Genomic DNA, 144,179 nt, shown 5'->3' on the forward strand with positions numbered 1-144,179 from the left:
GGTATACCTAGACTTTAGAAAAGCATTTGTTACAGTCTTGCATGCCCTTCTTATCAATAAACTAGGGAAATACAACCTAGAAGGGGCTTCTATAAGATGGGTGCATAACTGGTTGGATATCTGTTCTCAGAGAGTACAGGCAGTCCCCGGGTTACATGGATCCGACTTACATCGGATCCCTACTTACAAACGGGGTGAGGCAACCCCGCACTAGCTTCTTCCCCCCAGCAGACCAGGGAGACGCGAAGGTAGCACCCCCCTCCAGCAGACCAAGGAGACGGGGAGCGGCTTTTCTCAGCAGACACCTTAGCTTGAGAATAAAGGACTAAGGGAAGTGAGGAGTGAGAGAATAAAACTGAGCTCTGGAGTAATGTTTGGCTAGAGTTTCCCCTACAATATGTACCAGTTCCGACTTACATACAAATTCAACTTAAGAACAAACCTACAGTCCCTATCTTGTACGTAACCTGGGGACTGCCTGTAGTTATTAATGGCTCACAATCATGCTAGAAGGTCATAAAAAGTGGGGTTCCACAGGGGTGTGTTTTGAGACTGGTTCTGTTCAATATATTAATCAATGATACAGAAAGTGTGATTATTAAGTTTGCAGATGACACCAAGCTGGAAGGGGTTGTAAGTGCTTTGGGGGATAGGGCCAACATTCAAAATGATCTGGACAAATCGGAGAAATGATCTGAGGTAAAAAGGACAAATGCAAAGTACTCCACTTAGCATAGTTTAGAAAAGAGCAGACTAAGAGGGGACATAATAGCAGTTTTCAAGTATTTAAAGTATGTTATAAGGAGGAGAGAGAAAAAAAATGTTCTCCTTGGCCTCTGATGATAGGACAAGAAGCAATGGGCTTAAATTGCAGCAAGGAAAGTTTCGATTGGACTTTAGGAAAAATCTCTTAACTGTCAGGGTGGTTAAACACTGGAATAAATTGCCTAGGGAGGTTGTGGAATCTCCATTCTGGAAATATTTACGAGCAGGTTGAATAGACATCTATCAGGGATGATTTAGATGGTGCTTAGTCCTGCTGTGAGGGCAGGGGACTGGACTTGATGACCTCTCAAGGCCTTTCCTGTTCTATGATTCTATGAGTATCCTAATATACAAATTTCTATGCCACGCTGCCCACAATGACAGTCACTGGATGCTGCAACCCTAAAAGAGCCCTGCTTAAACGTAACCAACCCTATGCTGTCACTAAGATGCTGAGGGAGCAACAGTTCTAATGAGAAATGCTCTCATACAGATTTACATATGCCACCCCAAAACCCTGCCAAAAATCTAACCACACTCATGATGCTGTCACAAACACTCACAGGGCAACAGAACGGAAGAATTTTTCTAGGTTATCCTTGCTGACCTACTGCACTCAAAAGGGATCCCACCTGGGACTGAGCAGACTGGACATTCTACTTGCATTCATTGACACTGAGGTTTTTGAGCAAAGTAGCAGCTGCAGCACTTTGGCAATCTGACTTGCTATAACAATGACCCTTTTCATTGTCATGAGCACCCACGGAAAGTGTGGCAACTGACGTGCACTGACTACTCTAACAAAAAAAAATCAGCAGCATTTGTGTTTTCTTAGTTCTATTAACCAATCGTATGTTCTTTTCATGGTCAAGCCATAATATGAGTGATAGGACAGGGCAGAAAGACACCTCTTGTACTGGAAACTAATTTTGTTTTCTGGTTTCTAAATAGAAAAGAAAACACAAGAGGAAAACACAGTTTGTGAAATTAGTCTGATAGTAACTAATTTTTACATAGCAGAGCAACAATATAATCCTAGTCTTCTAATGTGCTGGCAGATGTGGGAATTTTTTAAAGAAGAATGCTAAAGATTGTCACCCACTGGCTTATGTTTTTAAATTTGGGGTTTCTATGTTATTGTTTAAGTGGCTCTTTGCAGGATTGGCTCTCTAGCTTTGCAGGATTGGCTCTCTAGTTCATGTGTTTGATGTGTAACCTTGAGGGCTTCCTGTGAGGTAATTATCATGCTAGATGAGCTAATCTAGCACAGAATACTACACCTGCTTCATTCTGCTAACAAATAGGCCTCTGCCTTTAAAGACTCCCTGACCTGACTTATTATATCTTCTCCATCAGCTGAAAGACTCATATCATCACTGGGCCAAAGGTGAACTGCCTAGAGACAAAGTTGGAATGAATTTTTTGCAGTCTCATTTTGCCAGACATTCAAACCACTTCATTCTGAAGAGGGGAGACCTTTAGCTCTGTCACATTTATATATGCTTATAAGGCCAGAGAAGGTGCTTTCTGCAGAACTACTCCAGATGAGCGTATCAAAATAAGTAATCCAGAAGACAGTGTTTTTTGCCTCTCAAACCTTTTGTTTGACAACATTATTACTTCAAGAGAAAAGAAATATGGAAGTTGACACTGCTGTTGGCACTCCTTGTGTTTACTAGTGTTTCCAAAGTTGAATACACATACTGTATGCTAATGCTGTAATCCATTCAGGATACCGAAATTATAATTCATATTCAGTGATGGTTTATAGGGAAGTGGGGAGTAGAATGAGGGATTACACTCGTAGATGTGGGTCCCGGGTCAGAAAAAAAAGAGTGAAATCTTTTTTAGCTAATGCCAGTGTGCCATTTAAAATGTTGCTTTGTATTTATAGTTTTCTTACTCCCTAAAGCAAAGGAGGCTAATATTCATTTAAAACTCAATAACAATTAAAACACCCAATAACAATTAAAACCTACAATGAACAACTGCTCTAGCTTTGTTTATTGCTCGCATAAATAATCATACTTCAATGAACATATTAGTATCTATGATCACTTCCCAGATTAAAGTTGCCTCGAGACTGCTTGCTTTGGCTACTGTAAATGTGACATGAATTACACTCAGGAAAATGTGTCTTACATGCTGGGTTTGAAGTAAATTATTTTCTTCTAATATACCTACACAACTGTCACAAGGAATTACACTACAGATTTAGTGATGTTAAGTGTCAATTGTAATTTGGTGACAGCCATTTTATTGGCTATGCATATTGCTCTGCTAGGACCTGCTACTCAGTATGGAGGCCACCGTATCATTAAAAACCAGTGATCCTTCACTGATGACATAATTTGACTGGCAGAGAGAGGAGCAGCGAGGGGCTTGCTTCCACCTGAACAGAATCTGCTGTATGTCAGAGATGAATTTGCCTTCAAATTAGAAACAGCATAGCAGACTAGCAGCGGTGATTTTGCTTGATTTCTTTTAAGGACTTTTACTGGAATGGTTGCGGAGCAGCTGATAGGAGTCTGCTTTAATATGTGTCAGACATACAGATTATGCAGCATGTAAACATTTCAAATGTCTGAGAAATAGTTTCAACAGAATTGAGCCACATGTATTTTTTGCACACTCATCCCTCCATCCATTCTTTTGTCCTTACCTCTACCTCTGCAATAGGTTCTAAGTATTAAATTTATGCGTTAAAAAGGAAAAACATTGGTTAATATAAATCCAGTATTTCAATGCATAAGATAAATCATATAAGCAGTGTAAAAATTTACTGTAAGAGCAGAACCATAATCATACATTCTGAAAATTTTATAAACTGACAATTCAAGTTGTATGTTTTATGCTAATAGATGTAGTTGTAGGTTCTAAGAAACTGAGATTTACTCAAACACTAGAAAAGCTGAATATATATATTGACACATACACACACGCCCTCCACCCATATAAATACACCATGTACTTATACTGTGGAACTGTGGGAAAGGAAATAGATTCCAAGACTTTCTTAGCAAATTTAAATCAATATAGTTGCATTCCTTTTTCAGCATTTAAATTAATTTTTTTGCTGCAAGGCACTGCAAGGAACAAAGCAAAGTACCTTAAAAGAAAGTGTTTCCCTAGTAATTTCACCTCATTTCACACCTATTTGGCAGCTTTCCTTAGCCAATTGGTTTCATTGAAAATGCTGACAATGTTCACCTATTAGAATTGTACCCCTCCATAAGGCGTGTTTTCCCCTTCAGATTCATTTAATTAACTTTTAACATGGAAAAATTAATTTTTTCTTCCTTAAGATTACCAACATTCCATAATACATATTTTTCCTCATTCCCATTTTTACACTGCTTGCACTATTTTATTTTTTTTAAAAATCTGTACTGAACAAAAACAGCATAAATTATTCAGCCAATTTCAGTCCAGTGGCATAAATCATACTCTAGCAGACATGCTACTTATGACAAATGCTTTGTCTAAGAGAAACATACCACTGAAGGTTTAATCAGAAGCTCTAAACATTTCAGACTTTCTCAATTTTATTCTTGGCAAGAAGCAGTGTTTTTTTGCTATATCTTCCAAGGCTTTGGGGGAATGCTCATTTTTCCCATGAGAATATTGAGGCCATTTTTATCCACTCTAGGAAGGAGAGAGGGCGTTAATAAAAGAACACTTTCCTCAAGAAAAATTCAAATGGGATTGGCAAATCTTCTCACTACTTGAAAGCTTGTTTCAGAGTCAGCTTTGGATATTTTAAGTGCTTCATACATGATGAGACATCAGGTTTTACATTCTCTTCCTTTTGAAGAAATAAACAGAGTCTACTATTATAATCTAATATGGGATAAAAGATTTTCCTAGGATTTTAATGGAGCAATTTTGGAAAAAAACTTTTTTAAAATCAACATGACATTGTCAGTCTGTGTCCTGAGCACAAATATTTCTCCTTTTATGGATGACTTTGATTCAGTCTTACATTCAGATAGAACCTTACCCCTCTAGTTTTCCCTTTGATTTCATTGATACAGCTTGTACAATAAGGTAGTACTCAAAGTGAGTGTGAGTGACAAAACTGAGCTCTTAATTGTTAATACCAGCTAAACTTCTCTAGTCCAGACCTCTCTGGTTTGGAAACGTCCCTCATCCCGAATGATTTTAGTTAGCCAGGTGTCCACTTTTCATGGGTGTGGCCAAATTTCCCTGTGGTCCCATAAAGTTTGTTTATAGACACCAAGTCCTAGCTCTCAGTATTCGTGATATTATTTAGATCGAATTTACCCTTAAATGTCCTCTAACAGCCCAGTAAGCAGTGGAAGTGTTGGTAATGCTGTTACACAATATTGACCTTAAGTGATCTGGAAAATTCTCTCATTTGGAAATGGTCAAGTCCCAGGGGTGCCAGACTACAGAGGTTCAACCTGTATCAAGACGATACCTCCAAGTACTTAAGGATAGTTTATAACTGCTGTTGTCATCCCTTCTTGTTTTTAAAACTCTTTGAAGTGTATTTTTTCCTCAGGTTTGTGCCTTTTCATATGATTAATATTGGTATTTTACTCTGGGCTTTTAAGAAGTGTCCTGGAGCCTTAAAAATATGACTGCAGATGTAAATATTTCCAAAATTCACAGATATTCAGATTATTAGATTTTGTGGGTGGGATTTTCAGAGTTTATTATGAAGTGCTAGTCCCTGTGGCTCTGTTTCATTTACTTCATCTCTTGTATGTCAGCATCATCAAAGATGTCATCTCAGGCCCTAGAATAAGATTCTGCCCTTTGATTGGCTGCTTCTGCTACAGATAAGAAAAAATGTATGCAAAACAAAAGCTTTAAAAAAAATTGGGACAACAGAGTGGTGGGAAAAGATTTGCAGATAAATTGCTGTCACCAAAACATTTGGCAGCCAACACTTTTTTTTGAGAGTGCAACAAAAGTGATTAATATTTTTCATCAGAGGAACAGAATGTTTTAAAGTATATTACACACACACACACACACACACACACACACACACACACACACACACACAGAGCTCACCGAACCGAAGCGAGTCCCGCTCGTCAGCCGCACTGTCCGGCGATCTGCACATTGACAGATCGTTCTGTTCATGCATAGATCGCCCGAACCCGGCTCTTCCAGGTTGCAATCTACTTGCCACAGGCAAGTAGACTGCATTATTTGTTGAGCCCTGTATATATGTTTCCAGTCCTGAATGTCTTTCCACCAGATCACAACATTTTTAAAATAAACAATACAGGCTTGCCGACATGGGGTGGTGTAACAAAGAGGGCAACTGCCTTGGCGCCCAGAAATACAAAAGGGGCTGGTGCTCCTGCTGCTGCTCCCACTACTGTGGCAGAGACAGTGACTGGAGTCCCAGATGCCAGAGGACCATGTGATGCACTCCAGGCAGTACTGAAGGATACCAGGGGCAGGTATGGCACACTCTGCATGGCAGAGAGGCCTGCCTAGCTCCAGGGCTGTAAGTCTCTTCTGCCCTGAAGTCCCACCCCTTCTGGGGGAGCAGAGCAGGGCCCCCCACCTGACCCTTATGCCTGCTCTTTACTGTCAGCTGAAACCATATATAGGATCTAAGATACTGAACTGTTCCTTTTAAGAAAATATATTTTTGTTATTATTAGAGGATTACTCAAGTGCCCAGAACAAGACAGAGAAGGTTTACTCCAATGTTCATAACAGATATTTTATTTTAATCACTGCTGAGTTGAATAGGAACATAGGATTTGCCAGAGTGGATCAGACTTATGGTCCATTTCTGCCTCATGTTTTGGACGATATAAAAACATGACAATTGGCAGACATAGGATAATCTATGGTTACAGATTTGCTTAAATCCTAGTACATGACATTCAATTTCCCATCCAAAATTCCTTTTGGCATTAACTATTAGAACTATGGGTAGACTCATAGACTTTAAAGCAAGAAGACTATGATTATGTAGGCTGACCTCTTGCACTTAGCAGACTCACAGAACCTCACCCACTCATTCTTCTAATAAACTTCCTAAACTCTGGCTGAGATACTAGTCCTCAAATCATGATTTAGAGCAGTGGTCCACAACCTTTTGGGGCTGCCGGGCGCCCGGGAGCGGGGGTTGGGGCCGTGCATGCACCGTAAGCCCGGGGTGGGGGCCACGTATGTGCTGCGTGCCTAGCGACCAGAGCACAAGAATGGCTCGGGCTGGCCCTGGTCACTAGGCGGGCGCACATAAATGCCACATTGGGGACCACTGATTTAGAGACTTCAGATGACAGATAATCCTCTAATTCCATAGTCCAAATGACTCTGGGTATGTCTACACTATCCCCCTAGTTCGAACTAGGGGGGGTAATGTAGTCATACGGAGTTGCAAATGAAGCCCGGGATTTGAATTTCCCGGGCTTCGTTTGCATAAAGCCGGCCGGCGCCATTTTTAAATGCCGGCTAGGTCGGACCCCGTGCCACGCGGCTACACGCGGCACGGACTAACTAGTTCGGATTAGGCTTCCTAATCCAAACTAGCTGTATGCCTCATGGAATGTGTAGCCGCGCGGCACGGGGTCCGACCTAGCCGGCATTTAAAAATGGCGCCGGCCGGCTTTATGCAAACGAAGCCCGGGAAATTCAAATCCCAGGCTTCATTTGCAACTCCGTATGACTACATTATCCCCCCTAGTTCGAACTAGGGGGGTAGTGTAGACATACCCTCAGTGTCCTATGGCCCTCACTGCAGAGGACAGAAAATCCTCCTTCCTCTGAATCTTTGCAAATCTGATCTTGGGGACAATTCCATCCTCGCCCAAATATACTGATCAATTAGACCCTAAGCATATGGCAAGACTCACCAGCCAGAAACCTGGGAAAGAATTCTCTGTAGTAACTCAGAGCCATCTAGTGTCCCATCACAAGCCATTGGAAATATTTGCTAATAGCAGTCAAGGATAAGCCATATGTCACTGCAGGCAACCTCATACCATTCTCCTCATAAACTTGCAGCACCTTACGGTATGTCTACACTACAGTGTTATTTCGAAATATCTTATTTTGAAATAGTTAATTCAAAATAAGTTATTTTGAAATAACGCATCTACACACAAAATGCATTTCAAAATAGCATTCAGCTATTTCGAAATAGCGCATCCACACTGAGGGGACGCTGAATTGCATTTAAGGCTGGCCGGAACTACGGCCGGCAGGGCATCAGGTCAGGAGTTACTTTGTGTGGCTGCTGCCTGAGGCTGAGGCTTGTGCTTAAATGGACCCCCCCCCCCCCCGGACAGCTGGTTCTCAGCTTTCCCTGCTTGCTTGCCTACCTCGATGAGTGGCAACAAAGCATTTTGTCTCTGCGTGCTCTGGTTGCCCTCACTTGGGCCACCACAGCACCCTGCAACATGGAGCCGGAGCTGCCCCTGAGCACTCTGGAGCTTCTCATGGATGCACTGTTGTGAGCCTGGCTGCACTTTCTTCGGGCTGCCATCCAGAAGGTCCATCGGGAGCTGTCAGTATCCTGGAGGCACTGAGGGAGAGCTTCCACCTTGAGGAACATTAAGAGTCTCCCTGGTCTGCCCCTCTGGGGGCTTGTGCCTCATTCCTCCCTCACATCCTTCCACTTACCCCTCCCTAATCCCCCTTCCTGACGTCAAATAAAATACATGTATTTTCATGAAGACAAACTCTCTTTATTTAACAAACCTGGGGCGGGGGGATGAAATTCTGGTGAGGCTGGGAAAAGGAGGTGGGAGAGGAGAAGAGAGAGGGTGGGAGAGATGAGGGGGAAACCTGGGAGGAGGGAGCTGGAAGGGGGAATCAAGGGGAAGAAGGGGGAAGGGAAGCTCCGGGCTCAGGGTTGGGGGGGGGGGGATCTCGCTGGACCAACTTAATTTTCATGCAAACCTGCTCCTCGGTTTGCATGTGGCCTTTGGTGACCAGGCTAGCAGCTATCCTGCCATAGACGGCCATGTTCCTCCATCTATTGTGGAGATCATGGATGTTGGGGGCATCCCCCCCAAAACTAAATACGGTCCATGATCTCCACCCTGGACCAGGAAGGCGCCTACCTTCTCTGGGCCCTGGCAGGTTCCTGGGAGCTGGCAGACTGCTTCTGGGGAGTGGTAGAGGGCTGGCTGCTAGTGGCTTGCTGGCTTATGTTTTGGGGCCAGTGGGTCAGGGGCAGTGACTGCTGGCTCTGGGCTGGCAGGCTTGGATCTGGCACAGCACTGTGGCCAGAGTCAACCCCTTTAAGGGCTCCAGGGAGGGAGGAGGGAGAGGAGTGTTCTTGGTTGAAGCTGGAGTGGCCACCAGGGTACCCTGGGAAGGCTGGAGGCCCCCTTTTTCGATATAAGTGTCTACACAGCACTTCTTTCGAAATAGCTATTTTGAATTTGGTGTTATTCCTCATGGAATGAGGTTTACCAAATTCGAAATAAGTGCTCTACTATTTTGAATTAATTTTGAAATAGCGGTTTGGCTGTGTAGACACTAGTAAAGTGATTTCAAAATAATGGCTGTTATTTCGAAATAACTTTGCTGTGTAGACATACCCTTGGAGACTAACAAAAAAATGTAGATGGTATCATGAGCTTTTCTCGGCTCAGCCTACTTCTTCAGATGAAGTAGGCTGTACCCACGAAAGCTACATTTCCATCTACATTTTTTGTTAGTCTTTAAGGCGAACATAAGAACATAAGAATGGCCATAGTGGGTCAGACCAAAGGTCCATCAAGCCCAGTACCCGGACTGCTGACAGTAGCCAATGATTCAGAGGGAGTGAATCAAACAGGTAATGATCAAGCCATCTCTCTCCTGCCATCCATCTCTATCCTCTGATAAACAGAGGCTAGGGACACCATTCCTTACCCATACTGGCTAATAGCCATTTATGGACTTAAATTCATGGAGGTTATCTATTTCTCTTTTAAACCCTCCTAGGGCAAGGAGTTCCACAGATTGACTATGCACTGTGTAAAGAAGAACTTCCTTTTATTTGTTTTAAACCTGCTGCCCATTAGTTTCATTTGGTGGCCCCTAGTTCTTATATTATGGGAACAAGTAAATAACTTTTCCTTATTCGCTTTCTCTACACCACTCATGGATATACCTCTATCATAAACCCCCTTAGTCTCCTCTTTTCCAAGCTGAAAAGTCCAGTCTCTTTAATCTCTCCTCATATAGGACCTGTTCCAAACCCCTAATCATTTTAGTTGTCCTGGCATTAGAAAAGGTTCAGAGAAGGGCATCTTTTTTGAGATGAGAAGACCACATCTGTATGCAGTATTCCAGATGTGAAAGTACCATGGATTTATATAAGGGCAATGAGATATTCTCCATCTTATTCTCTATCCCTTTTTTAATGATTCCTAACATCCTGTTTGCTTTTTGGACTGCTGCTGCACACTGCATGGATGCCTTTAGAGAACTATCCATGATGACTCCAAGATCTCTTTCCTGATTAGTTGTAGCTAAATTAGCCCCCATCATATTATATGTATAGCTATGGTTATTTTTTCCAATGTGCATTACTTTACATTTATCCACATTACATTTCATTTGCCATTTTGTTGCCCAGTCACTTAGTTTAGTGACATCTTTTTGAAGTTCTTCACAGTCTGCTTTGGTCTTAACCAACTTGAGTAGTTTAGTATTGTCTGCAAACTTTGCCACCTCACTGTTTATCCCTTTCTCCAGATCATTTATGAATATGTTGAATAGGATTGGCCCTAGGACTGATCATTGGGGAACACCACTAGTTACCCCTCTCCATTCTGAAAATTTACCATTTATTCCTACTCTTTGTTTCCTGTCTTTTAACCAGTTCTCAAGTCCATGAAAGGATCTTTCTTCTTATCCCATAACTTAATTTACGTAAGATCCTTTGGTGAGAGACCTTGTCAAAGGCTTTCTGGAAATCTAAGTACACTATATCTACTGGATCCCCCTTGTCCACATGTTTGTTGACCCCTTCAAAGAACTCTAATAGATCATTAAGACATGATTTCCCTTTACAGAAACCATGTTCACTTTTGCCCAACAAATTATGTTCTTTTATGTGTCTGACAATTTTATTCTTTACTACTGTTTCAACTAATTTGCTTGGTACTGATGTTAGACTTACCAGTCTGTAATTGCAAAGGTCGCCTCTAGAGCCCTTTTTAAATATTGTTGTTACATTTGCTATCTTCCAGTCATGGGGTACAGAAGCCGATTTAAAGGATAGGTTACAAACCATAGTTAATAGTTGCGCAATTTCACATTTGAGTTCTTTCAGAACTCTTGGGTCAGTGCCATCTGTTCCCGGTGACTTGTTACTGTTAAGTTTACCAATTAATTCCAAAACCTCCTCTAATGACACTTCAATCTGTGACAAGTCCTCACATTTGTCACCTACAAAGGACAGGTCAGGTTTGGGAATCTCCCTAACATCCTCAGCCATGAAGATTGAAGCAAAGAATTCATTTAGTTTCTCTGCAATGACCTTATCGTCTTTAAGTGCTCCTTTTGTATCTCGATTGTCCAGGGGCCCCACTGGTTGTTTAGCAGGCTTCCTGCTTCTGATGTACTTAAAAAACATTTTGTTATTACCTTTTGAGTTTTTGGCGAGCTGTTCTTCAAACTCCTTTTGGGCTTTTCTTATTACATTTTTATACTTAATTTGGCAGTGTTTGTGCTCCTTTCTATTTACCTCACTAGGATTAGACTTCCACTTTTTAAAAGATGTCTTTTTATCTCTCATTGCTTCTTTTACATGGTTAAGCCAAGCCATGGTGGTTCTTTTTTAGTTCTTCTATGTTTTTTAATTTGGGGTATACATTTAAGTTGGGCCTCTATTACGGTGCCTTTGAAAAGTGTCCATGCAGCTTGCATGGTTTTACTTCAGTGTCTGTTCCTTTTAATTTCTATTTAACCAACCTCCTCATTTCTGCATCATTCCCCCTTTTTAAATTAAATGCCACAGTGTTGGGCTGCTGAGGTGTTCTTCCCTCCACAGGAATGTTAAATGTTGTTATGGTATGGTCACTATTTCCAAGTGGTCCTGTTATAGTTACCTCTTGGACCAGATCCTGCGTGCCACTCAGGACTAAATCAAGAATTGCCTCTCCCCTTGTGGGTTCCTGAACCAGCTGCTCCAAGAAGCAGTCATTTAAGGTATCAAGAAATGTTGTCTCTGCATCTTGTCCTGAGGTGACATGTACCCAGTCAATATGGGGATAGTTGAAATCCCCCACTATTATTGAGTTCTTTATTTTGATAGCCTCTCTAATCTCTCTCAGCATTTCATAGTCACTATTACAGGCCTGGTCAGGTGGTCGATAATAGATCCCTACTGTGCTGTAGGACAACTCACTGGTTCTTAATTGTTTTAAGTTACAGACTAACACGGCTACTTCTATGAAACTTTCCCTATAAACTTATCAACGTCATTCATGAAATTCTATTTTTTTTTACCCCCACTACTCCCCTCGGAAGTATGTTTCAGAATTTCAATGCTCTCATGGTTAGAATAGTGATAGAAATGTAGCCGTGTTAGTCTGGGGTAGCTGAAGCAAAATGCAGGACAATGTAGCACTTTAAAGACTAACAAGATGGTTTATTAGATGATGAGCTTTCGTGGGCCAGACCCACTTCCTCAGATCAAATAGTGGAAGAAAATAGTCACAACCATATATACCAAAGGATACAATTAAAAAAATGAACACATATGAAAAGGACAAATCACATACGTAAGCCTCCCCACAGCTACTCGGGAACAAATCCACACAGAAACACCTTCTGACCCCCGACCAGGATTGTTCTATCTACTTCCCAAGATCCATAAACCTGGGCACCCCGGACGTCCCATCATCTCTGGTATTGGCACGCTCACTACTGGTCTATCCAGCTATGTAGACTCTCTTCTCAAACCCTTCGCAACCAACACCCCCAGCTATCTCCGAGACACTACTGACTTCCTAAGGCAACTACAAAACATCGATAACCTCCCCAATAACACCATCCTTCGCCACCATGGATGTAGAAGCTCTATATACCAACATCCCACATGAAGACGGATTACAAGCAATTAGAAACACTATCCCAGAGGACACCACTGCCAACCTGATAGCAGACCTATGTAACTTTGTTCTCACCCACAATTATTTCCAGTTTGAGAACAACTTATACCTCCAGATCAGCGGCACAGCCATGGGTACACGCATGGCCCCACAGGATGCTAACATCTTTATGGCTGACCTAGAACAACGTTTCCTCAACTCCCGTCCCCTTTCACTCCTTCTCTACCTACGGTACATCGATGACATCTTTATGATCTGGACGCATGGCCAAGAAACACTGGAGATATTCCACAGAGATTTCAACAACCTACACCCCACCATCAACCTCAGCCTGGACCATTCTACACGAGGGATCCACTTCCTGGACACCACAGTACAAATCAACAATGGAAAATTAGACACCACTCTCTACAGAAAACCCACCGACTCATACAGTTACCTACATGCCTCCAGCTCCCATCCAGCACACACCACACGATCCATCGTCTATAGCCAAGCCCTTCGATACAACCGCATCTGCTCTAATCCCACTGACAGAGACCAGAAGCTTCAGGATCTCTACCAAGCATTTATAAGCCTCAACTACCCACCCGGAGAAATAAAAAAGCAAATTGAAAGAGCCAGACGAATACCTAGAAACCATCTACTTCAAGACAGACCCAAGAAAACCAACAATAGAACACCACTTGTCATCACCTACAACCCCCAACTTAAACCTGTCCAACACATTATCAATAAACTACAGCCTATACTGGAACAGGATACCATACTCCAAGAGGCTCTGGGAGACAGACCCATAGTCTCCTATAGACAACCACCTAACCTCAAGATGATTCTTACCAACAACCACAGGACATACCACACTAATACCAACCCTGGTACCTTCCCTTGCAACAAACCCCGTTGCCAGCTTTGTCCACATATTTATTCTGCTGATACCATTATTGGACCTAACCAAGTGAGTTATAAGATCAAGAACACATATTCCTGCGCATCCAGAAATATAATTTATGCTATCTATCATGTGCCGAAAGTGTCCGTCTGCTATGTACATTAGACAAACATCTCAGACACTTCGCCAAAGGATTAATGCCCACAAAACAGATATCAGACAAGATCACAAAGAAAAACCAGTTTCTTGCCATTTTAACCAGAAAGGACACTCTCTCAATGACTTAACCACCTGCATTCTGCTACAAAGACCTTTTACATCTGCACTTGAAAGGGAATCCTCTGAACTGTCATTCATGTTAAAATTCGACACTCTCCGAGAAGAAATGAACAAACACTCAAATTATCTTACCCATTACCAAGATAGCTTCCCCAATTATCACCTCTAATACCATTAGCTCACAAACATCCCACTCTCCCCACTTCTAATATCATCAATTCACAGACACTTACCTTCCTTCCTTCCCACCCCCCCGCATCGCCCTTCTGTTCTGAAATGTGATTTGTCCTTTTCATATGTGTTCATTTTTTTAATTGTATCCTTTGGTATATATGGTTGTGACTAGTTTCTTCCACTATTTGATCTGAGGAAGTGGGTCTGGCCCATGAAAGCTCATCATCTAATAAACCATCTTGTTAGTCTTTAAAGTGCTACATTGTCCTGCATTTTGCTCATGGTTAGAATCTGTCATCTAATTTCAAGGTTAAATTTTATTCATCATCAGTTTATATTGATTGATTCTTGTGTCAACATTACCCCTTAACTTACGTAACTCCCCTCCAAAAGTGTTATCCATAAAAATATCCAGTCCCCAACTAAACCTTATTAAATTCTTGGTCTAACTGACATCCTGTGGCAATGAGTTCCACAGCGTGGTCACAAATGGAGTAGAAAAATTATTTCCATTTAATATTTCAACTTTGTAATGTTCATAAGAAAACCGAGTGAAAAGTACACATCCAACTGTATCCCTAGGCTCTGTGATAATACAAATTAATAATACTGTCCCATTAACAATATCTGTCCCATTAGTATATTGTTATAAAGAACAAGCTTGTATTTTCATTATTCTGAAATAAAAGTAAAAACAAACAAAGTAAGTATGATACGTGGGAGAAAGCAAGAGAAAGAGTGAGTGAGCACATGCCTAGTAACTGACTTATTCTCTATCTGAAGCAAATACTCTCTCACTTTTTCCCCTAGCAGAAGTCAGAGAGACTCTGCTAAACTTTAAAGGATTATAAAGAAAACAGAATGACTTTTCTTTCATTTACATAGCTGTGTAAATCTTATTTTACTAGATTATACAATCATAGGGCTGGAAGAGACCTCAGAAGGTCAGCAAGTCGAGCCCCAAAGTAGGACCAACCCTAATTATGTGTTGATTGTCAGCCGTATTCATTTTGAGCAGATCCTTCCTCCACAAATAGCTCCTCTGAAATAATGGAGTGAAGAATAATGGAAGAAGCAGGCCCATAGTCATGGACTAGAATGCAAAAACAAGATTGGGTACCATTAAAGGAACTGGATGGATGGATAGTGAACTGTAGAGCCTTTCACATTTAGGTGAATGGTTTAGATTCTGCCCAGCAAAAATTCTTGCTGACTGATTATTCATTTAAATGAAATGTCTCCCTATCTCAAGCTCAGAGGAGCGGTTCAGAGGTATTTCCTGCCAGAGGAGGTTGTGAAGACCAGGACTTTAAGAGGGTTCAAGAAAGAACAAGATAAATTAATGGTCCATCAATAGCTATTAACCAGGATGGATAGGAATGGTGACCCTAGGTTCTGACAGAGGCTGGGAATGGGTGACGGGAGAAAGATTGCTTGATGATTCCCTGTTCTGTTCATTCCCTCTGGGGCATCTGGCATTGGCCACTGCAGGCAGACAGGATACTGGGCTTGAGGGACCATTGTGTTGAACCAGTATGGTCGATCTTATGTTGTTATAGAATCATAGAATACTGGAACTGGAAGGGACCTTGAGAGGTCATCAAGTCCAGTCCTCATGTCAGTACCAAGCATCTCTAGATCATCCATGACAGATGTCTATTCAACCTGCTCTTAAATAGCTCCAGAAATGGAGATTCCAAAACCTCTCTAGGCAATTTATTCCAGTGTTTAACCACCCTGACAGTTAGGAACATTTCCTAATGTTCAACCTAAACCACCCTGCTGCAGTTTAAACTCATTGCTTCTTGTCCTATCCTCAGCGGCCAAGGAGAACAATTTTTCTCCCTCCTCCTTCAAATTTTAGATATTTGAAAACTGCTATCACGTCCCCTCTCTTTTTAAACTAAATAACCCAGTTCTTTCAGTCTTCCCTGATAGCTCATGTTTTCTAGGCCTTTAATCATTTTTGCTGCTCTTCTCTGGACCTTCTCTGATTTCTCCACATCTTCCTTGAAAATGTGGTGCTCAGAACTGGGCACAATATTGCAATTGAAGCCTATCAGCACAGAGTAGAGCATAAGAATGACTTCTCGTGTCTTGATCACAGCACTCCTGTTAATGCATCCCAGAATTATGTTTGCTTTTTTTGCAACAATGTCACACTGTTGACTTATGTTTAACTTGTGGTCCATTATGACCCCTAAATCCCTCTCAGCAGTACTCCTTCCTAGACAGTCGCTTCCCTTCTATATGGTGAAACTTATTGTTCCTTCCTACACGGAGCATTTTGCGTTTGTCCTTCTTAAACTTCATCCTGTTTACCTCAGACTTTCTCTCTAGTTTATCCAGATAATTTTGAATGTTGACCCTATCCTCCAAAGCACTTGCAATCCCTCCCAGTTTGATCTCATCTGCAAACTTAATAATCATGCTCTCTCTGCCATCATCTAAATCATTGATGAAGATACTGAACAGAACCGGTCCCAGCAAAGACCCCTGCAGAATCCCACTTGTTATACCTTTCCAGCATGATTGTGAATCATTAACTATTCTCTGAGAATGGTTATCCAACCAGTTTTGCACCCACTTTATAGTAGCCTCATCTAGGTTGTATTTCCCTAGTTTATTGATAAGGTGGTCATGCGAGACCATGTCAAATGTCTTACTAAAGTATAGGTTTATCATGTTCACCACTTCTCCTTTATCCACAAGACTTGATATACCATCAAAGAAAGCTATTAGATTGGTTTCACCCTTGGATCTTGAGGGGAGGAGTGCTTATGCTTATTTATACTGGAGCCTTTCTTACTTGTTACCTTCCTTTGGGGATCAGCACACATATTGAAGTGTTTCTGAGGTGTGTGTGGGGAATTATTTCTCTTCCTCTCACCGGCCAGCTGGGGAAGAGGCTTGAGAGAGCCAAATGGCTCTCCTGACATTCATCCATTTAAAGCTTTTCTGGGCATCCAGTAGATACCTTGTCAAAATTGCCTGTCCTCCTTATAGTTGAGGAATTGTCAGACTATGTTTCTAGGATGCTATGGATCTGATCAAAGCACCTCTTTAGGGTTCAGGAAGGAATTATTTGTCTTTGGGTTGAATTGGGACGATGTGTAGAAGATATTTTTCTCTCTGGATAATATTGTAGAAAGACCAGTTTTAGCTTGAAATGAGTGAAAATAGGAGGTTTTTTTTAAATATTCAAAAGGAATGTTTAGGTTTAGTGGCTGACTTAGGGCTCTACTGGAATAAACCTACTGTACCAGTGTTTTGCTCTCTTCTTTTATTTATCGTGTCCCAGGCGACAACAGTTTTCAGTGTCAAGCTGTCCACAATAAGGATGTTGGTATGACAGTTCAGTGATGCTGATTTTGTCCTACTGTTTCATCTTTTCCCATATATATTTGAGAGAGTTTGTGTGTTAGTTATTGAGTCTGCTTGCCCATTTGTTCAAGATCTCCTCCTAATTGGTAAGAACTATGACCATTACATTTGGTATGTCGTTTCCTATTATCATTATTTAAAGGAAGGTAATAGTTTGATTGCGCCAGGACAATGGGATGTGCCTGGAATGCGATTGTTTCTCAGAACATGAAAAAAGGAGGGCTCTATGCACAGGGACAGGTATACTGTATAATTACCACAGGGGGTGGGGAGAGGGGCAAGGGACCAGAAATGGAGACTGGAACAGCTATAACTCTATTAGAGCAGTAGGAGGCAGAGGCTGAGAAAGGGACATCTATCTACCATAGGGCTACTCAACTTTGGAAGCCCCGGAAGCTGCAATGATACTCACAGCTCATGCTGAGGGCCACAACTTAAGTATGGTTGCATATACATGCAAATATATGTGCAAATATATGTAAATAGCTTCTTTCACACTGATGGACATGAATACAAAGTTTAAGGCAAGACTACACAAAATACAAACCCCATTAAAGTCAGTTCTGCTGAAACTAATAAAATGCAACTTTTAACCGATTTCTACCCATATGACAACACTTTTAATAAGCAATGACAGTCCAGGAATTTAACTACTAAAATGCATATCAACAGAAGACCATTATATTGACTTGCCATTGTGAAGCGTGTTCCCAGTAGAGGCCATGTTCAAAGGATCCCACCCATGGGCTACATGCTGAGCCCCACATAAATACAAACCACACTGCGGGCTGCAAACAAATGGGCCACGTGCAGCCTGCAGGCCACGTACTGAGTAGTGCTGATCTACTATATATTTAAGAGAGGTTATCTGTTTGTGCGTCTGTCTCTCTGTCCCTGGTCCAGGGGACATGCCCCTCTCCCCTGGCTGTGCCCACTGCAGCGGCGATGGACATGTGCTTCTCATCTGGCCCCAAGATTCTGTGGTGATCTTGAATATGGACTCACCCTCATCTTGATTTATGCCACGTTAGGGCAGTGATCATAGACCAACAGTTGTGAGCACTAGATTCAAGATTTTTTAAAATGCCTAAAGTTAGAGGTGGAATACCATATTCTGCCTTAATATCCTACTTTGGTCTTGGAGCTTTGGCAGATTACATGGGAACTATGTTACCTACAGCTGTCTATGGCAAAGATTATTTGTGTGGATTGCAGGACATGCTATAATGTAATTTTCTCTGAGGATCTGTCACATGGGTTTCCCTCATTTTGATTTCTTTAATTTGTTTTTCATCATGCTATTTGAACCCATGTCTAAGGAAATGAAATCTGCATTTTTGGCACATTAACATTTTTAAAATAAAACCCTGCTTATGTATCTTCATAATTTTAAAATGCATTGTAATTCATTACAATAAGAACCTTGACAATGAAACTTTCTTCTTTAGCTAATGTATTTCATTGTGCATACATTGTTTGTAAGTGGAGAGTTAATTATGTGCATCTGGAGGTTGGCATTTACTTACTGTGTGTTCCTTAGCAAAGAGTATATTAAAGTCTTTCCTATGGGAAAATTCACATAAAGACTTGGCAAGCACAGAGAAATTTGTATAGGTATAAGAAACTCCTAATGGAGATTATATTGCAACGATTTATCTTTGAATTTGTTTTGCTTGTGTGTATCAAAAACTGGTATGTTTGGCTGGTAACTGGACAAATAAGAATGTGAACCCTCATTCAATTCTGTGCACTTGTGATGTGACAAAAACCAAGACAAATATACTGTAACAGTCAATGTTAGTTTTATGAAAAGGAGAGGCCAAGTTTCTGAAATTGAAGGTTGAACTACTGCTAAAGCTACAATTGAAATTAATCTTTTCTTCATTGAAGAGGAGAACTGTGTCTTTTAAAACCTCTGTGCAGCACAATCTCCAGCAAATATTTAATCACTCACCAAAGTGTCATAGCGAGATTGAAGATTTTATACTCCTGTAGCAAGATCTCAGCAAAAGAAAATCCAGACTCATGACTGCCTTACATCAGTAAAAATACAGTTTGTGAAGATACAGTAGTTATTTTGGACATAGCCCACTGTAGATTCCTCCCAGAGGACTGTAGTCATTCAAGGAGTCATACAGAAAGAATCAGTGAACTCCTAACCCAATAATTTCAGGAGTACTTTGGTTACGATGGAGATTTGGTTACTGGTGCATTAGCTGAAATGGCAGATGATTTGACTAATGCCAGAGGAATCAATGACAAAATGAGGTAGAATTATGCAGAAGGATCAGTGAGCAGGACAATAGTTATCACCACACACACACAAACCATTGAAAATTATTTCCACTGATAATCAAAATTTGCAGATAGGAAAAGTAAGAAAAATGCTGCTTGAGGACTTGTTAAAATTAAAAAAATTCAGTGATTTAGACTTCTGAGTTGGTATTCTTACTAGTGAATGAATAGTAAGAAGATGCATGATTTGTTGATTTAAGATAGTTCGTATGATTTAATTTGTGATGCTGACAATTTGTGTTCTAATAATTTATAAAGCTTTAAGTTTTCAGCCACAATTTCTGTCATTAAATAATTGTATGACCACTATATATATATAAAAATAAGCATACAATCATAGAATACTAGAACTGGAAGGCATCTCAATCATCAAGTCCAGTCCCCTGCCCTCACAACAGGACCAAGCGCCATCTAGATCATCCCTGACAGATGTCTATCCAATGAAACTTTTCCAAGATGAGTTATGTGAGGGATAATCTTTCAGGTAGTGATGTGATAACACTGCAGAACCCAGAATTCCCATGTTCTCTTTCTAGCTTTGAGGAAGACTTTGTGGTCTTGGGCAAGTCACTTATTTCAGCCTCTGTATTCCCAGGAATTCAAATAGGAAATAATACTTAAATATCTCACTCATTATGTTACTCTCATGTTTGTAAAGTCCATCTGATGATATAAAATGCTACCTAAACTCTTACAAAGCAATGCCATTGCTAGGAAAAACATCACAGAGCAAGTTCTTGGATGTATAGATATTTTGCATAAATTTTACAAAGTAAAATATGTGCAGCGTATGAACTGCATCTTGCAGAATACAGACAACATAATGTCAAACTCAGCCCAGTGAAAGATGGGATCAGTCCTGTCACAGAGCTTGTGAGATAGAAAGTCATAAAGGATAAGATTGTAGCTCATTAAGTGCATCCCTTTTGTGATGGTGTTAGCTAGCACATCCTGGTGGCTGGGAACAGCATAGCAGCTGTCTTCTTGTGGGTGTTGCCTGCCAGGCCTGTAGTGGTCTGCCTTTTCCTGCACTTTAGCCCCCCAGCAATGTCACTTTAAAATCTTTCCCCTTTTATACATAAAGAATCTCTTACATAATTATTAGATGTTCAAATATTGTAGTAGACAGTTAACATGTCTCCCCTTAGACAACTCTTTGGTAAAATACATATATGTAGACCTTTTATTCAAAAAAATTTTGAAGCAAAAGAGTGTGTAGTATTTCAGGTTTTTTATATATTTTTTGTAAATATTGACATCTCACTATTTTCTTAAACAAATCTATTTTCCAAAATACATGTATAGGCTTTCATAAAATATGAGGTTGCTGCTCTAAAGTTTGTTTTGCATATTCTCCATGTGTTTTACTACTCATTTACTTTGTATTTAGTGTCATGTGCTCTTTTCTGATGAAACTTGGAAGTTTTTGTTTGAAAAATGAAGTGTCTTACAGATAGTACGGGCTAAGCAATTTTAGCAATAGCAGAGCAATAAAAAACATTCTTTCCATGGATTCATTGAAGGTGCAAGGACAGGTATTAACCTTGGAGGGATCTTTCATAGCATTTATTTAAAAAAAAATCTAAGAAAGGCATTGGTATTTAAATACTCTCTGTCTTCTGAGGAAGCAAAATTATAAACACAGGCAAGTAAGAAATAATAAAATACTGATAGGATTAACCACACTGTGTATTTTAAATTACAATACTAAAACAGTTACCTAAAGGGCAACTTACACATATTCAAGAACAGGATGCTTTGTTCAGTTTTAGAGATACAGAGATATTTTCTGTATATATGCAAGACATTATTTCTGATGGGTCTTCTAAGATGGCATAGGGTGTAACATGCAAAGGATTCAGAAAGAGAAATAAAGATAAAACACTGCTGGAGGCTAAACAAATTATTATTATACAAGGTATGCCTGTTGTAGAATTAAGAATATAATTCACTGAAAATATCAAACATGGGATGGAGAAAATCTTTAGTGATCCCAGAAAGCCAAATCCTGTTTACCATGATCAGATAAGTAGTCCTATTGAAATCAATGAAACTATTCCCAGGAGTGATGAAAAAAAGGATTTGGCCCATAAACTTTGTTTAATAACAAGCTGAGCTTTGCTGATGTAAAAGAGGCAAATAAGAACACTGAAGAGAATTGATCCACTATAGACACAGAGCAGCTATGTTTCCTCTCTGCCTCACTCCTAATATAATTACATGATTTTTTTCTTTATAAGAAAGTATGTAGCGCTTACCAGGGAATCGGTTGCACTAGTGGTAGCTATGAAGTTCATTAGCATAAACAAATTGTTTGGGGCTGGTACTTCCAAGTGGTAAAAATCTAACAACAATGATGGCCACCATTTTGGTTTTATTTTAGTTAGTCTAAAGTCCTATTTCATCCCACTTCTAGACTTGATGTGCAAGATTTAGGGCTTGGCTAGAAGCCACAGATCTCATTAAATTCTCTCTGTGCTTGCGACAGTACACAGCAGTTCCAGGCAACAAGCTCTCTGCAAGTCAGTGCAACTTCTTAAATACCCATAAGATGGAGAAAGGAAAAGTAAATGAATTATTCAGTAGAAAAGTTTGGTAATCAAAGACTGAGAGGTTTTATTAAACAAGAATAAAGCTCTTGGCATCAATTAAAAGCATTGCTGGCTTTAAGTAAACTCTTAACAAAAGATGAGAAATGAAGCTGTTTCTGTTCTATCCTACAGTGCATAGTACTTTCATAATGGATGCATTTAGGCCCTTATCCTGCAGGCTGCTCCATGCTGGTGGACTCCTGAGTTCCTATAGAGCCCCCAGACTTCAGCCTGCAGAATCAGAGTCTCTCTCTCTGATTTTATCAGTAATTCTAATTTGGCAACAAAACAAGTCCCTGTTCCAAAACTCACAGTTGCACATATTCCTCCCCAACACAGAGGCAACTATAGCAAGAGCAAACCATTTTCAAACTACAGAAGTATATAATCATTCAGTCACTAGGATATAAAAATCCTTTTCTTAATTTGAATGATAACAATTAAATTAAATACAAGAGTATCTGTAACTTTTAAAACATGAAAGAAAATACACATATTTAGCCTGCATTTTGTGCATGCAGGTGCAGATGCCTGAGAATGATAGAAGTAATGGGCTCGTTTACAGCTATAGATATGAACTTCTCCTACTGCACTGAATTATTAGTTTCCGAAGGAAATAATATTATCAGGTCACTGTAATGCTAAGCAGTATTACATTCTAGCTGATAATTTCTAAAAAAGTGCTTACTTTTGAAATAAAAAAGCAAGAGAAAAAAAGCCAGCAAATGCTGACTAAAAAAATATTTATATTTATATTAAACCCCTCAGCTAGATTCTCAGACACATCACTGCTTAAAATGCAGTCACCTGACAAAAACAGTTCTAATTATTACCCCCTTGGGCTAATATTTTTCAGAGTGACTGGCTAAAATGCACTCTAGCTCATAATTTCTATCTCTGACAGTGGAAGACATAACCTAGTTTCCTCTAATGCAAAAGTCTCTAATCTAGAGGGCAAGACCCTGTTCCATATAACACTGAAAGGAGAAAATGCAATTTGAGCACAAGGAAATTGCACACATAGTTTGATAGTTCTACCATTCTCATTTTTTCCCCAGGTTTAAATGTCTTATTTTATACTAAATTATGAGCTTGCTAAAATCTCTGTATATTCCTTGGCATATTCTGGAAACTTACCACTATAAAGTAAAGGATATAGAAATACAGTGTCGCTTATAAATTCCATTTTAGCTATAAACATTCAAAATTACTATGCTGTATGTGAGGATATTTTAATAACTGAGTTATTTTAGCAAATGGGACTTGTACACAGTAAATTTGAATCACAACTGCATTAATTCTATTCTAAGTCAGTGTCACATAACTGATTTCAAACAGGTGTAAAGTAATGATGAGTCAGGCTCCTGAGATTTTAGAACAGGTATGATGATTTTCAGATCAGCTTAAATAAATAAATAATAATGGAGATTGCCTATCTCCTAGAACTGGAAGAGACCTTGAAAGGTCATCGAGTCCAGTCCCCTGCCTTCACAGCAGGACCAAGTACCATCCCTGACAAATTTTTGCCCCAAATCCCTAAATGGCCTCCACAAGGATTGAACTCACAACCCTGGGTTTAGCAGGCCAATGAAAAGAGAGATCCACATTTTAGTTCTCATGAACAATGCTGGGGGCTAAAATTAGACTTCACCTTGGATACATAGCTACCTATATTTAGGGTGACCATATATGTCCTGTGTTGGCCAAGACAGTCCTTTTTTAAAGCCTTGTTGTGGCTATCCTGACTTTATTTTTCTAAAAGAAGACTTTTTTTCCCATTTGCTCTTGCTAACTTGATCATTTGGCTGGAGAAATCCAGACAAATGTCCACTTTTATCAAAAAAGTGGGGTACAGCATGAAGTGGGTGAGTGGTAATGCTGGCCCCTTGTGGGAGGTGGAGTGGGGTGGAGGAGGGGGAGGGGGAGAGGGAGGGGGAAGTATTCCAGCATATGGGGCCCCTGCAGAGTTCCAGAGACCAGCAACAGCATGGGCCTCCTGCATGCTAGAATGCTTCTTTCTTCCCACTGCAAGGAGTTGGCATCTCCATTCACCCTCTTCATACTTCAGGGTTCCAGCAACAGCCTAGGGAGGCCCTCAGGCAAGTGGCTGACGGTGTCCTATTTTCTCTTTGAAAAATATGGTCACCCTACCTGTATAACATGTGAAAGCAGATAGATGCAAGACTTCAAATATTCGCAGTGGAAGCCACTTGCCAAAATCTGGATCTTCATGTACGAGTACTTGGTTAAAAATGACTCCTAACAAACACAATGCTGAATGCTTCATTTTCAGAAGCTCAGAACAAAAGGATTCCTAGCATTGCTAGGAGAGGTGAATTAACCTCAAATATTTCTGGTTCAGTTTATGTAGGCAGCAGCTGAATAATAAATTGACCTGAAGCTGATAAGTCAAAAACATTCATGAAGTTTCAAGGAAGTGAGTCAGGAGTCTTGGAAGAGATGACTCTTCGACTGGAGAGTTAAACAGTTTTTATTTCTCTCAGTTTAAGCATCCACCTCTTTCCTTACAGCTGCTGCTTAACATCTTTCTTCCAGCTGAGAAGGCAGCTGGATGAGTGCATTTCTTACTAATGCCAGTATGCCTCTTTAGTGAGCAACTGGGGCATCAGTTTCCTTCTCTAGACTGCATGTGTCACCTTCACGTCTCATTCATCTTCCGTCATTCCTGGGAATATTTGAGGAATATTTGGTAACAGGCAATAAGTTAAGAAAGTGCAGTCCAAATGAGTGAGAATGAAAGCTGCCTTCTAGTAACAGGCAATAAGTTAAAAAAGTGCAGTCCAAATGAGTGAGAATGAAAGCTGCCTTCTATTACAAATCACCTGCATCTATATTTAAATTCAAAGCTATCTTCTTGGAGACATGAGTTCTCATACTCAAAGAAATAAAATATACACAAGAAGCCACTCAGAAGAGACAGGAAAGAAAAGTAAACTTAGGAGTTGTGCCCATTTTGTTGTAAGTGATTAATACTCATGAGAGTTGTATCTGAACTGAGATGTGATGGTGGGATGATTGCATAAGGCCATGTGAGACACATGGTATGGGGGGAAGCATGGTACCCGAGAGGGAAAGTTTACACTCTGCCATTAGAAGAGCTAGCAAAGATTTCAGTTGTTGATGGAAACTTGTGAAAAGGGGGCTCTTTAGCTGGATCTTAATTCCAGTTGCCAACATGCAGTGCCCCAAATAGTTAGTGAGGCACTCAGGGAAGGCTAAAAGGAATCTGTTTATACACTACTGTCAATTATCCCACTAGTAGCACATGTTGTACCTCCCTAAACCAGAACTCTTTGGTCGATGTTAGGGAGGTCTGACAGCAAGGCTGGATGCGCGGCAGGGTTGCCCATGGCAGGAGGGCCTGAGGCTCGAGCTCCAGGGAGCTCTGGTCCTGGAGGCAGCTGGCAGAGCAGTGGGGAATTCTGGCCCCAGAAGCATCAGGTCAGGTAGCACAGCAGGGAGCTCCAGACACAGCCACTGAGGAGCTCTGGCCCCGCTGTGCAGTGAGGAACTCCAGCTCTGGGGAGCCCCAGCCAGACTGGCAGCAGGGTGGTCTGGTGCCAGAGCCCAGTGGCAGTGGGTCCAGGGCCGAAGCCTGAGCCTGGTGGCAGTGGGGCCAAGCGCAGGCTGTAAGCAGCAGGTAGTAGGGAGGGGTAGGGGGCTAAGATGCCAATGACAGGGGACCTCCCCTGGTCCAGCAAATCCCCTTGTTTGGAACTGGTCTGGTCCTGTGGGTACCCAACCAGGAAAGTTTAAACTGTAATTAATGTCTGTTTCATTACTGTTTTTTGCAGCCCACATTCCCCTGCCTGTGAGTTAGGCCTTAAACTCACTGAAACATCAGGAGAGGCCTGAGACATTTTCATTCTTAAACAGGTCTGGCAGTGCCAATTGCATCTCTTATAATTGCCGATCCAAAGTGCTTTAGACCTGATCTGAATGGGCTACTTGTAGAGGTGAAAGATCTGTTCAGTCTTGATAATCAGATAAAAAGAGCTCGTTCAGTCCTTGGGCACCTTGCTTTGACTGGCAACAAAACGTCCACTGGGATGTTGAATATCATGATGCAGGTGACACCAGTTCATTTCTAATACTGTCGGCTATTGAGAAGCCATAAATGTTAATAGCTTTTAGTCATTGCTAAAATGAAAATGAAAAAAGCTCAGTACCTATTATCAATTCACTGAGACAACTACCTTTTTATGGGTTGATTTCAAAATGGTACATTTTTAAATACAGGTTAAAGGACAATATTTTGCTTTGGCTTTCTTTTGCCTTTAAAAGGAATAAAGAGTAAATATAGAAAGAGCTTAATTACCTGAGACATTTAAATCTAAAATGGCTAATGGGCCCATAACCATACTTTAGAGAAGACTTCTATAGTGATGAACTAAATGACCTATTGGTTATTAAATGTCTCTGTTTTCTAGAATGCATACATCAGGGAGATTTTTACTTCCATGACAATGACCCAAAATGTTGGCCCAATCTGAGTAGTTTTATTAGGGTTTCATTCACCCTCTCATTTTACACAAGACCAGGTTTCTCACTGGTTTTTGGGGTTTTTTATATCATGGCTATCTGTCTGCTTCAGCCTCAGCAGGAGCAGCATCACAGACAAGAATCCCAAGCTGAGAAGGAGGATAGCTACCTATAAAATTATAATGCAGGTCTGTTGCAAACCATTGGGAACAACTTGTAAGTATTGCCATTTTCTCTCATCTTTTCCTCTTGCAATATATTATCAATTCGACTGGGATCATTACCCTGGTGGCTTAATACACAAAATGTAAGGTGGACTTCAACCTGGATTTTTTGCACGACACTTTGCTGCACAGCTAAATAACTATTTTTATCAATCACAGGTAATTTTTAGAACTTTTACAAGATTATTGTCAGTGATTGCAACATGGGCAGTGATGCCCAGTGATTAGAGAAGAGTCAGGAGCCAGGAATTGGAGCTAACAGTCAGAGCCAGAGAGGCCAGGAGTTTGAATTGGAGCCAGAGATCAGGACCAAGTTATCTGGGCTGAGGTAAGAGAGGAGTAAGGCAGAGGTCAAGGCAGGAGCAGGGATGGAACATGGTTAGGAGCAAGCTAGTGCAGGAGCCTTAATAGATGAGGGGAATGTTTTGAGCAGCCACTGACCAACTCTGGCTGTATTTGAGCTGGACTGCTGACTCTTCCAATCAATCAGGCAGCACAGCCAATCGGACAGCCTAGTACAGGTCAGCTGCACTCATTAGATTTCCCAGAGACTGGCTCTGCTTCAAAGACCCCATGCCTCATTTTCATATCTTATTGCACAACAATGCTCAGTGTAGACATAGCCTTAGGGTCCCTCAGGAAGCTTAATTTTTCACAAGTATACTGGCAATCCGTGAGACCCATTTGATGTTCCTATCTCCCCTGGAATTATAACTTCTGTTGCTGCTAGGAACCATGACACTAAGGACCAGCACAGATTCTAAAATAGATCAGGCAGGACTACTCTCCACCTTCCGTATGGATACCTTGAAAACCTCAGGTTTTAATGGGACTGTTTACCGAACAAGATGAGCACATTTCTAGAGTTTCCAGGTATTCTATTTCATTGCAACACATGTTTAATCCTTTTTGGTTTCTGAACTGGAAGAATATTTATTGTCACTCATTCATAGATATAGGAAAACTGGCTGGCTTGAAAAAAGGATAAGTTTGCAAAACCATGCACTGATCTAGCAAACGTTAATCAATTGTAACATCCCTCTGTGATACATTACAAAATGTGAAGCCTGTACCAAAAATGTGGAAAAATGCACTTAAAGAAAGGAATACACTGAATGTCACTCCACTAAGAGAAAGAGTCTAAACATGAATCAACAGAAGTTTTGCATATAGAGCAAAGGTAGAATATGGGCCTAATCCTGCTCCAGCCAAAATGAATGGCAACACTCACAAAGGGTTCCTGTGGGGGGCAGATGGATTTGATTCTGTATAAATCAGTAAATCAAGAACACAGGCCAAAGTGCTACAGACATATACAAAGATGTATGTAAAAAGAACAGTACCTGTAAATAGCAAAAATGTGTTTTTATTTGGTTTTGACTGCAGAAAAAAAGGAAGACATGAGACTGGCATTTGAGCCTTCATCAGAGTGTAATTCACTGTCATGCAAAAGGACCCACATACATCTTATTTTCAGAAAACATATAAGGAAAAATATGATTGGAAAAATTGATCTTGGTATGAGACAGATGTAAATTCCTCAGGAATAATGAAAAAAAGCAAATAATTTCTTCTTTCCATTTTGATGGGGTCCATGTTCACCAGAATGAAAGCAGCCTTTCTAGTCAATGAAGCTACTGCAGGTCTAACCTCTCCAGTCCAGCAAAATCTGTGGTCCAGCATGATTTTTGGTAACTGGGTGCCCACTTGTCAAGGGTATGGCCAAGTTTCCTGTGATCCCATAAAGTTTTTTTTTTTTTTTTTTTTTTTACAGTCACCAGTTCTGGCTTTCAGAGTTCTGTGCTGTTATTTAGCTCTAATTTATCCCTAAACGTCTTCTAAGAGCCCAGTAAGCAGTGCAAGTGTCGGTAATGCTGTTAGATAATATAGACCTCCTGTCATTCAGCAAATTCTCTGAGTGCTGGACTAGAAAGGTTCAACCTGTAGTGGTTTAAGATACCACTCAGTGAGATTAAGCTTGCTAATGTGCTGAGAAATACGATAGGTAAAATCCTGGGCCCATATAAGATTTGCAATCAACGTCAATGAAGTTGAGATTCATTGTAGGGCTACTACTGATAAAAAAAAGTTTATTTGAAAAGTTTATTTAAATATTGTTGGTAAGGGATTTATAAAAAATTTTAAGTTTAACTATTTTCCTGAGTGTCTAAACCTCCCGCCCTCCCCCCACACACAGTGTATATTTATCAGACCCAAAGAGCTGTGTGTAGTTCATTAGCTTGTCTGTCTCACTAACAGCAGTTGGTCCAATAAAATATATTATCTTACCCACCTTGTCTGTCTAAAAATAATCAGCCTGTTTCATCATTGACTTACATTGAAAAGAGGAAGGACCCCAGCTTCGGTATAATTCACTACATCATCTGAAACCAACTAAGCTTTCCTAATGTACATGGCAGCCAGAAACACATTCAGACACTGAAAAAGGAAACACTATTTCAGGTTCAAACATATACTGGAAACAGTATAAAATATACAAAATGCCAGTTTTTCCTAGTGAAGTCTCAATTTCCTCTGCACTCCTTATGAACTATAACCTCTGTCTAGTAATGTTCAGCCTGATATAATGAAGTTCACACTTACAAATTTTTGTATTCAGGAGAAGGGTACTGTAAGAACCTGAAAAATGAAAGCAGTAACAGTTCATAGGCACAGCATTATAAAATTATCATATTTCTGCAGTAGACTTACTGATTTGGTTATCCTTCCTCTAACTGCTTATCTGCTTTGCTTGAGTGTGATTTACATGGAAGTAACAAAAGATATTTCCTGTTAAACTTGTTTATTAGATACATTTTCATAAAAAGAAGACTCTTCCTGCTCCCAAAACAAACAAAACAAAACAAACACACAACCCAGCATAGTTAAGGGCATGATCCTGCAAATGTTTTATTTGCTTGTGAAAAACTTATTTAGCTGAGTAATCAAAAAGACTTTTGTAATATGAAACTTACCTATGTTCAGTACTTGCTTCTGTATAGACTACATTACACATTTTAAAGTGATTTTACACTGTAATTTTGTGGATTGAAAATTTTAAGCAACCCAAATATCCCTATTAAATAAACGTAAACAGAAAATGAAGAAAATGTAGGATTCCAACAGATTCCCAAAAGATCAGAGTACTGCTGTTCATGCTTGCTCAATTTAAACAAAGTAAACTCCAGTTAGTATACCCTCCCCTAATGGGCACCCCTACTGGGGTCATTGTTAGATTACCACCATTGACAATAAGTACAGCTGGATATGTAAACAAGGCCATAATCCATCTGAAAGAACTCTCACAGTTTGGCAGAGCTCACAGTGTTGTTAACATGTTGTGCCAAAGCAATAACAAAGCCATCATTTTAAAGTTTATTCTCGGACTCATATTAATCAAGAATTTTTCCAGAAATTGCTTCTAAATGAGGAAACTTCCAGAAATTTACCATTTGGAAAGAAAGTTTCCAGATGACTTTTTGCTTATCTGCAACATGTTCCTCAAAATAAATCACTAGCTGGTCCAAGTTCAGCTGAGACAGAAAACACATTGCTGCTGTAGCATAAGGGAGATTCTCGTTTGATCACTCTCTAAAATTCTTGTAAAGCCAGTCAGTTTTGAGGTCAGAGTTCCTTATTAAAGACAAGATAGCCAGAGCCATCTAGCTTGGTTTTCTGGCAATAAATTAAAAACATTACAAGTTATGAATTCAAAATAATAGCCATACGTGCAGGCAGTATTAACAAGTTAGCAACTCTAAGGAAAGAAAGTGTGTTTTACAAGTACTATAATTCAGTTGCTGATTTTCATTAAATTGAAATATATTACAGCTTCATAACTATTAACTATTTCCCTAGATTTTAGATATAAATTGATATAAAATAGTGAGATTAAAAAACAATTTTGAAAACGGTAAAAAAAATGAAATCTGGATTTTAAAAATTTGCCACTGAAGCTAAAGATAGAGCTGTTTTGGATCTTTACCTTATTAGGATTTTTTAAAAGATGAATTAAAAAATGAGAGACAAGGATGGGGACTACCTTGCCCTTTGGTAGCTGCAATTCTAAATTAGTATTTATGAAACTTACCAAAGGGATATTTCATTTAAAAAAAATAAAAGTTTTAAAAATAAAATGCTATTTTTAAATTGTGTCATATCCTTAGTATTTGCAATGGCTCTATTAGGAAATTACTCATATGTATGGGAGTATATGTGAGTGTATATGTAAATGTAGATCATTTAGGTGACATTTTAATGTAACTGCACCCAAAGAAACTATTATTGTCTATCTGCTGAATTTTAGAAATATTTAAAATGTTGTTTTTACTTTCTCTCCATGATTGTTTATTTGAGTTAGTGAAGTTCTTTTAAAACCTATTGTATATTTTCTGGTACACCAGTGTATCATGTATCCCGCAAAGCTACAGAAAAAATCCAGCACCAATTGTCGGTGGCCTTAAAAGCCTCCCAAAGTTGCAGTTGTTGACCTTGTGACAAGCTGACCTATTCACAGGAAAGTTCAAAAGCCACCTGCTCCAAGGTCCACACTTTCAGAAGAGGGATATTCACAGTATACTCTCTCAGGAAACTGCCCATAGACAGGATAAGTGAATCCAGGGCCAAGGCATAATAATCTGGCTCTGTGTGTGTGTGTGTGTTGGGGTATATGTGGTTGGACGGCTGATCCTGGAGCCAAAGCTATGGATAAGACTGGTTTTTATATTAATCGCATCTGAGATTTGACAATTTCTGGAATTAGACTGGTTGGTAATTGACTTAATCTTATCTGGCCTCTAATGAGGTACCAGGTACATCAATCTCTTTGTGATAATGTTTTCTTTTGTAAAGCATTCAGAGATCTCTGTATTAACTTTATAAAGAGCTATTATTTTTTACCTGAAAACACAGCAACTCCTGAGACATTAGCTATTTTGTACTGTACTAGGTACTCATTGGGAGATGCCCAGCTCAAAATACCTCACTCGCCTCACCTGCTTTGCCTTTACCCTGAACCTCAGGAATCTTCTGGACACTATCCATTTCCTTATTATTGGTTGCCATTGCATTGATTTGGTTCATAGTATTCTGCCTTTCATATCGCTTGGCACAGGGTTCCTCTTTCCAAATGTAAACTCACTTTCAGAGTGTGACTCAAGTGTAAACTGATGCAGTGTTGTGTGTCAGAGGCTTTAGCTAGCCTAAGGCAATAGGTTTTTACAGGTGTGATCTGCCAGAGTTATCTAAATGGACTGTTGACACTGAAGACTACCAATGATTTATTTATGTCAACATTGAAAAATACTTTGTTGCTGATCAAAGCAAGCAAGAATTGACAAGGATGATCTACTGGCAGTGGAATCTCATTCTGAATTAAGAAATTGTCAGAGCTTGAGCTGTGAGCCGAGTATGAAAGAAAACAAACACTGCCAGCTCCTCAACTTCACATCCATCTCTTAAAGACTATCAGGATCCATAACTATTCATATCTCCAGCTGAAACTAACCCTTCCATTTGGCAGGGGTAGAAAATGGTATGGCGACAAAGTCTTCAGTGATAACAACAGTAGAACTATTCCATCCTGTACAGCTGATTGAGAAAAAAATTCTTTATTTTCCACCAAAGATTTCATGGGGACATGCCTGTTTGAAGCTTTTCAAACTAAAAAGCCAGAGTTTTCCAAGGGATTTTTTAAAATTGAACATACACTTCATCTTATTTAAATGTTTAAATCAAACATTACCATTTTTGGAAACTGAAAAATGTTGGTTTTCCATTTTGGAGTTCTGAATTTGATTCCTCATTTCCCTCATACCACCCGCCCCCCCCCCCCCCCCGCAGTCTTGTCGTCTTCTACCCTGGAACCAAAGGAAGAAAGCTCCCAAAACAAAATAAACAAAAAAGTGAGTGTGTAGGGAACCCCCTACTTTCACCTTTTTCTTTAGACATGGCCTGTATATGGCTTCCAACTAGTAAAAGCTGAAAAAACATAAGGAAGTATGAGAAAGTAGGGAAAATTTAAGTTCCAAATGTATATGCTCTCTTAATCTTCCACTGGATAGGTTGCTCATTACTGTTTCTTCTAGGAGTTTATTGGCAATCCTTAAATATAAACATGTTACCTCTAGGAGAGGCCAAACTTTTCCAGCTATAGGATCTCATTTTCTGCTGCTTGGTCTACAAACTTTTTGTTTAATGCTACAAGGTCTTCAGGCATCAAATAGATAATGTGGTCTGCCTACTTTGCTCTAGCAAACAGATGTGTACAGATGTTATTTACAGGATTCATTATTAAGGGAATGTGTGAGCATTTTTTTAGCAATGGGATAGTGGGAAAATGGGATTCTAAACGTGCATTTGTGTTGCTACTGAAGAGAGTGGTTAGGTCAAATTTAGTTATTAAGATATAATGAGTCTGATAAATCAGACTCCGTTATTGTGATTAGAATTATTTTGGCTCTGTAGGAGTGAAGCAGTTAAATAATTTGTCTTCTAGTCAAACAATATATAACCTCTTAGTTATTATGCATAGCTTTCATGCATACTGTTTGAAGATAAAATGATTTATCCAGCTGGTTTCTTATATAATCTTGTGGTATAAATTTATATAGTGGGAGTTTTAGTGTATTTATGATGCATAGTAAATTATATTTTAAAGTAACTCATGGAATATATCGTATAGCCTTGCTTTAGGCTATTCACCCAGCCCATGCACGGAAGTTTGAATTTCACATCTAAGAGCTGACCTAACTCTTCTGTTCTGAGCCTCAACCACAAGAAATGGAGAAAATGCTTTTCCAATTTCCTCCTTTAATTATCTTGTTTAGTAAATGCCTTACTAAAGGTATTGTTTCTGTATGAAAAATACCATCATTGGGCCAACCCAGTTAAAATGGATGATAACAGCTGTGAGTGACTAAACAAAGACTGCATTGATAACGAAACAGAGTAGAAGAAGAACAACATCTGATTTAATCTTTTAAAAGTATATAATCTGCACTTATTTTTAAAAAAACCCAGAGAATTAGGGTATCCTAGTAATAAGAGTATCATACCTGATGAGTAAATTGTCTGGGAAATTGCCATGTTTGGGAGAAACATCATAGAATACTTGTACCATTTTCTGTAAGAGTGATAAGAGTAGGAAGAAGAGTTAATTGCTCTGTAATCCTATTATGCTTTCCATCCACAGATCTAAGATAATTTAAAACATTCATCCTATCACAGGGGGAACTGTGCAAGAATTGTAACTCATGCCCATTTTACAGATGTGGAATCTGAGACAAAGAGAGAGAAAGTGACTTGTCCAAAACTGCAGTCAGGAATAGAGCTGTGCAGCTGCACCTGCTCAGTACTCCTAACACTCAACCAGACTTCCTAACAGACCACACTGCGGGATTGACTGAGGAAGCTACCAGGCAGTTCTTAAATCAGAAACAGCAAGAGCTCAATGGCTGTTCAGTGCATATGTCAGGGCACTGTCTAGGCATATCCATACTGCAATTAAAAACCAGTGGCTGGCGCATGCCAGCTGACACACTCATAGAGCTTGGACTAAGGAACTTTTTAATTGTGGCTCAGTCTGGTGCCTGGGCTCTAGGTGGGAGGATTCCCAGAGCAGGGGCTGCAGTTTGAGCCTGAATGTCTATACCACAATTAAATATTCTCTAACCCAGTGTCTCAACCTTTTTTAATAAAGTACCCCTTTTCCAAAAACAAAATTGTAAGTACCCCCAGTACCCACAGTTTTCAGACACACAATTTTTTTTCTACTATTGCAACATATTTGTTTAAACAACTTAATTGTAGCCAGGTGGGTGATGAAATTTTTGGGTGTAAAAAGTACAAAAATAATAAAGCGCTGTAAAACTTAACACAAAGATTAAGTTTTCTCCAAATTTCAGTTGTGTTGATGTACCCCCCCCCCCAGACTGCTCTCAAGTACCACTGGTTGAGAAACACTGCTCTAACCTGAATCTTAGTCAGTTGGTATGGGCCAGCTTTGAGTGTCTAACTGCGGTGTCGACATGCCCTGAGCCTCCTGCACTACTTGTTCTCCAAACCCGGGCCTGACTTTGCTTCTTCATGACTCCAGCCTCAATCTAGTCTTATTCAAGGTTCCTGCCTTGAACTAGTCCCACTCCTAGTTTCCCTGACTCCTGTAATCGAATAGGCCTACCCCCATAACCTGGTCCCTGAACTACACAAATAGTCTGTAGCAGAGTTCTGGTCACATACCTTAACCACAAAACCATCTTTCCTTTCTTTAGGGCCAATGAGGCCAGAACCAAAATAATTTGTATCCACTAAAATTGTTCTGTTTTTTTTTTCCTTTCACAGACTGTGCTAAAAACCTTGAGTTGCTGATCTAGATGCATAGCCCCTATTGGACTTGGCTGTACATCCAGGGGACAAACTTCTGCTTGGATTTCACCCTAAAAGCTCTGCATGTCTTTTCATGTCTTGTGATCTAATGCTAGACAATTGATGCAAAAGCTGTTTCAGGGATATAGCTTTTATGTTTCTGTTATACTATGATTTTGGGAAATGCTCTGTATTGTTGAAGTTAAACATGTTTAGAAGGTTCCTGACTGGATCACAAAAACTGTAAAAACAAATACCAACTAAAAATATGTGACTGACAGTAGAAAAGAAATTCAGAGGAACAGATGAATTAAATGCCTTATAGCAAGCTAGCTATCGAAGTCTGGGATTATACTAGGGCTTCATTTCAAAATATCTCCCTTAGATCAAATTCATAAGCGGAGCATCCACACAAGCCCATTATTTCAAAATAAGGGGCCACTTATTTCAAAATCTGTACTCCTGCTTTTCTCAGGGAATAATGCTAATTTTTAAATAGTTATTTTGAAATAATGGTAATGTTGATGCGCCGGTGCTGTTATTACAAAATAAATACCCTCCAGAGTAATTGAATGTATTAGAGCCCCAGGAAGCACTGGGGACTAAGTTGAGGTAGTGCTTCCACATTAATGGAGTCTGCCTCGGACTAATTTTGAAGCTTCCCTGTAGTGGGGACACAATATTTCAATATTGTAAAATCGGAAGTTAATTCAAATTTAGTTATTTTGAAATAGTTTCCTAGTGTAGACATGGGCTGAAAAATGAAGTGGGATGAACTAATGAAAAAAATAATTAGTGACATTCATAAAGAAATATTTATAGTGTTGTAACTGAACCACTACTTCTGTATTTCCTTATTGTTTCTGTCATTTTCTGTTTAAGGGCATGATTCAGTGTCCCTTCAAGTCAATGTAAAGACTCCCATTGACTCAGGGCTACTAACAGGAAAAGGCCCTTTAAATTGCCACTTCAGCCCTGGATGGCTTTGAGGGTTAGCTGCCTTACCCCCACCCCTTATGCTCAAGGACCCTCCCCTTCTGGGGTGCCTGGAGTCGATTCCCACACACTACAAGGACCAGCAAAGTCTAGTCCAGCTCTGCTTTGAGTTCATTGAGCACTGGATCAAGTCCTTAATACTATGTGAAGAAGAAATTTGTAGTGTCAACAATTCTTTTACATGTCAGTAACACATTACTAAATAAAATTCTTGTATGCATATATGGGGGCAAGGTGGCTCATCAATCAACAATCATGATTATGCTCATAAAATTTACATAATGCACATGCTGGTTACATTGATCCAGCTTCTTTGAAGTCAAGAAGAGTGCACTGGCTTGAATGAGAGCAGAATCCAATTTACTGAGTTTATGTCAATCCCAGATAGTTTGGCTTTTCACCCCTCTGCCTAGCTAATACGTAACAGCTGTGTGTGTGTGTGTGTGTGTGTGTGTGTGTGTGTGTGTGTGTGTGTGTGTGTGTGAGAGTGAGTGAGAGAGAGAGAGAGAGAGAGAGAAGTTAAACAGCATTTAAACTTCACACTCAAGACATCAGGACACTAAGTCAGAAAGGATGGTGATATTACAATATCAAAATAGTATGGCTATTGAAGGAAAAGTACATCTAAAGGTATGTCTACACTGGGGGGATTAAAATGGCTTTGCTATGACACTGTAGCTACACTAGCATAACCCCATAGGGCAGACACAGCCGTTGATGAATGAAGGTTTAAAGACTGAGTACAGTAAAATCATCTCCCCACAGTATCTCAGTCAATGCAACCATTCTCATGTCAACCTAGCTGTGTCTACATGAGGGAGAGGGGGAAAATTGACTGTGTCTACATGAGGGAGCGGGAAGGATTCTTCCCACAGTGTAAGTGAAATAGCTATGTCAACCTATATTTTAAGTGTAGACGAGGCCTGAGACTGTGGTCAGACACTTTCTGACATACTCTGAATGTCAGGGCAGAATATTGAGGAGGGGAAGTAACAACATCTAAAGGAATGTGGGGGAAATGAATAGTCAAGAACCACATGAAACCTCAAACAAAGGGGACATTCTGAAACCACACTGGTGATGTTGGGGGCACATGGAAGAAAGGAAGTGTGTGTGGGGTATCTATAGACATGGGGATCAAGTTATGCAAATTGCATCTCTTTTGGGGTTTTGCAAACTACCAACATATGGGGGGATCGTTTTGATGTTTACAATCAGAATGGAATCCTAACTCCATGCTGATTTTGGACAGGCTCTGGAGTGTGGCAAGGTCTTTCACACATCCTGTTATACTCTTCGCATCAATATAAATATTTAGTGAAACAGAGAGGGAAGACTAATATCTTGGCAGGTGTCCTCTCTTTTAGAATGAGAGCAAAATGAATTCATTTGTAGTAGTAGAAATCGGACATTTCAGGAACATCTTACTTATGAACTTAAGAATTTATAGACAGAAAGATCACAAGTTTCAGTGATACATGCCACAATGAGGCATAAGGAATACCACAGCATAGTGGGACAGTGATAGAGGAGAAATATATATTGTACAAGCCTGACAACTGCTTTGTAAACTTACATTGGGATCACAAAAGCTACGGTTGTATTTTTTCTTTGATGTGACATCAATGCGTGGGGCATTACAATAAAATTTATTATCTTGGTAAAAGCCAGAAATAGAAAAAGTAAATAATTTCACATACTATTTTGGTCCTCCTATAGAAAATATGTTTGTTACCTCTGGTCTGTAACTTTCTCAAGCTGCCTCAATTAATCACAAGCCAGCAATCTTGATGCTTTTCATGAAAATTCACACAAAGTTCCGATACTACTCTTCACTCTTTAAATAGCTAGTAAACAAATTTAAAACATCCTTTATTTGGTATACTGAGAGTTTTACAATCACATAAACTATGCATTCTTTCTGAGTGCAGGATCATTGTCTGATCCAGTTTGGCAGGCATAGTCCCAATTTGATAAATATATCTTGATCAAAGGGACAAAGGAGCAAAATAATCCTTCATCTTAGTAAAATTGTACTGATTCTTAGGATATGGCGAGACCACACTGATAAAACAAAAACAAACAAGCAAACAAACAAAAAAACAACAAAACCTCCCAGAACAAAAACTACAAAAAACCCACAACAGGATTGCTAAAGGAGAATTAAAATACTGAAACCAGTTCCCCATTCCCCAGACTTGTCTGGTGAACACATTCTAGTTCCACATTTCCTTCATATTAGTACTTGGATGTTTATTGTTTGGCCATGGAGCAAAAATGCAGCATTCCAGTGTTTATAAAAATATAATAAGAAGCCTATGCAAAGTAATGTGCCTTAGTGTGCCCTGCCAGCTAGTCTTTCTGAATAGCAGGAAGGAATGGGCTGCTACCATTAGTAAAGATGCACCAAGCAGGCTGTCCATGTCCATTACTGGTGTCAAGTTAGGAACAAACCAGAACAGTCTTAGCGAGTGATTATGGTCACCACGTATTATAGGGTTTGTTGATGTAAGTAATAGATGTTAAAAAATGTTGTGATTTGTAATTACAAACAGTACTGTACTTTGTTGTGATAGTGTTTTGGTATGAATAGAGAATGCATATGTTAATTAGATAAGTTTGAAGGTCATTTTTACGCTCAGATGTATCAAAAAGGGGGGAGCCAAGAGCTCAGAGATACTGGAAGTCACAAACACTCCCATCATGATGAGACCAGATTGACGACTTTAGAAGCAAACACTCTTAGGCTACGTCTACACTACATGTTTTTTGCACAAGAAGCCTTTTGTGCAAGATTTTTTGCACAAAAACTTCTTGCACAAGAGCATCCACACACTGCATGGACGCTCTTGCGCAAGCAAGCTCTTATGGCCATTTACAGAATGGCCATCAGAGTACCTGTGCTTTTTCCCATAGGTATTTCTTGTGCAAGAAACCCCTCTAGAGTGTCCACACTTGCCTTTTTGCGCAATAGCTGTAGAGCAAAAAGGAGTTATGCCTCGTAGAAGGAGGTTTACCTACACTAGTAAAATCCCTCTGGTCTGCCATTTAACTGTTGATTTACTTGCGCAAAAGTGCATTTGAGGTGTGGACGCTACATGCACTTTTGTGCAAAAACCTTGCAGTGTAGACGTAGCCTCAATGTTTGAAGATAACAAATCCCATTGATGCCAATGTGGGGTAACACCCAGAAAAGTTATCAGCAGACTGATTTTAAGCAGACTGATTTTAAACAACAATGAAAACAATTTCCAGATAAATATGTATAGCAAAATAGTTGATTACAAGATGATATAGCAAAACTCAGACTTGTAAAAGAAGGAATTCCTATTAAAGATGGGGTGTCTTTCCATGAGTCTTTGGTTTGTACTGCCAACAGCTTTAGAACATCAGAATTGTAACTGATAGAATCTGACTCCCTCCTCACGCCCAACCTAGCTGGCCACAAAGTTAGTCTGAGTCTCTAATTGGTAACTATAACACTGAGTGGGGTGTATGTGTGTATTTATGTTTGTGTGTGTTTATGCATATGCTGATTTCTGTATTATGTTCTCAATAAATGTAGCACATTGCTTTTTCCCTGAAAAAAGATCTTGTATATAAAATTGTTATGCTTACAAGAAGCACACATGCAAGAATATTAATGATCAGTGTGTTATTAGTTTTCAAATGATACCTTACATGACATATAGATACAGATTGTAAATTGGGGTACACTGAACTTGTCAGGCCAGCTGAAACACACTACCAGATACCAGTAAGCAACTTAACACTCTTGTCATGTGATGCTGTTAGGGTCACACGATGCCTACACCCAAAGACTTGTTAGCAAAAATCTTTGTGCCATCAGACCACCATGGTCTGACTCCCAACTAGCATTCTAGTTCCTCTTCTATGCAAGTCAAGAAGATGATCTTTTTCCTTTTTCTGTTATTAATGGGGAGATATTCTAGTTCCTCTTATTCTTAAGGGCTGTGTCTACATTGGCATCCCTTTCCGGAAAAGGGATGCTAATGAGACACATCGCAATTGCAAATCCGCGGGGGATTTAAATATCCTCCGCGGCATATGCCTTTACATGGCTGCCGCTTTTTTCCGGCTTGGGGATAAGCCGGAGAAAAACGCCAGTCTAGACGTGATTCTCCGGAAAATAAGCCCTTTTCCGGAGGATCTCTTATTCCTCCTTTCAAGTAGGAATAAGAGATCCTCCAGAAAAGGGCTTATTTTCCGGAGAATCACGTCTAGACTGGCGCTTTTCTCCGGCTTATCCCCAAGCCGGAAAAAGCGGCAGCCATGTAAAGGCAAATGCCGCGGGGGATATTTAAATCCCCCGCGGATTTGCAATTGCGATGTGTCTCATTAGCATCCCTTTTCTGGAAAGGGATGCCAATGTAGACACAGCCAAGATGTAAAAGTGTGACTATGTGCCTGCATGTGTGACCACAAGGGGAAGGTGTCTGATGGGAAGGATCCTCAAGTTTAAACATTCCCAACTATAGTCTTATAAAATTACTTACAGTGTATTCTGCATTCTATGTTTAGAATGCCTGAGATACTTGAGATTATCATTTGGAATTTCTGGTAACTTCTGCTTCTCAAGAGTGATCTGTTAAAGATTGTTTGATCATATGTTTGCTAGGGGATGAAGATTAGAAATGGTGAACCACCACACAAGGATCCAAATCTAAGGAGGAGATTTATCATGGGATCTTTCATTCTGACATTAGATAATTTAGTTTCAGTGTTGATATTTAATCATTGAAACTATATGTGATTGACTTTAGTTGGGATTCATAACCAAATGAGCTGCCACTTAATAAGTCTCCTTAGAATGCATAGAAGGATTATTTCTTGTATTAATTTGATGAGTTAGCTAATTTGACCATGTATGTCAAGTCAAATATAGATGCTAAGTGGCTTGATTTGGTGGCAAGTTTTCTTGGTTTAAGTTTGTTTTAAGTGTTTAATAAAACATGTAAAAAGACATGGAGTTGCTTTTTTTTTTTAAACTAAGAAACATGGGTTTACTATTGAGGAATTAGGTGGATAGAAACCTAGTCAACCTAGAAACCTGATCAGTTTCCCATGTTTAAACTTTGGTTCTCACACCCAACTATAAATCTTTAGAAGCTTTAGGGGGTAGCCAAGTTAATCTATAAAGTGCTACCAGAATATTTGTTGTTTTTTCAGTTTACCTGTACAGACTAACAAAACATGTAGATGGTATCATGAGTTTTCGTGGGCACAGCCCACTTCCTCAGATGAGAAAATTAGGAGGGGAGGAGGGGCGGGGAAACAGGAAAAGGCAGTGGGTGAAAAATATATCAAGGGAAAGCCAAGCTGGAAAGCAATAGGGAAAACAAATAGTCTATAAGCACCTAAAGACTAGATAGTCAAAGGTGGCAGATAAGAACCATTAATTAGCAAACAACAGAGAGTCAGGAAACACTTAAAGACTGATGAAACATTTAGATAGTATCATGAGATTCTTCAAAGACAAAGAACCACTGTCGCCTTCATTGTTTTATAGGTAGGTAATGGACTAACCATCCAGTATCTTTGTTTAATCCAGAGGTGTGAGAATTGAACTTGCGAATGAGCTGTAGTTCCAGTCCTTCCCTGTGTATTTGGCTCCTGTAATTGGTTTGTAAGAAAACAGCCAATTGAAGATCTGTTAATATATGTCGAAATACATGGTGAATCTTCCTAGCAAATAGCATTAAAAAGGAAATGCAATTGAAGATGTGCCAGCCAGTGAAGGCTTAGTGCAGTGGTCACCAACCAGTAGATGGGTATCTGCTGGTAGATCTTGGAGCCTCTGACAGGTGATCCTTACTAGTTTGGCCAAGAGGCTACCAAGTGCCAGCACTTCAGCTGCCCCTCTCCCCCCACCCACAGCTGCTCATCTCCTGCCTTTTTCCTGGGAGTTGCCACTCCCCCTGGGAGCCTCCTGCTTTCTGTGCAGGACAGGGGAGTAAAAGGAAGATGCTGATGTCAGCATGCCCCCTTTCCGATCCTGTATCCTATCTCCACCAAGCACAGAGGGTTTGGAATGGAGTTTGCTGGCTGCTTTAGGGAGTGGGCCAAGGCCAGGGCAGAGGTGACTCTGCCTTAGCCCCACTGCAACACTACCCAGGAGCCACCAGCAGTGTCCAGCTGGAGTCCACATCCTAAGCTCCTACCCTAGTCATGAACCCCCTCATCCACCTCAAGCCCTTGTCCTAGCCCCCAGCACCCCTGCATCCAAACACCGTCCCAGAACCTGCATCTAGAACCCCCTCCTATATCCCAACTGCCCATCCCAAGAGCAGTGCAGAGCCCCTCTCACACTCCAAATCCCTTAATCCAAGACCACAGCCTGCACCCCAACCCTCTGCCCCAGCCTGATTAGAGGGAGGGAGGATGGGCAAGAGAGGGAGGACGGAGTCAGCAGAGGCGAGGCTCTGAAAAGGTGCAGGAAGGAGGCGGGACAAGGGTATTTATATTTGAGGTTGATCTTGGATTATACCTAAATTCAAAAAGTGATCTTGCTCTCAAAAAGGTTGGAGACCACTGGCTTAGTGTCTTCCATCATAATGTTAAGATTTTGGGGAACTTATTTTCCATGTGGAATAGTGACTGCTTCTATTTAAACTGAATATATTGCAGTTGATGGAGCAAAACATTGTTTTTAAGAAATCACGCACCAATCTGCCTCAGCCAACTTAAACAGATGATCACAGAGAAAATTAAATTAACAGAGATGGTGAGATATCAAGTAAGGGAAAAAAAATCAAGAGAACCAAGGAAGCATGCCATCTTTTACCTTGAAAAAAAATCCATGGTATACATAGTGGTCTTTTATTAGGTGACATGGGGAAATGATCTGACTTAGCATAAATCACTCTTACTATCTGATGGTCATACGTTGTTTCATCAGGCAGCAGAAAGTGGGACAGGCAAAAGCTGACTTAGTATAGAAATAATCCTTACAAGTGAGCTTACATTCTCTGAGCTTTTATTATTAATGTGTTGCTTTTTATTTTTAAATACAACTGCATGAAAAGAGGAAATATTTCCAAATAATTCAAATTTAAAAGCAATTTTGGGTTTAACCATATTCACTATTTTAATGTTGATGTATATGACTCAAGTTTCTTCATTGAGAACATTATCAAAAATTGAAATTTTAAGCTCAAATAAGGGTATTTTTCAAATGCATATTCAGTTATAAAATTCACACTGCTGTGGTAGAATGGAAATAAACATATGATTTACAAAATGAACAATGCAATTTTTTCCAACAAACTATTTATAAATGCTCTCAACCCGAAGAATTAATGGTTAAAAATGTTCACCAATAGAGTTTAACAATGTCGTGGCAAGAATTTCATAATCTGCTCTTGAACAATTTGTTAACAGTTTGTTAAAAAAGATATCAAATAAAGTATTAATTGCAATTTTATTTGTTCAGGTCCCAGTTTGAAAGCTCCTCCTAAGTACGTAACAATCCTAAAAATGTCAGTATTATACACATAACATCAGTAAAGTCCTATTTTATTTTTTATTATTATTTATTATATAAACAAATGTATGCGAGTGTAGGGAAGTTATCAGTTGTCTAACAATTCCCTTTTATACTTAATTCTCATTAATGCCGATTACATCAGCAAATCAGAGGGCAAAGATCGGTGTGGTGTCATTCATGATTCATAGATAGGGAAGCCGAAGGAAAGAGAGAAATGATTTGCGAAAAGCAGCACAAGTCAAGACCCCAGTCTCATTAGTCTATACTTCATTTCTAATACAACAAAGGTCTGATTTTCAGTGATGCTGAGCTCTCTGAACTTCCACTGTCTTCAGGAACTGAAAGTGCTTACACCCTCTGAAAATCATACACCCCTTAGAACAGTGGTTCTCAAGCAGAGGCACATGTATGCCTGGGGGTACAAAGATGCCTTCTAGGAGATGCATCAACTCATCTAGATATCTGTTCAGTTTTACAAGCTACATAAAAAACATTAGCAAAATCAGCACAAACTAAAATTTCAGATGACTTTGTTTATACAAAGAGTTTTAGTTGGGGATTAACTATATAGCCCTGCCGTAACATTATCTCCTGTCCCACAATATGCTCGAGATGGATACCCCCTGGGACATAGGCTAGCATACTGTTGGAATTTGTGTATTGTATCGATAATAATTAGGTTCTCTACTTGATCAGAGGAAGCCAACCAGTAAAGAAAGACCCAAGTTTTAGATCAACACGAGTCTAATGCTAGTCATCTTCGTGAATGGTTTGGTATGTCATGGGCAGAGAATATCATGTTAAAACTACTGAGACAAAATGCCCATCTTTTCATTATCCTCATTTTTTTAAATACAACAATAAAGTTTTTCCTTTAAGAAAAAAAATTATGACTTGATAAAAGAAATCTGACTAATTATTGTTGACAATGAAATTCAGCACAGTACAAAACTTGTACTTCTGATTTTTGGTATTTCAGTGTAGATAGCGCCAAATTTAAAAATAAGCTATTTCAAAATTACCTTGAAATTACATCAAAATAAACTATGCAATATGCATAGCACAAATTGCGTAGCTTATTTCGAGATAAGGGTGCAATGTAGATGTACCCTAAATCTTCTTTGGGTTTTCAAAATAATAAATGGTCAAGTTCTCTGTAAGAACTTATGAATTTTCTGATGTAGAGTTGAATGAAAATTTTGTCTTCACTTTTGACTCATATGGGTTCCTAATTTCTGATTCCCAGATTGCAATCTCTTAATCATTTGAGTAGTTCCACTGACTTCAGTAGAGTACACATATAATTCGGTTCACTTTGAGCTTTGGATTAAAACTAAAAAAAATTCTGTAACTGAAATTCAACTGAAACTGTGGGTATGTCTAGACTACATGCCTCTGGCGACAGAGGCATGTAGATTAGACTACCCGGCATAGGAAAATGAAGCAGCGATTTAAATAATTGCTGCTTCATTTAAATGTAAGTGGCTGCCGCGCTGAGCCGATCAGCTGTTTGTTGGCTCAGCGTGGTAGTTTGGATGCTCCGTGGTTGACATCAGAGGCATTTGTCCTGGATGAGGCATACCTGGGTGGTCGACAAATGCCTCTGATGTCAACCACGGAGCATCCAAACTACCACGCTGAGCCAACAAACAGCTGATCGGCTCAGCGCAGCAGCCATTTAAATTTAAATGAAGCAGCGATTATTTAAATCGCCGCTTCATTTTCCTATGCCGGGTAGTCTAATCTACATGCCTCTGTCACCAGAGGCATGTAGTCTAGACATACCCTGTGTTTGGTTGGTTTCATATTGAAACCACATAGAATGTAATTTTCATTATCACAATGGAAAACCATAAATCAGTTGCATTGGAACAGTTTTTAATGTTGGGGTACTGAGCTGCATTCCCCCTTACCACTAGGGGTGGCTGTGGCCAGGACCTTAGGGACAGCAGATGCTGCCAGGATCCCAGGTGGTAATAGCAAAGCCAGTGGCCAGGACCCTGAGACAGGTCCGATACCCCCCAAACCTCACTTCTTGCATAAAGTAGGCCTAGTTTGCTTCAGGTTTAAGAGACAAGGAACCCGAGTGAATATTGATAAGTTTTGATTTGTGTTTCAAATTTGTAATGAAACCTCAGTGAACTTTTGAGCTTTGTATGCCTTCAGGGTCCATTGCAAAAATCTATGCTGTTGTAATAAGGATTAATGGCAACAGAATGCTTAGCCAAGGTGTGACTTTGATGGGGCCAGAAGCAGGAGAGAGATCTTCTGGGGCTGATTGGGGTAAAAGTTTTCTGAGACACACCGAGGCAGTGTTCACATGTTCTCCATTTTTCTCTCCCTCCCCTCCTCTCGATTTGTATTCAACATACAGGGGCTTCTGCATCTGTCTTCCCCATTTCTTATGTTTGGAGCAGGAGGAAAGGAAGAGAGGATCACTTGGTGCCGTGAGGGCAGGGGACTGGACTTGATGATCTCTTGTGGTCCCTTCCAGTTCTAGTGTTCTATGATTCTGGAACCTGAACCCCAGGGTCTGTCCTGCCTACTGCTCCTGGGGCTGGCTGGTTGGTTCCCATTTGGAGGTGGTGGCACATGAAGGGGTTGATACAGTTTTTGCTCTGTGTGTGTGCCTTTTTACACCTTCCAGCAGGTTTGGTTTTGGAATTTGAGTTACAATTATTGCAACTTTGAGAGGTTCCACTGCGGCTGGGCATTAAGAAGTGTCTGGTAGTGGCTATATAGCCAAGTGAGCATTGGTCCTGGACACAACAACACATTGTAAAAGGGTGTTTCTGTGCCTCACACATATCCTGGTTCCCCTCATCTTGGCTCTTGTATGTCTGATATAGAGAAAGTGTGTGTGTCAGGAGGGGGAGGGGTCTGGGGTTCTGGTTTCTAGTCAGGGTCTTTTGGCAGGCCTGAGGTATAGAAGAGGCATGGCCTTCACACCTATGCTCAGCTGCTAGGTAGCATCTCATTGATGCTATTGGTGCTACTTGAGATCTGCACTCAAACAATCTTGGTGGGTATCTTGAGGGTAGCTACCCCAAGTTGGGAAAAGTTTAAAATAAAGTTGTAGCTTTTGCATGTCACTATATTATTATGTCTGTATCACATTTCTTCTGGGGCTAGACTAATGTTTAAACAGAGGTCATTATTTTCCAAAGAACAGTGTGAAAAAAGAAACGTAACTGACAATGGGTTTAACTTACGTATTTTGTCACATAATATACCTCATGTGAAAAATGGTTGTATATTTGGGCTCAGATGCTGTATCAGCATAACTTGTGCCCAAGTTGCAGTTTGAGGAAACATGAAACATCTGAATTTTAGTAAACCACAAAAATCAGTATTTGTAATGGCCAAACCAACTCACCCTTCACCATCCCCACCACTACAATATCCCCTATTGGTTATGTAACTGGTAGAAATACACATAAAGAAGTAATCTATCCTTTCAGCTAATAATATCAAAATGAGATCCTTTTCTCCACTTTACTTGGACCTCTAACCTTTAAAGGTGAGTTAGACAGCTGCAGAAAACCTGATCTCATTTTCTGCCCCTGGCAAGATTTTTTCAAGTTCATCTTCTTTTTTCCCTTCTCTCAAATCTGATGAAAAATGAAATGTCATGAAAACAGGCTCTCAGGCTAAAAAACCTCTGTCTGTCTTTGTGACAGATGTCAGTTTGAAAGGTTTCAGGTCACCTGTCAGAAGTATGTCAGTATGATCCATACAAACATCTACTCAACCTCTAACACTAACATTGAGTTCTGCTTTTTAAAATACCCCTTCAAAAAAGAATCAAATGATTTCAAGTCACTGCCTTTTCCCCTTTCTTTTAACTCTGATTAATGAGTCAAACTCTTAGGGAAAAAAAAAAGCCTTAAAAAAAGGACAGCTTGACCTTTATGTGCCCCTGGCAGTGAACCAATCAGCATTCTCGTAATCCAAACACAGATGCCTGGAGCTAAACAAATCCTGTACTTGTGAACAAGAATTCAGTTTGCTGTCAAAATACAGTGACGAGCAGCACAGTGTTGCTTTTAAACAAAATAGCCCAAATTAAATTAAATGTAAAATGTTTTTGATTAATAAGAGAAGTAATGGAAGTAACATCACTAATAGGATGGCTCAGTAATGATTAATTCCAGATATTAAGAACCGTGCTGCATATATTTAAAATACAATATCTCATCTATATACAGGACCTAATTCCCTAATACTTTATGCCACCAGAAACACTGCTTATGTTATGCTGTATCGCAGTATTTTGTAATGATTAATTAATGGGGTTGAATGTTGTCCTGGTGTTGGAATAGTGTCAGAATGTTTACATTATTTCTCACAACTTAGTTCCGCCCCCATAAAAATTGATCTTCTAGAGTGGTGCAAAAATTAAGCACACTATCAAAGAGAAAATCCCAGATCTATGACTCCTTTTTAACACCCTTAATTAAAAGTCTTGAAATAATCTACTATATGTGTGTGTGTGTGTACACACACACACAGATATTTTTCTATCATTCTTTTTCTCTAAAATACCCCCACATAAATGCTACCAGTAATTTTTTTGATAAAAATGGTCACATTTTTGGATGTTTCTTAAAAATTCATACTGATTATAATGTATTCATGCATAATTTGGAAAAGGAAAACTTGGGTACTATATTGAAAGGTCACAGAACTGGACTTTCATTATATTCTAAATGTACTTTGCACTAGTCTTAAATTCAGGATTAAACATGTAGTTTAGTTCATGTACTAATTAGATGAGAAAGTGGAGATGGCACTTTCTTTACATGATTTTTCTCTTCATGTACACGCTCTTCCAGTACATGGTCCTCATTTTTTACATTTGTCTAATTTATGATTTCTGTCATATTCCTTGTCAAGTGTCTATAATCACACATTTTACTAGTAAATCAGCATGCTAAATGTACAACTATGCTATGTCAAATTTCACCATCCAGCTTTTAAATCATGAGCTATGGAGTTATTCCATAGTCTAATAGTTAGACTAATCTAATAGTCAGGGAGTAATGTACATGGAATTAAAGGGTTACAGTTCTTCATAAAATAAGCAGTTTTAGACTGCCCTAAAGAGAGTAGTTGGAAGCAGGACAAGCCAGCTAGAACTATTAGGATTGTTTAGACCAAGATGACCACAAACATCCTGAAATACTTTACAATGTCTGATCTCTCAGTGAATCATGCTTACTTTAAAAAAAAAAAAAAAGTTAGCTTGCTCTCCTCCATTCCCCTCTGTAGGAAATTAACATTTGTTTGACCATAGCCATATAGCAATGCAGTTACAAGACAAATACTGGTTTCTTCACAATATTGATGGGAACTGGAGCTTCCAGTAGCAATCCCAGCGTCACCAGTTCTCCCATATAGCAGACACGGACACAACTTGGACGGCAACTAAATTGGACTGTTGCTTGAGTACTGAATGCTATAACACCAGAGCTCAACATTGCAAATTGTACTTTGCACTAGTCTAAAATTCAAGATTAAACATATAGTTTAGTTCATGTACTAATTAGATGAGAAACTGGAGGTGGCACTTTCTTTAAATAATGAACTATTTCAATTAGCAATATGTTCTGTATTTACAAAATGGTGGATATTAAAAAAGTAATTTTTCTCTGTAGTGTTCATAACCTCGAGTTCTGTGAATAAACTCAACATTTTATTCTCAACAAATAGCCCAGAGTGTTATATGCTACAAATATTTAGATACATGATAAATTACTCCTTATAAGTTTCTTGTCTCTATTTTTTTCCCCAACACTTAGGTTGTGACACTGCTCCTCTGAATAAGAGCAAGAATAGAAAGATTTTCACACTGTTTATGACACAGTAAACACTTTTAGGAACTAATAAATTAATAACATCTGCAAAGGAAGGCTATCACTCACCTCCTTTATTTTGCATTGCCAGTTTCATCTGGCCTACTAGCCAGATACTGAGAGAGCATTATTGCAGATTACGATCAGAAATGTTGAAGCAGTGATTTGTGTCACACTGGTATAGCACATTAGCATTGCCACAAACAGTCTTCCCCTTGTAGAATAGTGCTTTGATGTTCCAACCCCTAGGTAGAATATTAAGAAATAAGCAAACAAAAAAAAGGGGGGGGGGAGGTAGGGGAGAGTTTAAACAGCTACAGTTGTAGTGACAGATTTCCCAGCTGAAACTGATAATTCTGAGCAGCACTAAAATTAATTACTCTGTAGTTGTAAGCAGGCAGCGGATTTATGGTAAATGACAGAATGTTTGCAAATTCGCCTGACTACTCGATTAGAAAATGCACCAAGTCGAGGCATCAGCCGAGCATGCATTATTTAAGTGGTTGGTGTCTGGCGACAATCTGGAAGCTGCAATTGTGGTTGCCCATAGGAAAATTCACACTTTCTGAGAGAAATTCTTTCACCTTTGTGTGCCCACAGCATGGATCTTTTCTCATGGCAGCTGTAGGATATGCTGTAGCTCTATGACCTGGAAAATGTGGGACAACTGACACAAGGTGACCCTTGAATGCTGGGGTAGGCCCAATTAATTTAAAGTTTTGCTTGGCCTTGTCTCTTCCAATTTTCTAAATCCTCTGGAAAAATGATTAATGCGTACACTGCCAATGCGAAAATATTTTTGACCCTATTAAAGTCGACCAAGGGTAAACCAAGTGTAGGCTGGCATTGCATCAAACTAGCTTTATTAAATTTGATTGGAGGTTTGTGTGAGGAAGGGACAGACAAGGACATTATTTTGCACAGCAACTCCCTTTTAAATGAAAATAGTAGGAGGAATACAAAGTACCAATTTGTTTTGCAATAGGGTTGTTTTTAATCTCACAAAATTATATGAAGAACAGTTCTTTTTTTCCTTCATTCTTTTTTTCCTCTGTCTTTCTTTCCCTAACAACATTAAAGTAATTTGTTCTGTATATAGATGAGTGAGAATCATTCAAACCTTGCTTTCCTTCTCTTTTTATTCCATACTTCAGTATGACTTCCTTATTCTGTCAGCTCCGGCATTCATTGTGTCAGTGCTGACCCTGTGCTCCCATCCCTGGACATCTAAGACCCAACAAGTAATATGGTAAGTTGTATGAAGGGCTTTCTAATAGTCAGTATGTTTACACTGAGTTAAGCATGGCTACCCCCAAAAATCTGTTTTTCTAAGGAAAGACATTCTTGATCAAAGATTCATCTTCAAGAAAAAAAACCTCACAAGTTCCATTTACTGGAGTACATACTGTACTGCGAAATTCTTGGGAGGGAGGAGGAGGAAAAGAAAGAGAGAGAGAGAGAGCTATTGGTTACAGCACTCACATGGAGACCCAGGAATCAGATCTACCATTTCACTGACATTTTTATAATTTATTATCCATAGTGTAATAGCTTTAACAGGAGAGCCTAAAGGAGCCCCGTGTCAAGATACCGGTCAGACCAGTAGTTAGGGCACTCATTTGGGAGGTAGTAGATTCAAATTCTGAATTCCTTTTCCCTTTGAGGACAAGAATTGGGGATCTCCCATATCCCAGATGAGTATCTCAACCACGACGCTAAGAGTTGTGAGAGAGGTCTTCCTCCTGCACTCCCACCCATTTTGTGTATTCCTGCCTACAATGCTTACACCACTAGGTGAGCACAGAACTCACTGGATCAGGCTCTGCAGGTGAGTTAGCAGAGGAACACCTAACTTAATTTGGTTATGCATTGCTCTGGGCTTGAAAGCTTGGTGCCTAGCGTAGGGGTACAAAGGCAGAAGTCTGTCTAGGTACCTAGGAACTTTTACTGCAAAAATGTAGGCACTGAGGAATTTTAGGCACCTAAATGTTCAGAGGTAGCTGAGCAGGGGCTTTGTGAATCCCATTGGGATCTAATTCTAGCATTTAAGCATCCAAAGTGGCAAGTTAAATGGCTAAGTCATTTTGTGAATCTAGCATTTTGTCTCTATTTCACTGGATTGTTTGGTCTGGAAAGCCTTAAAATTTTCAGGGAAAAAAAAGGAAACTTTTGTTTTGATGTTTAAAAATTATAAATTTTCAGTTTTTCACTTCAAAACAACTTTTTATAGAAGACAATTTTGAAATGCTATTCAAAATAAGAAAACGTTTAAAAAAAATCTCAATTAAAAAAACCCCTTTTATTTTGGCTCAAAAGAAATACTTTGTTCCACCCCACACAATTACCTCACCCTGAATTTTTTGTGTAACTGAAAATTAAAAATAATTCTGGCTTGAAACTAATTAAAAAAATTTGGTTGACACTGCCAGTGAACAGCAAAATCAATTAATCACTCAGTTCTACTTACAGTATGTAATTTATTGAGCTGTTTAAAGAATCATATTAGAACAAAGGAAAATTAAAATGAATTGTTAGCCTTAACTCTGACATCTAGAATTGGATCCAAATATGAAATTTCTCCAAAGTATGGGGTGCTCAGATTTTGAATTATTGGTGGAGCCAATTATAGGATTTGGCCGGAGTTGCAAAGTTATGATTTCAGTAGAAAGCTGTGGTTTCTCAAAACTTGGGATTTTCTGGACATAGGTTTTTGGCTCATCTTTAATTTTTGCCAATACTATAAAACTATTCTTTCCATATATATATTAAAAAAATCTGACCTAATTCTATTTTCAGATTAATTTAAAATTAAAAGTTACTTTATTGAAGTTAAGTGAATTACAATATAAGACTGTTACAAGGCAGTGTAGTACAAAGGACTTGAAAACTGATATGGTCTAATTAATAAAGTACTCACATAAATTTCTAAAATACAAATTGAATGTTTGAAAAGGATCTTGCATGTGGGGAAATAAACATGAGTTTTTTCCCCAAGATTTTAACTTATCCATATTCTTGAGTGAACTAATGTAAAAATAGATTTTTAATCTGTTTAAAATGTATAATCATGTTATTATAAATACATATCCAGAAATTTGAAATATGCATTCTCAATATTTAAATAAGAGTAATGTACATTGTGAGTGTCAAACTAATCATTTTCAAAGAGCAGCTCTGTTGTGGTATTTAATTTTGGAAAAATAACAGAAGTGAATAAACTGATTATTACTGTAGCAAAACATGATTTTTAAACTGAATATAGCTGGGTGGAGTTACATTAACATACAAATGATATTTAAACTTCAAAATTCTTTTTTGCAATGATGTTAACAAGTCTGAATTGATTTGGGGTATACCAGAGAGGCACAGGTAAAACAACTGGGTTAAAATCTTGTGTGTCTTGTTTCAGTACAGGGATAAAAATGCATCTTGCTGAATTTAAACTCCTAACAAATAGGGAAGTATATGGAAATGCTGACTCAACCTGAACCAGAGCAGCCCTAGTGGGCACCCCTGTTATACTTGAATTATTTCATAGTTTGCAACTGAATGGACTTGGTAACTTCTACAGTAAATTAGTCTTTCCAGCACATAATGGACAGCCTACAGCATATTTGTGAGAACAGCAGATCCAAGAACAAAAAGACATTATTTGCATGATTCTGAGCTACTTTCAATACTGAAACTTCAAAGATGAGTTCAACAAAGGGTGAGATGACTTGTAAACTGTGCAAGTCTAATTTGCTAAAGAAATACAGGCAGTTTTTAAAATGGCTAAATAGATTGCAGTTTCTTATTTTCTCACTTCTAGTTTCTTTATCTGCTTTATTTATAAGGTACCTATCACTTTGGTATTTAAGTAGTAAACATTTTAGTCAAACTCTTATTAAATTTTTGCTTTAGTAATTCAAAGAGAGACCAAAATTTGTAAACTGGCTCAACAAAATATTTTACTTACTTCTCATTAGAAATCTGAGCCTCTGATTACAGTACAACATCTGTGGTGAATGTTTTGCAAATGCTGTCTTGGTGAAACATGGGAAGTGAATTGTGCTGTCATGCATAAGTTCTTGGTTTGGACTGACCTCAAGACTCCCACTCCTTCAGCCTTTGTCAAGTCTTTTATGTAAAGGCACCATCTCTCTGTTTCCTCTTTACTGCCTTCCATGCAGACTTCAAACTCTTTCTGAGGCAGCCACCTGTGTGAACAAGGAGTGGTCTGAACAACTAATCTATGGCCTGTTGCTGCTGCTAACAACCTGATTGGCTGCCTGCCATCCCCTTCAAGATGGGAGACAGTGAATATTAAGTGCTTCCTTGTGGGAGCACCAGAGAACCTGCAGGGGGAGTAGGATAACATTTTACTGACCCAGCCTGAATTCATGGGAGCCTCTCACCTAGAATTTCTGCCTTCACCTCAAAGCCATCCAAGGTATGCAGAAGAGGGAAAGGGAGAAGCTGCTCACAAACTGTAAAGAATAAAGGATGAGGCACACAATATCAGTTTGGTGAGGCTGGGGTAACTCAGCAAGAAGTTAAATAGGAGATATGCTAACAATTTGCCATTGGAGGCTCAGTATTGGAACCAACCCCTTCTTGTTCCCTGCAGCCCTGATCCCATATGAGCAGTGGTGCACAAAAACTGATTATCACTGGTAATCACAACAACCAAATCACAATCCCTGGGGTAAGTGGTTTAACTATTAAAGCTACATTGATATCAAACTCTCAGTGGGTTTGCCTTGGAGTGACACAAATGTGTCACAAAGTAAATGAGGATCTTTACTCCCTGCCTGGTTAGAAACATGAAAAATGAGTTCAGTAAGGGGTACAATAAACTGAATTAAATGGAAGTCAGACAAGTGCAATGAGTAGATCCAAAAGAGTCATTAGCAATGAAACCTTTTGTTCCTGAGGACCCTGAATACCCACATGTCCTAAGCATCTCTCTCAAGCAGTCACACCTGGACATCAAATTCTTTCTAACAGATTAATTATTAAAGTTCTAGAGTTCAGGGCTCCTTCCTCAGCTTTGATTCTACTTAGAGCTCCCCTATTCTCAAGTCAGAGACTTCTCACCTAGGCCAGGCTCTAGGAGCCCCTCCTTCCCTGTTTCCCTCAGTGTTGGAGAGGCATCTACCTTTCTTTCTCTTGCTCATCAGTATGGGTCCTGTCTTTAGTTTCAGCCTCAAATTGTTTTGGCTGGTTGCTGGAAAGGAATTCAGCTGCCTACCAAAATGTCAGTCTGTCTCTGAGAGAAAAGGTGGGTGAGTTTGGCAAGAGAGTCATGCTTTCGAGCTTACACAGAACACTGCACGCAGGCTCTCTCTAAGAAGTTCCAAATCTGCCACAGCTCAGCTCCCCTCTGGAGAGATGGTAATAGCCCTTTCAGTGAGGAAGGCACTGTCTAGCTACAGTTTCAATTGGCTGGGTCTAGGGAGTGGGAGGGAAAAGTATTGATTGTTTGGGAAAGTGGGGAGGCAGTGTATTAGTTGGTAGGGAGTGAAAACTGGGGAAGCACAGTACTAGTTCAGGAAAATATAATATCAGTTTATTTGGGGTCCTGGAATGAGGATCGGTTGACTATCTGGGCTGATAAGAGAAAAGCCTGCTGCTGAAGAAGATTTACTCAACTGCCAGCAGCACTAGTGTAAAAGAGAGGGCACTCCCTATTCACACAGGTGGCTGTCTCAGATCTCAGGTGTGCAGAGAGGCAAAAAGAGTAAACAGAAGTGGCACCTCGGCCTAGCAAAGGCTATAGAAGTGGGAGACTTGAGGTCAGTTCAGTTGAACTCCCTTTTCTCTTTGTTCAAATTCAAGCCTGTGAATAAGAGAGAGAGTTGGTCATGAAAACAAATTTTACTAGCTAAATTGATGCAGTAGCCATGGACTATCCTGTTTCTCTTTTGGCTGGTATTGTGTGCTTATATGAAATGTGAAGCAAAATCTCTTTAACAATGGCCAGAAAAAAAATTGAAATGGACTGTCCATGAAACCAAAATAGTTGGAATAGACACAAAAAAGAGATGAAATCATTATGTCCAAAAGATACAGCCACATGCACAAATAGGTAGAGGGCTAACAATTATATTGCCCCTCCCCCAAAATCACCCTGACCTTAAAATCAACAGGTAAATAGGTTTGTGAGGTTGCCAAAAGTAATGCTGAAGTTTTAAAAGTACACCCACAAAGCTATGTGCATGATCCAGTACTAACTGGCATGAATTTATTCTGAATTCCATTTCCCTGATTAAAGCTGGAAATCATTACTCACAATGTTTAAAAAGTCATGTATGCATATTTTCTTGACCAAATAAATCATGTTTGGGTTGCAATTTTGCCTGCCCTGGCGATTATCAACACCTGTAGCTGAACATAAAAGGACTATAAACTATAACCTTCAGCTCCCATCCAACTTAAGATAATTGAAGGTCTGACTTAAGCACAGAGAAGAAACAAAGGAAATGTATGCTCGAGTCATAGAAACATTGGCTAGCTGAAGTGAAACTCACAAGCCAAAACCCAAATGCATCTTAAGTAATTCTCATTTTTTGTATCTGGGAGCAGCCTACATAAACTATAGGTTCCAGCACAGAATGTTTCATTTTAATACAAACAGACTCATCTTTTGCCAGAATAGTATAGAGAATTGTACAATAATTTTCCTAGAATAAACCTCCATCTCTACTATATATTTTGAAGAATTTGTTGTTTGTTTGTGGATTTGTTTGCGCAAAATAAAGTCATACTTCACAATTACCAACAGATACCAATTTTGCATAAACAATCCTGCCACTTAAATTAGCTGAATGCACTACTTTTTACATTAGAATATGCTGGGTGAAAGGTTTAAATTATTATTTTTGTTTTCCATCAGAAAAATAGCCATGACTATTATGATTAGAGTTCATAAAAATATTTGCTAACAAAATTTGAATTGAGTTGCCTATTCAGCTGTCATTTTAGTGTGAATAAAATTTTTACTATTACAAATCCCAAAATAATTCAAATTAGTTACAGAAAGAGTAACGGAAGCTTTACAAATTCCTGATTCAAATTTACTATGGATGGTAATTATGCAATAAAAAGAATAATGTTTGAAGTTGAAATCCTACAAATTTAAAACTGTTCTTTTATTTCCCTTGTGCAAGCACATAAAAATTCTATTACATATATTTCATTTCTTGAACTTTCTTATAAGTGTAATCTATATAAAATGACTTTGCCCGGGCAACAACAGGTCTCACCTGTTAGTTACAAATAAGTAGGAGTAGCCAATGGGCTTCTGGCAAGCTTCCTATGAAGCAGTTCATTTGAGTGCTCCAGTTTATCCTTAAACCTCCTAACTATGGTTGAGTATTGCAGTATATATTAGAATAATCTTGTCTTTTAATGACTCTGGTCCATGCACAAAGAATATAAATACCATACTGAAAGCCAATGCAGGCTGAACATCTTTAGTCTAGTACCCTCAGGACCTGACCAGAGAATCTGCTGAACCACAGGAGGTCAATATTGGCTAGCAGCATTACCAACACTTCTACTGCTTACTGGGCTCTTAGAAGACATTTAGGGATAAATTAGAGCTAAATAATAGTACAGAACACTGAGAGCCAGGACTGTTGGCTGTAAACATACTTTATGGGACTGCGGAAAACTTGGCCACACCCATGAGGAGTGGCTAACTAAAATCATGGATGTTGCCAGACTAGAGAGTGCTGCAGTATGGCGGTTCAGTCTGTAGCAATGCTCTTCTAGCTCAAATGGGAAAGCTGAATTTTACAATTTACAATTCAACATTCAAAAGGGCTTCAGTTCAAGACACAACAGAGGAAAAGACCCCAAAACTTGGGTGTCCGATTAATACTTCAAATCTCACTTCTCCGCAGCTTGGTATTAAGTTTGAAGTGTGTACTACACTGTACACCATTAAGAAACTCATCTGCTAACAATTATATCTTATACAGGCAGTCCCCGGGTTACGTACAAGATAGGGACTGTAGGTTTGTTCTTAAGTTGAATTTGTATGTAAGTCGGAACTGGTACATATTGTAGGGGAAACTCTAGCCAAACATTTCTCCAGAGCTCAGTTTTATTCTCCCACACCTCACTTCCCTCAGTCCTTTATTCTCAAGCTGAGGTGTCTGCTGAGGAAAGCTGCTCTGCGTCTCCCTGGTCTGCTGGGGGGGGGGGGGGGGCGCTAGCTTCACATCTCCCTGGTCTGCTGGGGGGAAGCAGCTAGTGCAGGGTTGCCACACCCCGCTTGTAAGTAGGGATCCGATGTAAGTTGGATCCATGTAACCTGGGAACTGCCTGTACTAAGTATAGCAGAAAATTTGGTATTTCCAACTAGCACAATTCCTAGATGACTGAGGATTATTTATCTAACCCATTCTCCTGGGAATCTCACAATGGTTCCTACACTATAGAAAATAACCATTTGAAACTTCACAGCAAAAGCCAGGGTAGCACTCAGATCCTCTGGCTCCCAAAGCATTTATCACCATTATTGAAGCTGTAAGAGAAGCTCACTTAAGTTTTAGCAGTAGGTGATTTAGTCAAGCAGTTCTGATCTTTCTCAGTAGAAAGTATAGTCACACTGTCCAGAACATTAAGCTTCCTAAATAGGACTTGAACATGGATCTTGATACCCCAAACCTGATGCTCTATTAATTTAATTATTCAGGCTGAATTCAGCCATCACTTTATATGTCTTTCTGATCTACCTGTCACATTCCAATATACTCTAGTATGTATCATGTACATAAGATGATGTTTGATAATTAAAAAAATGTATTTTCCTTTATAATTTATTGCACAATACATGGACACCCAAGATAGTTTTGTGCTATCTTCAAGAGTACTGGGGCTTAAGTTCATTTTCTCCTCTTCCTTTCAGAGTGAAATGTTATCATTATCTTAGTCATCCAAGGTAACTCAAAATATGAGTAGTATACAATATCCTAAAATGTACTATTTATATTTGAGGTACTGCAGAATGTCTGTGCACTTCTTTCATGTCACATTGTGTTATACAGACTTACAAGGAGAAGAAAATAACAGGATGTGACACAGTGTAAGTGATGCACTGACATGTATAATTTAAAGACTACACTCTTGTTGGAAGCAGACACCTGCAATTAATTCAGAAATTGGGAATTCAAAATGAAACTGATGATTAAAGCCAGAAGGGACTTTAAATGCATATTAAGCTCATGAATGGGTGAATACTTCTGTTTACCTAACAGACATTTGGTATATTTGTGCTTGTAACTTATTTACAGAGCATGAGTGTTGGCCTTTGAACAGAAGGCTATCTGTATATAAAATATTAAGCCTTTCAAGTTTCTCCAGTTATTACCTCATGATTAAGAACAGAGCTTGAATTGTAAACATTTGTAAATAGGAAATCTTGCCTTCGGTTGTTAGTATTTTTATTAAATGAATATCAGAGCTAGAGATGGACTTCAGATTTAGGAAATTTCAGTTGCTTCCAGAAATGAAGGTGCCCACTAAAATGAATCGTAGTCTGCACGTGTGCACGCGCTCACTCCAGGGAAGATATCACTACTTGGGACAATTTCATGATACCGTGCTGTTAACTACTAGCAATTCTATTTTTAGAGACAATATTTTCAGAAACAATAATAGAACATTATGGCCTTAGGTACTGTATTCAATGTACCCACCTATTTTGAACATTTTACAGTTTTGTCTGAAATCCCAAATCCATGTTAATCTATAATCTCTAAATAGTATTAAGATGAATAGTGCTCAATTCTGAATGGTCACATTTTGAACTCTGGTAATAATAATAATAATAACCACCACCAACATTGTGATTGAGATTAAAAGAAAGCTGTTTATGTTGGTCATTTCAGTAATCACACACAAAAAAGAAAGAATATACATAACATATCTATCCATATTTTTTTCCTCCATCAACTAGCGACTTTAAAATGAAATAGAAAAAGCTTATAGTAATCAGCATAGAACATTTATTCCATTGTTATTTGCAGGGTTGTTGAAGCCATGTTGGTTCCAGGATAAGAGAGACACAAGTTGGGTGAGGTAATATCGATTAGGCCAACTTCTGCAGGTGAAAGAGACAAGATTTTGAATTTCACTGAGCGCTTTTAAATCTCCTGTGGAGTGTGAATGCTTGTTTGTCCCTTTCACCATGTAACTCTCTCATAGAAAATATATTAAATTATTTATTTGAAAAACACAAGAAAAAAAGATACTGGAAGTGAACTTAAAAGTATATTAACTTTTTACAAAAAAATTTACTGCATAATAATGCCCATTATTTCAATTGGCTTATAAGGAATTGACCAACACCATCATCAATTAAGTCACCTTCACCTTTTCTGTGCATATGCACTCATTGAAATTAATAAAAACAACAGAGACTAGGATTTTTTCTTATTAAGTTCTGTCTGTTTTCAAAAAGTGTAATTATTAATGCCTTTCATTTTATGACATCATAACTCAAGGTTATAAGAAAGGAAGAAAAATAAAACTTATGACTTTCTGTACAAATAATTCAAACAAGTCTGAGTGTTGGTTCATATCTCTATTAAAACAAACAGTGGAAGTATGCCTAGAATCAGGATGTATATAGAATCTGATGGTAGTTTAGTGGGCAAGCCAAAAGGAATATTTCAAATTCCATTTTGAAATGGACCAAGAGGATCATACCCACAAAGATATGTAATAATTATATTGCAAAAATAAAGTAATTTTATCATGAATAGAACTGAATGATCTGCCCTCTGAGAGATCTGACACTCCTTTCTTGCTTTTCAAAATGCTGAAAGCATTCATTTCTCTTGCTTTTGAAACCTATAACACTATTCCTGGCAAATTCTTAAGTACAGCCAACCTAGTTGATGTCCATGATGTTGTAGGTTAGTCATTTATCCATATCCTGTCATTTCTGGGGATGTTTTGTTAGGAAAGCAATTCTCTTGTTAAGGCAAGACCACTTCTATTGGCTAATATCAATGGTTTGAATTTATGAATTTTGCCAATCCAGTACAATATACATGCTTCACATTTTTTTTCCTCAATAGTTTTGCAGTTCTGAAACACATGGTCATAGTAAACTAACTGAGAATGTAATTGAGACATTTTAATCTCTTTAATCTTCCCCCCACTCCCTCTAGTATACTTTCATTGATTAAAGCCTTTATAATACCAGCAAATTACATCTACCTCCTCTAACACCTATATTCTTTAGGGTGTGGGTGGGGAACCTTTTTTGGGTTGGGGGCATTGACACAGAAAAATCTTTTGGGGGGCCTCAGACAAAAGTGAGAAGCAAAAAATAAAAAAATAAAATCAGACTGATGTGGCCCTCAATATTTATTTATTTATTTATTTATACCCAACCTCTCTATTTAAAATATTCACGGCGGCTTACAAACATTTTAAACACAGTACAAATATATATAAAAATTTAAAATACGAGACCACAAAGGGATATAAAACCTACTAAAAACATATTGAGAAGAGGAACATACACATACAGACTCAAACATTAATAAAAGCACAAGTAAAAAGGGTGGTTTTAGCCTGATGCCGAAACAATGCTAGTGTTGGCACCATGCGAATATCCTGAGGAAGAGGATTCCGCAGCTTGGGAGCAAAGGCAGAGAAGGCCCTGTTCCGCAAAGATGTTAATCTTATCTCCACAAGAGGGGGAACACAAAGCAAAGCCTCCCCAGCTGACCTCAATCCCCAGGCAGGTTCATATGGGAGAAGACGGTCCTTCAGATACCCCGGACCCAATCCATTTAAGGCTTTATAGGTCATAACTAAAACTTTAAATTGTGCCCGGAAATATATCAGAAGCCAGTGCAGCTGCCGAAGCACTGGCATAATATGCTCCGTATAACGGGTATTAGTCAAAACTCGAGCAGCCGCATTCTGGACCAGTTGAAGTTTCTGAAGGCTCAGAGGCAGACCCACATAAAGTGCATTACAATAATCTAGTTTAGATGTAACGAGAGCATGGATCACTGTAGCCAAGTCATGCTTGTTCAAGAAGAGTCGCAGCTGGCGGATCAGACAAAGCTGCCCAAAAGCATTCCTGGCTACCAAAGAAATCTGGTTTTCAAATGTTAAAAAAGGGTCCAGGAGGACTCCCAAGCTGCATACCTGTTCTTTCAGGGGGAAAGTAACCCCGTCTAGAACAGGTGCCATGCCACATTCCTGAACAGATGGCCTTCTGATCCACAGGACCTCAGTCTTATTTCAACTTCAGCTTGTTTGACTTCATCCAAATCATCACCGCCTCCAGACACCGGTTTAGATCAGTCACTGCCATACCTGGTTCTGATATCACAGGGAAATAGAGTTGGGTGTCATCTGCATATTGATGGCACTGTCCTCCAAAACTCCTTGGGTATGTCTAGACTATATGCCTCTGCCGATAGAAGCATGTAAAATAGGCTACCTGACATAGTCAATGAAGCGGGGATTTAAATATCCCCGGCTTCATTAAAATAAAAATGGCTGCCGTGCTGTGCCGGCTCAGCTGATTGTCGGCACAGCGCAGCAGTCAAGACGCAGATCGGTTGATAGGGGAAGCCTTTGTCGACCGCTCCTGTAAACCTTGTTTCACGAGACATAAGGGAGCGGTCAACAAAGGCTTCCCCTGTCGACTGATCCACGTCTTGATTGCTGCGCTGTGCCGACAATCAGCTGAGCTGGCGCAGCGCAGCAGCCATTTTTATTTTAATGAAGCCAGGGATATTTAAATCTCTGCTTCACTGACTACATACAGAGGCATGTAGTATAGATATACCCCTTATGACCTCTCCCATGTAGATATTAAACAGCATAGGGGAAAAGGTGGAACCTAGAGGAACCCCATAGCACAATCACCACAGGGTTGAATATCAGCCCCCTAGCTCCACCTTCTGAAAGCATCCTGACAGGTAGGACCAGAACCACTGCAAAACAGTGCCTCCGATACCCAACTCTACCAGGCATTCCAGAAGGATACCATGGTCGATGGTATCAAAAGCCGTTGATAGGTCTAAGAGAATCAACAGGGATGATTCTTATGCCTGTCTATCTCCCGGCATAAGTCATCTACCATGGCGACCAAGATGGTTTCAGTTCCAAAAACAGGCCTAAAGCCAGACTGAAATGGATGTAAATAATCTGTTTCTTTCAAGAAAGCTTGAAGTTGCAATGCCACCGCCCACTCAAGTACCTTGCCCAAGAAGGGAATAGTAGCAATTGGGCGATAGTTATTTAAATCATGTGGGTCAAGGGAAGGCTTCTTAAGTAACGGTTTTATCACTGCCTCTTTCAAGGCAGCAGGAACCACACTGGATCTAAAAGATGCATTAATAATCCCCTGGACCCAGCCAGTCATCCCTTCCTGGCTAGATTTAATAAGCCTTGAAGGGCAGGGGTCAAGTGAGCATATGGTCAGTCACTTTCCTCCAAGCACCTTGTCCACATCCTTAGTCTTCAATAGCTGAAATTGATCCAGAGAAAAATGACTGAGCAGTACGCTCGACACATTCTGTGCCTTACTTACATAGCAGCCAGAGTCCAAATCCGACCAAATGCAAGCGATCTTATCTGCAAAGTGCTTCGCAAACAGATCACAACGGGGGGCCAAGAGCTCCTCCATTTCATCATGAGTGCCAGACTGTAACAGGCCTCGCACTACTCGAAACAGTTCCGCTAGACAGCATCGTGCAGATGCAATACAGGTAGAAAAGTAGCTTTTCTTCGCTGTCAGCACTGCCACAGAGTAAGCTCGCAATTCACCTCTAATTCACAATCGATCGGACTCAGCTCTAGTTCTCCTCCAGAGGCATTCTAGCTGTTGCACAGACCGTTTTGCCGCCATCAACTCCCCAGAAAACCAGGGAGAAAACTTGGCTTGACTAGTCCAAAGAGGGCACTTAGGAGCAATCATGTCAACTGCCTGGGCTACCTCGATGTTCCATGTATCGACTAGGGCATCTACAGAACCATTTGCCATAACAGCTGAACAATCCCTCAGGGACCTCAGGAATCCATCAGCCTCCGAGGGTGGATCATCTTAATAGGTCCCCCGCCTCTGTGGAGGCGAAGGTCAGCAGGTAGTCTAAACTTGATAGTAGTGATCAGCAGTGACCAGGTAGTGATCAGTTCATGACAAAGGGAGTGTAGCCACATCCCTTATCCCAAGAACTCTATCTTAGACCAAAAGCCCAGATCGAGTGTATGACCTGCAACATGTATTGGGTTAGTTATGCGGGGTCAACAGAGAAGGGAAAAGACATTCCCCTACATTCCTCTCACATACCAGAGCATAAGGGGACCCAGCCAGTAGATTTTGTGTGCTCCAGCCCTACGGTGAGGCAATTGGGGGGAGGTATGGGGCTGGAGCACCAAAGTGAGCTCCCCAATGATGGTGAGGGATGGCGGCCCTGAGCCACTGTGGACAGATATGAAATCATAGAATAATAGGACTGGAAGGGACCTTGAGAGGTCATCGAGTCCAGTACCCTGCCCTCATGGCAGGACCAAATACTGTCCAGACCATCCCTGATAGACATTTATCTAACCTACTCTTAAATATCTCCACAGATGGAGATTCCACAACCTCCCTGGGCAATTTATTCCAGTGTTTGACCACCCTGACAGTTAGGAACTTTCTCCTAATGTCCAACCTAAACCTCCCTTGCTGCAGTTCAAGCCCATTGCTTCTTGTTCTATCCCCAGAGGCCAAGATGAACAAGTTTTCTCCCCCTCCTTATGACACTCTTTTAGATATCTGAAAACTGCTATCATCCCCCCCCTCAATCTTCTCTTTTCTAAACTAAAAAAAACCAATTCCTTCAGCCTTCCCTCATAGGTCATGTTCTCTAGACCTTTAATCATTCTCGTTGCTCTTCTCTGGACCATCTCCAATTTCTCCACATTTTTCTTGAAATGCGGTGCCCAGAACTGAAAACAATACAGACAGTCCCTGGGTTACATCAATCCGACTTACGTCGGATCCCTCGTTACAAATGGGGGAGGGGGGCAGCTAGTGCGGGGTGCCTCCCCCACTGTTGCCGTCTCCGGCGCTGCAGGGGGCGCTTCCCCCCAGCAGACCAGGGAGACGCGGAGCTAGCGCCCTCCCCCCCCCCAGCAGACCAGGAAGACCAGTGGAGGACGCGGGTCTGCTGGGGGGAACAAGACACCAGCCAAAAGGGGGCACTCCAGAGTGGAAAAATTTATTTCCTAGGGAACAGCAGGAGCAGCAGGCAGTGAGACCCATTATGTTACAGTTCCCACCTTGGGAGCAACAGCTCTTTCCCTCTTTAGCACTAGAGCTGCAAGTATCTTGTTAGCATCACGTGAAATTAACAAGTCCCTTCCAGCCTGGCAGAGGTGAAGCTGAAAAATTACCCAGTGGTGTGGGTGGGCAAGAATGGGGAGGAGCAGGACAGAAGGGAAGAGGGGATAAGCCCCAGCCCCAAACCCTGGCTGGAACGGAGCAGGGTAAGCCCCGAGGGAATGGGTCTGGTTGCAAAGTGGGTGAGTGGACAATGAGGACCCACCTGTGGCTAAATTCCTGTTCCCAACACAGAATTTTTCTTTAAAATTAATCCTGTGGATAAATTCACACACACACTTCACAGGAAGGGATTTCCATTTTCTGCTCAGCAGAATACAACAACAGCTTTGATTGTATCAATATTTCACTGTGCTCTCCAATGACTATTGATTACACTTAATACCCATTTCACTGAACCATCTGTAGCAAATTCTATTTGGAACAGTAATATGCATTGAATAAACTTTTTTTAGTTATAAAAACAAAGATTCTGACTATTAAATGAATAACTGGGATCTTTCAGGTACCCCAAAAGGAAGATTTGGATATAGCATGAAACACTGAAACTTATGATCAATTTTTAATTACTGGCCCCCTGCCACAGAACCCTGTCCCCTGCCCTCCCAGCACCGTGTTCCCTTTCCCCTGCCACAGAACTCTGTCCCCACTGGCACCCTGTCCCCTGCTGCAGAAACTTGGCCCCTGCCCTCCCGGCACCCTGTTCCCTCTCCCCTACTCCCAGCTGCAGAACCCTGCCCCCACTGGCACCCTGTGCCTTGCCCCAGCACCCACTAGCACCCTTCCTCAGTACCATGTCCCCTACTCCCACCAGCACAGTTGGGACCATATTAGTGAAGCTTGAGGGGTCGAGGGGGGGGGGAACGCATTGGAGGAGTTTTATTTTTTTGCATCTCGCTTGTGTGGCCCCAATTGACTTTTCTTTGGGTCAGTGGCCCCTGACTCAAAACAGCTCCCCACCCTTCTCATAAATAAAGACAATGCAGAAACTTTTTGTGTTTGACACAGTATTTTATTTAAAAATGAAGCCTGGTCAACAAATCCCCAATTGGGGACAATCCCCCATCTGGCCATAGCATCATAACACTCCTGCACTCCCCCTTTCCCCCAGATCCTCGATCTGAGCCTATCATACACTGGAACCCCCTGCCTTCAGCCCCTCACATACCCCAACCCAAATTCCTGAACCCTCACAGCCACAAGCCTGTGACTTGCTTAGTACCCCAACCCTACATCTGACCCCAATACTGCCCGGCCTATAGCCCCCTTCCTGAGCCAGAATCCCCTTCTCCACCTCCTCCTGCATCCAGATTTCCTCCCAGAGCTTGCACCTCTCACCCCTTCCCACACCCAAATCCCTCATTCCCACCCCAGAGCTTACACATCCTGTCTCAACCCAACGAGGCAGCGAGGGTACAGCTAGACTGCAGGAGTTTTTCAGGATTCCGGAGATATCCCAGAAAAACTCTTCTGCATCCAGGGATGCATTTGTTCTTCCACTTTTTTTTAGTGGAAGAGCAAACATTCTCTTTTGGTCACCCCTATATTCCTCTTTCCATGAGGAATAAGGGGGCTTCCAAAAGAAAGGGTTTTTCTTACATTTGGTCCAGTCTAAATAGGCCAAATGTTGGAAAAAATTCTTCCTACAGAAGAATTGAAAAAAAAAAAAAGCAGCAGTATAAGGGTGGGGAATAGCAAGTGATGGAGAGGAGGAGAATAGAGAGGGCGGGGCTTCAAGGAAGGTGTGAGGCTTCAAGGAAGGGGAGGGGCATTAGATCTTGGCTTGTTCTGTCATTTAAAAAGTGATCTTGGGTGTAAAAAGGTTGGAGACCACTTATCTAGAGGCTCTGGCATCGTCAGTGTCTTTACCCAGTGTTCCCCATTCAGGCACTTTAAGGGTGTGTCTAGACTACAGGGTTTTGTTGACAAAAGTGGACTTTTGTCGACAAAACTATACCTGCGTCAACACTGCCACTGAGTTCTGTCGACATAACGTTGACAGAACTCAGCAGTTTTGTCGACGGCTGTAAACCTCATTCCACGACGAATAATGCCTTTTGTCGACAGAAGGTGTTATTGCATCTATACTGTCTTTTGCGTCTATACTGTCATGTCAACAAAGTGGCTTGCTTTATCGACAGACCCGGATGTAGTCTAGATGCTCTTTGTCGACAGAAGCTTTGTCGACAGTATCTGCCGACAAAACTTCCGTTGACAAAAGCTTGTAGTCTAGACATACCCTAAGAGTATAAGCAAATCACCCTTTAGCTTTCTTTTTGTTAAGCTAACTAAATGGAGCTCCCAGCATCTTTCACTGTGCAACAGTTTTTTAACCTTTAATAATTCTTGTAACTTTTCTCTGAACCCTCTCCACTTTTTCAACAGCCTTCTTAAATTGTGGGTACCGGAACTGGACATGGTATACCAGTGGTAAACATCCCAGTGCTAAATATAGAGCTATAATTTTGATGTCTGTGATATGCCAGTTCCGTATTAGCAGCATCATTCTGATATCTGAAGGAGGACATCAACTACTTCATGTGAATTTCACCCATGTGTCAAAGTGCACCTACAAAGGCTTTGAATGATCTTAATTTCACATTTGATACGAAGTCTAGTTCATATGAAGAAGGTTAGTAGTAAAAAGGAGTATGGGTCACATAGGTTCTTAGTCTGAATTCATAAAAAGCCGTAAAGCAACTATCGTCCCTATGTAGCTTGAAGACTTCATGTGACTCCTAACCAGTGATTTGTGGCTTATTACTCTGTGCTTCTCTGTGCCTCTTACAAAGAAGTCAAATAAATTCTGAGCTACTCTCTTTCTATCTTTGGAGCATGACCAAGAACTAATGAACATAAACATTGTATATTGCTATGGATAGTAGAGATACTTCATCTGCTATACGAAGGTAGACAAAAAGCTTGTGTTATTACGTCTTATATGCCCTGCCACCTCTCTCATGGAAATCAATGGCAAACTCTAAATGGAATGCTGAATCTTCAAATTCATGTAACTTTATCCTAATCTTTCTGAAAATGTGGTATTGAAAAGGTAGGTACAGAGAATTAGCAATTTTCTCACTTTGCACAGAAACAAACTCCCTCTTTCCCTGATACCATCTACATTTTTGTAAGTCTCTAAGGTGCTGCAGAACTATTTGTTGCTTACGTTTTTTCCCTCCCATGTGAGAGATGATACTGAACAATACCTGCAGAAAACATGCTGCAATTTTGTTTTTGTCCTCTTTTAAATACAATTGCTTGCTGTTAGTGGAAACATGTTCTTAATTCCAGAGAATGTGTCAACCCTGATCATATTTTAGCTGTTTTACTAAGCATACTGTTGGACGGATAGTGCTTATTCTTGAAGAGACAACTATATTTTCATTTTCAATCAGCTTCACCACAAGATTTTTCATATAGGCTCCCATCACAATACTAATTTAACTTTAGAGCTGGCATTACATTACACATCCTTTGGCCTGCTGTGCTAACATGTTTTCACATGCTTATCTTTTATTAACATAAAAGAGACAAAATTCTCTAAGCCACACACCTCTTAATGTAACTGAAGTTGCAATGTGGGACACCAACTCTACAAATAAGAAGCAAATGATCAGACAGTGAGAGACACTTTAAAAATTAGGAGCACAGAAAATACTGAATGAAGTGAAATAAATACTTTTGCACAAGCAAGGCCTGTGGTGACTTCAGTTTTATGATTCAAGGATTTGAAGGACTCCGCAAGCAATTTTTGTTAGAACGGGGCAAAATATTTGATATGATGTTGAAAATATTTGAGATCTGCCATGCCTCAGTTCACTCCATTGCCCCTAATGAATTTCTTTGAATCATCAACATTTGCATCCAAATCAGTCTATAACATTTTGCACTTTGTGACTGTCTGAAAATGTTGAGGCAGATTTTTGCATTTCCAATTGAGTTTCAGGGCTGTGATTGGTAATGTGCCAGAAGTTGAAAAGCTGAAGTCACATGATATTCATTCTAGGTCTATTATTGGCTGTGTCTGCTCCCTGTGACGACGAATCTAATCGCTGGGGCTTCTGCACTTTGAGATATGCAGAACAAAACGTAGGAGATGAAGACTTGGACTTTCTTTAGTAGCCACTTTCAAGGTCCCATGGGTCACTTATTTTCCTCAAAAACTAGCCTAGACTTGGGCAAGGACAGTAGCCCTTTAAAGGACCCTCTTTTACCTGCCCAGTAAGACTAGAAAAATCATTAGGACTCACACTCCAAAAATACAAAGGGTGGTAGATTGCTGGTATGTCTCTGTAGCCAGACAGCCCGCCCCCATCACATCCATTTTATTTGCCTCTATGAAGCATACAGGGCAGAGAAGAAGCAATAATATCAGCATAGTCTATCCTGGCTCATCTGATCCTGAGAAGCTGAAAACAGATATGTGGAGAGAGAGCGATTAAGTCAATAAGCTAGCCTCGAGGCTGCGAGAACTGCCACCGGCTGGCACCTATGTTGATTCGAACACACACACAGTCCCTGGGAGAAGAATTTCCCATTGAGAAAAGAATCCCCAGTAGTTCCAATTTAGTTATCTCTCTTACAAGTGTAAATTAAGTTCACAACTCCCTTGTAAGAACTGGTCTCACAAAAGACAGACCAGCCCCATCTGGCATGACAGACAAGAAAGAGAAATACGTGACCCCATGAGTATAAAAGATAGGTCCAGCACACACTCACTTTGAGCGTCATTCTACCCTCTACCTGCTGGTCAGGTTAGGTGTTTGACCTCCCGAGGTTTTATGGGGACGCCCACCTCGTATTTTCATCTTTCCTAGGAATTGAGGGACCGGCCCTGGCCTGACATGCTGGAGTCGAGAGGCACAGAAGGGGGTAAAAATTGTACCTGGATGTGGTCCTCTGTCTTAAGTGTACACATAGAAAGAGTAAGCTGTTAGTTGGTACCATTGTTTCTATTTTTCTATCTTTATCTTCTTTGTAACCATTTTTAAGATCTATATTTTGCTAGTAGTTAAGAAATAGAGCAATAGCCATTGTAACCATATGATTTATAAGCTTCCTCAATAAGCCTGTAACTGTTTAAGTTTTAACCTGACTCCTTCAGTTGCTGTAACAGAACCAAGCACAATTTAAAAGAACTTCAGATGGTCTTGAGGGACAGACATAGGGAGCCCTGACCGTCGGCTGACAGTCTCTTATCAAGATTACAATAGCAGAGGGAAGTGATGGAGAGCATTTGGGTGGAGCATGTGTCACAGTACACAGAGGATTTGTGTAGGGACAGAGAGCCTAGTTCACCTCTGGTCTTTTTTCAGATGAAAACCACCACAACCATGCCGTTTACAATCTACAGGATCATATTGTTATAATTGTAATAAAGCTATTATTTTATACAGGCGATCCATATCAATTATCTCAGGGTACATCTAGACAGTGGCGCTATTTCGGTATACGTCTGGTATCCTGAAATAGCATTTTCCACATCTTAACAGCATACCCATTATTTCAAAATGCAATCAAAATAACAGGTTTGCTATTCTGATGTCCTGGTAGACCTCATTCCATGAAGATTAAGGGACTTATCAGAATAGCAGTCTATTCAAAATTTGGTGCTGGTGCTTGAAATAAGCTAAGCAATTTGCGTAGCTCAATTTCTGTAGCTTATTTTGAGCTAGTGCTGCTTTGTAGACACACTCTCAGTGTTAGTAGCTGTGACATATCTGCTGATGTCCAATATTTTTGCTTAGTGTGTCTCTGAAAGATCCCACCTGTTTTTTTGTACCTTAGTGGCTCAAAGTAATTTCAAATAGGACACCATACCAGGTCACTAATAAAACAAAAGTCCAAAATAAGGTACTATTGCACATAATCAGAAGCGTAGCTTTTCAAAGAATATTGAAAATATTTAAGTGAGGACCTGCTCCAGATCTTGAAGGGATAGGCATGGGTTCACCTTGTTCCTCTTCACCCTCCAGTTTGGAACTGAAAAAAAATCTCTTGTACAAAAGCACCTTTCCCATATCAAACTAAATTAATCCAGAAGAGATGGAGGAATGGAAAGCATTTTTTTCAAGGTTCATTGTTAATTAAAAAACCAATTACTAATGATTTCTAATTACTTTGTAAGTATACTATAGCTTGTACCTCAGCAAATTAGTGAGATAATGCTTGAAACATCTTATAAAACAGAATTATTCCTCCTCCACATTCATTCACACTTCCACTTAACAGTCTTCTTCAGCAACACCTCTGTGAAACCTTTATATTCATTACGTTATCTTTACTGTTATTACCATTGTGCATTCATTTCCAAATGTTTTCTGCTAAAAAAAACAACAAAGTGAGAGGAATGGGAGGGGGAACAGTAAAGGAGAGACCTTCAAATATGCATTTTATGACACAACCCAAGAAAAGGGAATACATAATGGTGGAAGTCCTATAGCTTTGAGCATTGAGAACTAGGTAAAGGGAAACCAATTGCTGGTGTATTGCAAGGCAGTGTTTCTCAACCAAGGGTTCAAGTACCCTTAGAGATACTTGAGAGAAGACTGGGGGGTACATGAACACAACTGAAATTTGTAGAAAACTAAATTTGTTTTAAGTTTTACAGCACTTTATTATTTTTGTACTTTTTACAAACAAAAATGTAATTGCCCACCCACCTACAATTAAATAGTTTAAACAAATGTGTTTCAATGGTAGAAAAAAAATTGTTTGTCTGAAACTGTAGGTACTTATAATTTTTTTTAAAGATGTACTTTATAAAAAAGGTTGAGAAACACTGTTGTAAGGGACCATCCTGCTTAGGCAGGCCAATGCACTAGCTGAGCCCACATTTCTTCCCATTTTTCATTTCTGTAATTCTGTGGTGAATGCCTAATAATCTTTGGGCCACAAAAGAATCACGTGTTGTGGGTTGGCATCTTGTAAACAAAGAGTTACGTGAACCGAGAGAGAGCTTCAGAGTTGTTCATATATGAATTTTCCAAATACATTTATACTTAAGGTATTCTTTTGATGAAGTACTAGTCTATTATCCGCTGAGTAAATAAATAGTACAGTTTGTCTCCCTTTGACTTAGACAAGTTACAAACTGTAGGGGTTTTAAAAATTTTGTTTGAAGTTCAAAAATATTTCAGTCTGATAAAAAAATAAAATAAAAAACATAAATTAAATTTTTCTTTCAGGGCAGTTAATTAAGTCTTGCAGTACAATGACTGTGGCCATGTTAAATCCTACAGGAAGGAATGGAGCATCTGGCAAAGACACTTTATGCCGGTAGGCGAGAGCTCTCTTGTTGATATAATAAAACCACCTCTGTGAGCAACAGAACCTCTTCTGCCAAAATAATACTGCACACATAAGCACATATGTCAGTATAACTTAAGTGATTCATACCACCTGAGTGACACAAAATATGCTGACATTGTGGAGAGATATGGCCTAAATTTCATTTCTCCATTACTCAGCTAACTACCCTGAGCAAAGTTGAACCTGGGACCTCTGGAGCTTATTAGAGAAGCTTCTACACCTTGAGCTATCAAGCCAGCTTAGGTTGTAGAGCTCCCTTGTTCTTGTCTCTCACCATGAGGGTGCATCTACACTGCATTGTTATTTCAAGATAACAATGCGAGCACCTACACAGACCTACACAATTTCAAAATAATGGATGGCTTATTCTGAAATCTGTAAACCTCATTCTATGATCAGTAACATCTATTCTGAAAATAGCTATTTCAAAATAAGGCATGTGTAGACGTTCCACCGCTGCTATTTCGAATTAGCCCCTCACCAGGGCCATTCTAAGTTATTCCTCCCTAGTGCCAACACCTGGAGCTCTAAATTGAGATAGCACGTCTACATTAGGAAGCCTGTCTTGGACTAATTTTGAGGCTTCCCTGCAGTGTAGATGTACTATTTCAAAATAAGCTATTTTGGAATAACTATTCTGGAATAGTTTATTTCAAAATAAGTGTGCAGTGTAGATGTACCCTAAGTGTTCTAAGTGCCATAACATGGGACAATGAACCATACTAGGTGTATAGGTTACAAATACATTTGTCAACATCTATATATTACATACCAGATAATAAAGCTGGAGGGAAAAAAATCCTTTAATATTGCTTATGTACTTTTACTGAATTACACTTAAAATAGAAACATGCAGATGCTCACTTTATTTCATATTTATGATTATCCTGGATTTATAACTTCTTTCACCTAAAAAATGCAACAAGCAAAATTTCTGGTAACACTTTTTAGTAATTTACAAGTGTCATGCTAGGACTTTGAACAAAAGGCCACCTGAAAATCCATTTGTGGAGGAGATAAGGAAATATTGACATTAAGGGTACGTCTAGACTACATGGCTCCGTCGACGGAGCCATGTAAACTAGTTTACCCGGCATAGGCAAAGAAGCGGGGATTTAAATAATCTCCGCTTCTTTAAAATAAACATGGCTGCTGCGCTGTGCCGACAATCAGCTGATCCGGCACAGTGCGGCAGTCTAGACGGGGTGCGGTCTACAAAGGAAGCCTTTGTCAACAACTCTGTTAAATCTCGTTTCACGAGGCATACCGGAGCAATTGACAAAGGCTTCCCTCATCGACCGTGCCGTGTCTAGACTGCCATGGTGTGCCGGATCAGCTGATTGTCAGCACAACGCAGTGGCCATTTTTATTTTAATGAAGCGGGGATTATTTAAATCCCTGCTTCATTGATTATGCCGGGTAAACTAGTTTACATGGCTCTGTCGACGGAGCCATGTAGTCTAGACGTACCCTAAAGGTCACTCTGTTCCTACAACCAACCCCTCTGTCAAATAAAAAAATATAAAGATGAAAAAAATGAATGGTAAAAAGACAGGCATTATTATTTTAATAGTTTATAATTTATGGATGAGTGAGTTTGGATAGGGTTATATTTACGTAGAGCCTTAGCCTGGCTTATGCTTGGCATAAGCATTGTCTTGTCAATCTCTATCTTTTACATTGACTTGTTTAGATAATACTTACAGCTGATAGGACAAAGATGATGTTTTGTTATGGTATTGGAAGACTGAGATAAGGAGGAAGATAATTAGTACTATAAAATATACAAAACTTTGTAAAAGCCCCCATTAGGAAAAACAGGAAAAAGGTGACATGAAGATATGGAAATATGTGCATATGTATTGCATGGGTCATGTAAAACACAATGCTTAACTTCACCGGAGAAAAGCTAATGAATATGTAATGTGAAAACGTGTAAGAAATCATGTGAACAGGTGTCATTGCAGAGAAAGACTATGCTGGAAATTAAAGGACCAGATCAGAGTCGAGACATTGAAATACCATCATGAAATGCAGGAGAGCTTCCTTGCATCCCAAAACTTAGTTACTTGGGCTCTTAACTGTTCTATCTTATATTTTATTGTCTGGCACAAATACGGTCAGAAACTGTAAATGACGTTAACTATGTTTGAAAATTAATAAAAGTGAAAATTGACCAGTTTAAATTGGGTGGACTGGTGACTCAGTTAAACTATTTAACAGTATTATCTGCAAATCTAAGGTTATTCACTGTCCTTCATATAACAGGACTTCTTCTATTTCATGACTCAGTGCCACAGTTATTACTGTTTCCTATGCCAATTCGAAGAAATCAGAAAGTATTGTGCATCCTTGCATGCCTTTTAGGGTTATCCTGAACCAAACGGTCAGCTTTTTATTCCCTCTTAATGTACTCATCAACTTGCTATAGATGTTTTCTATAAGCTTGACCAATTTCTTGGGAATGCCATATATTCTCAAGACTTGCCATAACCCTTTCTCTCAAAAACTATCAAAAGCCTGTTTGAAGTTTATAAAGTTGTAGCAGGTTCTATTGTGATCGATGTATCCATGATAATTATCACAAATAGCTGACCTATTGTACCTTGTTCTGGTCTGAATCTAGCCTGTTCCTTTTGCAAGTGTTCCTTCCTCAAAGCACTTCATTCTCCTCTGCAACAACTTGGTGAATGCTTTTCCAGCACATCAGTAAGCTGGTTCATCTGCAGCTCTCGCACTCAATCTTCTCTCTTTTATTTATAAATTGGTACTATTATTGCTTTCCCCTATTTGTTCACACTTGTTCTTGTCTATAAATCTTTTTGAATAGCCTGTGCTTTGCTTTTACCCTGTGTTCTTGCTTGCTTGCAGAAGCTCTGCAATTATGTTGTCACTTCTTGGTTCCTTTTTCAAACTTCTTATCAAGATATTACTTCTTTTAAGAATTCCAGCATTTGCTCTCCCTTGTTTGTACTGGAGAACTTCTTCAGGAGTGTCTGCACATTATAGAGGCCTTCATAACTTTCTTTCTATTCCTTAGTCTCTGCTTGTTCATCTTCATTTGTTTGTGCATGTTTGTATCCAGGAACATCTTCAACTTGTAAGTTCCGCTTAGTTCTCATATCTTGTGATATAAGCCCTGCATCAATTTTGCTTCATTTATTCTCCCGCATCTTTACATTATTCACTTTTCCAATTACTTCTGTCTATTCTTTGTTTTAGCTCTCTGCTCAACTTGGGCCCATTTAATTGTAAGTTAGCGTTGACACCAATGATAAGAGCAAGGAAAAATGTGCTGAGAACCTATGACATGGACAAATTGAAAGAGCCAACTGTAAGGAAATAATATGACAAAGTCATGTGGGGGAGAAAAAAATCACCTCTCTAGTGAAAGAAGAAATGTACATTGAAATAAACTGGGATTACAAGACTAACTGAAGGGGGTTGGGTTAGAAGACCTAAATGAAGAAATTGAGGTGGATAATGGATGAACTGCTGTAGTGGAGGAAGTGACAGAAAATAAAATAAAAAATAAAATAAAATAAAATAAAATAAAGCACAAGTCTAAGAGTTGAATGTATACATGAATTTGAAACTAAAAATATATTTGGGCTGTAAAATAATTCTTTATTTCTGTGTGTGGCTAATACATATTCTGACAGGAGATGTTCATGTCTTTGAAAGCTGTAAGACTAACTCAGAATTATAATATTTATTATATAATTTGGTTCTTCCAATTAGTTATTTGTGAATCTTATTTTGTTTTTCACCACTTTATGTTTAGTTATCCATGTTACTTACATTCAGTTACTGTTGGCATATGTTAATTCTGGTTCTGTATTACCATGCAAACACAGCAGACTAGAGTGGAAGGAATTTCTTTTGAGATAACCAGTTAACTTCAGAGGTCTTGTATGATCCCCCTCTTGGGTAAGTAAGAAGAGGAAAATCACACATAGCATGATATTCTTCAGAATGTTTTAATTGGTTCCTGTGCACCATCATGTTTTCCAAGGTGGCAGTACCAAGAAGCCACATTAATATCTATTCAAGGCAAAGTAGATCACAACTGGCAGGTAGATTTTATTATAGTCTTATGAGAAGGAAGTAAATTAAGCCACAAGGGATAAAGCTGAATATGCTGAGGGCTGACTGAACCCAGCATATTATCCACCCTCCTATGTCAAATTTGTCTGGCTTGCAAGGTCTTAACTAGATTGTCCTGGAAAACAATAAAATGAGACATTCTATTTGTGGCAGAGAACCTGTCTGCCATAATGTTTAAATGGCCAGGCATTTTCTTTCCGTATTTCTGTAAGGTTTCTATACCGTACTATATTGTGGTTTGCCTTTTTACATTACACACAGTGACGCAGATTTTGATCCTGATTATATTGGTGTAAACCAAATTCACTGCATGCAAGTTATCTCTGTAGTTACATCATTATAAGAGAGAGAAAAAATCTGGCCCAGAGGATGTATTAATACTCTACAATTAAATAATTAGAAATTGGAAATAAGAGTTTTAAGTTCTGAGTCATTCTTGAATGTACTGACTTTGCATATATGTGATGCTGACTCCCCAATGACTGGCGTATAGAGAGGGTTGGAACCTGTTGCTACTTCCAGCTAAAATCTATGTCCTCTCAAGAGACAGTGTTTTTTGTTTTGTTTTTGTTTCAGCATGGGGAGGTTTGAGGGAGAACTAAAACCCCAAGGTAGAACTAAAAACCCAAGGTTCTTGCTGTCTGGGGACATGATTTATTTAGTATGTATGTCTTTAGTTTATAGCACAGGTATGGGTTCCTTATAGCTCGTTAATATCCAGTTGAGGCCAGTAATTACTGAAAGTTGTTACTCTCTGATAAACAGTGGTTGGTGGCCTCTATGAAAAGTGTCATTCTAGAATTTATTGGATACACCACAACCAGCACAAATTACCAGTCTTATTTCAGGGTATGTCTACACTTTGCACCCTATTTCGAAAGAAGGATGCAAATGGAGACATTCAAAATTGAAAATGAAGCCGAGAGTTAAATATCCTGTACTTCATGTGCATATTCATGTTATGGTGCTATTTTGAAATAGCGCTATTTCAAAATAACAGATGCTGTTAAGACGCGGTTATTTCGAGAGAAAATAATTTTCAATAATTTTCAATTGATCACAATAAGCAAAAGTTTCTCCATTGTCTGTAGATACAAGATCAAATAACACACATTCACTTTTTAACAATTTAGAATAGATTTTAAAACATATTTGCAATTTTATACCTAAATATTTTTATCTTTTGGTTTCTAATCCATTCAAATTCTCTAAATATAGTGGAAATATAATTATATAATTCCAGTTTATTTGCAACAGATTTACTGAAACTTTAAGGAAGATTCAACTTAAAATTATCACATTTGAATATTTTTAAACATTGTTTTTACAAGAAATAAAAATATTTTTCTAACCTGTCAGTTACATTAGTTTTGTTTTCTTTATTTTGTTTACTTTCTCCACTTAGTGGATGTTTCACCTTCCTCCCACAAAATATTTGTACATTTTGCCCCTTCCCAATAGTAAGCAATTTTGTTAATTATACTGTTTGCAAGGTTCTTTCTCAATGCTAAAAAGAGGAAAGACAAATACATAAAGTGATTATAAACCTACCAAAATTGGGAGAGGATTTCAGGGACATATAGAGTACGTCTAGATTACAGGCTTTTGTCAACAGAAGTTTTGTTGACAGATACTGTTAACAAAGCTTCTGTCAACAAAGAGCGTCTAGACTACATCCAGTTCTGTTGACAAAGCAAGCCACTTTGTCAACATGACAGTGTAGATGCAAAGGACAGTGTAGATACAATAACACTTTCTATTGACAGAACCCTGTCGACAAAAAGTGTTATTCCTCGTAGAATGAGGTTTACAGCTATCAACAAAACTGCTGAGTTCTGTCAATGTTATGTCGACAGAACTCAGCAGAAGTGTGTAAAGCAGAATAGCAAAACAATGTAACAACTCCACAATTGTGTAATAAATATGTAACAATCCAACTGCTAAGTATTGTAACCCAATGAAAGCAGATGCAACATCCAATGTATCACCATGTATAATGTATATAAGATACAGGACTGATGTTATTCTAAGTCTGTATATGTCAATTCACCCATTCACAATGCATGTAAACTTGAATATGGAAAATTCTGCAATATCTCAAAATGGAGTCTGAAACTCCATTTTGAAAACAACAGAACTTTCTTTGGGCATCCATTTGAGGTTTGAATTCTATCACGTCCACAGGTAGCAGTTAGAGTTTAAAAATACCAATTCACCTACCTGTTGTAATTTGAATGAGCCATGAATATTCATTAGCATCCTACAACAACCAATTAAATTCAAACCACGCTATAAGAGCATCTCTGTTAACCAATCATTTCAAACTTAGAACACTCATGAATATGCATGAACCCAGACTATTTAAGTCTCTGCCGCGCAGCAGTTGCTGTTGCGTCGGGTTCTTGTTTCGTCGGGATAGGTTCTAGGCTAGGTTAGAGAGAGAGTGAGTCATCCTTGTCCTAGGTGTATGAAAAAGGTCCTGTAAAGATATTCTTCTAGAGAAGCTAGCGGAAGGCTATGCTATCTCTATTTTATATAAGATAGTATTTTCTTGAGTCAGGCTGGCGGAAGGTCAGACCTCCTCAAATAGATTAGTTAGGTTAGTTAGTTTAGTATTTTAGTTAGATTAGTTCCCGTCATCGAGTCTGTACGTCAGGCTGCGTCGGTCCACGCATATCGGCCGTCATCGTGTCTGTTCGTCGGGCGCGTCGGGATTAGTTTAAGGTTTTATTTTTAGGATAGGATTAGAATAGATAGAACAGAGTCATCAATCGCCTGATTCAGCTGCACCAAAGCACAGAGAAGAGGCAGCGAGGACCAGAGGGCTTCACGGAAGGTGAACCGACCGTCTTCGTCCTCCATCCGTGCTTCGAGGGATCTCCTGGGCTGTTCCTCTCCCGCGGCTTTAATTAGCCAACGGATTGTAGGTCGCCTAGCGTCGAGATCAGCCGACGAGGGACGCCTAGCTGTCCTCCCTAAAGGCTTTCAATTAGCCCGAGGGTTGTAGGTCGCTAGCAACTCATCAATCGTCTCCGTCGCCGTAGACTCTGTGTAGGTATAGGGGCCTGGAGGGACTTCCCCTCCTGGTTCATTTAGTGTAAAAAGGGGACTGCCCCCTCACCTGTTCCTTCAAGGCAATGTTTGTTAAATTTGTTAAATAATATAGTCTTGTGGTTTTCACTGAAAATTCAGTCTTAAGTTTTCATTTTATACGCGCCTAACATCCCTGAGAAATTATATACTCTCCGGTGATTAGATACAGAGTGAGAGTTGCACCTAAGATACCATCCCTAGCGGATGAGACCAGGGTACGGTTACAAAGTATCCATCTGGAGTAGCTAGTCTACAGGACACTTCTCCATCTATTCAAAGATTACAGTAACAAGTGTAGACGCAGGTATAGTTTTGTCGACAGAAGTCCACTTTTGTCGACAAAACCCTGTAGTTTAGACACACCTATATAGTGCTTCTAACAATGTTTAGATCATTCTTTTACACAGACGGTATTGCACATTGTCAATGTCTTTTTAATTTTCAGGTCTTTCCAAACTCAGAAGTTCTATATTCTGAATTTGCTCTATTTTACTTTGTTTTGTGTTTATTTCAGCAGCAGAGAAAAGCTATTGTTATCTTATTATTACTGTAATTAGTCATATTTGTGTAGTTCTAATGCAAATGCAATTTTTATACTGTATGAAACGGTTGCTTGCAATAAGAATTTAAATGACCTCTTTCTTTCAAAAACTACTTATTACAGTTGCAAGACCTACATATTCAATTTCCATATGCACTGCTGCTGGTCCTTGGAATATGCCAACTGTAGGCTTTTTTTTTTTAGCTGTATTAATAGCAAAGAAGAAATAAACACCACCCTCAGTTTATTAAACCAGTAAACAGATATTATTAATATTGGGCATTAAAAGATCATAGTAATTCTTACAATTATATGGAAAATGTTTTATGAACTTAAGTGAACAGAAAATGGAAAATGCACAGATATGGTAACAGATTTACCCATCATACTGTTCATAAAAATGCACAGATTTGTAAACTGAGGCAGCTGCTGAACACACTGCTTTTGTCACACCTTATGATTTCTGGCTGAGCAATTCTGTCAGTTGACCAGGATGAGAGTGGTCTACCCTAGTGATCAGAGCAGGCAGTGAGGTGACAAAGCTCATGAAAGCTGGGAAACATGGGATCCTCAACTGAGAGGGATTTGAAGACTCTGGGAATTGAATATAGGTGAGAAACCTACTTAGACAACGATTTTTCATGTTAGGAAAGAAGAGGTTTATACTTAGCTGTAAGGTCCTGATTAAGGGCTTGTCTTCTGTATAGCTGCAGCGATCGAGCCACCAGCAGTCCATTTATCGTGTCTGCTTAGACATGATGAATTGACATTCAAGCGCTTCCTGTCAACACCAGTACTCCACCAGGACAAGAAGAGTAGCCATAATTGACAGGAGAGCAGATCCAACTGACCTTACTGCATAGATACCCTGTAGCAAGTACATTGAGTTTAGCTACACTATTTGTGTAGCTGAAATTGCGTGGCTTAGATCAATGAGGGCATAGCATAGACTAGGCCTGAGAGAAAGTCAGCCATTGCTGAAAAAGAAAGATTGATAAGAAATCTCCCTTGTATTAATACTATAGTTTATGAAGCTTTTAGTCACTAGAAAGTGGTTCACTGATTTATTTCTAACCATTTCTTACTTTATTTTTGTACTTGAACTTACATAAATCCTCTCTTTTTGATTAAATTAAATCAATCAGTACTGTGTTTGACTTGAAGTGATTAGTAACTCAAGTTATAGCAGGAAGCTGCTGTGCTTTGGTCTCTTTAGAGAAGCAACATAATTTATTGCTCCACTAACCGTTCCAGGAAAGGACTGGACGCTTCAGGGTGGATAAGTTTGGGAAAATATAGGACTGGAGGTATGTTGTGGTCCACCTGCAAGTAATAACCCAGGCTGGTGGAGAGTAGTATGGGCCTATTTTGCATGTACACTGCTGGGGTCAGTATGCTGATCCAGCACTGCACTGAACACAGACACTTAGGGTGTGCCTAGACTACAGGTTTTTTTCGAAAAAAGTAGCCTTTTTTCAAAAAAACTTCACTTGCGTCTAGACTGCAGCCGTGTTCTTTTGAAAGTAAATTGAAAGAATGCAGCAGTATTTTCGATCGCAGAAAACCTAATTTTTATGAGGAATAACGCTTTTTTTTAAAGTACTCTTTTGAAAAAAAGTGCTATTGAATGCAAACTGTGCTTTTTCAAAAGACAGTGTCTAGACTCTCTTTTGAAAAATCTGCTTGTAGTCTAGACGCTGTTTTTCGAAAGAGGCTTTTTTGAAAGTATCTTTTGAAAAAGCCTCTTTCAAAAGAGGCTTGTAGTCTAGACGTACCTTTAGGGACCTGCACAATTGTTTGTAGGCTGTTGGTGTCACGGCTGGGAGTCATAGCAGCAGAGTATCTAAGGAACTCAGGGTTACTTGACAGGCAATGGCATGCCTCTCAATGGGTTGAATTGCACTGCAAAAGGTGACTATGATTCTGTAAAAATCACCAACAAACATGTGTACAGCTAAGAGCTCATCGGTAGAACTAGGTTCTGAAAAAAACTTTCCAAATTAAGCCCAGTTTGATTAGGTGTGCTACTAAACTAAAACTTGGGCCAGTGTAGCCAGACAGAAACACTCCCCCCTCTCTCTCCCTCTCCTCCCTCTGACATCTTTGGGAGAAAGAATCCTTGAGAGCGAAACTCTGTCTTCAAAGGCTCCAGGGCCTCCAGAGATGCTGGAATAACAATGGCCCTGATTGCTAGACAGGAACCAGATAACAATGGCAATTGGGCCAGCAGGTGATCGGGGCCTTGGGCTACCTTTGGCTGGTACCAGTATTGATACGCCTACACACTCCGTCCCAGAAGAGGAATCTGCCGCCCCATCAGAAAAAGGATGTCTGGCCCTAATGATTTAGTTACCTCCACCTCACAGGTGCTAATTATGCTTTGGACCCCCTGTAGGAATGGGCGTCACAAAGACGTTCCAACTTAATTGGCATTTTAATGACAAGAGAAGCATCTACGTGACCACAGGGGTATGAAGTGGGGCCCTGGGCCCCTCTCTAATTGGAGATCCACCCATATACCTGCTGGTCAGGCGGTCTTGGACCCCCGAGACTTTAGGGATGCCTTCATCTCGTACTGACTGCTTCCCATTGGGATTGAGAGAAACGCTGGCTTTGCCGGAGTAAAGATTGCAGGGGTGAGAATATACGTGCTAGGTGTCTGTTTTTGCGCATATTTAACAAGAGCTCAGAGAACCAAAAGGGTTTCATGATACCTGTAAGTGACTTTTATTGTAATTTCTGTCTTGTCCTTTTGTAGTGGCTGTGTTATCTGTAACACAGCAGTAACATTTAACAGCTAAGCTTGCCTTGGAACAATAAAATAGTAACTGTTTAAGCTTTAACCTGACTCCTCCTGTTGCTGTAACAGAACCAGACACAATTAAAAGGATCACCTGGTCAGGGGTAAACACAGTAAGAGCTGAGTGTTGGGTTGTGCTGCCTCCACGGGGCAAACTCTTGGGGCACCCGTCAGCCTTCCTGGCTGCCCACTGCGAAGGAATCCTGTCATAGCAGTTGAAGACTCGGGTGTTTAATAGGGCTCACAGACCACACACTGCCCCGGCCACTGGCTAACAGCCAGCTTTACCAAGATTTTGCTGAGATTCTTGTAAAATTATAGGCGGCACCAGGGCGGAGTGAAAGGGTCGAGCACACTCTGGCAGGAGGGGAATTTGGCCCCTTTGTGCACATTGGCAGAATAATACACTCCATGCTTGTATACTCAGGGATAAGCCCTCTTGTGCAACAGTTCTTACGCAAGAGGCCAGTATAGACAGGCAATGTTAATTTCTTGCGCAAGAAAGACTGATGGCTAAAATGGCCATCAGAGCTTTCTTGTGCAAGAGAGTGTCTACATTGGCATGGATGCTTTTGCGCAAAAGCACGTCTTTTGCGCAAAGGCACATGTCAGTGTAGACGCTCTCTTGCACAAAAACTTTAACGCAAAAACTCTTGTGTTAAAAGTATTTGTGTAAAATCATGCCAGTGTAGATGTAGCCTTAATGTATATCCCAAAGCTCTATGAATCTATATGAACTTGGGTTGGATTTGAAGATTTTAAGGCTAGAAGGGACCTTAGATCATCTATTTTATTTCTTTTAGGAAAGTCTGTGCTATATTTTGAGTAAACCTGGGTCTGTTAATGGCTTTGGGTAGAAACTCAGCAAGTTTTGCACATCATTTTACTTCGTTTTGGCAAAATAGTACACACAACACGCCGCTAACCTTTATAAATATTCTCTAACCATTTAGGAGTATGCTACACTGGCTAACTATACTATGTAAGCCTCATAGACTCTTATTATTTTTTCCCAAGATATGAGAAAAGTGTGTTCCTTGACTGGAACATATTGGCTAGCCAAACTGTTAGCAAAATCTACACCTTGAAATTTTTTCAAGATGCTTACACAGCAACTGTCAATGAATTAACCACTTTTGGAAGTGCAGTTCAGGTAAGCACTCACACATTTAGATGATTCCCTAAATCTTATCTAAACTTCTTAGGCATCAAACTAGGCTGGAAATGTCACCACATAAGGCGTTCTGGTGAGATTTCTAGTAGAGTCTGGAATACGAAGAGAACAGCCTCTTCTAAAGTATTTCAACACTTTCTCTTGTGTTTCTGGGTGGACTCTGGAAGCAGAATGAAAAATAAACATAGAAGTTAAAGAAGAAGTTTAAAACCTTAAAGGAAAGTTTGATTTGGGCTTAGTATAGAGTTAAAGAGAGAGTTATTCATCTGAACCATTTTGCCTAGCCTTAGTGACAGAAAACTTGATTACAGAGTTGGAAATAGTGTTTATTATATAGTATATAGTCTTCCTTCAATGTAGATTGTATATGAAGAAAACTGCTAGACTCCAACTTAGTATCATAAATAGGAGTTAAATATGCATATTCATATGCCTCCCTCCCATCCTCACACCTCTTGTCGATTGGTGGCCCTGCTGATCTACTCCTCCCCTGCCTTTCCAGTGCTTCTGGAATGCTGTGGACTGCTGTTTTGTGACATTCAAGAAGCTTTGGAATGGTGCGGGAGGAGTAGAGTCAAGGAACATGTGGGGGACGAGGTGAGGAAGAGGTGGGGTGGGAGTTTGGAAGGGAAAGGGTGGAATGTGGATGAGGTGAGGGCAGAGCTGGGAAGGGAAGAGACAGGGTCTTGGGGCAAGGGATGGAGGTAGGATGGGCTGAGAGGTCGAGTGCCCTCCAGTAGGAGGGGGAAGTCGACACCTTTGCGCACATTGACAGAATAATGTACTTTACGCTTATATCTTGGTAGCTCTTCTAAATGTATATCCAAAGCTCTATTTAGCTTCTATGGACCCCAACAATTGATCTTTAAAAATCTATTTCCACTCCTCCTTAATTATCCTAAATGTAAGTACAGAGACTTGAGTTTCATAAAGATCTAGACCCAATCCTCTGCCACATGAAGGCAATCAAAGCTTGTTAATTGGTCTCACTGGAGCAGAATCTGGATCTTTATGCAGAAGCCCAGAATAGAACCATCCAAATGTCTTCGTATAGGTAGGCAACAGACAGAATCAGGAGAAAATTATGGACTCTGAAAAATTATGGATCTATTATTTTCCTCGATCGCTTAAAAATCTATAATTGGTTGCTCCTTTAGTACCTGCCTAATTGGAAGTTCTTGCCTATCAAGAATTCGAACAACAACAACAACATAAAACATGTTGGCTGCTGGTGTGTCTGTTTCCTGGTCAGAGACCTTCAAAATTCCAAGTCTTTCAACTATAGCAATGTCAGGTTTTTGCAGCTATTGTAATAGTAAGAACCAAAACAGGCATAAGTAGCTCTTGAGGCACCCTTAGAAAGCTACCCAAGATCACAGTATCATCTATAAACTTGGTCATGATGCATACCAAGCAACAGTGATTATATAATGAAGGCGAAGGCAGCCTTAAATAGAAAATTGTCCCTTGTCAAACAACAGGAGCAGTAAACACCCCCTTTTAACTCACTGAACTGTTAACAGCAAAGCCTGGTTGAGACTACTGAATTGATAAGGTAGTTAGAAATGTAAATACCCAGCTGGAGTTAAATTATTTATTTTTAACTCTACACTGATTTTAGAATTACACTTTTGTCTTTATTTAATGTCTTTAATAAATTCAAATGTTCAATAAAACATACCTTAAATCATCCGTGCAAAATTCTGCTTGCAACCTCTTTGATGGGACTGTTAAATAAAGATTAATAGAAAGCTTTCTGAACATCATATGGTAGAAAGTAGGGCTATGTCTACACTGGTGGCTTCTTGCACAAGAATATCTTGTGCAAGGGTTCTTGTGCTAGAAGTTTTGTGCAAGAGCACATCCACACTGCCATGTGCAAGATATGCTTTTGTGCAAGAGTGCCCCTGGCAGTGTGGATGCTCTCTTGCATAAGAAACTTCTGATGGCCATTTTAGCTATAGGGCGTTCTTGTGCAAGAGCTGTTGCACAAGAGAGTTTACACCTGTTAGAAAAGAGCGTAGCTCTTGCGCAATAAACCCTCTCTTACCATGCTTTACTGTAACTCTTCTTGCACAAGAGCAGGTGGGCAGCGTGGACGCTCTGCGGAAGAACGGACGTTCTTGCGCAATAACTGGCCAGGGTAGACATAGCCTAGGGGTTTTCACTGCAAAACCTGTTATGTTGTTTAGCCATTATGGGCTCTTTTCAGCTCTTCAGAAAAGTGTTTTGAGCTTCTTGTCCTTTATGTGCACAGTGGCAACTTCCAATTAAAATGGGAGACTTGAGATACATAAAAGGTAAAAAGTTTACAGTTGCTTATGGCCATCCACTGAGGTATGAAGTTATACAGTGGTCAAATGTGTAAGGAGGAGCACCAAATATGCTGTAGTAACTATTGCTTCCTGGGGAGTAGGAATGCGAGAAACAAAACTTAAAATAGGTAGCACATGTGCTTGGGAGAAATGGAACTTATTTAGATACATTGATCACTTCTTACCTTCCAGGCAGGTGAGGTTGGTTTGTATCCCTTTGTTTAGAATTCTGAATTTCCTCTGAATAGGTCAGCTTAATTCACAGCTGCCTTAAAGGGATTTTGGGCACTTGTGTGTATGTATTGTTTACGGGCTATAATTAAATAATTTATTGTGGTCAGTGTAGCAAGATCCTTGCTCATGCCCCATGCCCAGGGACACCTTCTGGTCCACAAATCAGCCAGAGACCCTTTCTGGTGCAGTCACCCATGCCTTTTATTGTCAGCTTCCCACCACCTTCTATTTACAGAGAGGCTACATCTACACTGACATGATTTTCCGGAAATGCTTTTAATGGAAAAGTTTTCCGTTAAAAGCATTTTCATAAAAGTGCGTCTACATTGGCAGGACACTTTTCCGCAAAAGCACTTTTTGCAGAAAAGCGTCCGTGGCCAATCTAGACGCGCTTTTCCGCAAAAAAGCCCTGATCGCCATTTTCGCGATCAGGGCTTTTTTGCAGAAAATAAATCTCTGCTGTCTACACTGGCCCTTTTGCGCAAAAGTTTTTCGGAAAAAGACTTTTGCGCGAACAGGAGCAGCATAGTATTTCTGCAAAAGCAATGACAATCTTACATGAGATCGTCAGTGCTTTTGCGGAAATTCAAGCGGCCAGTATAGACAGCTGCTTTTCCGGAAAAAGTGGCCAGTCTAGACACAGCCAGAGAGTTGAAGATTGCAGAAAACCACTCCTTCTGACTTGGGTAGCACACCCTGGCTCCTGTCTGCTCTTCTTACTTCCCTTCTGGCTGCCTTATCTAGCCCTCTGGCTAATGAGGCCCACAGCTACTTCCATTAGCCCTTCAGGCCTGGGCTTGTTCAGCTGTCTTCAGTTGGCCTTTTCAGCCAGGCTATAGTGGCAGAGCTCTGGCTTAGCCAGCAGTCTGTCACACCAGTTCTATTCTCATTTACCTCAGTGTAAATCAGAACAAATACATACTTTATTGAAGTCAGTAGACTATGAAGTTGTCAAACCAGTGTAAGCAAAAGAAGAATAAAGTCCATTTTATATACATTAACTGAAGCAAGCATCATTCTAGGATGTAATAACAAGAGTAGTATAAACAAGCCACAAGTAGTAATTTTTCTGCTCTAGTCTGTGCTGATTAGGCCTCAGCTGGAGTACTACACCACATTTCAGGAAAGAATTAGAGAAACTGAAGGTGCAGAGAAGGACAACAAACACTATTAAAAGTCTAGAAAACATGACCTATGAGGGAAAATTGAAAGAATTGGGTTTGTTTAGAAAAGAGAAGACTGAGAGGGGACAAGATAACAGCTTTCAAATACCTACAAGGTTCTTACAAGGGAGGAGGGAGAAAAATTATTCTCCTTAATTTCCAATAAGATAAGAAACAATGGGCTTAAATTGCAGCAAGGGAGGTTTTAGTTGAACATTAGGAAAATCTTTCTAAGGATTGGAAGAAAAATTGCCTAGGGATGGAGTGGAATCTAAATCATCGGAGATATTTAAGAGCTGGTTAGACAAACACGTATCAGGGATGATCTAGATGGGGTGTTCTGCTCTGAGTGCAGGGGCCTGAACTTGATGACCTCTTGAGCAGTGTTCTCTCTAAGATGCATGGTAGCATAGCTTCACAGGTAATCAATCTGCCTCACCCAGTCAGAGGCAGAGTTGATTAATCACCTGTGAAGCTGTGCTGCAGCGCAGTTTTGAGGGAACACTGCTCTCAAGATGATGTAATTACCCACACGGAGAAATAAAAAAAAAATTGAAAGAGCCAGACGAATACCCAGAAACCATCTACTTCAAGACAGTCCCAAGAAAACCAACAATGGAACACCACTTGTCATCACCTATAGCCCCCAACTTAAACCCGTCCAACACGTTATCAATAAACTACAGCCTATACTGGAACAGGATACTACACTCTGAGAGGCTCTGGGAGACAGACCCATAGTCTCCTATAGACAACCACCTAACCTCAGGATGATTCTTACCAACAAGCATAGGACATACCACACTAATACCAACCCTGGAACTTTCCCTTGCAACAAACCCCGTTGCCAGCTTTGTCCACATATTTACTCTGCTGACACCATTATTGAACCTAACCAATTCAGTTATAAGATCAAGAACACATATTCCTGCTCATCCAGAAATATAATTTATGCCATCATGTGCCAACAGTGTCCGTCTGCTATGTACATTGGACAAATGTCTCAGACACTTCGCCAAAGAATCAATGCACACAAAACATATCAGACAGTTTCACAAAGAAAAAACAGTTTCTTGCCATTTCAACCAGGAAGGGCATTGTCTCAACGACTAGACTACCTGCATCCTGCTTCAAAGACATTTTAACACAAGACTTCAAAGAGAAACCTCTGAACTGTCATTCATGCTTACATTTGACACTTTACAACTGGTCCTCAACAAAGATGCTAATTACCTTACCCATTACAAAGATAGCTTCCCCAATTACTGCTCTCAAGGTTCCTTACAGTTCTATGATTCAATGTAACTAAGTACTGGAACAATTTATGAGGGGTTTCAGTGGATTCTGCATTACACTGTGTGTTTTCTAGGAATTAGTTGGGGAAAGTTTTGTGGCTTGTGTTATGAAAGAAATGGTATGCATAAAAGAAGCACATGGGAACTTTTTCAGGGGGATAAGGCTACATGTTGCATTTATTGATAATATAACAAAGTAGCATATGCATTTATGCACACACACACACAGAGCTGATGGAATAGCTACCAGTCTTTTGCTTGACCCAATCTATTGGCCAGATAGGTCGGGTGCGAGGAAGACGCCATGCTCCATAGTCTTAGCAGGTCAAGAACCCAAAGAACCATACAAGACACCCCATCTTTTATAGCATTTTCCTTCCATGCAAGTCTATTCATTTTGCCTTGTCAGGCCTTAATCAGTCATTCAGCATCACAATCAGTTTTTCTGCAACATATGTTAATCTGGCGGTTGCTTTCACAGTCACCTGATATCAGTGTGCTGATGACCCCTCCTAGGAGTTGTCTTCTGGTGAAACTTGTTATCAGTTCCCTATCAAGGGGTGCTTGCCACTAACTTCAGGGTTTGTCATTCTGCCCTGGTAGTCTGCATCTTCAGTGTGCTTTCACTTAGTTGATAATTATTCACTTCTGAGTCTCTGGCCCCTCCTCTGACCATTTGGGCATGCAGTCGCCTTCCCACTCATCTCTCCTAAAACATTCTCTCATTCACAGAAACAATACATTTACACAATTACAGCATGGAACAAAAGGGTTCTTTTAGTCATTTAACAAAGTTACAAAGTCTTTCAACATTACATTTCTTTCTGTCTATTACAAGGCCTTACCTAATATGAACATCACTATGCATTACAATATTTCATCCCTTCACTTTAACATCAGAACATGCTAACATCAAACAGAGCTGGAGCTAAGTTAAAAAAGCTGCTTGACCTGTCTGAGGCCTACATCTTGTGTTTAAGTTTAATCCAAACCTTTTGCTATAACATACATTCATTGTAACTAACTGACTTATTGCTTACACCAGTGTTTCTCAAACTGTGCTCCGCGGAGCCCCAGGGCTCCGCGAGACATCTCCAGGGGCTCCGCGAGGTTGACAAACTGGAAACATCAATAAGTACAACACATACAATTAGCGGACCGCTAGGGTGCCGCATAAATATTTACGCATGTAAAGGGCTCTGGAACCCAAAAAGTCTGAGAACCGCTGGCTTACACAATTACAAGGCCACAGAAGTTAGTTCAGCTCTCAAAAAATCTTTCCTCACAAACCACTTGAAAATTGCTGAGGGTCTCAGTAGTCCTCTTAATGATCTCTCCAAATGTTGTTTGTACAGTTAGCTAACAACTGCAAAGTGCTCTGGATGAAAACACTATATAAAAAAACCTTAATAAATAACATTTTTAGTTCTACAAATAAAAGCGCACAACTCATATTTTAATATCAGTTGGGGACTTTCCCCTGACATAGCAGCTGCAGAGCTGAGGTTGGTGTAAAAGGAAGGTATTGAGGCCTACCCAGAATATGTCAAATGAACACCAGTTTAATTGTAAGTGTAAAGGAAAGGCAGCATTGTGAGATACAGGAGATGTAAAATAAAAATAAAATTTGATTGGATGACCAACAATAACCCCGCTTTTAGGGAAGTAAGTAACTCAGACAGCAGTATGCAACAAAGTGCTGATTACCCCAAATAGAGCAGATGAAAGTTTTTGTAAGGGAAGAATGAGACAACAAAAATCTAACATCAGCAAATGTCAGGCGAGTGAAGGAGTACCAACATACTGAAACAGGGTATATAAAGTTGGATGGAACAGACCAGGAGTGGACGGGTTGCAAATCCAAAATGCTAGGTCTGATCAACCAGAGCTCCCTCCCCGGCACTGAATCTTGCTGCCGCATGTAAGCTCCGAAAGAGGAACAACACCGGTCATAAGTTGCAATGAAAAATATAAAAAAAAAAAAAAAAAAAGGAAAAACAAAGAAAAGAATATCTTCTGAATCTAAGCAATGCTTCTATCTTTCTTAATGTGAGTATTATATATTTGTTAACTCCATAAATTGTTTAAAGGTAAATCAGGAGGGTATATTTGTAGGAGAAGTTGTTATTTCTTGTTTTTTTAAACTGTACCATTTTTCCAACTGTACAGTTTTTAACTGTACCGTTTTTCTTTGTATATTATATTGTCTTAAAAGAATAAAAAATAGTGAATTGATTTAAATGGAAAATTAATTATAGAGTAAATAGAAAAAATAAAAAAATCTTTGACCCTAAAAAGAAGTATTCCTCTGTTTGTGGTTTCAAATCCTTTAAAGAACCAAACCTGGTTACCGACAGTTGGGAAGGAGGGCCATCTCTACCCAGCTAGCTGCAGACCTAAAGCTGGAGAAAGTCACCTCTTTCTCTGCCCACCACTACCCTACATACCCAAAATTCTCTCAATCCTCTCTTTTCATCCCACTGCCTCTTCACCTACCTCCTAACACCTACCCCTCTCCAAGGCCACAATCTCATTTTTCATGTGAAGATGCAGGCACCTACTTAGTGGTGCCACATCTGTGAGCTACTAATTAGGTGGGCAACTCTTCATTTTCTCATGAGCAGCTGACCAGATGCACACCTTAGAGTGAATGTAAGGAAGATGGGAAATAATTAGGGGTTACATAATGTATTTTGGGAAAGTGTTGTTACCTACCAGCTCTGTGTCAAGTATCAGAGGGGTAGCCATGTTAGTCTGAATCTGCAAAAATGGCAAGGAGTCCTGTGGCACCTTATAGACTAACTGAAGTGTTGGAGCATAAGCTTTCGTGGGCAAAGACCCACTTCATCAGATGCATGTCATCATGTCACATGCATCTGACGAAGTGGGTCTTTGCCCATGAAAGCTTATGCTCCAACACTTCAGTTAGTCTATAAGGTGCCACAGGACTCCTCGCTGCCTTTACCAGCTCTGTGTTTCTGGTGAACCAGAGCACAACCACCTGTCAGCTCTGTGGTCTTGGGGAGCCTGGGAGTGATACTCATGAAAAGCAACCCTCCTCCCTAGGCCTCTGCTTGAATCAAAGACAAAGCAATGAAAAGGCAGGGGAAGACCTGCCTTTTCCAATAAGCCTAAATACTGTGGCAGGATTAAAAAGAAAAAAAAAATAAAACAAATAAATAGGAAGAAAGAAACAAAAACAAAACAGGTAAACCTAATAGCAGTGACACATGCACAAAACATGCCAGCATCAGAGGAAGTAAGTTTTTCATCTCTGAGCCACATTGTTCTAATTTCCTTCTCATCCGTGTCTTTCCTGGAATAAGTGTCTGTGGAGGAGCTGTAGCAGCAGCAATAACAACTTCAGTGCCAATTAAGGTGTCGTACCTGGGGTTGGCAAGGGCTTAGTCTGAGGACAAGATCACCTCTAGGGATGGAGTCGTCGCTCTCCAATTACTAGTACTATCACCACCTTGCCTTTTCCTAACTTGTCAAACGATGAGGAGCTTTTGAAGGCTAAATCCAGCAGTGGCTAGTAGCAGTGTTATTGCTGAGTGAATGACATTGATATACCGAGAATAAAAGTCTGACATTGTTTGTCAAGATAAGATTACAATGAAGATGACTTTCATTTCCAGTCTAATCTATCAGGAAAGAGAGACCACCTATTAACTGGGTTATCTACCAATAATAGACAATGCCCATTACTATTTGGGGTATTTGTTAATTGTTATTAAACTGCAGGTTTAGTGGCTGGAAAAAAAGAGAAGCTATATTTATACCATTACTTTAATTTAAATTTACCATTTTTTGCTGGCTATTGACTTGTGGGAAGGGTACATTCTTCCTTTCCCATCTATGCTTGTCATCAGTGTGGTATGAATCAGCAGATGGACACACACCCTGTCACATGGGACTGACTCACTGAATGTCATTTGATTATTCTGTAGGATAGTTTGACTCCCATGTCACTTCAAGTATCGTAACTGTTTTTGCAACATTCCAAGCAGTAAATTTCACAAATTGTCAGATAAAATACATTATAGAGGCTCAAAATGTTCCAGGGACGCTGGATTGTCTCTGCCTTGAGATGTCTGAGTGCACTGGGCTGTGTTTGGGAGACGTGTTCCCTGTCCCGCTGCATGACAATAATACGGCATTTTTCCATTCCTTCCTTGTTGGAGTTCCATTCATCTTTCTTCTACAGCTCTTGTTTCCATCTGACTATGTACCTAGGAGGACACTATTGCATCGGTTTATACAAGTGCTATATGTATACTTCAGACTTTTGCCAGCAGAGCTATGCCAGGCAGTAGTGTGAGGAGGCATGATCCTTGACAAATAGAGCTGTCCCAGAAAAAGCTACTTCTGTAAATGCCATTATACTGTCAAAACAGAGCTTTTACCAGGATAGCTTGTGTCATACAGAGAGGGGCGGGGGGAGTGATTTTACTTATACTACTCCCAAGTGCTGCTTTGCTGCTATAGCTGTACACTAGGAGCTCCTTGACATACTATACAGGCATTTCTAAAAAACAAAAGTGCTGCTAGATTAGTTTTAGCCTTACTTATTGTTCAAAAATAGTTTTAACATACAGTTAAAAAAATGAGAGCTGAGATTCTGGAGCACAATTCTGAGAGCAGAGGTCGGTTTTACAGCACATTTTGTTACAAGTGAAGCCCTGTCGGTCTGTCGGAAGGATGAATTCTAAATATTGTGTTCGGGATTTTGTCAGAAGACCACACTATCCTCTAAATATAAATAAAGTCTAATAAAACTAATCTGAAGTAGTAGGTAACTAAATTCTGCACTTGTTCTTGTTGAAGCTCAACAGATTTCTTTTGGCTCAATCCTTCAATTTGTGTATATTACTATGAATCCTATCCCTACCCTCCAGCATATCTACTTTCTCCCCCTAGGTTAGTGTCATCTGAGAACTTGCTGAGGTGCAATCCTTCCGGCACTCAGATCATTAATGAAGATTTGGAACAAAATTGTCCCTGGGACTGGCCCCTAAGCCACTCCACTTGACTAGACAACAAGCCATTGATCACTGCTTGTTGAGCCTGAAGATCTAGCCAGCTTTCTATCCCCCTGATAGTCTCTCAGTATTCTTGTCAGCAAATTAAAGAAGTATAATTTGGATGAATGGACTATTTCAAAAGCTTTGTTAAAGTCAAGGTATATTACATCTATTGGGGTATGTCTACACTACCACCCTAGTTCGAACTAGGGTGGTTAATGTAGGCAACCGAAGTTGCAAATGAAGCCCGGGATTTAAATATCCCAGGCTTCATTTGCATCTTGCCGGGCACCGCCATTTTTAAAGCCCCGGTAGTTCGGACTCTGTGCCCGCGGCTACACGCGGCACGGAGTAGGTAGTTCGGATTAGGCTCTCTAATCCGAACTACTGGTACTCCTTGTGTAACGAGAGCCTAATCTGAACTACCTACTCTGTGCCGCATGTAGCCGCGGGCACGGAGTCCGAACTACCGGGGCTTTAAAAATGGCAGTGCCCGGCAAGATGCAAATGAAGCCTGGGATATTTAAATCCCGGGCTTCATTTGCAACTTCGGTTGCCTACATTAACCACCCTAGTTCGAACTAGGGTGGTAGTGTAGACATACCCTTGCTTTCCTCAGATCCACAGAGTCAATTATCTCGTCATAGAAGACAATCAGGCATGACTTGGCCTTGATAAATCCATATTGACTATACCTGATTACCAGGGCTTGCCAGCCGGGCATGCGCAGATCACCCAAACCCAGCTCTTCTTGGTTGCAATCTACTTGCCACAGGCAAGTAGATTGCATTATTTTTCGAGCCCTGCTGATTACCTTCCTCTTCAAGTTTTTCAAAATAAGTTTGAGGACCTGCTCTGTTATTTCTTCCAAGGACTTAGGTGAAGTTTACCAGCCCATTGTTCCCCGGATTCTCCTTCCCTTTTTTAAAGATGGACACTACATTTGCCTTTTTCCAATCATCTACATCTGGGGTGGGCAATAATTTTGGAAGGGGGGCCACTTCACAAATGTCGGAAGTGGCTGTGGGCTGTCAAAAGGGGTGGGGCCTTGGGCATAAGGGGCAGGGTTAAGAACTACCCTGCTGGGTATGGTGACATTTTCTGAACCAGCTGCAGCTAGTAAGAATGGTTGAATTTAAATTATGAAACAGATTAAGTGTTTTAACTCTCATCTTAATTTATCAAACTTCATTTTAAATAAAGTGAAATATTATGTCCAACCAAAATTTCAATGTTTTCTTTATTTATGGTAAAGGTGGGGAACCCTTTTGGGGTCTGGGGTCACTGACCTATAAAAAAAATCAGTTAGGGACCACACAAGTGAGAAGCAAAAAAAAATCCTCAAAAACTCCCCAACACTCATTGATGTGGCCCCAACTCCTGTAGTGCCACAACCTCATGGGGTGATGGGACGGGAAGGGAGAAACTGAGATTTAGGGCTTCCCATAGACCAGATTGACTTTTCTGGGCTTCTGGAGTTAGTGGATTTTATGGACCTCCTTAGGGTGTGGAGTAGGGAAAAAAATGAGGGATATAGTGCATGAGACAGGGCTCCCAGCAAATAGGATAGGGATGGAATGCAGAATCTGGGAGGTAGCTGGGGTGCAGAATCAGGCTGGGAGTAGGGTTGTCTGGCTAGGTGGAGGGAGCAGGAACAAGGGGGTGTGCAGTGTGTGGCCAGGAGAGAGCGTACAAGAACAACGGAGGGTGTCAGAGCAAGCTGGAAGTGCTGGGTCTTGGGGGGTGGGGGGTAGGAAGTGATGGGATTGGGGTGTGGTTGCGGCGGTCTGGGCATGAGGGGAAACCTTACCTGGCTTTGTGCTCCCTTGCAGCATTGGCTGCAGCTACACTGTCCTAGCCATCCCAGAAGGAGGCCCAGCTTCTGTGGTCATAAAGTCACAGAGGCTAGAGACACTGTTGCTGCAGCCATAGAATCCAGGGCTGGCCCTGAGACACTGTGGCCACAAACTGCCCCGGAAGCACCCCGAGGCGTCATGGCCCAGGCCTGCCCCGGAGGTCCTACTGCCATGGCTATGGGCTGCTCTGGAGGTACCACGGCCTGGGGATGGCCCCAGAGGTACTGCTGCCATGGTTTGGAGCTGCTCTGAAGGCATCGCAGCAACGCGGCTCCTGTCTGCTACAGTGGCGCTGTGGCCCGGGGCTGGCCCTGGAGGCACCACTATTGCTGCAGCCACACTGCCTGGGGCCAGCCCCAGAGGTGCCACTGCTGCAGTTTTGGTCTGCCCCAGAGCACCGCGGTGCTGTGGCAGTGGTGCCTCCAACCTCCTGGGCCAGCCCCAGACTGCATGGCCATTGAAGTGGCGCCTCCTGGGCCAGCCCCAGGCTGCTTGCCATTGTAGTTCTGGGGGGGGGCCCTGTTGAGAAGCCTCAGCCCCAGTGCTCCTTCGCTCCTCCCCCGCAGGTCCTGTAATTAGGGAGCAGGGCCTATAATTGCCTTGCAGGGCAGATCAAAGCCCAAGGTGGCCTGAATCCGGCCTGTTGAGAGGCTTTTGCCCACCCCTGCTTTAGGACAATCCCAATCACTATGGGTTTTCAAACACAATGGCCAATGGCTCTGAAACCATATCAGCCAACTCTTTCAGCACTCTCAGATATGGCCACTTGGCCTTATGCATATCCACCGAGGGCTGCTCAGCTCTTTCTGTACTGTGCTGTCCAGTGCAGCAGTTTGGGAGGTGACCACGACCTTCAACTTTTTCTACATAATTTGTCATTAAGTTGCCATCCCCATTCAGTAGGTATCCCACAGTTTCCCTGACCTTCTTTTTGCTAATATACTTGCAGAAACCCTTTTTGTTATCCCTTACATCACTTGCTAGCTGCAACTCAAATTGTGTTTTGGCATTCCCATTACACTCCTGCATGCTCAAGCAATATCTTTTACACTTCTCCTTACACATCTATTCAAGTTTCCACTTCTTGTGAGCTTCCTTTTTGTGTTAAAAGAGAAATCTCTGCTGAGCTTAAAGCCAAGCTGGTTGCCTGCCATATTTGCTATTCTTTCTGCAAATTGGGATGGTTTGTTCCTGTGCCCTCAATAAGGCTTCTTTAAAATACAGCCAGCTCTCCTGGACTCCTTTCCCCTGCATGTTAACTTCTCTGGAGATCCTGCCCATAAGTTCCCTGAGGAAGACAAAGTCTGTTTTACTCTAGTCCAGAATCCATATTCTGCTGCTATCCTTTTCTCAGGATCCTGAACTCAACCATGTCATGGTCACTGCTGCCCAGGTTGCCATCTAGGTTTATTTTCTTTTCTTGATTTCCCTGTTTGTGACCAGCAAATCAAGAGAAGCATGACCCCTAGTTGGTCCTCCAGCACTTACACCAGGAAATTCTCCCCAACACTCTAAAAAAAACTTCCTGGATTGTCTGTGTGCTGCTGTATTGCTCTCCCAGCAGATGTCAGAGTCAAAGTCCCCCAGGAGAACCAGGTCCTGTGATCTGAAATCTTTTGTTGTCTGAAGAAAGCCTCATCTACCTCATCCCCCTGGTCTAGTGGCTACACCAGAGGTCTATCACAAAATCTCCTTTGTGGCTCTCACCTGTAATCTTAACCCAAAGACTCTCAACAGTCTTTTCTCCTATTTCATACTGAAGCTCTGAGCAATCAAACTGCTCTCTTAGGCTACGTCTATACTAGCTAGTTAGCTCGAACTAGGTAGGGTAATTAGGGCAAGCAGAGTTGCAAATGAAGCCCGGGATTTAAATATCCCAGGCTTCATTTGCATGTTCCCTGGCGCTGCTATTTTTAAATCCCCTTTAGTCCGAACTCTGTGCCCGCAGCTACACGTGGCACGGAGTAGGCAGTTTGAATTAGGATCTTCGAATTAGGAGTTCAGACTAAGAGGGATTTAAAAATGTTGGCGCCTGGGAACATGCAAATAAAGCCTGGGATATTTAAATCCTGGGCTTCATTTGCAACTCTGCTTGCACCCTAATTACCCTATCTAGCTCGAACTAACGAGCTAGTGTAGACGTACCCTTACATACTTCTTCACCTTTTCTCCCTGTCCTGTCCTTCCTGAGCAGTTTATATCTATCCATAGAAGTGTTTCACTCATACAAGTTACCCCATCAACTCTGTCATTCCAATCACATCATAGTTCCTTAACTGTGTCAGTCAGGACGTCCAATTCTTCCTGTTTGTTTCCCAGGCTTCTAAAGTGTTCATGTACTGCCACTTAAGATAACTAGCTGATTGCCCTACTTGCTCAGTAGGGATTAGACAGGCTCCCTGGTGTGCTGCACCCACCTCTTTGTGTTTCCTCCCAGTGTTTCACTGCCAAGTACTCTGTAAAACTGTGGATTTTCATAGGATATAAGTACCTCACACAAGCCTAGCAACCAAACAGTGATCACAAGCACAGCTGGCCACTAATGACCAATAGTCTCACAACAGCCAGGAGGATAAAAAGCACTGGAAAGCATAAAGAGAAGGGAGCCGGCTGGAGAAAGGTAATCCTGGTAGCAAGTTACTAAAGATCCACATAGAGAGAACAGACCAGAAGGGAACAGATTGATTGACAGGCTGGAAAGCATACAGAGACCCCAGGGAAGGGTAGAAAGAAGCTCAGAGCATTGTGAGAGTTGAAGAACTCTTATCTTGCTCACTTACCTTGAAGACTCTGAGCTGGTACCCTATGGAGTGGGCAGTCCTGGGTTCCCCCTACTAAGCCCCTGATGGACTTGAGAGTGAAGAAAGGGGTTTCAGACTGCTGGGTGCTAGGAATAGACTAACAGCTTTGCTAGCTCCAGGGGGTAGATAAGTTAGTCTATACATAACAACAAATGGTCTGGTAGCACTTTGAGCCCAGATGCTACACCATACTTGGGCAGAAGGGGTACTATTGCACTGCCCAAGTGCATTGCCGCACAGAGACTGACATGAGATTCTTAATTTTCAGAGGCACAGAACACCCGTAGCTCTTACTAGTTTCAACACACACTACTTCTGAAAAACAGGAATGTTAAACTGGATACCCAAAAAATTAAGACACAAAATTTTGCTCTATGCTTTTAGTAATCTCATTTTTTCCATCAAATTCCTGCTGAGAATGTTGTTATGGTTGTTCTTACAGGGATGTTTGCATACCCTCCAAGCTTTGGGGAGTTAGCACCAATATTTTACATATATAGGCAAAGGAAGAGAGATGTAGAGAGTTGTGTGCATTTTTGTCTTTCTACAATTTACTAATTACACGTGCTGTGAGTTTACTGTGCTGTTTGCAGATTCTTTGTGGAATTGCATTTTGTGTTATTCATTTTCTTCAAGACATAGTTGAATCTTTCTTCAAGGAAAGAGAATTAATTTTACATTTAGGTGTTTCTTTTTTTCCCATAAGGACTCCCATGAGATCCAAAGTGCCAGTCCTGACTGAAGTGGTACTAGAATTGTGTTGATCTGAATCCAAACAAAGAGGGTGTTTGCAAAGAGACTTGTGACCTCACCCAGCTTGAAGAATTCTGTTTTCTGCCTCTCTCAGAGTTATTCTGACTTTGGATAGCTTTTCTTTCCAAATGATATGATATCTTTGCCATACAAGATATCCAAAAGCTAGGCATGAAAACAATCCTTAAAATAAGCTAAGCTGTCCGGTCCAGAAGCTTTTAGAAGATACATCTGCCCTCAGTTATGCCTAGTTCAGCTCTCTTGCATTTTTAAAATTATCTCTCTCTCTCTCAACAGATCACATATAGATCTTTGTGTTTTCATTTTACAGTTCATTAGATCTGGATGTGTCCTCCACCATCAGATGCAGCTCTAGCAGAAACTTGCACATTAATATATACAGGAGAAATTGTATAATAAACAAGTAAATAAATACCAAAATAGAGAACCTAGTAATTTATAAAATGTTATAATGAAAATCCATATGATGGATTTCTATATTGCTTTTTTACCCATATAGGTTGGCTAAATGAATATCAAAAAGATATCAAGAGGCTTTGAATTTTCATCTTGAAAATAGTAACCTTTAACCCCAACAAACTACAGTACCAGTGTTTAACAATGTTTCAAAAAGGCAAACTAATGATGTGCTGTAGATTGAAGTGTGACTGAGCCTCAACAATGCATATAAAAAGATTAAAATATTTATATTAACTCAACTATGCTTAAGTGCCTTTTGAAGTGTCATTATAGGATTTATGCAGTGTTATGCAGGTTGGGAAAAATACTCACTTTTCACAACAGATTGATCATTAATTGAGCAGCTAGTACACCAATTCAGTTTCTGTAAAATTTGAACTGCCACCCTGCCCTTTTACATTAAACAGTAAACACTTTTCTTCCCTCTGGCTTCATCAAATGACAAGTAGCCCATCAATCTGCAGAACTCTAAGTACCTGCTCTTAAAAAATGGTGTTCCGAGACTTCTGACCAGGAATGAGCAAGCCCTTAATTGTTTGGCATTGGGTTCAGCCATAGGCTTTAAAGGTCAAATTTAATCCAAAGCCACCTTAAATGAGTTTCTCAAGAGATTTCTGCATTTTTTCTTGTTATTAATGACTTGGACATCTCACTGCTGCAGTTGCTGAATGACAGAAAAGAACAGAATAGCACCAGAGAAAATGAAAGTAGAAGCCTCTCAAATCAATTCTTTAACATCAATTCAGAGAAAATTAAAAAGAGAAGTTGAATTTACAGTAAAGCACTTAAAATACAGATGGGTTGGTTCTTTCCAATGTGTTCAACAAGCCTAATTTGAAAAGACAAGTTGAAAGACTTCACTAAGTAGTATGTGTGTGTGTGTGTGACAGTTTTTTGGTATGTTTGTTGTATCTTTGTTTTATTTTGTTAAAGTTATTTTATTTTAAAGCACTAGAAAAGTTAAATTGCTGCCCTTGTAAAAAGGACACTGTTTTCTCATATGGGTTTATGTAAGCTGACATTTGCAGTGCCATTTCTCTCACTCTTAGCTATTTAAAGACTCTTGCCCATAGAATCCTTTTGGGAACTGGCTTTCTAGACTCAAGGCTGGTGTTGCTTTCGGGGTGAAACCTTCCAACCTCTTCAAAGAAAAGACAGGTTTGACCCCAGAGCCCTTATTTATAATAACCAGTCACAAGGTGACCATCCTACATGACCTATGGAACATGCTTTGTACTATTTTTAGATACCATGGAATGTGCTCTAGGGCAAATGACACATTCCATGATTAAGAAAAAATTCCTGCAGAAACATTCAGTGTTAGAGGCACAAACCCACTGAAACATCAAGATGAGGAAGGAGGTTCAAAGGGTTTAATAACCCCCCTAAAAAATTTTTTGTTTTAACATTTTTGTTCTGAACAACCCCAAACAATATTAAGTTAAAGGTGAAATAAAAGGCATTCAATGTAAAAAGATATATACAATTTGAGATTCTATACCATCCAATGTATACACATCTTCATAGCTACATTTTCATCTGGGATTTTGATTTTTGCAAAATCAAAAATGGGCAAATTGACCCATTACCTGATTTGTACATACTTAAAAAAAGAAGCACAATCCATCTGAAACTGACCCTAAAATGTATAAATACATACATGTTGAAGATACACCGAAGACGTTTTTGTCTGCCAAGATTTGAGATAAAAAGTTCTGTTTTTTTCTTGAAACAATGGATAAGAACACGTTAACAAAGTGGGATCTAGTGGTCTGAGAACAGGACAAGGAATGAGAAATTGCTAAATTCTTATCCTCTAATACTGATTTCCCTTGTGGCATTAGCAAAGCATTTAATCTCTCTGTTTCAGTTACCTTAATATTTAGTTAATTATTTGATGGAGCTGAAGTGAGACTTAAAATGCTTAAAATAGTGGAGCAAACTATTTTCTTTATACTGCTTAAAGACTGAACTCCAGATTTTTAAAGGCAGTTAGGCATTGCTGCATTCAATATCACAGCTAGCTGATTTAAGAGACTACAGCTAAATTTCAAAAGTTATATAGGCACTGAATGAGTCTATATTTCACTGACTGTTAATGCCTAAATACCTTTAAAAATCTGGGCCTTAATGATGTTTTTAATTTGATTTGTTACAACGTATCCTGTGAAATCAACCTTGCTTTGGTAACAGTGGATCCACAGCTCATTCTGCAACATCACCCTGAACTGGTATATTTCAGTGTTTGCTACAAATCTTGCAAATTTCTGGTTTCACAGACAGACTCACAATGTTTGTAGAGAGCATCTGCTAAACTAGACCTCTTAAACCTATATTACAGTCAACCCTTGAGCCTTGAATATTTGGCTGCTTGCATATCCTTTGTGGATGAGTGGTGACATTACTTTGTGTGCCAGTGCCACTACAATTTAGAGTCTTGGTATTTCCATTTTAAACACTTTCCATTTACAAGGGTTTATAACTCAGTCATTAGAATGTGCTTCGGGCTTATATTTGGCTTCAAAAGACCCAGTCAGGGAGCTCACTCACACTTTCTCTCTCATACACTATACATGTATGTATATATAACCAAGATATAATTTGGGATAAAATGCATGAAGGATGGGAAAAACACCACAAAGAATATTATAATGCAAATATCAGGGATGGGGCCTTATGTGGAATACTGTGTGCAGTACTGCTCATCTCTAAAAAGATACTGCAGAAATAGAAGGTATTCAGAGAAGAGCAATGAGAGTGATCAAAGGCTTGGGAAACTCTGATAAACAGGGAGATTGAAAACAGGGATTATTAACCTTAGAAAGAAGACAAATTTAAGGTGATGTGATATAAGTACATATAATAATGAATTGTCAAAAGAAAGTAAATTAGGAGCATTCCCTGTCTCATAACACAATAAAAGGAGACATTTAATTAAATTAAAAGGTCGGAAAATTCAGACACATATAAGACCTTTTCCCCACCATATAATATGGGATTATACTGTGGAATTCATGGCCTTGATGACTTTCTGTGGCAAAGAACTCAAAATTCAAAAAGGGATTGTATATCTACATGAATTTCAAGATTATCCAAAGTTATTAGAATTAATAATAATATATATTTATCAGACTTTAGCAATAACACATGGAAGGGATATGAAGTCCTCATGCTTCAGGACTTAAATAATGATAGTTAATGTTTAACTATCAAAGCAGGTTGAGACCTAATGTAAGGGTGACAATAGCCCATATAGGACTTCTGCAAGGTTTTTAAACCTTCCTTAAGTCTCAGATACAGGCTTTTACTGTCAGAGATACTGAACTAAATGGACCTCTGGTCTGATCCAATATGGTGATTCTTATGTCTTGAGACATTGTTTCCACTAGTTTTAAACAATGTTTTTTAAACAAATGTACAGTTTGTTCATATTATTCAATTTGGTTTCCTCACATGGGGTAGACTACAGTGAAGACAAAACAACTGAAGACTGAACAGGGGAACACAATAAACCATCACAATTTTTATAGAGAATATGTTTTAATCATCATTTTGGAGGGAAAATCCACACATGGGTTGCTTAATATAATTGTTCTAGTAAAGAGGAAAACACATTTTAGGAAGTGTTAAAAATGTCCTGCAGGACCAGATTCTTTGGAATATTCCTAGCCATGCCCAGAAGCAGAAGTGTTGGATATTTCATTGAAGAAATCAGGTTTCATGACATTTCCAGCTTACTTTTGTAGACTCAAAATAGGGATAATCATTAGTGTTCCCTGTAAACTGTGTGCTTATGTGGCTACTCAGGAGAGATTCAAATGCTACACAGATGATTTCAGAGCACCCACACCACAGGTTTTTTGTTTGTTCTGATGATGCACATTCACACATCTCAGTGCACATAAAATTATTCCGCACATGGAGGGAGAAAATCTGCACATGGATGGAAAAGATTAGAGAGAACATTGATAATCACCCACATTTTTAAAAATCAAATCTCAACTTCAAAGGCACACTGCCGAGGGAAAGAATACATCTCTTATGTGAAAAGAAAACATATTGGAGAGTTTATTCAAGAACAGTTAATCCATATGAAAATATAAGCCCCAGAAGTTAGCCAAAACTTGGTTATGGTGCTGAGTACTTGGTAGTGCAGGTTGAAGCTGCCTAAGAAATGCTTAATTAAAAAAAATTCAGAGGGGAACTTGCGAAATTTACTAATCTTGGGAAAGATGTTCTTTCCTACTTTCTATTTCTTTGCTTCTTATTGGAAGTGTTCACCTACCTCTCATCTAAGATGCTAGACAAGTTTCCTGAAATGAAAAATAAATCAAGAACTAAGTAGGAGACATTTATTAAATTAGAGCTCTAGGTAGTGACACACCTTTCTACAAATAATACGAAAATTCATAATACAAGCAGTCTTGTAATGGCAGAATAAAGCCTCTTGAAACTCCGTTCCTGACTTCCTGTCAACAAGTGTGAAAATCACCCTGCAGAGAAGGCCAGCTCAAAGCTTATGCTCTATTTAAGCCTAACAGATTAAATGGTGAGCAAACCATTCCTCATGCCAGTACATTCTAATATTTACCTCTTGTCCTACACGGTCCTGGAAGAATTCAAAGAGAAATTAATACAGATTCTTTTGTGCAAGAGGCAGAGCTGCCTGAGTTCCGACTGACTACAGTAGGAATTTGAGCCACTCAACAACATCCAGCAGGAGTCATAAAAGCATCTGGCAGGATTAGTCCCTAAATGCTTAAAACTAAGCTTTGCAGGTATTAACCACAACATTATCGAGTCAAATAAAATCACAGCCAGCAGATATATTTTGCATAAGCATCTAGGGAACTGCTAATGAGCCACACAACTGATCTTGAAGAAATTAAATGCTTTATGAAATATTTTTGGAAGCTTTCCTTAGACTATTTTAGAAAGAGTCAGAAGTTTTAGCCTTTATATGCCCCAAGTTCCATTTACCATTTTCCCCCATAAAATTCTTACCAATATACCCCCTTCATGAGAGTTAATACAACAGAAAAGATCACTTTGATGAATTCAAAAGTTAGGTTTAGCTTTGGAAGCCATAGCAGTAGCATGGGTGCCATTTGGGAGAGTTGGGGCAGAGGGTGGTGGAGCTGAAACTCGCCCGCTCAATTTCCTTCTGTAGAAGGATACTATCTCCTGACTCTGGCAGCCAGAGCAGAGGCAGGAGTTGTGGCAGTGGACAGAATTAAGGCCTTGTGGCTGGGGCTGGAGCTGGGGCCACGTGGCAGTGTCAGGAGCTAGGACCGGAGCAAGAGCTGTGTGGGGGTGGCCGGATCTGGGTCCACATGACAGTGGAAGGGGCTGAGGCTGCATGGTGGCAGCAGGAGCTGGGGTCAGAGCTGGGGCTGAGGTGGGGTGCTGTAGCTGGAAAGGAATCTTCATTTAAGCTGTCCCTACCCCCACCAGAATCTGAAATGGTGTCCCTGAGCAGTAGCTATTATTTGAGAAGTGTGTGTAGTTTCTTTCTCCTCTGCAAAAATATGTTTCTCAGTTTGTTTTGAACCACAAACTGGCTGAAGTACTCCAGGTTTTCTTTAACTGTGACTTCAGTGAAGCCTGTGTTCTGTCTGCTATGATGTATCTGAGTGCAAACAGCCCACTGTTAGCCATTATGTACCTATTAGCACTGATTACTTTCTGATAGCTCTTCACCAGTTGGTTTCACTCACTTTGACAGATTTGGTGCTTTGTTTAACCTTTAAACTAGTGGGGCAATAACACTGCTGACAGAATTGGAGAAATAATTAAGGAAAACTTAGCCAAGGCATAAAAAAACAACTGTAACAAGGCGGGCCTTTCTGTTAGATTTGAGAAGTTGTCAACAGATGCACAGGGGGAAAAAAATCCACTGCAATGCCATAACACAATATAGCATAATTATGTCTATTTCCAGTTTTATCTGCAGGAATCCATTGTAAAGATATTATTATTGCTTTTCTAATCTTATTTTTTCCTTACTGTAGGTCCACACACACTGTCTAGGTAAGGGAAGTAATTATTTCAGCATTTTTTACAAGCTATACTATTGCAGGGAGAATATAGGGAGTCTATAGATGTCTATTTTGATTTATAAAGCTGAAACAGGTGCAATAGCTTTTTAAAGTACTGTTTGGAAACACACTAAAAGGAACTACAACTTTACCAGGACATTTTTTCAGTTTACCATTTGTACCAGATTACATGTAAGATTACCATAAATGAACAAGAGTAATTAGAGGCAAAATATCATTGTCTGTTTTTCTCCTTCCCTCTTTCCTAGTTTATTTATTTGGTGTAATTGACAGCACTTTGAGGGAAATTAATTCCAGCCAAAAGCTCTTTGTTGGCAGAATATGGGCACACTGAGTAAATGAAATTTGTTTCCCAATGACAGCATGCAGAGCTACCGTACAACTGCCATCAGACTGAAATGACACCTGTAGCCCCACTGCACTGGATGGCTAAGGCAATGGATCCTCATACATACTTTACTCCTGGCTTGCACCCAATCACCGACCCATCTGCCTTTTATGGGTTGCTGAGATTGCTGACACACCATCAGTCTGGGTTCTAAGTGTGGAGGACCATGCACTGGCCCTCTGCATTAAGCATAAATTTCACCCTTGTAAAGAGTAAATTCCAAAGTTTTCTTTGTATAATCAAACCATTCATTTCCCCTATTTTGAGAACATCTTGCCTACTGTAGGAGAAAGAAATATTTTTTGAAATAGGAAAATTTAATTGTAAAAACCATAAAAGTTGGAAGCTATATTTATGGGCAAGTATAGCACCGAAAACTACTTTAAATTCCCTAGTGAAAAATTACGTGATTTTAAGTTGATGGGTCCCTTAAAAATTTCCACTCCACTCTTTACTGAGAGTGATCTTTGAAAGAAATAGATTTATCAGGTTTATGATCAGGCTAAACTCAGCTTTATGAACCATATAAGCGTCTCAAAAGCATAGTGAATATGCAGAATTGTATCGCAATTCAGATTGTCTTATAATTTTTGTTTTACTTTAAGGGATCCAGATTTGGTAGCTGGCAGGAACGCAGTGAGTTTAAAAAGTTGGGCGCTTTTTGTATCATTTAAGTGATGCTCTTTGCAATTCAGTTAAAAGTGAGAGTAGATCACTGGCCTTTTGTCAGTCTACCTGCCAACCTGACATGCAAAGTACAGAAAAATGCTTCTTTGCTGCATACACATAATTAAAGTCTAAAAAAAATTCCAGTAAGGTAATCAAATTAGTCTGCCTGATCATTAATAATTGAAGAGCTTGTAAGACATTAAAATATAATGTGTTCATTTTTTCCTCAGGTTGACTACAGCATTACATAACCGGATATATTTATAATCTGTGGCCTCTCTTACTTTACTTATATTTCCATTCTCCATGACAATAATAACTAAAATAGGTTACTTACCCTTCCTGTCAGATGTAAGATACTAACATCAAGCAAATAGCACAGTTGTCTCATAATTAAGTGCAGTAACTAGTCTAATTTAGTGCCCTTTCATCAGTCATTTATCATTGCTCTTACTGCTCCTTATATTCGTTCTTATGCTAATTGCTCACTCTACTGCTCCTAAGCTACATAACTGTACAAATATTTCCTGGGTAAGAAGTTCAGAATTTTCAGTAGCTCATTACAAGTGTTCCACAGCAAAACACACTCTGTGCAGCACTTGGATAAGAAGAATAATCTAATGTAGGGTGAATTTGTCCTTGGCCATGAAAACATAATGCAGATTTTAATATGGTTTCTGGGCTTTAACAGCTCTGAGTGAATGGAAAGAGTAAAGTATGTAGACAGTTAAGATGAGATTATTTTTTGCTGAAAGAAAAAAACTGAACTACCCCTGAATTCTCTCTCAACTTGAATAGTTTTCTTGGCCTTTTCACTTTTTGTATCTTTCTAAATTTGTGCTTACATTTTATTGTAAGAAACATTTTTAAGAGTATTCAGAAACTGAGAAAGCTTTTGGTATCACACTTTTCACCCTTCTGCATTAGGGTCTCTTGACAAATAAGATATCACGCAAAGTAGTAAAGAATGGTCTCTCTTATTACAGCCTGTGAATGTGAAATCACCTTTATCTCATTGTAAAACATACACCATGCTATATCTCAGGAGGGTGTACTAGTAATGAGGGCAAGAATAGAGATATAAAGAGGTGTGTTAATTAGGGTGATTGCAGTATAGTTATTGGAGCAAAAATGTACAGTGGCTGTATACTGTTTTTAAAATAGTACTTCATTATTAAAGATGTATGTGACATTGCTTGTGGTGAAAAATAAAAGTTATTTAATATGACACAGTAGGCCAGCAGTGTTTCAGGAATAAATGGAACTGGGTCATTATGTGTAAACTGAAAACTTGTTCCTGACTGTTAGTGTAGAGCACTTATACATGAATTCATAAACTCCACACCAAATGGATTGGTTAGAGATCAGCAGACACATGAATTTCTCAGTAAAATGTCTCTCACCCCATTGCCACTTTTTTCAGTACTCCATATGCTAGATTGCAAACTACAGATTTAGCCCTTTTGCCCAAAGGCATCCAAACCTGTGAAAAGCCTAGCTGAAGCACTGTCTATTGTTCATTGACAACTTGTCAATTTACTTCCAGGCAAAATAACTCATAAACATGATAAGTAAGGCAGATAAAACAAGAATTCTTTCACACTTTGCAACTTTACTGCAAAAATGCCTTATTTTCCATAAATGTGTGAAATCTCCTTTCAGAATTGTGACTGTGCATTGAACTTTAAAACCATGTGGAAACAGCACATTCATCTCACAATTTCAATCTATAATAAGATTAATGTTAAATATTAAAGGATGGATTAAAAGTGATAAAATAAAAGATTTTCAAGGTTCAGCAGCATTATTGTTTGCTATCTAGTTCATTGATCTAATAGTAGTTACATTTAAGAAGTCTCCAAAAACAATTGTTTGAATACCGACATCTACATCTGACATTTTTGTATATTTATATTGCCTATTAACCAAAACCTTATCAATTTAGAAATAATAGTAAAAAATCCTGTACTTCATATATAGTGCAGCGAGCACTACATACAAATCAACAACGTGCCCAATTCAGGGTATGCTCAACATTTAATTTTTAGATATTTTAAAAATTCACACAGAGATTGGCATACAAGTGCCTTTTAAATGAAGTCACTATCCCACAGAAGGTTTATATTTATTTGTCTTCACACTCATGGCTGATTCATACCTTTAAATTAACATTTGCTGGAAGAATTTTAAGTGGGGTGTTTTCTTCCATTAGGGCATTGTGGACTCTTTTTTTTTAAAAAAAAAAAAGGCTACTAAAATGACAATAATGCTTCTGTAATAGTGTTGACACTACTGCTTACTATACCAAACATAAATTTCACTCATCCTTTTTCCTCCTCCCCTTGGTTTTTCCTTTTGTCTCCCACTATACATTAAATTGATAAGCTCTTTGAATCAGAGACAGTGTTTTCTGTAAGCTTTGTGGTTGGGCAGCAACTCAGGAGAGATTTAGGTGCCACCCAACTATTTAGTAGCATGCCCACAGTGCCCACAGCTAGCAGCATGTGTTTCCACTGATTGTGCATATCTGCACATAACAAAATTTATTCTGCACATGGATGGAAAAAAGTTAGAGGGAACATTGGTCTTTTTAATATGCGTTTGTGGCACCATGTGTTACTGAAATACTAATAAATAGTGATACAAATCAGAATTTTAAAACATGCAAAATAGCAGCTAATATGTCTTACTAGATTGCAAGTTGCCTACATGCATGTCACAATTCATTTTAGTAAATTTTTCAAGCACATTCACAAATATTTTAACAACTTTCATGCTCTCTCACACACACACACACAAAGTTGAGGCTCATGTGCGACTCATGTCTCTTGCATTCACCTCTAATTTCAAATGTTTAATGCATACACTAAATATTTCAAAAAGAGCTCTTTCAGAAAAAGACGTGTGTGGACGGGGAACAGGGAGTTCTTTCGAAGAAGAGGGAAGAGGAAGAGTACAGGTGCCCTGGTGGCCACTCCATCCATAGTAACCACAGTTTAAATATGAGATAGCATCCATTCAGTGTGGAAACCATCCAAAAAGCAGATCGCTTTTTCAATATGCTTTTGTTTGTGGATGCTCTCTTTCTGAAGAAATTTTTTCAGAAGATCTCTTTCGAAAAAAGGTTCTTCTAAAAGAAACCTGCAGTCAAGATATAGCCTTACAGTTCATATAGATTTAGTTCAGATGAAATCAGGAGGAGTTGCAATAATATTAAAGATAATAAACCAATCATATAGTTACAATTTGGCTAGCATCTGAAGAATACAGATGAGGCTTCACCAATCAGAATTTGCATACTAAAAGTTTATGACCCTACAAAAGACTGAAGAATCTATGTTAAACAGTTTTACAATAACATGGAGAAAGGCAAGAAAACATAGGAAAAGCAGACATGTTGGTAGTGATGGATTACTTCATTGCTTACATAGGAAAAGTTTGAGTGGTTGACATAGTTGGAGATCATGGATTAGAATTTAGGAGTGAAAGAGCAGACAGACTGATTGAATTTGCAAGCAGGAACAATCTAGTTATTGGCAAAATGCAGTTTCAGCACCAACCAAGATTATATATGTGGTGAAGCTCTGGGGATTAACTGGGCTATGCTACAAGGAATCAAGCAGGTTTCATTTTAATATCAAAAAGATTTCATACTGCAGTTTTAGATTCTAGAATATTCTAATCAGCAGACTGCAGCAGTGACCATATTCTGCTTGCCATGAAACTGAGACTAAAGTTTTAAAAATGCCTTAAATGATCTAAAAGACACAGCCTACAAATTGATATGGGTAGATTCAAACAACAACAAAAGTTCATGGACTCTGTTTCAGAAGTCAACCAAAGTCCTGATGTCCCCCCCAGTTACAAAAATGAAGAGCCTTTTGAAAAACTGGAAAAAGACAGCAGTGCATACCACCACTAACTTAGTATTAGGAGATAAAGGATGTGATGCTAAGCAACCACAGATGACTGATGAAATTGTAAACTTACTAAATGAAAGAAGAGAATGTATATAGGAGAAGTGAGTAATATCAGTAGTCACAAACAAGTTTAAAAAGCATGTAAATAGGCAACAGAAAAATGGCTAGCATAAAGATGTGATGACATACAAGAATATGAAATTGGACAAAACGACAAAGAGATTCATTGCACTGTAAAAGAACGATGAGATAAAGAAAGTCAGAAAAAAGAAATTAGCTGTGGCAAAACCAAAAACACCAGAGGATGCTAACAAAACTAACAGAATCCTGAAGAAATGGATAGAATACATGAAGGAACTTTTTGATGATTCTGAAAAACTGCAAGATATAGATATAAAAAAAGGAGAAGAATAAGAACCGCATATCGCTATATGGGAACTAGAAAGAGCATTAAAAAGTATTAAAGCAGTAAAAAGTTAGTAAAAACATCCAGGGAGGATGGTAATGTGACTGAAATGCTACAATCCCTGAATGAAGATTTTCTATTCAAATCCTGTGACCTCGTATCCAGTGTGGAGTCCATCTGCAGATATTACTTCAGATTATGGGGAGAGGTAAGGAAACAATGGTATACTACAAACTTTTATGAAAGGTTTTGAACTAGGGAATCTAGGAATTTTGGTCTGTGTGCTGACTTGCCAACCCTATAATTCCCCTGACTATACCACAATATATCATCCTTTTATTATTATTTATCAAATTGTATTACGGTAGTGCCTAGGAGCTTTAGTCAGGGCCCATGACTACATTGTGCTAGGCGCTATACAAAACACAAAATGAAAGATGGCCCCTGCTCCAGAGAACTTAGAATCTAAGTATAAGACATGAGAGAATAGATGGATTCAGGAAAAACAGTCAAAGAGTGTAATGAGACAAAAATCGATCAGCATGATAGGAAATAGTCTCAGTACACCAAGGACTAACTGCCATGTTTTTGGGGAATTGAAGTAAAAGAGTTTTGACTCTTCATGTGTGGATAGGGAGTGTACTTCTCTCAGACTCTCTGATGGTGTAAATTGGCACAGCTCTGCTGATTTCACATTGACAACAGAGAAAGCTAGAAAATATGGCTATTTTTTCCAGAAATATTCTATATTAATTTCAGAACTTCCTTTTGATCATTTGTTGAGAATTGAAAAGGGATTCCAGTATTTGAAGAAATAACATCCCAAGCCAAATTCACCTTGAAGTTCTTCATTTTCGAGGTGTTATTTCCAAAATATGAGCTCTATGGTATGCCAAGTATTGAAGATAAAAGGACATGTGCACAATGTCCAAAGCAGTTGGATGGCTAGTAATTTCATTCATTCTACTATTATGGAGCAAGAAAAGTACAGCATTACTGGGTAAAAATATAATTTACCATATTTCCAGGTAAAATTCACAAAAATTGTTATGAAAATCATAAATAGGATTCTGCTGTAACTTAGAATTCAAAGCAGAAGTCATAGCAAAAGCAATAATGTTTTCCATGGCCTTATTATCTACCAAGATATGTTTTTGTGTTAAAAATTGAAAATAAAAATTGCATTCTTGTGGCTCTTTTTTCATATGTACTGCACATGGCAGGTTAAAAAGGCTTAGCTGTGTTGATTAACTATCCAAATGTTTAATCAATACAGCAATAGCTAGATGCATTCTGGCTGTGAAAGACCTTGGAAAAGTCCCTCTTGCCTTATTCCCCACCCCCAAGTGGGACATCAATGAACTATTACATGATCCTTGCATATCAATGCAGAGGGGCTTAGACAAATACAACACTAATGGATAATTGTGGGTCACCTTGTCAAAATGTTAAATGCCCCCTGAGTACCTTTTTTTTTAATTTAAAAAAATGACAGTAAACTGTGACCTTGTAGATATCATTCAGCCTTTCAGGAAGCAAATATTACTCAGACTGCAAGCGGTTCATTGATTTATGGGTCAAAAATCCATTCAAATTAAATTATAAAAGACGCATCCTGGTAGGTTGATACAACCCATAGTAACTAACTGTTAAACAATTGTACTCTTTAGAGTAGGCAGAGCACATTTACTGACACTTATTCAGAAAATACACATATAGGCCTCTGTCTGAGTGATTCATAGGCAAAGCCTGCGTATCTCTGAGTGCATTGGATGTTAACATATCACAAAGTCAGGGAAAGTTCATCTTGGGACCAAGGTCTTTGGACTGAGTCCAAGAACATGCCATTTGTAGGAATTGTGTTAACTGTAGGAAGGCTGTTGTGGGACTTGGATTCCTGCCCCAGCATTTGTCTACTCACAATGTCATTAACACCCACATTGATTCTGAACCATTATTGGTACTGAGGCAGGGCATGGAACTGCTTGTTGTCTGGTGTCACAAATCACAAACCAGAGAAATGATTCTGATATAGATAGCAACTCTGTAGCTTTCCATTGTTACAAATGATGCCACAGAGGCCCTGCATACATGCTAGTAATGTGGTATAATGATTTTGCTTAGCTATCCCTTAGAAGCATTACCTTTTGCTGTTAAAATTAGTACTCGGAGGACTATAACACAGTTTGCACTGGGATTGTCACAATACATTTATCATATTTCTGGCACTGGCAGTAGTACTATGCCTCAGATAATGCTGTAGGTTAAAAGAGGCAACAAGGACAAAATACAATTAATTAGCAAAGTTTTCTCTTTATTATGAAATTTGTTTTCTGTGCAGCCTGGAAAAAGAAAAAAAAAAAAAAAAAAGGAAAGGCTATAAGTATGTGTTCAGAGCTATGTGGAATTTTGAAAAAGTTGGCATCAATTTTCAGTTACTATTTACTGCAAGAAGGTTACTTTAATCACCTGTGCAAGTGCAAAAATACACTAATATATATGGCTACATCTACACTATGAGTTTTCTCCTAAAAAATATGCTGAGGGACTCATTTGCCCAAGTCACAATCTCACTTGCATATTTTCTGCTGATACATTTTTGCACTAAGGGTTTTTGCACAGAAATAAGCAGTGTGGACATTTTCTTTTTGCACAAAAACCCTTTTTCACGCAAGATCGGTATACTTCCTTTTTTAGGGCATAAGGATCTTGTGGAAAAAGGGGGTTTTACGTGAAAAGAAAACATCCATGCTGCTTGTTTTTGCACAAAAGCCCTAGTGCAAAATGTATCGGCAGAAAATATGCAAATGACATCGCAACTTATGCAAATGAGTCCCTCATTAGCCTATTTTCTGCCAAGAAAACTCATAGTGCAGATGTAGCCTCAGGGCATGTATGTGGTTTTGCGTGCATGCACACGCACACGCACATGCACATGCACACACACACAGAGTATTATTTATACTATGGTAGTGCCAAACCTGGAGCCCTATAGTGCTAGACCTTGTATAGACATCCAACAAGAGGCAATCCCTGCTGCAAGGATTTTACAGACTAAATAAGACAGTCAAGAAAAGAGGGGGAACAAATAGAAATGAAGTGACTTATTTAAGCTTACTCTGCAGATCACTAGCAGAGCCAGAAACAAAACTTACTTTCCTGATTCCCAGGCCAGTGCTCTGGGCATTGGACTATACTGCAGTGTGCTTCTCACATACTATACCTATCTAGCTACAGAGATGTATCACTCATATTTGGGTATTAAGAAGCGTGAGGGGGTTCACTCGCCACCACGGCATCCCCTGCCATCTGTTCTAGGAATTAGCTCCTTTGGCTGGCTGGGTGGGTGCCTTCCCTCGGGTGGTGTCTCCCCTTCTTTCTTCCAGGCCACGGTGTTCTCTTCAGGACACTGCCCTCTGGCAGTGCCCACGTCAGTCTCTGAGCCTCCCTTCCAGGGATTGTTGTTTCTTCAGCGGGCTGTGCTTCAGGCCCTACAGTCTGGGGGTTTGCTTGGCCAGAGCCGCTGCTGCCGCCGGCCCCCCCCCCCCAGCCCTACCCTAGCTCCAGGAAGCCTTCTACTCCCCCAGCAGCCAGGCTCTCTCTGCCCTCCCCAGGAGCAGCAGCCCATCCTCTTATATAGCTCCCAGCTGGGCCCTAATCAACTAATGCAGCCTCAGCTGGGGCTAAACTCCCAGACCCTGCTCCGTGCTGGGGTTTGCCCTTAAAGGGCCAGTGCAGGGCAAACACCCTGTCACAAGAAGAGAGACAAGGAAGACCAAGGAGAAGTGGTTGGAATGTCCAATGGTGATCACGAAGGAGGTGGGGTTACACAGGAAATTTTAGACTGAGGCACAAGTCTTAAGGAGGACTCAGTTATGGGTTCTAATCTCATGGTCAGAGTCAAGGCAGGGGGAGGAGGGAAGATGACTGAGCAGTAGTGCTTACAGGAGCATTATGCTTTTAAAGGTTCTGGAGAGACCAGGAGGAAAGGCTTCCTTGCCTACACTTTTGCAAAGACAGACACCACTCCTCTTAGGGCAGCCTTTAAGGTTCAGAGAGAGGTGTTCTTATTGCCCTTCCCACATATGCCTCATGTGGGGCTATGTAATCCACACACCTACTGTGTGTGGGTCACTGTCCCATGTTGTGGCACTTAGACCACTTACAGTGAGAGATAAAAATGACTGAGATCTACAGCCTAAGCTGAGAGCCAGCTGGCTTTATAGCTCAAGCTGTAGAGGCTACCACACTAAGCTCCAGAAGTCCCAGATTCAAATCTGCCTAGAAGTACAGGCAGTCCCCGGGTTACATGGATCCGACTTACATCGGATCCCTACTTACAAACGAGGTGTGGCAACCCTGCACTAGCTGCTTCCCCCCAGCAGACCAGGGAGATGTGAAGCTAGCACCCCCCCCCCCCCCCAGCAGACCAGGGAGACGCAGAGCAGCTTTCCTCAGCAGACACCTCAGCTTGAGAATAAAGGACTGAGGGAAGTGAGGTGTGGGAGAATAAAACTGAGCTCTGGAGAAATGTTTGGCTAGAGTTTCCCCTACAATATGTATCAGTTCCGACTTACATACAAATTCAACTTAAGAACAAACCTACAGTCCCTATCTTGTACGTAACCCGGGGACTGCCTGTAGTTGCACTCCCATCTCTCCCCTGCACAGCATAGTCCCTTCAGTCAAGTTATAACTATCCTATTCATAAATGTATGTTGTGAAAGAACTGAAGAACTCCTTGGGCTACATTCTGTAATAGTTATGATTTGATTCTGTACATTGTTAACTGCTAGGGAAACATTCCCATGGAATGCTGACAGTTTCTCTCTGAATTAAAGGGGAAACAACTTAATCCATTTTTTCTAAGGTCTGAAGGATTATTATTAACTTGGGAAGTGATCTGTTTAGTTGAGACTCTGTAGCAGAGGTGGGCAATAATATTTGAATGGGGACCACTTCAAAAAATTTTGAAGTGGTTGTGGGCTGCCCCAGAAGGGGTGGGGACTCAGACTGAAGGGGCCCAGTGTCGGGCAGAAGGGGCAGGCCTTTAAATAGCATGAGTTGAAAGAGCTCATGCCTCCTCTGTGGCTTCCAGGAATCACATTTGCAGGGGACAGGAGCTGTGAGCCCTTTCAGTTCCTGCTATTTAAAGGGATCGCTGCTCCCAGCTTTGCTGCTAGTGTGTGGTCAGGGACCTGGGGACTTGAGAGCCCTTTCAGCTGGTTCTATTTAAAGGGCTTGCACATTCCCCAGGGCTGTTGCCTGACAGCTATGGGGAAGATGTGAGTCCTTTAGAAATAGAAGCAGGTGAAAGGGCTCATGGGTCCCTTGCTCTTAGGCACCGGGCTAGCATGGGGCCAGGATGTGTGAGCACTTTTAATTGCTTTTATTTAAAGGGCTTATTATGCCTTCCTTGTGGCTGCCAGGCAAAGTGCTGCCTGACAGATGTGGGGAAGGCGTGAGTCCTTTAAATAGAAGCAGTTAAAAGGGCTCGCTTGTCTCCGGCTCCCAGGCAACACACTAGGGAGGGCAGGGCCTGGAACTGCTGTGCGGGCTGGATCAAAGCCCTAGGTGGGCCGTATCTGGCCCACTGAGAGGCTCTTGCCCACCCCTGCTCTATAGTTTGAGCTTACCTATCATGGGAAAGCATACTGCTGTGAATACTTCCCATTGGTAAAGCTCCTCAAGGGATAAAAACTGAGAAACCTTTCTAATGTATCTGGGCATAGTATTTCATCTCAGAGTGTTCAGTACCTGCACTGAACACATGGAGAGCATGGCTTGCAACATACCTTCAGCAATTACTTGGTATGGTGGTGAAAAGTATACTCCATCTTTGCAAGTTCACTTATAACCAAGCAATAACCATCAAGGGAAATGACACATTTTCAGTTTAATTTTTTTGAAATGTTAAGACCATTCAGATAATTAGGTTTGGCTATTTCTATTGAATTTTTTTAAATGTAAACAATTTACAGAAAAAAAGGATAGAAATTGCAGCAATGGTGTGTAACTGAAAGCAAGACAAATATCGTGTTCTCTTATAATTCAGTTATCACTGATTCTATGCCAACAGTAGCTACATTCACAGTGGTATACTGCATTCCCACTCTAGACAGGTCCAAAAAACCAAGAGCCCAAACAAAGTAAAATTTTTCTTGGGAAAAATCAGATCATTGCTCTATTTGACTGGTGAAAACAAGTAGGGAGGCATGGAGGCCTTTTTAAAATTGAAGTTATTAACACCTCTGTAGGAGGAAAGGGTCCTTTTTCCTTACATGAGCAGTTTTTATGTTCTTGTGTGAGATATCATCTTGAGGGAAGTAATCGCTAATATTCCATTTGAGCATGATGTTGTGTTCACTTGCCTATAGACTATTATTCTTTAACAGGTCCATTTTGTCCTGTCAGGGATCTCACAATAGAGGGTAATATCCATCACTATCTTGCAAACTACATATTCTGGACCTCTCACAGTGGCACAGGGCACATCAAAATAGGACATTAGGCAGGTATCATACAAATACATATTTTATAACTCCCCTACAAACATGATATATTAGATTTCATTTTAAAATATATTAATTGTTTGTATTTGAGCATTGTCATTAGGGAAATCTAATTAGCATGTATTCAGTCCTTTGTCAGGGGGAAAACAGGATTGTAGACTCCTCTCCCTTTACACAGCATGGAGAGCAACCAAAATGTTGTGTCTTTTGCTTTTTAAATAGCAAAATAATATGACAAAACACCACATATACAAGTATGCAAGGCCTAATATTAATATGTATCTATTGCTGCTCTGGTTGATTTCTGGCAGCTTCTAAAGTCAGTCTTTGTAAGTGCAACTTAAATCACAATTTAAAGGGATAGTTCCCTATTCTTATACACTACAAGAGGCCTCTTGTGTTTGAGAAAGAAAAGGGGGCATTTCAAGGGGGGGAAAGATGGCTTTGTAGAGTATTTTCTCCAACTATGTAACATATGCACTATGTGACCATTATGTAGAAACTCAGATCTGCAGAACTAAGGCATGGGAAAAGGAAATCAACTGATTAATATGTCATGTTCCAATGCCAATGTATCATAAACATATTATGTAACTTTCACTGTAAGTTAGTGCTGCTCTGATCTGCAGTAACTCTCCCTCTGTGAATCTAGGCACTTCAAAGAGTTGTAGGAAGAAGAGAGAGTAGACAAAGTGAGCACAAAGTGGAGGCCCAGCTTGGTACCTCTGATAGCCAAAGTGCAATTCAGTTGAGACAGGTGGCAAAAACATCTCACAGACCCCACACATAGCCTGAAATTTCTGATATGCAAGAAATGCTAGACATTCTACTCTCCTAACTCTTCACAGTCACCAGCCTACTGGTCCAAAGGGAGCAACGTATCAAACAAGCAGCTCTTCGAGAGCTACACAAGTACAGGGAGACCATGCTCATCTTCCCTGTGGTTTTATTCAAGAAGGGGGAGCATGTGGCCTACTGGAGGCTACGAAGAGAGAAGTTTAAAAGCAAAAATACGTGGATAACCCTGAGGGATTTTTTCATTATTCATTTCTTTTCAAATTTAGAGTTGCAGCCTTTTTTCTGTTATACTTACTATCTCTGTTGAAGCAGTTAGTTACATGAAAAGTGCTGAAGCCTAGTAAATAGAACTGCAGAAAATGTTTCCAGTGCCTTGATTCTGGAAGATTGGCCTGTTCTAATTGATTCTGCAAGTGACTGTGCTGTAAGAAATTTTAGATACTTGGTTTTTTCTCATCACACAAACATTTCCACTTAATGACTATTTACTGGTTGTATTACATAGCACTTAGAAGCCCTTATGGAACAGGATCCCATTGTGAACCTCAGCACTGAACAAAGAGACAGTCCCTGCCCCATTGCTTTTTCTTTAGATTTTGTGTTTCTTGATTTCAGCTTTTTCTCTCTATCCTTTAAATATTCTTTTGTTTTAACCTCTCACTTTAGCAGGGAACAATTTCAGGCCATGGTGACTGCATGGCTATAGGCCTAGCATCATTTCTATCCCTTTGTGTGGTCTCTTTGAATGTATTGGCCCTCATGCCTTTACCACTCTTGGGGTAAAAATTCCCCCTCCCTTTTCCATGTGGGACTAGAGCATTCTGTTATATCAACTGTTATTACCTCCCAGGTGTCACTGTTTGCAGCACTGGTGGTTCTTCATTTTAGGAGTGTGTAACTAGTAGTGAATATAGTGACTGGAGTATGAATCCTTTTATATCAAAATTATTGTTTATTTTAAGTGGTGCTAACCAGGACCTTAAAATTGTTGCCGGAGCACTGAATGGAGTGCTCCAGGTAGCTCTGGCCCTTCCGCTCAAAGTCCCACCCCTCCCAGGAGTGCAGAGCCCCCCCCTCCACCTTGCCCTGAGGCCCAAAGAGGCTGTTGGCTCTCCTGATGCTAACAAAGCTTTCAGAGAAAAAGGGAGTTATAAACAACTTATGTCTATGTCATCTGAAGTCCTACCATCCCCTGATGGTGACCTAGAGAGCTCTAACTTCTTCATATTTCTCAGTAATTGCCTATGTCTCAGCCTGGTTCTCCCAAACAACCAAGTAACCTCAATTTTTTGAGAAAGTCCCTGTTCTTCTATACTAATAGGACCAACAAGGAGTCCAGTGGCATCTTATGGTCCTGGTTCAAATCAGCATTGTAGGTTGGCTGGAGAGGAGGCAAAATATTCAGTGTTGATACGCTTGACATTATCTTCAATAACCCTCAAGTGCTTTTGGAGAAATGGCTAGCTTGAATCATTCTCACTCTTCCTTCCAGTTTCCCAAAGAGCCCTCTATTACACCTGTCCTCAAAAGTCAGAGATTACCTGTCGTAATCAGGAGTGCTGACCAATACCCAGTGACTAAGGGGTTAACTAATGTCTTCTGTACCTAGCCAGGTATCGGGTGGTCAGCCAATAACAATGCAGGCAGGAATTTCAAACTGGAAGAGAGGGGTTTTCTCTCTCTCTTCTGGGTTTGAGAGGCAGAGCAGTTTCTTCCAAGTACTGAGTGAGATGGGAGAGACTTTTCTCTTCAAGAACGGACTTCTTAGAAGGATTAAGTAGGGAAAAGTTTTAGCTAGTCCATCAGGATTTATTGTTTTCCTTATTTGGGAATGTGGAAATAATGTCTGAGCTGTTAATTGTGTTTTTTTCTCTTTATAACTAAGATTTAGCCCAGAGGGTTTTCCTGAGTATCTATATTAATTGGTGGCTCTTCCATCTAGCCACTTTACTATGCTTGCAACTGTAGCCTTGTTTTGATAATAAAAGTTTGTTTCTTTTTTTTAATTAACCGGTATTGGTTGATTTTTTTGTGTCCTTAAGAATCAGTGCCTAGTTCAAGGGCAGAGTCCATTGTTGTCTGTGAATCCCCTCTGTTTTTCCCAACTCCAAGTAAAATGGATGTTGGGGTAGGGAGAGACTTTTACCTTAGGGAGGAGCTTTCCCAAGTGATCTCTTCCCTAGTTTTCTTGGTGGCAGCAGATTCCCAAAATCTGGGTATTAGGATTTTGGGGGGAAGTTTTTCTTACCTGTAGAGGCCAGGCTTTGAAGTGCTCTTGCAGGCCTCCACTTCTGCATTCGTTGTGCCAGAGTGGGGAACAGTACCCATTCCAATAATCAGGTCAACATCCAGTATTAATACAAGAGTATTGAAAAGCTCCAAATCTGTCACAGAAACTACTTGCTTTTCCTTTTGAAATTTCAAATATTAATATTTAGGAGAGTTAGCTTGATTTTACTTAATTTTCTGCTCTATCGTTTCTTTTACTAATGGACAGTAAGTGAATGAATTTCTCTGTATTTGCAAAATTTATCTGACTATTTCAGATTGTCTTGATCTAATATTTATGCCAGAAGATGAAGGCAATGGTGGGTAACTACCCAGACCTTATCTAAACTTTTCAAGCTAAAGAAGTTTGAAACAGAAGTTGAGACAAGGTGATCTTTCTGTTATTTCTTATTTTTAATATACTCAGCATTAAGAGGCCTCTCTGTCTTATGGTATTCTGGAACTACTGCGTGGCAGAGTTTGCTGGAACAAGAAATAAATGTAAAGAAAGTTGAAAATTATACATTAAATATATGGAGGTTTTTTTTTAACATGACACAATGGTTCAATTTAGTTCAGTTCAAGTTTTGAGTTGATTCCCTCTTATAACAGAATCATGTTATGATTCCCATACTTGAGAACTCCTAAAGAGTTAACAAAGTGTCCCATCATAAGTTGGCAGCCAAAACTGTTTGTTAGGAACCAATAAATACCAAAGAGTATTTCTGGGATTAGGTTGCAGGCAGGTCTCTTTTAGGCAAAAATGGCTATAAATAGAAAAGTCAGAGACACAGAACATTTTCCTCCCTGAATCAGGACAACATATGCAAGAAAATATGTATTAGCAGTGGCAGAATGAAAAGACAAATTATGAGAACAAATAGTATCTCTAAGTGCAGCATAAAGCTATGGAATCACTAATGGACCATAATATAGCTCTGAAGTATTCCATGAATCACAGGAAAATAAATGAATGTAACATCTTACTATATATTTTAGAAATGTACATCTGTCTGTCCATCTGTGAGTCCATTTGTTCAAGAACTCCTTCTAAAAGGAAAGAGCTAAGACCACCAGATTTGATATTCAGCTTCCTATCCTAATTGAAAGCAAGATATGAGTTTGGTTGTGCCAAGACAATACGATGTGTCTGGAATTAGATTGTTTCTCATAAAATGGAAAGGGAGGGGTCTGGCAGGAGGGACACATATACTGTAAAATGACCACAAAGTGCAGTAAGGGACAAGATATAGGGATCAGGACAGCTATAACTCCATTGGGCAGAGTTCAGGAGTGGAGAATGGGGCAGCTATCTACTATATATTTCAGAGAGTTTGTCTGTGTTTGTATTTGTATGTCTGTTTGTTCCCTAGCCAGAGGACCTACACCCCCCTCTTCTGCCTGTACCAGCTTCAGTGGCTTTGCATAGACACTTTTCACCTGGCCCCAAGCTGTTGTGTTGAAAGAGAGGGCTGGGGTTGTCCTCTTGGGCTGGGGCAGCCTGCATACTGCACCCTTCATCCTCAGCCCCACCTCAAAGCAATGATTTAAATGAAGAGAAACAAACATATTTGAGTTAAGGACCCAAGCAACATGGGGTAAATCTCCAGTATAAAAATAAAACAGAATAAGAGCAGAAGATACCTACACTACAGTTCACTGGGATCTGGCCACAAATTTTCACTGCAATTGGGTTACTAGGAACTCTCTGCTGACAAATATCTCTAATTTCATTTACTAAAATGAAAAGGAATATGTGTAAGAGTGATGATGCCACTAAGCAAAACACCATAAGGAAAGAGAAGGAAATAGAAGATATAGGCAAACTAAGGATAAAGAGCCTACAGACGTACAGTGGTGGTCAATTCAGTCATTGTCGTTTACCCCAGATGGATGTGAGAGACAACACATCCACTTTAAGTCTATGGGGAAACTAACATATGCACATAACTGAGGTGTATTGAAAACTGTTAAAGTTTCAGACTATCCTGTTAAATCTGAAAGGGTTTCCTAGTGCTTCTTGCAGGTGATGAAGCCTAAGAACTACATCTGTGGTCCCCAACACGGTGCCTGTGGGCGCCATGGCGCCCGCGGGGGCATTTGCATGCACCCGCCAGGTGCTCGGGGCTGGCCTGGCCCCGGGCACATGGCGCAGTGCTTGCGGGGAGCGTCGGCCCCGGGCGCGGTGCTTGCGGGGGGGAAGGGGGGAAGCGCCGGCGCCAGGCCCAGGCGCGCGGCGCTTGCGGGGGGAGGAAGCCCCGGCCCCGGGCGTGTGGCGCTTGCGGGGGGGGGCGGAGCGGCGGCCCGGGGCGGAGCGGCGGCCCCGGGCGCATGGCTATGGGGGGGCCCCGGCCCCGGGCGCGTGGCTATGGGGGGGGCCGGGTGCATGGCTATGGGGGGGGCCGGGCCCCGAGCATGTGGCTATGGGGGGGGCACCCCTGGGCATGCGGCTATGGGGGGAGAGCGCCCCCGGGCGCGCAAGTGTCCCCACCCCCTGGCGCCCGGCAGGCGAACGGCCATGCCCCCTGGTGCCCGACAACCTCAAAAGGTTGGGGACCACTGAACTACATTCTCAGCAGTCATCCTGCAAAGAGCTAGCCAAGAACAAGGTGGGCTGAGTTAAGCCTCTCTGCCTATGAGAACAACCTGCTTTGACTTTCTATTTTTGGATGTTGTGTGTGTGCTAGCATGCTGGATTTCAAGAAATAAAGTGGCATTATACTGTATCCTTCCAGTATGAGTATTTATGTTTTCATCTGACTTCTCTGTATGTATATCATGAACATAACAGTAACTCCCATTAATTTTAATGGTAAGTTATTTACATGCATTGAGAAGCATGTATATACATCTTAATTTTTATGCAGGAACAGAAAACATATTTATTTACCAATGTTTTCAATTATTAATGTATTTAACTGGTTTTTGTGATAGTTTTAGTTTTAATATTTTATCAGTGATATGGTAATTGTATATTGACCTAGACTTTGTTAAATACTGTGAGATACATATATCTTTTTATGTCAGGGAGACTTTCTGCCACAAGCAGATGGAATAGATTTAGTTGAAATTGTTCATGAAGTAAGGATGGAAAACCAAGTCCTGTTTGCCCATTATATTGTTTACATAGGGTTGCGTGGATTTAATTCTGCAATTCTTTTTATATCTCACTTTTTTCTCATACTGCAAGATGAAAAATAATACATTTAGTTAAAAAGGTGTCTTCATTTCATTCTAGGTAATCTCCCTCTTCAAAAATATCTCATGTACTAGACATTTTGAAAATATCTATCAGGTTTTTAGATTTTTAAATAAACCTTCTACCCTCTATGGCTTTTCCCACAGCCCTAGTATATATGTTCACTTTTTTCCAAGACAACATTCTCCACTGTGAGTGATAACGTCTGGTAGCTCACTGAGGTGAAACATTGCCTTATTCAGAAAAATAATTCGGGCCATTGCTGTAGAAAATGAAAGCTACATTCTTTACACGAAAAAGAGCATGGGATATGATTTCCTATATAAAGAATGCTCTTCTGCAATACATCAAACTTCTTTTCTCCTGCGTGTGCAAATGGACTTTCCTTTGTTACATGTAAGAGGGTGTATAACTCCAGAAGAGATGGAGTTACATGAAAAAGAGCCATTCCAAACTCTACTGATTAAAATAAATGTGCTCATAAAAAAGACAGGAGAGTAAATTACTGCATCCCCAGAACAGCAGTAACTTATGCACCAACAAGTTATTTTCAAGTTTGCCAGAGGAAATAATCTGCTATCAACAAGGGGTAATTGCCTGAGCAAACTCGTCTTTACATCTCACAAACACTGTCACCTTGCGTAAAAAAGAGAAATACACCACATATCAATTCAGAAAAAAATTTTGAAACATTTTTTAAAGGTTTCCTCTCCCTCTCAGCCACCCGAAAGAGATAATATATACATAGGTCCAAACATATCTAATCTCTGCTCTTTTCTTAACACTAAATAGAATCCTAACACACCACAAAACTCATAACCTTTGCAACTAGGGCAATATTAGAAAGGGTCCATTTTACACTGGAACAGAAATTCCAATCTGAGATTTACCTGTCACTGTCAAAAAGTGAAACAGATTAGCTACAGCACCCTTCAGAAATAAATGAAGGCACTATTAAAAAAGGGTCCTTTTGATTTTATGCCAGCATCACGTGGCCATAGTGCTGGATAATACTACCAGAAGTTTCTGGAAAAATATACTTTTTTTTAATTAATTATATTCATGCACACAGGAGAGCTGACAGCCTCCATAGACCCTGGGCAAGATGTGGGAGTGGGGGCTGGCTCTGCACTTCCAGAGGAGGCAGTCAGCTCTCAGAACCACCTGGAGCACATGGTGTTCTGGCAGCAATTTAAAGGACTCAGGGCCCTGGCTGCTGTGCAGCAGCAAGTGGCCAGGTGTCCTGGGACCCTTTGAAACACAAGGCCCTGAATTAACTTTTGCCCTCCCCCTGTTGGTGGGCCTGCATGCTCATGCCCCTTTTTATGTTTATATTCCACAGACATTCAATTTGATTAAACTTTACTGGCATAACGTTCATGCAAAGCAATTTTCAAGATGTCTTGCATAAATATTTGCGGCAAGAGAATTTAAGGTTTGTCTGTGCATGCTTGGGTGGTAGAAATACACTCTCAGTCCAGGAACAGACTTACCCAACCAATCAAAACTAACCAGCTTTGAAAAACTCAACACAAAATATGGCTAGTTACTTCAGCATAGTGTATAATTTTGAGGAAATCGTGATCTCATGAATATTTTGTGAATCAGAAAGGAGGCTACATTCATTAGATAAATTACTTATTGTGAAGTATCCACTCAAGTCTAAGGCCTAGACTACATTATATCTCCACATTGTCAATGTAAGATACACAACATACTTAGACCTACCTACTTAGACCTGTGTTCCATGTAGTAAGGTTGGTGACTGGTGCTCTCCCTTTGACTCTACCTACTCTCCTCATTCTGGGGGAGTACCAGAGTCAATAGGAGAATGTTCATAGGTTGATTTATTGCAACTAATCAGATGCAATAAATTGTCCTCGGGTGGATTGATTTCTGCAGCATTGATCTACCCAGTAGAGGAGACAAGTAGGGGGATTCAGATTAATGATGGCTACAATAGTGTACCCAGATAACTACCATTATTTCAGTAAAGGATAAATACTGGTGTTAATGGGCACCCTTCTTCCATGTTCCCCATTATGGCTTTTGGGCAGCATGCAAGTGGTCCACTGCTCAGTTTCTCTTTCAGGGAGGTTCTTCAATAAACCACAAATCCTTGTGCCAGGTCTGTTCTTGCTCTGGCACTTAGAGTACAGAAGGTGGGGGCTGGCAAAGACCTTAAATACCTTGCCTCTAGGCTCTGTTTACAGAATCCCCCCAGAGTCACAGATACGCTGGCTCTGAAAAATAAGCAAAATCTGCCACAAAACCTGGTGGGTTAAAACCAGGAGGGAACACTTGAATTCCTTACCCAGGGGTTTCAGTAACCGGGTTTGGTTCTTTAAAGGATTTGAAACCACAGACAGAGGAATATTTCTTTTTAGGGTCAAACAAAGATTTTTATTTTCTATTTACTTTTATAATTAATTTTTCATTTAAATCAATTCATTATCTTTTATTCTTTTGAGATAGCATATCATACAAATAAAAAGTAGAAGAACAGTACAGTTAAAAAACAAGAAATAATAAATCCTCCTACAACTATACCCTCCAGATTTATCTTTGAATAGTCTGTGGAGTTATCAAATATATAATACTCACATTAAGAAAGATAGAAGCATTGTTTAGATTCAGGACATATTCTTTTCTTCATGTCTTTCCTTTTGGATTTTTTCGTTGCAACTTACAACCGGTGTTCCCCTTCTGGAGCTTATGTGCAGCAGTGAGATTCAGTGCCTGGGGAGGGAGCCCTGGTTGATCAGACCTGGCTTTTTGGATTCTCAACCACATCTCTACCACTAGTCCGCTCTTAGTCTGTTTCGTTCAACTTTATGTACCCTGTTTCCTCCACTTGCCTGACAATGCTGACGTTAGATTTTTGTTGTCTCATTCTGCTCTTTCAAAACTTTCGTCTTGTCCATTTGGGGTTATCAGCACTTTGTTGCATACTACAGTCTGTGTTACTTTATTTACTTCCCTAAAAGCGGAGTTATTGTTGGTCATCCAATACAATTTTGGTTTTTTTGCTTACGTCTCCTGTATCTTAATAATGCTGCCTTGCTTTACACTTACAACTAAATTGGTGCTCATTTGACATGTTCTGGGTAGACCCCCAACACAATCCCTTCACAAGGGGTACCCCCAAGCTCTTTTGCCTCAAAAGAGCTTAAAAAAAGAAAGAGAAAAACAAACTGCAGTCTCTGGTAGTTGACCAGTCATCTTAGGCAGGCAGACATACACATACAGAACCCCTATTCCTTTCCAGGACATAAGAATCAAATCATCACTTTAAAAAAGTGATTTTTATTAACAAAACAAAAAATATAATGATAAGGCATACTTAGTTGCTCTGTAAAACCTAGCAATCAAGTAAAACAAATTAAAACACAGAGAAAACCTCTGGGAACAACTCTTAGATAATGAATGGGGGAGGGGAGGCATGGATTCACACAGAGCAGTTCAAACCAAATCACAAAAATAAAGAGGGAGGACTTTTTACTAGGACTCCTGTAAACCTAATTCCATGAGGAATAAGGGAAGTCGAAGGAAGAGTGTTCTTCCCTCGACTTCCTGCTGTGTAAACAGCACCAAAAGTCAAATTAAGCTATTTTGATTTCAGCTATGCAATTGACGTAGCTGAAGCTGAGTATCATAACCAGCCCCATGCCTCAGGCTGTGTGTTCTATGGTGCAATTCTGATTTCACAGAGCTTCCTTATCTAAAGGTACTTATAGATGTTCAGTACCAATTTCAATTCACCATCTGAGAAAGCAAACTCACTCAGCAACCAATTCTGCCACCCTTATTCACATGGAGCCTTCTAATCATGTTCTTTAAAAACAATTCTATTGAAATAAGTGGAACTCCTTGTGGACTAAGATACCAAACAGTGAAAAGATGGCAGAATGAGGCACTTAGAACTTGAGTTTTGTCCTCAGTGCAGCAAGGGATGTAGAAAAGCCCTCATTGAAGAATCAATTAGGCTGCATTCCAGCTTAAGCTCAAAAATGTTATTATATGGAGTAGGATAGCCTAGATTTTATTTCCGAGTTAAATGTAGAAAGTGTTTTCTAGTTTACATGTTAACATTTCACAGAAACAACATTTCACATGCCTAATATTTTTAATTGTTTGGACCTTATGGATTCTTTTCTCTCTGGACTATAAATAAGAATGTGGAGTACATAGTCCTTCAGTAGGTCTACAATTAGGTTTAAAAGACAAAGAGCCTCTCAACAATAACAAAAACTGTGGATGCAATTTGCCATTGTTACTGATTCTCCAGTCTTTATCAGACTGTATCTGTTAGTCACTGAAAATCAGGTTTAGAAATGGGACAGTTCTCCTCAGAAGCTTCTGACAATCTGGTTGCATTTATATTAACTCAATGTTTTATTTACCATTCTCTAATTTTAAAACAATCATAATGGTTCTAAACCAGCAGATCTTATGCTAATGATACCATATAAGGGAACTGCTGTACAATAATATAGTACTGTACTTAAAAATAGAGTTGACTTCATTTAGTCCAAGATCCAAACATGAAACCACAGTCCATTTCAAGTAAAAATGAGTACATACATCGTCCCTAATGATCAATGTAAAATTAACAAACCCAGTTACATTAATACAGTATCCATAGGCTAACCCTTTTTACTCTGAAAACAACACTGTATTCTCTACCCACTTAAGTTGAATTTTGGTATCACACTGGATGCTGTACCAAAGCTGATTTTTGATATGTTCCTAAAAGTTATCATTAGTATCCTGTACTATAAGCAATGATATTAATGTAGCATATTACAGACAAAAGAAAAAAATAGATCACCCATCATGTCTAGTAGGATCATAAAATTATATATATCAGAGATAAAATACATGCTAATAGAATGACTTGTATATAAATGACAAGACTATCTTTGAATCAGAATAAAGATGGAAACTATTTTCCCAAACAGATAGCTAGAGAATAAAAAATGAATAATTATTTCTATCTCACAAATGAAAGAAAAATGACAAACATTCAATTTTAATTAGTGTAGGAAAACAATAGAGGAATGGGATCATGCACACCGAGGACTTCATTTATGATCATTCTCAGAAGTGAACAGTATGTCTTTGTTCTAGAACAGCATTGAGAGTGGAAAACCATAGAACTAAACTATAAAAATATTATTTTCAACTTAGTAGGGAGAAAAAAAAAAGACTTTCTAGGTAAAGGGGGAAAATGGCTTGGGTGATAATGATCTTCAACTCTCTTTCCAGAACTGGCTTCATAAATATATTTTTAAAATGGCAACATGTTATTGGGTTACTTTATTATTTTCTTGCCACCTGACTCTAAAACAAAAAACATGGGTTAGATATAAAATTAAGGGCCACATTCTCCCATGGCTGGCATGTCGCAAAGTAAAAACCATAATCACAAATTAAATAATATGTGAGTTTCTAATGTCACAACATACCACTCAAACCAACATTTTTTCCATCCTCAGCATCTGCAACATATCAGCAAATAGCACAGAAAGACAACTATTCTGTGGGAGAAGTCAGATAATTTAAAAAGCAATCTGTATAATACTCTAACATGAGACTAGTTTACTACAAAGAAACATCATAACTTACAACTACCAGAGGTAGTAAGTAATAGGTTGTACCACAAGGCCTGCCCTATTCTATGATAAATCAGATTCTAATCTTGTCAACAGCCTTCAGAGCACATAGTGAGTTGTGTTTGTCAGACTCATGGGACTTTAGAGATGCAGACATATTTGTTATGTAACTAAATAAGTCTCGCCATCCTGTGTGACACACAGAGGTACATTCTTCCCTTAGAGAATTTCCACTGTTTGGCTCTGTAAAATGTGTGTTAACCACACCCATTTATCTTGACACAATGGTTTGCCTAGATTGAAGGGCATGCATTGCTACCACATAACACAGCACACCAGATTCTGCACAGCTGTTCACAGCTGTTCTCTTCATCCATGCTGTTTTCTGTAAAAGGACATATGTTGATTTGAAATGATATGCTAATTACTATGGCTCCTTAGAGAATAGGAACATTTTAAAGCCATTATTCTATATGGAATATATGATGGTATAGCATAGAATCATTCTGAATTTGGGGATGATGCATTATGGATCAGTGGCAAAGCCATGGATGAGGTATGCAGGTCATCCCAAATGAGTAGCAATAAATATATTCGCTCACCCTGTCCTATTCTGTATTTACTGCAAATAGTATACAAATACTGCTCAAGAAATGTATGAGAAAGTTTTATCTTCTTTTTACTGGGATTGCATTCTGTCGCACTCTGCCAGGTACCACATTTGCCATGAGCCCAACTGTGCAGAGCTCTGATTCAGGCATTAAACCTCTAAATTGAACTAAATAGCTTTTCTGTTGGTAAAAATGGGAATTATAAATGCTGATATCCCAGGTTCTTTCAAGGCAAGAATAGCTTATTGGGAAGCAAGTCTTCCCAAGTGCCATAGTATAAAGCTTCTGTTTCTAACCCCAAATCCTATAACTCATGGACTTTAAAGATGTAACATTTTATGTCTAGAAAAGTTTTCCTGGCCTACCAGTGAACTTTGCCTGTCCTAAGCCTTAAGTAACACTAGTTTGATAAGTATCAGAGGGGTAGCCGTGTTAGTCTGAATCTGCAAAAGCGACGAGGAGTCCTGTGGCACCTTATAGACTAACTGAAGTGTAGGAGCACAGGACTCCTCGTCACTAGTTTGATAGGGAATCTACACCTTTGGGGTAGGAAAGAGAAATGTTTCTGACATATAGACTAAATAAATGAATAAAAACAAGATGCAAGATTAGAGCATGACCCATAACATTTGGATTAGTGGGCAGACAGCTGGTGAGATGATCAAAGGTGCATAGTAAATGAATTAATCACATAGCTGTGCCATTTATTGTGTGTACATCACTTCCATGAATTTGATACAATATGATGGGGGCTAATTTAGCCTCAACTAATCAGGAAAGAGATCTTGAGTCATCGTGGATAGTTCTTTGAAGATGTCCATGCAGTGCGCAGCAGCAGTCAAAATAGCAAAAGAATGTTAGGAATCATTAAAAAAGGGATAGAGAATATGATGAATATCTTATTGCCCTTATATAAATCCATGGTACGCCCACATCTTGAATTCTGCGTACAGATGTGGTCTGCTCATCTAAAAAAAGATATACTGGCATTAGAAAAGGTTCAGAGAAGGGCAACTAAAATGATTAGGGGATTGAAACGGGTCCCATATGAGGAGAGATTAAAGAGACTAGGACTTTTCATCTTGGAAAAGAGGAGACTAAGGGGGGATACGATAGAGGTATATAAAATCATGAGTAGTGTAGAGAAAGTGAATAAGGAAAAGTTATTTACTGGTTCCCATAATAAGAACTAGGGGCCACAAAATGAAATTAATGGGCAGCAGGATTAAAACAAACAAAACGAAACTTTTCTTCACTCAGCGCATAGTCAACCTGTGGAACTCCTTGCCTTAGGAGATTGTGAAGGCTAGGACTATAACAGGATTTAAAAGAGAACTAGATAAATTCATAGAGGTTAGCTCCATTAATGGCTATTAGCCAGGATGTGTAAGGAAAGGTTTCCTAGCCTCTGTCAGAGGGTAGAGATGGATGGCAGAAGAGAGATGGCTTGATCATTACCTATTTCATTCACTCCCTCTGGGGCACCTGGCATTGGCCACTGTCAGCAGACAGGATACTGGGCTGGATGGACCTTTGGTCTGACCAAGTATGGCCATTCTTATAATCTTATGATAATACATCTATGTTACAAACTCAGAGTTTGACACCTGAACAAGTTCTAGCTATTTGATTTTATAACTCTGTACAATCAGGAACAATTTGACTTTTGCATAGAGGTTACAAAAGGAAGTTAACTCAAATGCAGCTTGTGAGTACATGAACATGCATGCACACATACATTCACACAGTAGAGCTAGGGAGAATACAGTTTTCCTGTCTCATGAAAATTTGAGTTTTCAGTTTTCCCATTTCATATTGGGATATAACAGACTTTGTGTGTTGTTTTGTGCGTGAAAAATGAGAGAACATGCAGGATCTCAGACTAGTGAGTGACTGGGGTACTTATTTGGTATTTAGAACACCTACATTCTGCTTACTGCTCTGAATCTGGTAGCATTATTTGTTAGCTTATACACCATTATGGAGTAGGTCTCCCAGTCTTTCCTATTAGAGTGGTTCCATTTTGTTCCAAAAACTTAAACAGTCATTGAGCCAGAGGAGAAGAGATTCCATAGGTGGTTGATAGGGAAATTGGAACACAGGAGATGTACATGCCAGATGAACATCACATGACAAACTTTGTCTAAACCTATGCATTTCCACAAAAATGCATTTTCAGTTTTGATGAACCACCATTGTCTGATGGAAAAACAGTATTGGTGAAAAATTCCTGACCAGCTCCAAAAGAGGCATAGGCTTAATGGTCTTTATTTGCAGAACCTCAGTGGTCTGTTCCATTCTGTGATTACATTATCATAGCTTTAAAGGAACATCATTTACACAATCTCTACCGGTGGAATTCTCATGCAGAAGACTGGACTTGATGACCTCTCGAGGTCCTTTTCAGTTCTAGTATTCTGTGATTCCATGTGAAAGCCAAAGAGGAAATGAAAAATGGTACATGTGAGATCTAAGTCAATTAACCAGCTATATTTGAGTTAAGACTTACTAAATGATCAAGAAGTAGGCTGGAAAGTCATAACATTATTGCAACCTGACCAGACTTTCTGTATCTATTGAATATCTTGGTATTTGAAATCATCTGGTCATTTATAAATTATAATTTACTGATTTCAATTTTTTTTCAAAGTGCAACTGTAAAGCACAAATAATATGATCAATAAATCCAGGAGGCTGAAGTAAACATATGGTAATTTTTTAAAATATTTGTACTCTGAACAGCATTTTAAAATACAATGTCACTGCACCACACTCTGATTTTGCATCTATTTTAAGTAAAACCGTATGTGTAAATTTAAAAAAAAATACCAATACAGGAGTTTTATAGTTATTTATCTATGTTATAATCCACCTGAAATGGTTTTATCCTGAGGCTTGCCTTAGGCCAAATCCACGAGAAAGGAATCACACGTAACCATACACCCATGTTCCTGCAGTGGGTAAGGTTCTATTTATAAAACATACATCATAAGCATATATTACAAAAGTATTACTAGAGGAAAAAACCAATGCAATAAAAATCTTAAAAATAAAACTGCATTAAAACCAGAGATTGTCACAATGAGAGTTGAAACACTCTCAGTTAAGCATATGCCTTATATATCTTATGGATAAAAATTATTAATTCCATTTAACAACATTCCATGAATTTATACTAAGAAACTGCTTAAAAAGTCCTAAATGGAATTTACAGAGCTGAATAAAAAGCCCAATTACCAACTAGATTTGGGAGATTCGAGTTGGTAAATGAAGCTGTGCAATTGACATATATTAGAGTATAAAATGCTATGTTAGCAATTGACTAATATTTTATGATGCCGACATATTAAGTTAAAACCTGGGCATGTCTTTTAGTTGTATGTAGTTAGAAGACTTGCTTTCTATTCAATAGATGTAAGAGTTGGCTGGTGTGTTGGAAGTTTTCACTTTTGAATGATTTTCTCACTGTTGAAGCTGCATACATGCTACCTGCTTCTCATAAATCTCTGTTGAAAACAGGCTGGTTATAATTAATAACACTCCTTCTTGTTACTTCTTGAGCAAACTCCCATTCAGATGCTGGCAAAGCCCTTTATTTGGCCAGTATTGTAACTGTTGATTAATCCCAAGGGAAAAAAAAACACACACTGGAGATACATCATGTCAGATAATGTGATTATATGTTATGATACATCAGCAGTATGAGAAGGGTTAGTAAGAACTGTGGATCAAATTCTAGCCTGGAGAACAACAAGTTATAATTTTCCTCTCTGAATGTGGCTTTCCTCCGAAGTTAAAACCACAAAGATGCATATCCCCAGGTCATCCGTGACTAGAGCTGTGCAAGTAACTTGGTTCCAGGATCAGTGCAAGGAGACATGACTGGAATAATACTTTTGTCCTTTACTCAGCCCTGGTCTACACTAGGGATTTATTTCAAAATAAAACCCCTTATTTCAAATAATAAGTGGAGCGTCTACATTGCCAAGCTCACTATTTCAAAATAACAGGGTGGTTATTTCAAAATATGTACTCCTGCTTTTCTCAGAGTATGTTTACACTTTATTCCTCTCAAGAGAGAGCAATGCAAATGCAGACACCCAAAATTGCAAATGAAGTGGGGATTTAAATATCCCGTGCTTCATTTGCATAATCGCGTTATGGCGCTATTGCAAAATAGCACTATTTTTAGAGAAAAAACAGGGTTTTTTCGAGATAAAACCCTTCTCTTGAAATAACCCTTACTCGGAGTAACCCCGTTTTTTGCAATAGAACCATAACGCGATTATGCAAATGAAGCACGGGATATTTAAATCCCCACTTCATTTGCAATTTCAGGTGTCTGCATTTGTATTCCTCTCTCGGAAGAAGAATGAAATGTAGACATACCCTCTGGGAATAATGCTTTTTTCCAAATAGCTATTTTGAAATAGCGTTAGCGTGGATACCCCGCTACTCCCCAAAGTACTTCAAAGTAATTACTCCCCAGTGCTTCCTGGAGCTCTAAGTCGAGGTAGTGCATCCACAATAATGGAGCCTACCTTAAACTAATTTTGAGACTCCACCATAGTAAATCTATTCTGATTTTATTATGTTGAGAGTTATTATTTCAAATTTAGTTATTTTGAAATGATTTCCTAGTGTAGATGTGCCCTTAGTGTTGGATATTACTCAACTGTCCTTTGTAGATTGTGTCTTCAGAGAGTCCAGTATCAACCACAGTTGATAATACAGCCATAAATCAATGTTGCATTAACTCTCTCATTTGGAAAGCAGTTACACATGTAAGCTATATCATCACTGGGGGGAGGGGATGGAAGAAGCATGTTTTTAGCTCAGGTTATCTAAGGTAGGATAAAATAGCAGTGAACATATGGTAACTCAGTTTACCAGCTAAAGTTTAACGTCTGTCTCCCCAATTGGCTTGAAATTGAACCGCTAACCTGAGTTCAATGTCAAGTTGCTGTGTCTTCACTACTATTTTAATCCAAGTAGCTAATGCAGGTTAGCTAACCTAAACGAAGGATTCACTATTTTTTCAGTGAAGACATCACCCTTAAACACAACTATGGTGGCTCAGAGGCAAAAAAACCAGATATTTTTAGAGAGAAGCTTCAGTGCTAGAGCTTTTCTGTAAGTTGCTACGGAGCAGCAATTTTTAAAACGTCAGTTTTGTCATCTGAATCTGATCTGTGAAGACAATGATTTTGAACATATATACACACATATGAAGTTCCACTGTAGTCAAACATGCTTTAATATTTTGTGTCAAAGTGGTGAAGTTATATTCAAAGTCTTCTGTATTTCAGCTAAACATGAGCTGTATGTATTTCATTACAGTTCATTCAATATATTTTACAATTAGCAATTTTAATTAAAATAAATATTTGAGTCTTTTAATATTCTTGGCAATTTTATCATATTTCAGCTAAAATTTAAAAATATAGGCCCTGATCCTACAATATGTTATTCATGGGCAGATCCATTGCTGTAAATGGAACTCTATAGGGTGCATCTAGACAGTACCTTTATCTCAGAATAAGCTACACAATTTGCTGTACGCAAATTTCATAGCTTATTTCAAATATATTTTGAAATAGTGTGTTATAGCACCAAATTTCAAAATAAGCTATTTCAAGACATCCCTTAACCCTGATGGAATTAGGGTTATTTCAAAATCGAATTTGAAATAATGGGTGCACATAAAAGATGTGGAATAGCTATTTCAGAATACCTCGGGTATCCCCAAATAGGGTATGTTTGGACATTAGGAAAAAATTCCTAACTGTCAGGGTGGTCAAATATTGGAATAAATTGCCAAGGGAGGTGGTGGAATCTCCCTGTCTGGAGATATTTAAGAACAGGTTAGATAGACATCTGTCAGGGATGGTGTAGACGGAGCTTGATCCTGCCTTGAGGGCGGGGGGCTGGACTCGATGACCTCTCGAGGTCCCTTCCAGTCCTATTATTCTATGATTCTATGATTCTATGTCTAGACAATGGAGCTATGAGGGGTAGAGGTCCTACATCACATTGCTAGATAGTCCTATCTAAGAATTCCTGCAATCTGGCAAGCTAATATGCCCTACTGAGAGCTACTTACAATTTAAATTCATTTCCCAGTTAACCCTAATCTGTTATAATACAATTCTATACAGAACATAAACTTTCCTTAAAAGACAATGTGCAAATCGAAGAAAGATGAACAGCAGGTAGAACAGAAAACCTGAATGAGTGTTAATATTAGCCACCTGACAGTCTCTGAATAGGGCTCACAGAAAAAAAATTCAACATAATGTACTGAGTCATTATTGCTAACAGAAGCATAGCTCTTCCACAGCAGCAGTAACACATTGGTCTCAACTGGGGAAACACAGCAGGAGGTTCACAAAGTGATCCTCCAGCATGCTGGGGAAATGATCCCTGGTGAATGCCCAAATGCAGTTTGGAACATCAAAAGTGCTGATACTCAGAGCATCTGCCGCACCAGTTACAAATACATTACAAGAATGTGTATGCTCAAAGCTGCTTTATATGGAGCATATCTTCTGTATAGCCCAGAGCAGAAGAATTAAATTGTGCAATCCTAGTTAGAAACAGAATGAATGTCCTATTACTGGGTATTGAAAGGAGTAAAATAAAACAGTGTGCGATGAGCAAACAAGCTTTGGCTTTCTGAAGAGCTTATGTACTCTAAAGTATAAATACAATTCAGCAATTGGTGGCAAGTAACTCTAATGCATCAGTGTTGACTCCCTAAGGATGGAAAAGGGCAACTTAGAGTTTTGTACTGACTTAAATTATGATAATTTATATGATTAAATATATTATATGGGGAGTTGGTGGTATCCCATATATTAAGGTTGTATAACACTTATTATAATTTTTATTAGAAACTCTAAAATCTCCATTGTTTTCAGCAGACTTTTGAAATTCAGCAAGGGGAAAGACTGCTGGGCTACAGAAATGCTATTTTCTTTGTCTCATGGAATCCTATTAAGATTTTGCTTGCATTCCCCAGGACAAAATGGCTGCCTTCCAAAATCACAGAACATGAACATTCTGAAGAACTGGGCTCAGGTCGCAGCTCGAAAACAGCAACAGAAGCTTCATTGGGAATGCCTGGAGACAAAAAAAAGGGGCCATTTGGTCAAGCCGCAGCCCTTTTAAGAACAGATCAGGCATTGTCCTTTTAAGGGCAGCCATTTTGAAGTCTGCACCGGCATCCGGTGCAGACAGAAACACGCTGCCCCTTTCAGAGCCACGAGCCGCAGGTGCGGAAGCTGCAATTTATTCTTTGAAGAGCCGCATGTGGCTCACAGACTGCAGGTTGGCAACCCCTGCTGTATTTCCAAGTGTAAAACTGTGTGCTCAAATGCTGAAGTTTCAGAGTTCAAACCCCATTGCTGATGTACACGTGGAAGGTTTTAAGGGATGTGGCTGTTTGTTATTTACAATTGAACAGAATATATTTTTCTACTTTTTTAATTCCTAAGAAATTACATTAAAAAAAAGTTGTTTAAATGTGATTTAGGTTACAAAGTCAAGCACTAAAAAGTCAGGAAATTCCTGATTTTTCCAGAGTTCATTCAGCTCTCCGTGCATATCCATTATCATAGTTTTGAATTACATAATTACATACTATTTTTTTTCCAAAGGATCCTTGACTCATTATGTCTATGTCTACACAACAGTATTATTTTGGAATAACATAGTCCGTGTTTACACAGCAAGCAGTTATTTCCACATAATGTTGAAATGTTGTTGAGCTGGAGGACTTCTTAGTCTGACTCTTGTAATCCTCATTTTGCAAGGAATAAGGGAAGTCCGAGGAAGAGTGCTCTAGCTTATTTATACAGCCTATTTCAGCTTTTGACACTATTTCAATTTAAGCTATGCAATTAACATAGCTCAAGTTGTGTAACTTATTTCAGTTTTAGTCCTGCTGTGTAGACATGCCGTATGTGAAAATGATGAATCAGAGGGTTCGAAGGAACTGCAAGGGTCATCTAATCCCCAATCATATCCAACATTTCCTTTCTTTGGTGGGAGACTTCTTGAATTTTTTTATTGGTGACTAAATCTTTCCAGCCAATGCCCAAAATCTTTTGCAGGTATTTATTTTCTAATATTTTTGTAGGTCTTCAGCTCTCGGTGCTGTAAATAAGCAAAGATACATAAGCAAAGAGATGATGCTGTAACTGAAAATTGTTTTAATCTGGTACTGCATGCACATCTTCTATTTCCATATGATGTTGAGTTTACGTAAATGCTTTCCCCAACCTGTTCCTTTTTGAGATCTCCATTGGCTACTCTGATGCTGCCTGGATAGATGGACTGTTCTATTTTCTTGATAATTTTGCCTTTTAAAGTCATGTCACTGCTCGATGCCAGGATTTCATGGATGTTTGTCTTAGCAAACCGTTTCAGCAAAGCTATTTTAAGGATGTTTGCTATTTTTGCTAGATTATTTGTCTAACTATTCAGGGAAGTGGCTTTGTTAAGCAAAACTATGATCAAAGACTAAAGGCCAGGTCTATGTTACAAGGGAAAGTAAGTTTAAGGTATGTAATTCTAGATATGCAAATAACATGTACTCTATGCCAATATCTAAATCATTGATGAAGATATTGAACAGCACTGATCCCAAAACAGGGATATGGTAATACAAATAATAAATAACTGAAATATTATACATTTCAAGAAGGCAGAATTGCTACTTGGTCAGAAAATGTGTATGTGTAGCAGAAACAACATCAAGTTAATGCCTTTATTATTGTGGAAAGCAAGGTGGGACCTTTAAGAAGCACAGGAGACAGAACCTTGGTTTTTATTTTATCCATGGTATCGTCAACAGCACAATACTGCCACGGTGGGACTCAGATCAGTTATTGCTCACTGTTAGTAGTATTACTACATGCAGAATATGGATTTCCCTTGAGGTTCTTTCATCCATCTATTGGTCAGGTTGGATGCTGCTGTACTTATGAAATCTGACAAGAGACCATCCCAAGGAGAACTGAAAGTGAAAATCATAGAATCCTAGGACTAGAAGGGACCTCGAGAGGTCATCGAGTCCAGTCTCCTGCCCTCATGGTAGGACCAAATACTGTCTAGACCATCCCAGATAGACAGACATTTATCTAACCTACTCTTAAATATCTCCAGAGATGGAGATTCCACAACCTCCCTGGGCAATTTATTCCAGTTTTTGAATACCCTGACAGTTAAGAACATTTTCCTAATGTCCAACCTAAACCTCCCTTGCTGCAGTTTAAGCCCATTGCTTTTTGTTCTATCCTCAGAGGCCAAGATGAACAAGTTTTCTCCCGCCTCCTTATGACACCTTTTAGATACCTGAAAACTGCTATCATGTTCCCCCTCAATCTTCGCTTTTCTAAACTAAACAAACCCAATTCCTTCAGCCTTCCTTCATAGGTCATGTTCTCTAGACCTTTAATCATTCTTGTTGCTCTTCTTTGGACTCTTTCCAATTTCTCCACATCCTTCTTGAAATGCGGTACCCAGAACTGGACACAATACTCCAACTGAGGCCTAACCAGCACAGAGTAGAGTGGAAGAATGACTTCTCGTGTCTTGCTCACCACACACCTGTTTATGCATCCCAGAATCATGTTTCCTTTTTTTGCAATTGCATCACACTGCAGACTCATACCCAGCTTGTGGTCCACTCTAACCCCTAGATTCTTTTCTGCCGTACTCCTTCCTAGCTATTCGCTTCCCATTCTGTATGTGTGAAACTGATTGTTCCTTCTTAAGTAGAGCACTTTGCATTTGTCTTTATTAAACGTAATCCTATTACTTCAGACCATTTCTCCAATTTGTCCAGATCATTTTGAATTATGACCCTATTCTCCAGAGCAGTCGCAACTCCTCGCAGCTTGGTATCATCTGCAAACTTAATAAGCGTAATTTGTATGCCAATATTTAAATAGTTGAAGAAAATATTGAACAGAGCAAGTCCCAAAACAGACCCCTGAGGAATTTCACTTCTTATACCTTTCCAGCAGGATTGTGAACCATTAATAACTACTCTATGAGTACACTTATCCAACCAGTTATGCACTCACCTTATAGTAGCCCCATCTAAGTTGTATTTGCCTAGTTTATTGATAAGAATATCATGCGAGACCATATCAAACTCCTTACTAAAGTCTAAGTATACCACATCCACCGCTTCTCCCTTATCCACAAGACTCATTATCCTATCAAAGAAAGCTATCAGATTGGTTTGACATGATTTGTTCTTTACAAATCCATGCTGGCTGTTCCCTAACACCTTGCCACCTTCCAAGTATTTACAGATGATTTCCTTAATTACTTACTCCATTATCTTCCCTGGCACAGAAGTTAAACTAACTGGTCTGTAGTTTCCGGAGTTGTTCTTATTTCCCTTTTTATAAACAGGCACTATATTTTCCCTTTTCCAGTCTTCTGGAATCTCTCCTGTCTCTCCTGATTTTCAAAAGATGATATAGGAGATATCTGAGCCTCTAGCTATCAGCTCCTTGAGTATTCTAGGATGCATTTCATCAGGCCCTTGTGACTTGCAGGCATCTAACTTTTCTAGGTGATTTTTAACTTGTTCTTTATAAATTTTATCTTCTAAACCTACCCCCTTCCCACTAGCATTCACTATATTAGTCCTTCAGACTTCTCGGTGAAGACCGAAACAAAGAAGTCATTAAGCATCTCTGCCATTTGTATGTTTCCTGTTACTGTTTCTCCCTCCTCACTGACCAGTGGGTCTACCCTCTCCATGGTCTTCCTCTTGCTTCTAATGTATTTATAAAAAGTCTTTTTGTTTCTCTTTATTCCTGTAGCTAGTTTGAGCTCATTTTGCGCCTTTGCCTTTGTAATCTTGCCCCTGCATTCCTGTGTTGTTTGCCTATATTCACCCTTTGTAATTTGTCCTACTTTCCATTTTTTATATGACTCCTTTTTTATTTTTAGATCATGCATCATGATCTTACCTATCGGCTCTCTGAGCTTACCAAAATCCGCCTTCGTGAAATCCATTGTCTCTATTTTGTTGTTCTCCCTCCTACCCTTCCTTAGAATTGTGAACTCTATGATTTCATGATCACTTTCACCCAAGCTGCCTTCCACTTTCAAATTCTCAACCAGTTCCTTCTTATTTGTTAGGATAAAATCTAGAACAGCTCCCCCCCAGTAGCTTTTTCAACCTTCCGAAATAAAAAGTTGTATCCAATGCAGTCCAAGAACTTATTGGATACTCTTTGCCCTCTGTGTTATTTTCCCAACATATATCTGATTAATTGAAGTCCCCTATCAGCACCAAATCTTCGGCTTTGGATGATATTGTTAGTTGTTTAAAAAAAGCCTCGTCTACTTCTTCCACCTGGGTAGGTGACCTGTAATAGACCCTTAGCATGACATCACCCTTGTTTTTAATCCCTTTTAGCCTAACCCAGAGACTCTCAACACTTCTGTCTCCTATGTCCGTCTCCACCTCACTCAAAGTGTGTTCACTTTAAATATCTACGGTAACACCTCCTCCCTTTTTTTCCCTGTCTATCCTTTCTGAGCAAGCTGTACCCTTCTATACAAACATTCAAATCATGTGTATTATCCCACCAAGTTTCTGTGATGCCAACAATGCTATAATTGTACTTATTTATTAGCACTTTCAGTTCTTCCTGCTTATTACCCATACTTCTCGCATTTGTATATAGGCATCTAAGATAGTGATTTGACCTTGCCTCCTGGTTTTGTCCTGATCCTCCTTTCTCTCTGCCATTATAGCCCACATTCCCTCCCATTTCTGACCCATCTCCCAGGTCTCCATGTTCTCCACTTACCTGTGGGCTTTGCTCACCTGTCCCTGTCAAACCTAGTTTAAAGCCCTCCTCACTAGGTTAGCCATTCTGTGTCCAAATAGGGTCTTCCCCCTCCTCGAAAGGTGAACACCATCCCTGCTTAGCAGTCCTTCCTGGAATAGCATCCCGTGGTCGAGGAAGCCAAAAGCCCTCTTGGCGACACCATCTTCACAACCAAGCATTCACCTCCAGGATGCACCTGTCTCTGCCCAGGCCCCTACCTTCAACTGGAAGGATCGAAGAGAATACCACCTGCGCTCCAAAATCCTTCACCCGTACTCCCAGAGCTCTGTAGTCACTCTTGATCCGCTCAGTGTCACATCTCACAGTATTATTTGTTCCCACATGGATGAGTAGCGTGGGGTAGTAGTCAGAGGGCCGTATAATCCTCGACAATGCCTCCATAACATCTCAGATATGGTCCCTCGGCAGACAGCATACCTCCCGAGATGAAATGTCAGGACGACAGATGGGTGCCTCCGTCCCCCTCAGAAGAGAGTCTCCAACCACCACTACCCTATGTTTCCTATTCTCAGTGGTGGCAGCAGACCTCCTAGCCTTGGGGGTATGATGCTTCTCCTCCTCTTTTGTAAGGGGTGATTCCTTATCTCCTGTATAAAGAAGAGCATAATAGTTTCCTAGTACCACGGTGGGAGGGTTCGAAGCAGGGGTGGAGCAGTGCCTGCTGCCAGAAGTAACCAGCTGCCAGTATCCACCCTGAGCCATCTCCTCCTCCACCAGTGGTGTGTCCGCACTCCTGTATACTGGGACAGCTACCTCAGCTGACTCCTCATGAACACATTCCAGTAATTTCTGGTGGATTCATGTGCTCCTCAATCTAGCCACCTTCTCCTGTAGCTCTCCCACCAGCAGGCACCTATTGCATTGGATGATCTCCCCAGTCTGGATATCAGTAAGTGGGAATTGCATGCCACAGTCCCTGCAAAACCACACCAGGATCTGGGTAGAAAATGCTTTTGTTCACTGAAACAAAGTGAACCAGATTGGTCCAGGTTTACTAGTTTACTTACAGTGAATTGAGCTTTACTTTCAGGGCTGGATTAAGCCTTTAGAGGCCCTAAGCACTGAAAAGATTATGGTGCTCCCCCATATGTAATTCAAACTAAAAACAATACTATACCGTAAAATAAAATTTTATTTTTTGAAATGACAGAAAAAAAAAAAAACTTACATGTATGCTGAAATTAAAATTGCTTCTTTCTAGATTTTCTGAATGCAAAATTCTGGATAAGTTCATCAAAACTGACTTAACAAAACATGTCCACTTCCATACACAATAGGGAAAGTGAATCAAGTCTGTCCTGACACATCATTGTTCTCTGAGGATTTTTTATTATTTTCAGCTGAGAGAAAGAGTAATCTGCGGAGTTCTGATTTTTCCCATGATGACTACTTCTATGCTTTTTCTGAAATATCAATTTTTTTCAAAAAAAATTCTCATTTTTTTGGTGCCCCTGCTTTGCTGGTGCCCTAAGCACATGCTTAGTCTGCCTACTGGGTAATCCAGCCCTGTTTACTTTGCAGATAGTTCCACTATCATCCATGGGACCACTTGTGGAGTAAAGTATTGTTTAATATGAGTAAGAGTATCACAATCTGGTTTAGCATTTTTTTAAAATCTTTATTAAAACATGGGGCTTCCAAGCAATCCCTGTAGTCACAAAA

Source organism: Pelodiscus sinensis, chromosome 6 (genome assembly GCF_052426305.1).
Source record: "Pelodiscus sinensis isolate ZL-2025 chromosome 6, ASM5242630v1, whole genome shotgun sequence".
In the NCBI taxonomy this organism is placed as follows: domain Eukaryota; kingdom Metazoa; phylum Chordata; order Testudines; family Trionychidae; genus Pelodiscus; species Pelodiscus sinensis.